The sequence below is a fragment of the Delphinus delphis genome, chromosome 1 (genome assembly GCF_949987515.2).
Source record: "Delphinus delphis chromosome 1, mDelDel1.2, whole genome shotgun sequence".
In the NCBI taxonomy this organism is placed as follows: Eukaryota; Metazoa; Chordata; class Mammalia; order Artiodactyla; family Delphinidae; genus Delphinus; species Delphinus delphis.
In genome coordinates this window covers 146,982,239-147,125,271 of record NC_082683.1, presented here as the reverse complement: position 1 = coordinate 147,125,271, position 143,033 = coordinate 146,982,239, and the positions used below count along the sequence as shown (strand labels likewise).

General features: G+C 47.4%; 3 protein-coding genes and 1 pseudogene across 4 annotated transcripts; 2 read left to right on the top strand and 2 right to left on the bottom strand.

Moving 5' to 3' along the window:
* Positions 1-24,471: 24,471 nt before the first annotated feature.
* CAMK1G (calcium/calmodulin dependent protein kinase IG) lies at positions 24,472-53,466 on the top strand. The gene is made up of 13 exons (XM_060010079.1): positions 24,472-24,580; positions 33,502-33,622; positions 39,457-39,585; positions 43,222-43,296; positions 45,372-45,510; positions 46,147-46,270; positions 47,618-47,693; positions 48,764-48,876; positions 49,632-49,710; positions 51,171-51,258; positions 51,495-51,919; positions 52,500-52,627; positions 52,762-53,466. Exons 2-12 carry the CDS (start codon positions 33,531-33,533, stop codon positions 52,588-52,590), a joined length of 1,431 nt encoding a protein of 476 aa, XP_059866062.1. The 5' UTR covers positions 24,472-24,580; positions 33,502-33,530; the 3' UTR covers positions 52,591-52,627; positions 52,762-53,466.
* LOC132424282 (small ribosomal subunit protein eS25 pseudogene) lies at positions 38,727-39,104 on the bottom strand (annotated as a pseudogene).
* A 1,160-nt stretch (positions 53,467-54,626) lies between the features above and the next one.
* On the bottom strand, positions 54,627-101,050 carry LAMB3 (laminin subunit beta 3). Of its 2 annotated transcripts, XM_060010061.1 has the most exons (25): positions 101,020-101,050; positions 99,513-99,570; positions 94,983-95,065; positions 92,938-93,002; positions 91,988-92,142; positions 81,163-81,277; positions 80,565-80,638; positions 74,058-74,249; positions 72,951-73,014; positions 72,408-72,601; positions 70,399-70,519; positions 69,438-69,626; positions 68,248-68,403; positions 67,688-67,884; positions 67,269-67,380; positions 66,160-66,538; positions 64,835-64,995; positions 64,514-64,734; positions 64,034-64,231; positions 63,570-63,714; positions 59,699-59,906; positions 59,150-59,291; positions 58,597-58,773; positions 57,733-57,886; positions 54,627-55,134 (listed from the first exon to the last, which is right to left on the bottom strand). In XM_060010061.1, exons 4-25 carry the CDS (start codon positions 92,963-92,965, stop codon positions 54,998-55,000), a joined length of 3,519 nt encoding a protein of 1,172 aa, XP_059866044.1. In that variant the 5' UTR covers positions 92,966-93,002; positions 94,983-95,065; positions 99,513-99,570; positions 101,020-101,050; the 3' UTR covers positions 54,627-54,997. The 2 variants fall into 2 exon arrangements, with proteins under 2 accessions (XP_059866044.1, XP_059866051.1); XM_060010068.1 differs by lacking the exons at positions 99,513-99,570; positions 101,020-101,050 and having other exon boundaries at positions 94,983-95,071.
* Positions 101,051-122,028: 20,978 nt separating this feature from the next.
* Positions 122,029-123,034, top strand: G0S2 (G0/G1 switch 2). The gene is made up of 2 exons (XM_060010050.1): positions 122,029-122,177; positions 122,337-123,034. Exon 2 carries the CDS (start codon positions 122,368-122,370, stop codon positions 122,677-122,679), a length of 312 nt encoding a protein of 103 aa, XP_059866033.1. The 5' UTR covers positions 122,029-122,177; positions 122,337-122,367; the 3' UTR covers positions 122,680-123,034.
* The last annotated feature ends 19,999 nt before the right edge of the window (positions 123,035-143,033 follow it).

Genomic DNA, 143,033 nt, shown 5'->3' with positions numbered 1-143,033 from the left:
GGAGGGGAAATGTGAGGCCAGGGGGAGAACGTGGGATTGTCCAGAGATGGATCTGGGGGGGAAATGTGCATGTTCTACAACTGTGTCTTAACAGCTGTGTGCACATCTGTCTCACCCAGTACATTGTGAGTCCTAGCAGGCAAGGACTAGTACCAAGCACAGTGCAAGGCACATAGTTTTGAAGGAGGAAAATAAGGAAGGAAGGCAGGAAGGAGGAAGGGAGGGAGGAAAGAAAAGCAGGTTGGGTAGGTGAGGAAGTGGGTGGCTGGATGGACGAACGGATGGATGGATAGACGGACGAAAGGAAGGATGAATGGGTAGATGAGTAGATGGGTGGATGGACGGATGATGTGATAAGGATTTGGATGAGGGACTCCACTCGTTATTACACAGTCCCCTTGGCTCCAGAAAACTGAGCCATGGTGTTTCTTCCTCAGACTGTTGTTCTACTGGAAGAATCTCTTTTCTAGAAAGGTCCCCAGAGAGCGTGGTCAGAGACAGCTTATGTGACGTCTGCATAGCACACCACCCAAACAATGCCAGCAGAAAGAAAAAATCTCCATCTATCTACCAATGATTTTGAAAACAAGATGCTAAACAACTCACTGCTTGGGTTATAGAGGTTATCTTTATTTACTCATCTATTTGTTTTTACTGAATTGTGTCCACAGGGCTCCAAGCGCCCGGAATAAGCAAAACTGTAAGAATTAAATATACCATCTGGACATTTCTAAACATCTGGAAATTTGGCATCTCGTTGACCCCAACTCATTGTCTTATGGCCATGGAGTTACAGCCCAGAGAAGCAGTAGAGCAAAGGAGAAAGTATAAATAAGGGTGGTTAGAGCGATCAAACATTCTAGAATGCTCGTACGTGTCCAGATTTCAAATACTCTGAACCATTGTCAGACTCTGTTTCGGCTTTCAATTTGAAAACTACGGTTGTGCTAGATACAGGGGTAAAAGACAGAGTTGGAGGGAGAAGGGAGAGAAAGAGCAAAGAAAGGACAGGGAAGGAAAGACAGCAAATAAGGAAAGGAGATTGTTGGGGGCACGTCTCTGAGCAGTGAGACAGGGCAGCTGGAGACAGCATACTGTACCACGTGGTGTTCCTGAACAGGTGCTTTTTATATTGAGACTAGCTTAGGCTGTTGTTCCCACCCCCATGGGAACAACAAGATCCAGATGGAGATAGCCAGAGCACCAGGTCCTCCTGGAGTTTATCTTACACCAGTTTTAGTCGCAACCCTGCTCCCTTCCTCTGTCCAGCAATGTAGCCCTCCCCATTCTACAGGGAAGAAAACGAAGGCTCAGGAGGAAACAGAATCTATCCAGTGATGAGCTTAAAGACAGAGATAAGGGGAAGCTCCTTGCCTCCGTGGTACCTTTAGCAGAGAGAGGAGTACAGAGAAGACTTCCCTGAAGTTATCTTTTTCCCCCCCGCTGCCCACATATGCATCAAAAAAGAGGCTGGACAACAGGGCAAGCTGGAGACTGCTTAGAAGTCTGGAAAAGATTGACACCACTTTAGATATGGCTCCCCAAACACACACACACACACACACACATATGCACACATGCATGCACACACATATGCCAAATGCCCTTAAGATTCATTTTATTTTAAACCCATCAAGAGAAAACTATCCTCTCCATAGGGACCCCTCCCTGCCTGCCAGCCTTGCATCTCCTCTTAGCCATTCCTGGCTTGCTAGGGTGTGTTTTTGATTTCTGTACAGGGTGATTGATTACAGAAGAGCAAATTAGCTCCCACTGCTTTTAGTTAACTTTTTTTTTAATTTATTTTTTTTATACAGCAGGTTCTTATTAGTCATCCATTTTATACACATCAGTACATACATGTCAATCCCAATCGCCCAATTCGTCCCACCACCACCACCACCCACTTTACCCCCCTCGGTGTCCATACATTTGTTCTCTACATCTGTGTCTCAGTTTCTGCCCTGCAAACCGGTTCACCTGTACCATTTTTCTAGGTGCCACATATATGCATTAATATACGATATTTGTTTTTCTCTTTCTGACTTACTCCACTCTGTATGACAGTCTCTGGATTCATCCATGTCTCAACAAATGACCCAATTTCATTCCTTTTTATGGCTGAGTAATATTCCATTGTATATATGTGCCACATCTTCTTTATCCATTCGTCTGTTGATGGACACTTAGGTTGCTTCCATGACCTGGCTATTGTAAATAGTGCTGCAATGAACATTGGGTTGCATGTATCTTTTTGAATTATGGTTTTCTCAGGGCATATGCCCAGTAGTGAGATTGCTGGGTCATATGATAATTCTATTTTTAGTTTTTTAAGGAAACTCCATAGTGTTCTCCATAGTGTCTGTATCAATTTACATTCCCACCAAGAGTGCAACAGGGTTCCCTCTTCTCCACACCCTCTCCAGCATTTGTTGTTTGTAGATTTTCTGATGATGCCCATTCTAACTGGTGTGAGGTGATACCTCATTGTAGTTTTGACTTGCATTTCTCTAATAATTAGTGATGTTGAGCAGCTTTCCATGCGCTTCTTGGCAATCTGTATGTCTTCTTTGGAGAAATGTCTATTTAGGTCTTCTGCCCATTTTCGGATTGGGTTGTTTGTTTTTTTAATATTGAGCCTAGCTATTTTATTCTTTTTGTTGCAATGGTAAATGGGAGTGTTTCCTTAATTTCTCTTTCAGATATTTCATCATTAGTGTATAGGAATGCAAGAGATTTCTGTGCATTAATTTTGTATCCTGCAACTTTACCAAATTCATTGATTAGCTCTAGTAGTTTTCTGGTGGCATCTTTAGGATTCTCTGCATATAGTATCATGTCATCTGCAAACAGTGACAGTTTTACTTCTTCTTTTCCAGTTTGTACTCCTTTTATTTCTTTTTCTTCTCTGATTGCTGTGGCTAGGACTTCCAAAACTATGTTGAATAATAGTGGTGAGAGTGGACATCATTGTCTTGTTCCTCATCTTAGAGGAAATGCTTTCAGTTTTTCACCATTGAGAACGATGTTTGCTGTGGGTTTGTCATATATGGCCTTTATTATGTTGAAGTAGGTTCCCTCTATGCCCACTTTCTGGAGAGTTTTTATCATAAATGGGTGTTGAATTTTGTCAAAAGCTTTTTCTGCATCTACTGAGATGATCATATGGTTTTTTTGTTCGTTTGTTTGTTTGTTTTCTTGCAGTACGCGGGCCTCTCACTGCTGTGGCCTCTTCCGTTGCAGAGCACAGGCTCTGGACGCACAGGCTCAGCGTCCATGCCTCACGGGCCCAGCCGCTCCCCAGCATGTGGGATCTTCCCAGACTGGGGCACGAATCCGTGTCCCCTGCATCGGCAGGCGGACTGTCAACCACTGCTCCACCAGGGAAGCCCGATCATATGGATTTTATGCTTCAATTTGTTAATATGGTGTATCACATTGATTGATTTGCATATATTGAAGAATCCTTGCATCACTAGGATAAATCCCACTTGATCATGGTGTATGATCCTTTTAATGTGTTGTTGGATTCTGTTTGCTAGTATTTTTGCATCAAAATTGTTGAGGATTTTTCCATCAATATTCATGAGTGATATTGGTCTGTAGTTTTCTTTTTTTGTAGTATCTTTTTCTGGTTTTGGTATCAGGGTGATGGTGGCCTCCTAGAATGAGTTTGGGAGTGTTCCTTCCTCTGCAATGTTTTGGAAGAGTTTGAGAAGGATGGGTGTTAGCTCTTCTCTAAATGTGTGATAGAATTCACCTGTGAAGCCATCTGGTCCTGGACTTTTGTTTGTTGGAAGATTTTTAATCACAGTTTCAATTTCATTACTTGTGATTTGTCTGTTCATATTTTCTATTTCTTCCTGGTTCAGTCTTGGAAGGTTATACCTTTCTAAGAATTTGTCCATTTCTTCCAGGTTGTCCATTTTATTGGCATAGAGTTGCTTGTAGTAGTCTCTTAGGATGCTTTGTATTTCTGTGGTGTCTGTTGTAACTTCTCCTTTTTCATTTCTATTTTTATTGATTTGAGTCCTCTCCCTCTTTTTCCTTATGAGCCTGGCTAATGATTTTGTTTATCTTCTTAAAGAACCAGCTTTTAGTTTTATTAACCTTTGCTATTGTTTTCTTTGTTTTATTTCATTTATATCTGCTCACATCTTTATGATTTCTTTCCTTCTGCTAATTTTGTGTTTTGTTTGTTCTTCTTTCTCTTGTTCCTTTAGTTGTAAGGTTAGATTGTTTATATGAGATTTTTCTTGTTTCTTGAGGTAGGCTCATATAGCCATAAACTTCCCTCTTAGAACTGCTTTTGCTGCATCCCATAGGTTTTGATTTGTGTGTTTTCATTGTCATTTGTCTCTAGGTATTTTTTGATTTCCTCTTTGATGTCTTCAGTGATCTCTTGGTTATTTAGTAATGCATTGTTTAGCCTCCATATATTTGTGTTTTTTATGTTTTTTTCCCTGTAATTGATTTTTAATCTCACAGTGTTGTGGTCAGAAAAGATGCTTGATATGATTTAAATTTTCTTAAATATACTGAGGCTTGATATGGACCTAAGAAGTGACCTATCCTGGAGAATGTTCCATGCACAGTTGAGAAGAAAGTGTAATCTGCTGTTTTTGGCTCAATGTCCTATAAATATCAATTAAATCTATCTGGTCTAGTGTGTCCTTTAAGCTTGTGCTTCCTTATTAATTTTCTGTTTGGATGCTCTGTCCATTGGTGTAAGTGAGGTGTTAAAGTCCCCCACTATTATTGAGTTACTGTCAATTTCCTCTTTTGTTTGCCTTATGTATTGAGGTGCTGCTATGTTGGGTGCATATATATTCATGATCGTATTTCTTCTTCTTGGATTGATCCCTTGATTATTATGTAGTGTTCTTCCTTGTCTCTTGTAACATTCTTTATTTTAAAGTCCATTTTATCTGATATGAGAATTGCTACTCCAGCTTTCTTTTGATTTCCATTTGCATGGAATATCTTTTTCCATCCCCTCACTTTCAGTCTGTATGTGTCCCTAGGTCTGAAGTGGGTCTCTTGTAGACGCATACATATGGGTCTTGTTTTTGTATCCATTCAGCAAGGCTGTCTTTTAGTTGGAGCATTTAATCCATTCATGTTTAAGGTAATTATTGATATGTATGTTCCTATGACCATTTTCTTAATTGTTTTGTGTTTGTTTTTGTAGGTCCTTTTCTTCTCTGTGTTTCCCACTTAGAAAGTTCCTTTAGCATTTGCTGTACAGCTGGTTTGGTGGTGCTGAATTCTCTTTGCTTTTGCTTGTCTGTAAAGCTTTGGATTTCTCGGTCAAATCTGAATGAGATCCTTGCCAGGTAGAGTAATCTTGGTTGTAGGTTCTTCCTTTCATCACTTTAAGTATATCATGCCACTCCCTTCTGGCTTGTAGAGTTTCTGCTGAGAAATCAACTGTTGACCTTAAGGGAGTTCCCTTGTATATTATTTGTCATTTTTCCCTTGCTGCTTTCAATAATTTTTCTTTGTCTTTAATTTTTGCCAACTTGATTACTATGTGTCCTGGTGTGTTTCTCCTTGGGTTTATCCTGTATAGGACTCTCTGCGCTTCCTGGACTTGGGTGGCTATTTCCTTTCCCATGTTAGGGAAGTTTTTGACTATAATCTCTTCAAATATTTTCTCGGTTCCTTTCTCTCTCTCTTCTCTTTCTGCAACCCCTATAATGCGAATGTTTTTGCGTTTAATGTTGGCCCAGAGGTCTCTTAGGTTGTCTTCATTTCTTTTCATTCTTTTTTCTTTATTCTGTTCCTCAGCCGTGAATTCCACCATTGTGTCTTCCAGGTCATTTATCCATTCTTCTGCCTCAGTTATTCTGCTATTGATTCCTTCTAGTGTATTTTTCATTTCAGTTATTGTATTATTCATCTCTGTTTGTTTTTTTCCTTAATTCTTCTAGGTCTTTGTTAAACATTTCTTGCATCTTCTTGATCTTTGCCTCCATTCTTTTTCCAAGGTCCTGGATCATCTTCACTATCATTATTCTGAATTCTTTTTCTGGAAGGTTGCCTATCTCCACTTCATTTAGTTGTTTTTCTGGGGTTTTATCTTGTTCCTTCATCTGGTACATAGCCCTCTGCTTTTTCATTTTGTCTATCTTTCTGTGAATGTGGTTTTTGTTCCACAGGCTGCAGGATTGTAGTTCTTCTTGCTTCTGCTGTCTGCTCTCTGGTGGATGAGGCTATCTAAGGGGCTTGTCCACGTTTCCTAATGGGAGGGACTGGTGGTGGGTAGTGCTGACTGTTGCTCTGGTGGGCAGAGCTCAGTAAAGCTTTAATCCACTTGACTGCTGATGGATGGGGCTGGTTTCCCTCCCTGTTGGTTGTTTGGCCTGAGGCAACCCAACACTGGAGCCTAGCTGGGCTCTCTGGAGGAGCTAATGACGGGCTTTGGGAGGGCTCACACCAAGGAGTACTCCCGGAACTTCTGCTGCCAGTATCTTTGTCCCCATGGTGAGCCACAGCCACCCCCTGCCTCTGCAGCAGGCCCTCCAACACTAGCAGGTAGGTCTGGTTCAGTCTCCCCTGGGGTCACTGCTCCTTCCCCAGCGTCCCAATGCGCACACTAATTTGTATGTGCCCTCCAAGAGTGAAGTCTCTTGTTTCTCCTAGTCCTGTCGAAGTCCTGCAATCAAATCCCACTAGCCTTCAAAGTCTGATTCTCTAGGAATTCCTTCTCCCGTTGCTGGACCCCCAGGTTGGGAAGCCTGACATGTGGCTCAGCACCTTCACTCCAGTGGGTGAACTTCTGTGGTATAAGTGTCCTCCAGTCTGTGAGTCACCCACCCAACAGTTATAGGATTTGATATTACTGTGATTGCGCCCCTCCTTCCATTTCATTGTGGCTTCTCCTTTGTCTTTGGATATGGGGTATCTTCTTTGGTGAGTTCCAGTGTCCTCCTGTCGATCATTGTCCAGCAGCTAGCTGTGATTCTGCTGCTCTCTCAAGAGGGAGTGAGAGCACGTCCTTCTACTCTGCCATCTTGGTTCAGGGCCCTCACTCCCACTGCTTTTAAGACGCATTTTTTCTCTTAAAGAGAAGATGACATAAGCATCACTTCTCTCTCCCCTCTGCCTGACTGGCTGTTGGCTGCAGTCTATGCAACTTTAGGAAGGCATTCTTGGAAGGAAGGAGGGCACAGGCTCTTGCAGAGTCAACAGCCACCCTGTTGTGAGTCAGCCTCCTCCTTTTAGCCCCAGGACATCGCTCTGGTTACTCCAGGGTACTTTTAACCCCTGCTGTGCCTATACGTGAATCCAGCTGCCTAGCACAGAGTGGACACTGTTGAGTCAACAAATAAATGATGAATGAAGTATAAACACTAAGATCTCAACTTAATGAAATAAGTGTTCTCTCTCTCCCCCTCCCTTGCTATAGGCCTTGCTACTCAAAGGGCCGTCCCTGGATCAGAAACATTGGCAATCACCTGGGAGCAAGTTTTCCGGGATCCCAGGTGATCTAGACCCAGATTCGACTCTGAAAAGTGCTGCTCTGTGGTCCTAAGTGGCGGCAGGATAGTAGACAAGATGACCTCTTAAAGACCCTCATGGCCTTACTTGTGTCTCAAATCAACATGGCCTATATTACATTGCTATGATCATGGAAGGCTTAGCTCAGGGTCATTACAGCTAGAGCACTAGCCTAGGAGGGGGAAGGTGAAATTTCAGCTCTTCCTTTCTGTCTAGCCCTTCCTGCTGTTCTGCTTCTTTGGGGGTCCCAGCTGACAGACCCAAAGCACAGAATGGCTTTGCTCTCACTAATTGCCAACAGTTGGCTCTAGCTACATTGGTTATTCAAAGAGGCTCATTAATCTCCTAATGCCAGTGCAGCCGCGGCTGCTAATGGTGCCTCTCACCTCTCAGCACCCAGTTCCTGGGGGGCATCCTGTCTCCTTCTGGCAGCAGAGCAGTAGGAAACAGCATCCTTCTCAGAAGCCTCAGCTAGTGCTTGGGGACGGGGAGCCAGGCTGATTTGGAACCTGGCTAAGTCCTGCCTCTGGCTAGAGTGGTCCTAGGAGGCCTGACCTAATTCTAGGTCATACATGGGTCACAGAGCCTTGGAATGACTCAGGTGGGCCTAAGAATGGATTATAGCAATACTAGGGGGAGGGGTATCTGCAAACTCTTGGATGAGTTCAGATGCCCTCTCACAGCCATATTAAGGAATCTGTCCCTTTTTCCTTTGGATATAGGGATGAGCTCTACCTTGGAAGACCTCGCAGGATGTTTGGGGGTATGGAGGAGGTGCATTCTCGAAAGCTCATGATGAAGAAGTCCTGAAGATGTTCAGAGCCTCTTTCCAAGGTCTGAGTCCAAGGCTCAAACTTGTGTTTTTCCTGTGGCTCAGGGAACATAATTTAAATGTTCTCCTGCCTTTCTCCTCGAAGTTCTGCTTCTGTGGGTTTGTCTTGCCAAGACTGTAAACTCTTAAGGGAAGGGATCTCTTGTGTCTTTCACATCTACCCCCTTGGTCCCAGTACCTGGCCTTGCTAACTCATCAGCCATCCACCTAGACTCACACCAGGGGTAAAGGAGAGAGTGTGAGGGAGAAAGGAGAGAAAGAGGAAGAAAAGACAGGGAAAGAAAGAGAGCAAGGGAGCTCTTGGGGGCAGGTCTCTGAGCAGCCAGAATATGATGAATATTAAGAATAAGATGCTTAATAAAGATTGATACCAACGCACACATCCAGTGGCTATGGGACTGGTCCAGATGGGTGAGCTACTCACTAGCCCTAGGACTGAGGTGGTACAGCTTAGAGCTTTATCCTCTTTCTTATTCTAACATTTTAATACGAAAATTTTCAGAGAGAAAATTTAAGGAAATGCTAATCGTCTAATAATATGGTGGGTATATCGGTGTCCTTTTTTTTTTTTTTTTTTTTTTTTTTGCTCTTTAAGTGGACCAGGCCCTCTGACCTCTGTCAATTCCATCAGTATTGCCAGCCAAAGGATCCTGCTCCCCACAAAGTGGTTGTTGAAACAATACTGCCCTCTGCTGACCACAGGCTCTCACTTCTCTGGGACAGCTCTTCTGCAAAGGGCTCAGAAAGGGCTGGATCAGATTGTCCCTCTTGTGCCTGCCCTTTGCCGAGATGCCTCCTTAGTGCTGTTGGGACCCACCCAGGCACCGGGATGAGTACCAGGACTGAGATGCAGCTGAGCTCAGACAATTAAGCAATGTATTAGGCCAGCTAATGTCCTTATATCTTCATTATTCTACAATCATTTGCTGAGTACCTGCTTGCGTGAGGCCAAGCGCCAGGGCTGTAGTGCAAAGCCATGGCTCTGTGCCATGGATAAATAACTTGACCACTCGGAGCCTCATTTTCCTCCTAGGTGAAATGGGGACCATCAGACTGTCTTCCCTGGGAAAAAGAGGGGCTATAGAGCAGAGAGTGAGAAAGAGAGCAATAAACCCCTGTGGTTTCAGACACACCTAAAAGAATTAGAAAGCATTCACCTTCTTAAGGCAACCATGAACCCATTTCCAAGTGATTTTTTGACTTCAAGTAAAAACCCTGGGGCTAGATCTGTTCGATGTTAACTATTCTAAGACAGCTGATTCTTAAATATCTCAACCAATGGGAAGGGGTAAAGCAGGATAGATCATCCCAAACTGTGGACACCTATGGGGTCAAAGTCCCTGGGTAACTGGGAGCTGAGAGAGAAGGATCTCTCCCTGGCCTTTGTCACCTGTTTTATTCAAGATAAGTTAGAGCAGTGGTTCTCAAACTTGACCTGTGTCATATTCACCTGAGGCAGTTGTTAAAACCCAGTCTGCTGGTCCCACCCTCAGTCTCTGATTCAGTATGTGTGGGGTGGAACCTGAGAATTTGCATTTCTAACATGGTCCCAGATAAGCAGACCAGACAGAACTCCTGGGCCAGTCTGTGCTGTGGTAATAACTCCTGAATCTCAGTGGCTTCACACCATGAAAGTTTACTTCTTGTTCATGCTGCATATGGAATAAGAATAGTGCATCTCTGTTACATGAGGTCACTGGAGCACCCAGGTCAACAGACGGCCCATCATCTTTCAGCTGCAATTTCTAGAACATCTGACCTTCTTAAGCTGCTGTGAAAAAGGAAAAGATAGTGAAGAATCACGTTTGGGCTTTTAACTGTCTCAGCCCAGAAGTGATGACACTAATCATATCCATTCACATTTCAACTACTCGCATGGCCCTGCCCACGTTCCAGGTAGAAGCCTTCCATGTCCCTAGGAGAGAGAGATGAACTAGATGTTGAAGCACTTGTACTGTAACCCTGCCACCCAAGCATATCTCTTCTCACTCACAGGAACAGGTGCAACCAAGTCAAAACGGAATGGTGGTTATGGGGGACACACCTTCAGCCTCTTACATGTTGGTCATAGAGCAGTGATGATGGTGGTGATGATGGTGATGATGATGATGATAGGCAATAACCACTGAGTGCTTACTATGTGCCAGGAACTGTTCTAAGTGTTTTCTGTATATTAACTCATTTATCTCTCATGACAACCCTAATGGTAAGTACCATTTACATTCCCATTTTACAAATGAGGGAATTGAAGCAATGTGTGATTATGCAGTTTTCCCAGGTCACACAGGTAGTGAGAGACACAGCTGGGACTATAATCCAGCCAGTCCAACACTAGAGTCCATGTTTTCAACCACTGCTCTGCTCCATCATTGTGCAATTAATTTTATTTTTGAAGAGAGAGTAGAGGAGACTGTAGCGGGAAGGCCTGGTTTCTGGATAAGCTGGTAGTTCAGACCTAGTTATCCTAAATATAAACAGTTCTACAGAGCGCAACCCCACACCAGTAACTCTACTGATTTATGAAGGAATTAGCTCAAGCCAGATATTTAAAATGGGATCCAACAAAGAGTCCTTAAGGCCCCTCACTGATGCCCCGCAATGGCCAGAAGGTCACACAGGTAGTGTCCATGCCTCTAAGAGAACACAATCTTCATAGTAGTTGATCAGCAATCGGGAGGATGGGACAAGACATTTCTCGACTTTTCTTATAGAATTGGTTCCCAGATCTTACGGATCCTCCTTAAATGGGGACCCAGGAATCTCCTTGAGCTCACTTCCTCCATCTCCCCCCCCAGCCCCTCCCCTTGACCCTACTCCATATGGAGGAACACGTCCAGCTGCAGTGCCTCCACCTGATATCTCGGCACCTCCTCTCACTACTGGTGAGCTACTGCCAGGTTCTTATCTGACAATGTCATAGGAATAGGTTTTAAGTCTTAGCGTTACTGAGGGCCCACCCCAGTGAGCAGTGACTAAAACACCTCTTGAGGTTAGGACACCTACATGAAAAATAAACCTTTCTCCCACTGATAGTAATAGGCTCTCAAAACGTCCGTGGGTGATGGTAATGAAAACTGTTCCTTTACTGTGTCTTCTCAAAGACCCGCACTCTACAAGAAATTAGGAAAGGAGGAGCTAGAAAAAAATACAATTGGGAGACGGAAATCCAACGAGTTTGTTTTTTCCGTCGTCAGCAGGTACGGGCAGGACTTAGCTACAGACAGGGCCTCTGGCTGATCCAAAATGGCCAGCAGAGGGCGCTAGTCTAGTGCCTTAGAGAGCTTCGAAACATGAGCTTTGGTGTGTATCTCTCTGGTCACTCCGTGATATTTCTGGAGGAATGTTACATCATCAAGAGGGATTTATTTAACCCGAAACACAGGATATTCAATGATCCTTGTTAGCGCATCAAAGGGAGTCAGTCTTTGGCCTAAAAATTTCAGATTTCTTCCCTGGGGTTTTCAATTCTCTCTTTTCCTGTTTTTCTTGATAACAGTTCAAAATCTCCCTGGCAATGATTTTGAAACACTACAGTTTTCAAGGCAATCTAAAAATGCTGGTTATTTTGTTTAGATAGCTATCAAAGATCCAAGGTCAGTTATTCCATCCATTTCTCTCTCTCTCTCTCTCTCTCTCCCTCTCTCTCTCTCTCTCTCTCTCTCACACACACACACACACACACACACACACACACACACACAGAGAGAGAGAGACAGAGACAGAGAGAAAGATATACACATCCACATATTCACTCAACAGTCACAATTTCTGCTGACAGTTCAAACTTTTGTCTGCAACCTGGGGTCTGATGGAGAAGACAAATGACTGGGAATTAACTAAGTGCTCAGATCTGTTATTCTGTATTGAAGGTCTGTATTGTGAAGGGTCTCAGCCTGCCCAGGGGTGTACTTGGCATTCACAAGGCACAGTGCTGTCGAGCAGTGACTAAAGCAATTCTTTCTGACCAAGTCTACAGGTGGACATAGACATGGAAACATGTCTTTCCTTTCTTGCAGGAGTCAGATGGACCAGTAGTGGGAATTGTGCTGTGAAAAACAAGCAATAACCACTCACTTGTCAGCTAATTTTGACCTGTAAAGCATGTTGCATACACAGCTCCTAAAGGACACCCCCTGGGCTCTGACTCCAAACTGAGAATGAAAAAGTTGGAGTTGAGGAGTTCACATTTTGACAGAGCAACAAAGGCAGACTTGGGATCTTCCATAGCTCACATTCCAGCCTGTGTGCCTGAGAGGCAAGCTGATCCCAGCACTTCCTTACTGCAGCACTGCCCAGCTGCACAAGGTTCCTATCCACAGTTCAGTCCTATCCATCTCTGTGAAGGTGTATTAATTTGCTAGGGCTGCTGTAACAAACTACCACAAACTGGGGGACTTAAACAACAGGAGTGTACTGTCTCACAGTTCTGGAGGCTATATGTTCAAAATCATGGTGTCAGTAGGGTTGATCCCTTCTGGAAGCCATGAGGGAGAGTCTGTTCCATGCCTTTCTCCTAGTTTCTGCTGGTTTGCCAGCAATCTTTAGTGTTCCTTGTCTTATAAAGGCATCCTCCCAATCTCTGTCTTCATCTTCACTTTCTGTGTGCATAGCTGTACCCAAATTTCCCCTTTTTATAAAGGCACCAGTCGTATTGGATTAGTGCCCATCCTAATGACTTCATCTTGACTAATTACATTGGCAATTACTCTATTTCTGAATAAGATCACATTCTGAGTTACTGGGGGGTTAGGACTTCAACATATGAATTTGAGGGAAATGCAATTCAACCTATAACAGGAGGGTATACCCTCTCACAACCACCAACCCTTCTGACAGGCCAGATGCAGATGCCAATGTCCAGGGTATAAAGAGAAAAAGAAATAATTCATTAATTAGATTCTAGAGTTAATTTCTTCAGCTTTCTAGCCTATCAGTGTAGATTGAAAATCTCAATGAGTAATAACCTTATCTCTTCCACCCCACCCCTTGAATTCACATCAAACCTAGAGCCTTCTGCAAAGTTGCCCCAAGTATTATTGTAAATCCTCAGGGGCTGGTTCATGTCTTCCCTTGAGCAAGTCTCTCTGCTGCTACTCTGACATCCCTCGGGATTCTCCACCTGCCACTCTGGTCTCGCCTGCTTTTCTCTGGAGCCGTGCAGTTCCTCCCCGATGACCGTCACTGATCCATCATGCGCTACCACCAATGTCCTGACCTTCTCACTACCTATACTGTTGCACATGGCCAGTTTGAGAATGAAGTAGAGTCAGGTGGAAATGTCTCTTTCCCCTTCGTGGAACACTGTTAAGAGGCTATTTGTGCCCTCATGCTTTACAGGGTTTCCTGAAGCAACACTTTCTTGTTTTAGTCAGAATCACTTTTTCTTCCGGAGAGGACATATTAGCACTGAGACAAAGGTGATTTCAAGTAACTGCCACCAGGCTATACCCCTCCCATCGGACAAGTAGTGTCTCCCCCAGGAACAGGCTCATCTTGCCTCAGAATGACTTCTCCCACAATGTTCCTTGGTTCTCCTGCACACTGGCTTCTATAGAACACTCCTGGTTTCCTAAGACTTGGCCTCTTGTATCTAAACCCCATCAGCAGACATATATTGAGGTTCTTTTCCAGAGTCTACTCAACATCCATGCAAATAGACTTCTGGCAGGTCCACCTCCTCAGTTTCCTAGATGAACCCAGAAGAATCATTCTCCCACTCAGCATTTCTTAAGAATCTACTAAGTCCTAATCATGAACTAAGTAAGAATTAAGGCTACAAAGATGGATATGACACGGTCGCTGTTCTCAAAGGGTTTGCAGTCCAGCTGGGGAGACCGTCATTAAGAAAATATTTTCAACACAAAATCATGTACTGAGTAATAAAGGCACATAAATAGAGTGATAGGGTGTCACAGGACTTTTTTTTTTTGCCCAATCCAAAGAAGGCTTCTCAAGCAGTTGAAGTCTGAGATGGCTTTTAAAGGTGAAGAAATACAAGATGGGTATCCTAAGCAAAAGGAGAACACCAGCACAAAAAAGTCCGTGAAGCATGAAACAACGAGGTGTATGCAGGGAGTTTAGCCAGATCTGTACTGTGCCATGTAGCTTGGATTTGATCCTGCAAGCAATGGGGAGCTCTGGGCAGATTTTAAATGAGTGATACGTTCAGATTTGCATTACAGATCAACCATTTTAGCCAGGCTAGTGAAGAATGGGGATGGGAGAGAGACAAAACTAGAGGAAATAAGACCAATTTAGAGCTCTTATTATAATCCAGGCAAGAGATGATGAAGTCAAACCATGAAGGAATGAAGAAGAAGGGGCAAATTCAAGAAATATTTAGGAAATTAAATCAGCAAGACTAGGAGATTTACTGGATGTGGAAGGGTGAGGGAGGTTGAGGGGTCATGAGGGACTCTGGCTTCCAGGTTGGATGACTGAGAGGATAACACAGGATACAGGTGGAGGATCCAGTATGGGGAGAACATGTCATGTTCAGTTTTCTGGCTCCACCTCCCCCGCGACCCTTCCTACTCCAGACTTCACATTAGACATGCTGAACTTGAGGGGACTGTAGGATCCCTGGAGGAGGTCTTCTTTCCTGTCCTCAAAGAATTCACATTCTAATAGAGAAAATAGACATGCATGATCTACATATGGCTAGACTCGACTACCTACAATTCCACAACCCTTTATCTACAATTCCAAAATCCAAAAAGCCCAGAAAATCCAAAAGAAAAAAATTTTTTAATAAACTTGAAGTAAGTTCATTTGACAACAAAACTAAACAGAGCTCACCTTTGACCCATCAACTGTGGCCAAGGGTAGGTTCTACATGGACATGATGGCTCCCATTGGAGCCATGTGACAAGAAAATGAGCATTTCCCGGCAGAAAAGGGGTGGAAGGATGTACCCAGAAAGGGGAAAGAGGGCTGTGTAGACCCCACAGGAGTTATCCACTATGCTTTTAAGAACCAAAGTCAAGATTACTTACTTACAAATACTTACTTACAAGATTACTTACAAAAATTGCAAGATTATTCCTCCATCCTAGAGTTAAAAAAAAAAAAAAACCTGAGCCTCAGATTTATCTGAAGCCACCCCACAAGGACTCAAATCTAGAACGAAAACCTCTTCTATGAGATGAGAATTTGCAAAGGGCTGCTAGGACCTGAACTGTCATTATTCTAAGACCTAAGATTACCTGACTTTTCCACTTCACTTTCTGGTTGTTTTCGTGATGATTAAACACCCCCTATAGACGTGTTTATCATACCTGAGCTGTAACCCACCCTTCTCCAATCCATGGGTTAGAAAAAGGATCTCTCCCAGGAGGCTTTTCTGGAGCGAGAAACCACGTGATGCTCCCCAAGGGAAGAGAAAAGCCACAGAACTGTTCTTGAATTTTAAAACTAGAAGTAGGCTCTGTGGAAAACATGGACAGGTAGTACGTGCATGGATGGTGCATCTGCATCTCTGCAAGTTTCATTTCCACATTTTGCACAGAGCATGTCTAATATCTAATGGTGGCATGGGGCTGATTCTCTGGAGATCCCATCAGGTGTGCTATGCTGCCTGCTCTGCCCTTTGTGGAGAAGAGAGGACAAAGCAATGGTCCAGGTCTCTGGCTTGTTGACTTGTTGATACATGGCATCATCAGTCCTCCAACTACAACAGACCCCTTCAACCCTGTGCCCCGAGCTGCAGACTCAGCCCCATTCCAGCATGGACATCAGGACTGCCTTCCATTAAGGAGCCTAGAAGACCCTTTTGTTCAATGCTCCTGAGACTTAGCCAGCATCCAGCCTTTCTCAGTGTGAATATACAACTCTGTGACTCAGTCCCCACCTTATTCCTGCAATGAATTCTCCTCCCTGAATCCCATTTCCAACCTGGATCCCTCTGCTGGGATCCCTGCATTGAAACTCCACCCAGTCCCCAATTCCTCTGGGACAAGGACACTTCCTAGCCTTTGTTTCTACGCTAACCTTGAGTTTGGGCTTTCACCCTGACATCCCCCCCACCAAATCTCATCCCTCATGCTACCCACCAGCCTGCCTCCCTGAATCCTAATTTATATTTGTTGAATTAATAAATGACTAGCTGCTATATGCGAGGCACTTAAAGACCAAGATCTACTCTAAGAGCTCAGTATTTTGCAAAATACATTAATTTAATAATTTAAAATTTTGAAAATGATGGCAAAATGAATAAGATATTGCCAGACACTGTGGAGAGAGTGAATCACCTTGTCATGGAGGATTTCATAGAGGGGTAAGATGTGAGCTATTTTTAAAGCACAGTGAGTAGTCTCATCAGAAAAGGAGAGGACACTCCGGGCAGGGGAGGCAGCCCACGCGAAGGTATATGGCAGGACAGTCTCAGAATACTGCCTTCTCCCGGACCGCCCACTGCGGTTTCCTGCACGGTTGTTGCGATGACCCCATTACTTCTTGCGGGATATGATGTACCAGCTATTACCCATCAGCCCCCTCTCCGGATACTGAGCTCCATCTGTCCCTTAATCCTTCCATTCTCAGCCAGTTACAGGCTCCCATAGAGTCAACCTTAGCTTACAGAGAAATGTCCAGAATGACTGACCTGATACTTCCAAAGCTTCCTAAGGTTGGAAAAGGAACAGGGTCTGCCTTTGGAGCTGCTCTTTCTTTCTGTCCCTGGTATCTGCTATGCCCTCGTCCAGGAGGAGAATAGAAGAAATACCTCCTCCCCCTCGCTCTCCCTTAAACACACCATCTTGCAGGTCTGAGCTCCAAACATGACCCTTTCAGTAGTCTCATCTAGGAGCTCTGCACCCCAAGGTCAGTCAATAATTTTCTAGTGCTACCGAGTACACTGGCCTTGCCACCACTGCAAGAAGATAATCTCTGGTTCTCTTGGTAATCTTTTAGCTTGGTTGCTTTCCCCAGGGTTCTGAAAAGCCTCGGCAGACCATTTTCTCTCTGCTCTCTCCCACCTGTTGGGGGAGGCAGCAATGCTGAAAGTTGAGATCAAAACAATGCATAACCTGAAGTGTCAATGCCAGCTTGTTTCCCACCCCAGTGCTGCAGACTCGCCTCCAATACAAGGTACAGGAACTAGTCTTGGACGTGGAGTGTATTGTGTCTGTTCCCAATGCAGGCCATTGTTCTCAGCCCACAGACCTGGCCCTGGAGGCCTCGTGCCTGCCTTCTCTCCCTCCACAAGGTTCTTTCAATGCATCTCCCAAGGTCAAATTTGGACCACAGCACTGTGAACTGTCAGACAGGAGATCTGGTAACTAAATCAAGCAGTTGTTTTCTTTCTCAGGAGTAAATGATTTCTGCTGATTTCTACTTATCATCAGTTCTATTATTTAAATGTTCTATCTCAGGGACAATTGGAGATGAGACCATTTTGGTGGTGATGCTGCCAGCAGCCTCAGGAGCCCTCCTCGCCCTGAAACTTTGGATGGGGGGGAGGGGTTCACCTACCTTCAGCAGGGGTGGAGGGAGGGCCACTGGAAGGAGGGGTGGTGGGAGAGTCACTGTGGCTACTTTCCCCAGGGGCACCAGGGGTGGATATGTCCCCAGAATACTGTCTAGCTCTTAGCTCCTAACATTTCAGTTGTTCAAGAGTCCTGGTTGTCACTCTCCCTAACCCATGATTAAGGAAAGGTTGGGTCTTTTCACTGCCCTCCCCCTACTTGTGACTAAGTCCATAACCAGGGCTTGCGCTGGACTTGCCTGGATACTAGAGTGCTCTGGAGCTCCTCACTGTTCCTCTTCCTGGAAAGGACAGTTATCCCAAGAGATGAGAGGACCTGTCACTGCTACACCTTAGGATCTTAAGCTGAGACCTCACTGTACATGGAAATCCTCTATCCCAGACATCACTTGCAGGCGTGCACACACGTACCCACACTCCCTATCCATGTGGACACTGCCCCTTCCCCGGCCCCATCTGCTGCCTCCACCCCTCCATCCAGCCCTCTGGAGCTGTCTTACTCTCTGTATCATTCCCTGCCGTGTCTCAAACTGAGTCACACCCCTAAAGGGTCCACTTCCTGAGTGCAGATCGTTTCCCAAGCACTTCACATACATTATCTCATTTAATTCTTAGGACCCTCTTGTTGAGGAAGGTGCTCCCTTAGGCCCATTTTACGTGTGAGGAACAGACTCAGAAATGTTAAGAATCTTGCCTAGGATCACACCGCTAGTAATAGAACACCCCAATTCAATCCTAAGTCTGCTCTCCTGTCTGATTCCTGACCTCTTCACTGTGACTCTCAAAGAGATGTATACATATTACAGAATTTCAGCATCTATCAGGAGAGGCACTTCCGAAGGTCAACTATGCATTCAGTAGACAAATTCTTCAATAGGTGGATCCTTCCAGAATGCCTTTCTGCGCTGGGCACCGTGGGGACAGAGATAATTAGCAGGCTGCCTCTGTGGTCCTGTTGGGTCCTTTCAGTGTTGGGGGGCGAGGGGACAGTATGGGAGGCTCAGTTATCATCCCTGGAAAGTTTCCAGAAGGTTGACATCCTGCGGATGACTGGTGTGAGATCTTCTCCTCCTGAGACAGATGAGACAGCGGGAGCGGGGAGGAGGGTCACCTCCATGCCTGGCACACTTCCCACCCACCATAGTAGACCCCTGACAAATATTTGTTAGTTCTTAGAATAGTATAAAAAAGAGTAGCACTCACCACCTATAGCACGAATATGGAGAATTTCGAGGAGAGGCTTTTTTGAGGAAGGGTTGGTTGGTCAGAAACGGTCCTGCCAGAAAGAAGGTCTGTTCTCCCCATCAACCAGAGGGGTGGACGCAGGCACCAGGTCTGGGCAGAAGGCTGTCACAAGAGGGCAGTGGCAGCTCCCTCTTGGGACTGAGGAAGCCCTGCTAGCCTATCTTCTCTCTGGAGAAGTGAAGAACAGCCTTGAGCCTTGTAACTCTGCCCAAGGTGGGGGCAGGACAGGGCGCCAGACACATGATTTCAACCGGGAATAAATGCAACAATTCCGTTCATGTTTCATACACAACCTTTCATGTCATTTGACCCCAATAGACTTGTGGGGTACACTGACATTGTTAGCCCAATTTGACAGAGCAGAACAGGAAGATCCTTGAGGTTTCGACTCATCCCAGTTTGTTTAGATAGAAAAAATGTTATGGGGACAAATGCTAGGGCACCTAAACCCCTGTCTGGGGAGAATATGTTTGTAAACATGGTGATGTGGGCTAAATTCTTTAGTGAAACTCTCACCATCATAATTTTTCCTTTATAGGCCAGTCTCTTTATTTGTTCATTCCCTGGAGGGTTAGGAAGAAACAGAAGAAGGAGATTAAAATCAAATTGGACAATCAGGTACTTTGTAAGTAGCCTTAACAAAAGTTTGGATGAGGCAAGTGATACTCGTGAGCGCCCACCCAACACCTTTGCCCCCCACCACTGTCTTTCAAGGTCACACTTGTGACCTTGGAGAGTCATGACTGATTCCGCCAGCTACGGATACAGAAATATATGCAGGTAATGATGGACACGGAGGAGGAAGGTACAGCAATCTCTGTCGAGGACCAGAAGCAGGTACCCACATAGAAACTGACTACGTCATCAGCCAAAAATCCAAAGCCCAGGGTGATAGTCTTATTCTGCCCCCCATTTCTTCCTGGAACATGGCATATACCAGGACTGGGCTCATTTGGGAATGTGACTCAAGGCAACAAAGGTGAAAGATTCTTCTAGCCATAGACACACAGCAAACACAAGGGGGGGCGGGGATCAGGTGAAAATCTACTCACTTCGTCGGGCATCCAACCTGCAGGATCCAGTGCCACCCCCGGTCCCACCCAGTGTAGAGCTAGATATAGCTGAATGCTTGCTGAACCTTAGCAGAGGCTGAGTAGGATAGGAAGATGTGCAGGAAGCACATAGGATGAATCATGGGAAAGAAGAGAAGAAAGAGAAAGTTCAGGTGTCATGGGCTGCGACCTTCCTCCCTAGGCGGAGGGGCCACGGGGAAGCAGCCAGAGACGCTGAATGAATGGCCCACCCAACACCCAACTCTGCAGACTCTGAAGAAGTTGGAAGATGCAGTGCAAACCAGAAGAAGTGAACTCTTTTATATATTCTTCTGGATTCTGTGGTGGGGAGGGGTAGCCCGTGGTAGCCTGTTACTAATGGACTGAATTCCTGCTCCTACTGTTAACGGTGTTAAACTCAGGACACACCAGAAAACTCTCCTTTTAGGTTTTATTCAGCATCTTGATTTTGCAAACCTTTGTGGAACATGCTCTCTGCCAGGCAATATGGTGGTTATAGAGGTAATTGAGACATGGTTTGTACCCTTAGAGAACTTGTCACTTCTGGGCAACCTTGACATGCATCAGACCAATTTCCATCTCAGTGGAGCAGGGTGGATGCCATTGTAGAGACGGGCTTTGGGAGAACAGAGAGGGTGGTCCATTTTGCCTGTGGGCCCAGGGAAGGGTGCTTAGGAGAGGAGACGTTTTACAGGTTCACTTCAAATAAAAAGATGAGCACATCACAGGCTGCAGGAACAATGCACATCATGCCTATTCCTGGAAGCACTAGAAATCTGCTGCCTGATTTTTAAAACAAATACTAAAGTAACAAGTATTACATTGTGCTAGCCTGTCTCTGCTATCCTGTCATTTCCATTCTCTGCCCCCATCCTCACTCCCTGTGCCCATTCCATTCTCTATTAACCAACTTCAGTGGGAAATGTGTTATGACATCAATGGGATTTGTTCCTTGGTGGCCCCTCCCCCTCTCATTATCTTTCCCATCATACTTTGAAGGCCTTGCGTGATTTTCTCCTTTTCCTGCTTCACCAGCAGCAATTGGGGATCCTCTCTCTCCAGCTTCCACTGCCCAGCCACAATGCACTTCTCTGTCTTTCCAATAGGTATGGCTCCTTTCCACCCCAGGACCTTTACACTTGCTGTTCTTTGGTGTCTCCAACTGTTCTTGTAGCTAATTCTCCTTTCTTCTGATTCCAGTTTGAAAGTCACTTCCTTGGGGCTAGTAAGATCCCCTTATCACATGCTTTCTTAAAGCCCTAAACCGTTCATAGTATTTATCACAACTGTAATGATCTGTATTTGTTTAAAATCTGACAATACTGCTAGAGCACAAGGCCCATCAGGACAGAGACTGTGCCTACTGTGTTTACTACTGTATGCTCAGAGCCCAGCTTACTGCCCAGGACAGAGTAGGTGCTCACAAATATTTGTTGCATGAATGAACGAATGGATATAGTTTTCCCTTCCCTTTTCCACCCTGGCACCTCATTATGTCTTGTCATTTCCTATCCAGAAAGCTCGATCTGAGATCTAATTAAATGTAAAAGACAGGGCTTCCCTGGTAGCGCAGTGGTTGAGAGTCCGCCTGCCGATGCAGGGGACACAGGTTCATGTCCCGGTCCGGGAAGATCCCACATGCCGCGGAGCGGCTGCGCCCGTGAGCCTGCGCGTCTGGAGCCTGTGCTCCGCAACGGGAGAGGCTGCAACAGTGAGAGACCCGAGTACCACCAAAAATAAAATAAAAGCACAGACCAAGGGGAGGCAAGAATGTGCTCTTCGACAGACAAAGGATTGCTCTGTCCTCATGAGTGCACCTCCCTTTTCTCTCCTTACCCCAACCACAGGAAGACCCCCTTATTTTGTTTATTTGGGGGATAAGTGCGACCACACGGGAGCAGCAGAGGTGAGGACCTGGTGAGTACACTTAGCCACTTCTCCTTTTGCCAGCATCACCTGTGAACTAAATAATAGCTTGATAAGCTCAGACCCACACCAATCATTTTGGGGTGAAAGGAGGAAGCTGATGGGCAATGGCACCCCCTTCAGGCTGCTCCTTTCTTCTCTCTACCCCTGCTCCCTCTTGGTTCCAGCCAGCCCTCACCCCCTCAGGTCTCAGTGACTGCAAGGCTCGTCTGCTGATTTTCCAGTCTCCGATTTTCCCAGCGTCAGGCACATCACCACTGGGTTCCCATCAACATCCTTGCTTAAAAACTTGCAATGACACTCTACTGCCTTTGAGGGTAAGTCCAAAGCCCTCGCTGCTTCAATACTAGACACTCTAATCTCTCACTGCATTGCAGGTCGTCATATCCAGCACACACCTTGTATGTTCCAAGCTCTGTGTTTTTCCTAATCCCATCCCACCCACCACACCTCCCATATCTGGTCCTACTCGTCCTTAAGGCTCAGGCTGACTCCCATGAAACTTTTCCATGAAACCTTTCCTGACATCTCCAGCCCACAGCCGGCTCCACATGGCCTCATCTCTGGTGACAACATGAGTTAATAGCATCCTATCTAGCTATTAGTTGATCTCCGATTGTTCTCTGTGTTTTAGTTTATGTGTAATAAATATTTGGTTGAATTGTTGATTGGAGAAAACATAACGAAACAGCCATTACAAGAATCTGAACGGAGCCAAAATGCAAGCACAGGGATGTATGTGTGCATGCATGTGTGTGCACGAGTGTGCATGTGTTATCGAGACAAAAGCTCTCTTCCACCTCCTTGGGAAACATTTTGTAGTCACCTGTATCAATACCGGAGCAGTGGATGTGCCCCACTCCGGCCTCTGATGTCTGGCGTATGACCCAGTCAGTACCTGCAAAAACGTCCACCTTCTGAATTCAGCATAAAGAGGCAACACTTTCTCCCATGCCACCCAACATCTGCTGAACCTACTTCTGTGTCCACAGCCGAGAATTCATTCCCGGCACTCTGGCTCGCCAAGACCAGCAGTGTGCCGGTGGATGGGAGGGAAGGGGGAGGAGGGAAGAGGATGCTGGTGGGTTGGCTCACTTAACTATCCCAGGGGACTACCTCACCCAGGAACCAATTAGAGTCTAGTCTAGTCTATTACAATAGTACCCAAGAGAAGAGAAGAGGGGCCTGAATTAAGATTGTAGAGGTGAAAATATAAAAGCGGCAGCATTTACTTACTGTCTTTTGTGTAAGAAAGGGGGCCAGGGAATATATATATTATTTTGTTTGTTTCTGCATGAAATACTGGAGAGATACACAAGAAAGTAATAAAAGTGGCCACCTGTAGAGGGCAGGGTAGGGGGAAGGGGTGGGTGGGGAGTGGATGGAGTGAGACACCTCTATGTATGACTTTCAATAGAGTTCTGATTTCTGACCCACATGAATGTGTTGTTTATTCAAAAAAACACAAACGATAAAAAATGGAAAGGCAGGGGCTTCCCTGGTGGCGCAGTTGTTGAGAATCTGCCTGCCAATGCAGGCGACATGGGTTCGAGCCCTGGTCTGGGAAGATCCCACATGCCGCGGAGCAACTAGGCCCGTGAGCCACAACTAGTGAGCCTGCGCTTCCAGAGCCTGTGCTCCGCAACAAGAGAGGCCGCGACAGTGAGAGGCCCGCGCACCGCGATGAAGAGTGGCCCCCGCTTGCCACAGCTAGAGAAAGCCCTCGCACAGAAAAGAAGACCCAACACAGCCAAAAATAAATAAATAAATAAAATTTTTTTTAAAAAAATGGAAAGGCACAATTTAAAAGCTAAGAGCTTCCAGAAGGAGGGGAATGGTCTCCTGGGGTCCAATGGGTTAGAACTGAGAAGAGGATGGTAGATTTGGGGATCAGAATGCTTTGCTTCTAGAAACAGGTGAGAGGGGTGAAACCATGCAGCATTGGGCCCCCCGAGGGATATCCAAGTGCTTCCCCCATTTTATAAGACACTGAGGGTTCTGTAGTCTCTGCTTTCAGCCAGTATAGATATCCTATTGCTCAGGAAGGTATTTTAAACAACATACACCAGCAACTGAGTGGTTAAGAGGGAAACGGAGGCAGGCAGTCTCTGATTTTCTATTATCACCCCATTCAGGCCAATGGAAACCTTCAATTTGATGTTTTGTTTTTGCCTTTTATGTTTTCCCTCTCTCCATCACACACTTCCATGCAAATACAATCACACACACACACACACATACACACACACACAGCATAAAAGGGCCCCCTTGCAAAAGGATTTTTCTGGATCTGCTCAGAGGGAAGGAAAGGCAGAGGAAAGGAAGGAGAGATGCAAGCCGCCCTAGCTACTTTTCCTCCCCTTTAAGGCTGCCTGGTTACAGTCCTAGGAAAGAAAACCCCTGCATTCCTCCCCTTTAATTCGGTTTATTGTTGAAGCGCTGGAGCAAGCTAATCCTCACAGACCTGTAGGAGCTGGAGTGGGAGGGCCACGGGCACCGTTCTCTCGGATTCCCTGGGTAAGATGAACCTGCTTCTTTATTTGGTTTGAGGAGGTTTCTTTGTTTAGCGGGAGGCTCGTGGCACCAAGAGAGTGGGTTTGAAGAGCCACTCTTGCAAGCAACTTGGGTGTTTATTTCAGCCCCAGTTCCTGTCTTGCCTGACTCTCAAGGTATCAAGGGGAAGTTGTAGCTGCCTTGGAAGATAAGTCTGAACGGGTGTCCGGGTAGGACCTCTGCGGAGATTATCTGGCCATCACTTCAGGGTTGGCTTGAGTGGGAACCTTTCGCACTCCTGGGCAAAGAAAAGGGAGCAAAATATCTGTATGTGACCCTCCTGCCATGCCTGCTTGCATTTAGGGACAGCCCTCTGGGCTCTGTTCCTGGGAGGGGCTGTCCATCTGCAGGGTGTCAGGACCTCCAGCGCCCTTGCACCCCTCCCTCCTGCTCAGCCTTCATTTCTTAACCTATCAGACCCCATCTGTCAAATGGGGCAATGCCCTGTTTTGGTTCTCCCCACCTGTCTAGGTTGTTGTGAAGATTAGGAGAGTCAGTGGGCAAAAAGGAGGTTTGTAAGCAGTCAGTGGCTCTGCAGACCCAAGGCAGGCAGACCAGCCTCAGTGCCTCCTGGCAGGGTCTGTGGCCCAGAGCCCGCTCCTGTCCCCCGCTGCGTTAGGATGCAGAACTCAGCAGGGACACCGCTGTCAGTCACCTTCCTCAGGGGCAAGTCTCTCTCCCTTCTGTCTTTAAACTTCCCTAGTTCAGTTCTCCGGTAAAAATGGTAAAAGGAGGTCTGGACTCACCACCACCCCCATCCGCACTGTGGCCCCTTCTTTCCACGTAACTTTGACGCACAAACATTAACCCTGAGGCTCCCGGGGACGGCTGCCGGGGCTCTCGCTGCTGTTCTAGCAGCAGTGCGTGGCTGGCCAGCTGCTTGCTCTGGAGCCAGATCAGTTGATGAGGAGGAAAATCTCTGAGAAGGGTCAAGAGAGTCAAGCAGGTTCCATCTTGGGTGGGGAGGTGATCTTTCCCAGATCAGAGGCTGGAGACAGCCCGGCCCCTGGCAGTCCTACTGACTTAAGCTTAACTAGGGCCAAAGACAAGACCCAATAGGCCATAATACAAAGTGCTTAGTAATTCCTGATATGGGAACCACACTCTACAGTTGAGTAATGTGCTTTTAATTAATCATCTTTAAGACAAGCCCATTGGGCTGGTGGGGCAAAGAGTGGTTGCACTGAGACTCTACAAGGCAAAGCTGGATACTGGTGAAATCCATTTGATGACAATAGCATTTGAACCCAGATCTTCTGACCTAGTCGGTGACCTTTCCGTGATATTACAGATAGCTACGGTGCAGGTGTGAGTGTGGGTGTTTTTCTGTGTATTAAGAGCACTCTTCAGAAAGATAGGGCAAAACTTTGGGAAAGAAGCTCAAGGTTAGAGTGAGAAAAGGTTTGAGCTGGAGCCAGAAGCCACTTAGGCAAGAGACAGATGGCCAGCCCCAGAGTCAGTGTTGAGAAATCTGAGTGTTCCCGGGATCCAACCTTCCCCAGATCATCCGAGCCAGCCATGCGTTCCAGGGGGAATCAGTTGGTTGGTGGGATTACAGGAGAGCATCCTAAGGATGAGGGCGGAGGTAAGTGAAATTCCAACAACCACCCGCAGGAAAGAGGTGACAGGTTATGTGGTGGGGGACAGGGAGACTGCTTTTGGGGTCTGATGGACTGGGGCTCATGCCCGGCTCTGTCACTTGCTATCTGTTTGATTTGGGGCATTTTTCTTAATATTTCTACCCATCAGTACCTCAACTATAAAATGGGGTTAACGATACCCGATACCTACCTTGAAAGACATTAAATGAGACAATGGCAGGTAAAGCGCCCAGCACGGGGATCACCCAGGTGATCAGTCTGGGGCAGCGAATACCTTAGGGCCTGGGAGCAATTCTGCAATTCTGGCTGCGACTACAAAGAATCTCCTTCCGAGAGACCAGCCCCTCCCTGACCCCCTGTGCCCCAGTCACGCACGTACACGCGGCCAGGACTAAACTGATATCCCTGAGTGACGGGGCCCAGCCGCAGCCTGCCAGAGGCAGCGGAGTGAATGGGCTGCAGCATGAATGGGGGTGGGGGGGGCAGCTCTCTCCAAGCGGGCTGCGTGCCAGCCCTACAAGTGCTGGTGCATGGCCACGGTCGAGGGCGAGGGGACTGGGGGTGAGCAGCTACCCCCGTGGAAAGCAAGCTGGTGATGGTGCCAGGGAGCTGCACGGGTTGTGGATGACCGTCACACCCGTGTCCTGGAGCGGGGGAGGGGGAGGGGGAGGCTGGGAACTCAGAGCTTCTTGTGGCTCTTGCCACAGCCATTCTGAGCTCAGCCCGTCCTTCCTCCTGTTCCGTCTCCCCGGGTGGAGGTCTCTCCTCTCACCTTCCAGGGGGCGCAGTACAGTGAGCCTCTTGCGTGCGAGTGGGTCTTAAAGGCAGCGTGTGGCAGACACACAGTTACACCTATGACTCTCGAACCCTGCTTAGAAAAGTACCCCAGTGGAGACCAGCCCATGGAGAAACCCAACCCAGGCAGTGTTAACTCTGTGCTCCAACAGATCTCTGCCTTCTTGGTTGATAAAGTAGTTGGTTTGCATTTCAGGGCTACATGTATGAAAAATGATACGTCTTCAAACACTTTAGAATCAGAGTGAGATGCGGGTCACACTTGAGAGGCATGTGGGAGCCGAGACCAGCTGAGGAAACAGCAGATTCACGTCTCCTGCTGTGTGCTCACCCCTATTTAAACTGTTTGTTTCCCCTCTCTCTGCTCAGTGTTTAATCCACGTGCCTATAAAGTGGGCTCACTGCACAGCACTTTAGAGGTTACAGAATGCTTTCATGCCTGTTGATGCACTGGAAGCCCCCAGGAATCCTGGGAAATAAACAGAGCAGGGATCATTAGTCCCATTCAGCAGATGAGGAAAATGAGCGCATTAAGAATAAGTAACACACCCAGCTCTCTCCAGTGACTCTTATGTGTCAACCCCTCAGCCACCAAACAAAGCAGCACAGAATTCTGGCTTGTCACTGCAGCAGGGTTTGATTAAACTTAAATGTGGGTTTGAGCCTGAAATAAACTGCAGGAGGCAATTGAAAAATGACCTTCCTCAGTGATTTTGGGAACAGAAACTGGCATGCACAGTTGGCCTTGGAGATGTCAGACTAGGGGGAGGGCCGGAGATGGAGCCGGTGTTCCTGGGAGGGTCTGTCCAGCCAGAAGTCTTCAGGAGCTTTTCAGGTCCAGAGCCCGAGCTCTGGCAAGCTGACCAGCCACTTCAGCTGCAGCCTATGAATTGGAAGTAGGTTCTGATGGCACACACAGACCCAGCCACGTGCCTGTGCACCAGGAGGAGAGCAGGGCTGGGAGTGATGACAGCAGGCTGCTGGAAATTTCATCTATTGCTCATTTATACAATCACAGAACATCAGAGCTGGCCCGGTCCCCACTTTCCCCAGTAGGCTCTGAGCAACCATAGATTCTCTGGATGCTAGTAAGTGTTGCAAAAGGAAAGAATTTACAGTTACAGTCTAGTAAAGTTGAGGGACACTCTAGGTTAAAGAGCATGAAGCAGGTGTCTTTAACAGCCCCCAGAGCCTTTAATAAGCTAACACGGAACATGAATCTCCAAGAAGGGGCAGTTAGCAAATCTGCTTTGCTTACAGAGAGTCTCCTAGGACTAATATTCTAAAAAACAAATGTCAAGGAACCCTAATCTAGTCCATTCTCCTCTTTTTACTAAGGAGAAAGGTGGAAGCCCAGAGATGTACAGTGATCTGCCTGGGGCTGCACACTTCCTGGTGCCGAGCCAAGACTGGAGGCAGAATTTGACCTCTTTCCAGGGTGCCTCTCAACCCAGAGGATGATGAGAAGTCCAATATAGGCCAGAGTCCAGGAAACTGTGTCAGGCCAGACCCAGGAAAGAGAATGTCCCAGCTTTAGTCTTCAGGCCCCTTTATAACCAAACAATTTATATATTGCCATGATTCTGTGTGTCCCAACCTGGAGACAGGGAGCACATTCTCATGTGCTTATAAGACAACTGATAACCTCCCTCCCAAGACACACAGTCCTTTCGGAGTCATGCTCTCAAGGAATGGAGAACCCCAGAAGTGGTCTTAGGGTGGGCAAATTCCTCTGGGGTCAGTAAAGGAGCCACACCTGGTCCCGCAGGAAGGCTCTGAGGCTTGCCCACCATGCCTCCAAGTCATTCATGCCTCCTTGCTCAGAAGCCTCAAGTGAGAGCACTGGAGAAGGCTCTTCCCATAGGCAGAGTTGAGAGCCATTATCCGGAGTTGTAGGCTGCAGGGATGCTACTCGAAGATTCTCCCCTTCCATGTGTCCATCTCCTCTAGTTTACTCGTATCCAGCTTAGGAATCTACTGTGGGTTTGGGAAACATACATTGGATCGGACTGAACTGAATGCCTCTGGATTCAAACATGGTGCCCCCGAGATTCTGGGACGTCTCATCAGGTGGGGTGACACTCTGAAGCAATTAGCCCTGTTGATTAATTTTTTAAAAGCACCTCAGAGCAGAGTCTTAAGTGGCTATGACTCAAGATAGTAACCTTTGGCTAAAGAGGCCATGTGGACCAGGGCAGGCAGGAGTGAGTGTCCAGAGAGAGGGTCCTGGGCAGGGTGGGGTCATAACATGACTTGGTACCTACGTAATATGGTGATGGCAACGAGGAGGGCCCTGAAGATAAATGTCACGTGCCTTCGGGTTCTGCCTGGGGCTAGTCGCTGCCCCTGTGACCAGCTGGAGCCTGGGAAGGAGAGAAGGACAGCAACGCTCCGTGAAAGAAGCATGTGAAGCGTGCCTGCCTCCTGGGCTCACAGCCTGAGCATCTCTCCGCAGCAACTCATAAGTAGGCAGGCTGGATGCCACCCGCCTATTCCCAGAAGCTCAGAAAGCGCCACACTCAGGGGTAGCGTCCACCTCAGGACTGTGCCGCCTGCCCTTTAGGAATAACTTTTCCCTCTGTAGTCTCCTCCCCAGCTATGGAACTTTTTCCCAAGAGATCAGGAAGGTCATCTGTCATATGGAAGACCATACAACAGAGCAGGAACTAGGAGCCTGGTGTTGCCCTGTGGGGGTTACTTTAGAACCAAGTGAGAGCAATATTGGAGTTTCAACCTTCTCGGAATTTTTCTTTTTCCCTGAAAGGGCCTCAATTACAGAAGTCGAGAGAGGAGATGGAGGATTTTCAGAGAAAGAAGCAGGATGCAGCAATAGAACACCCCTGCCCCCCATCTCAGAGCCCACAGTTAGACCCCCCAGCACACAGGGCACCGGGGCCCTGAGGTTTCTCCAAGGTCAAGGAGGGGTGGGAATGAAGTGGAGTTTCAGATCAGGGTCCCTGAGCTTTCCATGCGTCTCTGAAGATGGAACTAAATTTTTAGAGCTGAGTGTATGGGAGGAGGGGTGGGCGGGAAAGATGTTTTCTTATAGCCAAGCTTAGGCTAAGAATACTATGTTTTTAAGCTATTTAAGAGCAATGGGAAAGAAGGAACAGTGAGTACAGATCTGCTAATGTGGTGGCGATGCTTCCTGGAAAGTGGACCCATCAATCCACGGAGGCTTCAGAAGGGGGAGTGACGCACGCCCCACTGATGGGCCTGTGCTGGAAAGAAGGCCCTTGATTGGCTCTTTCCCTGGAAAAGGGGCATCTACAGCCCAGTTGTTCTGTGGAGGGGAGACACAGAGAGGGAGTCACACAAACTAATCCTGTTGATAGGCTCCTTTTAAGGTCCAGCCCCTGGCCCTCATCCCCTACATCCTTCAAGACTTCTCAGCTGCCCTGTGTCTATACAGTAAGACGCAATTGGTCCAAGCACAGCTCTGATAAGTGGAAGCTGCTAGATTTGGGTCTAAGAATCTGCAGAATCGTATCTGGCTAAAGATAGCCCTCTGTTCCAATATTTCATCTTCCCCAAAGCAATCTCTGCCAGTCAGGGTTCATTTGTCTCCACCCTGTAGACCGTGCCCTCGAAGTTTAAGATCAGCCCGCCATTGTATGCCCGGCGAGTCCTCCTCTGGCCCCTGCCTGTGCCCTGAACTGCTGTGGTCCCTGTGGGCTGCCATCCTGCCAAGAGGAACAAATCAGCAAATGGGCCTGGAGATACAAGGGTACACCAGGTCTACGTTCAGCTGTATCGAATGCTAAAGAATGCTTAACATTTCCCACGTGTGCTTTTCATAATAACAGCCACCAATTATTATATAGCCAGGTTGCACATTTACACCCTAGACTAAAATGTACAAAGAAGATGTAGCTTCTTTATTTCCTATAAAATCTTCCCCAGGAATGCCCACCCTACCAGGCAGCAAAAATGGTACAAAGGGCAACTTTACATTTGAACTTGTCCATTATAGCATCTCAGGTTTAATAAAGAGTCTCATTTGGTTGATTCAGTATCTTTCAGGAAAACACAGCCTTGAGATGGTCTTTTCTCCTCCTGTTCTATTTTCAAGGCAGCCTTTTGTGTTATAAGGTACTTACTTGACCTGTTTGTGGCAGGGGAGAAGAGGGCCCCCTACTTATCAGGGACCTCAGATCCCTGAGAACTCACAGAGGCTGACTAGCCACCTCTGAGGTGTGCCTGGTCCCATCTGGCCCCTGGGGCATCAGGCCGACATCCTCCACTAAAGGCCTGATTCCAGACATTTGCTTCCACGTGAGAAGCCCTGATTGTAGCCGTCTCTTCTTCTGGACCCTGGTTGACAGGAGCCCTAGCAACTCTATATCCCCTCACCAGGGCCGTGGACAGAGGTGAGCCAGTAAACGTTTAACGTCTGATTCTTGGGGGATGGGGCGGGGAGTGAAGGAGAAGCCCTGATGGTAGCGTTTGCCTGTTCCCATGGTGTAAATACTCCCACTGTGGTCAATTCCAAGCTAACAACATGAGGCCACTGAGCATGGAGTTTGGTCAGCCGTGGGTCCAGCCCCGACAGGCCCTGAGGAACTTCTGACCCTGCAGGTCATGTGGCACTGACTCACTCACCTCCCCCATCTGGGCCTGTCCCATGATGACTGTTAAATGTGTTGAAGTCAGAGTTCCTCCAAGGCTTAGGGTCTCCCACCAGCAGAGTCCTGGGGAGCCCCTCCACCCATGTCACCGATCTCCCCCATTCCTAGATGGATGTTTACTACAAGAGGGTGAAAACAAGATGTGTGTTTCTGACAACTACACCGTCTGTCTCCCCATCTCCTTCTCAGGATCCACTTGGGCCAAAATCGTCAGTCTTTCCACACCTCTTCCTCCTAGCAAGGACCATCCTTGTGTCACATTCTTCTTATTTCCAGGGTCTTAAGCCTCACAGTTGTCACTTAAAGGCAGAAAAGGTTTCCCCCTGTATCACAGAACCTATTTTATGACGTGAGTCCTCCCCTGACCTTCATCTAAATAAGACCCTTCCTGATTATCCCTCTAACAAGCTCGGGTTTTGTTCTTTTATGATCTACCCACACTTTGTCACTGTATACATGTTAGCTGACTTGTTCGCTTCCTGACCCCTCCAGCCTCCCGGCCCTAGGAAGGCAGAGCCCTCACCCGTGTTCTTCACCTGACCACCGGGTTATACACTAAGTACCATAAGTAATTTTACCTTGCAATGAAATGTAACAGGAACTCATTTGTCTAAAAACGTATTGAAAAACATTAATTAAGACATTAGAGCTAGGTGTCAGGGGGCTAGAATGCAGTGTGATACAGTGAGGGATGCATAGCTTCTGTTCCTAGTCTTGCCTAAGAAATCTAGACTGTAAACAATTAGCTCTCTAACCTTGGCTAGATTATCTGATCTTCAGATAATCATTCTGAATCATCCTTATAAAAGATTTGAGATCTGCTCTATCTACCTCACGAGAAGCTAAGACCACTTCTCTGGTTCTCCATTTCTCATTACATCAGTCAGGGTCCCAACAGGAAACAGATGACGTATATTGATCGACAGGGAGAGTTTACCGAAGGTATTATTTAGAGGGGTACAGTCAGGGTACATATATGTACAGCCCCTGGCACATCGTAGGTGTTGACTGTTGAATAAATATGGTATTGAGAGAACTCATGTACAATCAGGACACAATTCAACTCAGATTTTAATGAATAACTGTTTTTCCAGCACTGTGCTAAATGTGGTGGGAATTGCAGAGGAAACACCATGCTCATTCATCTAATATTCATTCATTTAACCCATAAGTTAAGAACAGTAATGACTGGAGGTGGCATCAGAGCTGTGATAATAGAAAGAAGGGCGGCTGACCCGGTAGTCTGAATAAATACTTGGGCGATTACTTGGTATCTTAAGAAACAGCCCAGATGCCTTCAAGGTGGATAGTCCCATGTTAATCATTCGTGTATGTCTTATCGCGCTTACGTATGTTTGTACCAAGTGGATTTTCCACTACTAGACTCTAAATTCCATGAGCATGGGGCAAGCACAATGGGCATGCAGTAGACGGTCAATAAAATTTGTCTTGGTAGTTTAAAAAGCAAATGGAGGGCTTCCCTGGTAGCGCAGTGGTTGAGAGTCCGCCTGCCGATGCAGGGGACACGGGTTCGTGCCCCGGTCCGGGAAGATCCCACATGCCACAGGAGCGGCTGGGCCCGTGAGCCATGGACGCTGAGCCTGCGCGTCCGGAGCCTGTGCTCCGCAACGGGAGAGGCCACAACAGTGAGAGGCCCGCGTACCGCAAAAAAAAAAAAAAATTAAAAAAAAAAGCAAGTGGAGAGAATAAGTCTTATTTTTGCCAATTACCCAGGTTTTGCTTCCAGTCCTTCCTTCCAGTTGTTACATGCAGGATGTATTTTAGATTCTTTTTACAACTTGTTCTCATCCGATTGGAGGAATTATCTGATCAGACCCTTTCTTCCCTTCCTCAAACCAAGCATCCGCAGAAGCTTCAACTCTGGAGGCAATGGGTCGGAAGGAAGAAGATGACTGCAGTTCCTGGAAGAAACAGACCACCAACATCCGGAAAACGTTCATCTTCATGGAAGTGCTGGGATCGTGAGTCCTGGGGCTGAGGATAGGGTGGCCGGGCTGCCTGCTGTGGGGAGTCGGAAAAGAGTCATCCTGGGCCAGCAGAGAATGATAAACTGGGCTGAGGCTGCTGTAACACTATCTCAATAGCTCTCAGGGAATAGAGTAGGGGCTTCAGGGGGTAGATGAGGGAAAGGCACCTTGGGGTAATACAGAGGACAATCCAGCCTTTCCCCAGGGTTCTGCCTCCTTCATCCCAGAGGCCCCTGCCCTGCTTCCGGATCTGTGACAACTTGTGAGTCCTGCCCTGGTTGCAGGAAAGAGGAGTTCTGGAGCATCTCTGGAGACTCAGTGACTCTAGAACCTTCCTGGGCCTCCTCACCCAGCTTTCTCATTTCCCCCCTGCAGTGAACAGGTCAAACCCACTGTCTGCTATAGACAGAAAAAGGAGCTTCTGAGGCTTGGAGAGTGGATGGGTTACACACACCTGAATCGGCTCCCACCACCACCATCCTTTCTGCTCCATATTTAAGTACCATGTTGGAAAAATAAAGTCACACTGTAGCCAAACTCCTACCAGCCTCTGGGGTGTCTGTTCCTTCCCCTTTGACAATGATTACATGGCTGGTGGAGCAGAGACAGCCTGTCTGGAATTGACTCTCCACTTAGTCCCACCCCTCCTCCGAGAGGTCACAGCCTCTGACACAGGCTGGCACCCACTCCAGGCCACCGGCTCCCAAGGCCTCAGAACCCAAGCTGGTCAGCCAATTAGTCTGGGCTAATTGGGCTGGGGACATGAGGGGCCCTTAGTGGGCTGTCCACTCAAGCCAGCTTTCCCTTTAGCCAAATTGGCTAAGTTTAGCTCCCTCCGCCTGGCTAGGAGGCAGTGACCTCAGGCAGCGACAGCTGCCTACACTCTCTCTGCAGCCGTAAAGGAGTCAGCTCGGCCCTGAGAGGAGGCCTCTGAGCCCTCCCATCCCAGGCAAGGGTGACACTCCGCACACAGGGGGATCTCAGCGGCCGCCATGGTCATCAGAGCCTCCACCCTCCATGGAGGGCCATTGTAAAGTTGCGGGTGGCTAGAGAGGGGATTTGGGGCAGGAGAGAGAGACAACGCCCATGAGTGAATCTGAAATGATTTGCTAAGCAACCCAAAAATCCAGAGAAGGAGAGAGAAATAAGCCCAGGTTGACAAGAGCGTACTCACCAAGTGCTCAGATTTGTGCTATAGGATTCTGAGAGGCAGCACATGCCACCCTTACAGAGTTCAGTGAGGGCTGCCAAGCAGCTTCTAAACCCAGGAGGACATTGGAGCCCCCTGGGGAGCTTATGCCTCTAACTTTTAACTGTGAAAATGTTTAAGTAAAGAAAAGGTGAGGGCTTCCCTGGGGGCGCAGTGGTTGAGAGTCCGCCTGCCAATGCAGGAGACATGGGTTCGTGCCCCGGTCCGGGAAGATCCCACATGCCGTGGAGCGGCTGGGCCCGTGAGCCATGGCCGCTGAGCCTGCGCGTCTGGAGCCTGTACTCCACAATGGGAGAGGCCACAACAGTGAGAGGCCCACGTACCGCAAAAAAAAAAAAAAGAAAAGGTGAAACAATAGTACAGTGAACTCCGATATACCCACCACCTAAATTCAATAGTGGTTAACATTTTACTAATTTGTTTTACATACACACAAACACACACTCACACACACTGCATTGAACTATTTGTAAACAACTTGAAACATCATGACACATCACCTCTGAGTCCTCTGTCGGCCCTGCCTAAGAATGAGGGCATTTTCTTCTATGTTCACAAATATCATTGTCACACTCAAGAAAATGAATAATTCCCTAAAATCATCTTAGTCTAGGGAATTTTTGAAAAATACAAGTTCCTGGTCCCAGACTACTAAGCTGAAATTTAAGGGGCTAGGACCCAGTGGCCAGGCATCTATAAATATATATATATATTTATTTATTTATTTATGGCTGTGTTGCATCTTCATTACTGCATGCAGGCTTTCTCTAGTTGCGGTGAGCAGGGGCTACTCTTCGTTGCAGTGCGCATGCTTCTTATTACAGTGGCTTCTCTTATTGCGGAGCACGGGCTCTAGGCGTGTGGGCTTCAGTAGTTGTGGCACGTGGGTTCAGTAGTTGTGGTTTGTGGGCTCTAGAGCACACGCTCAGTAGTTGTGGCGCACGGGTTTAGTTGCTCCGCAGCATGTGGGATCTTCCTGGACCAGGGATCGAATCTGTATCCCCTGCATTGGCAGGCGGATTCTTAACCACTGCGCCACCAGGGAAGTCCCAGGCATCTGTATTTTAAATGTTGCTGGTGGCTCTAATGTACCCAGCCCAGCACTAATTTGAGGGAAGCAGGTGGACAAGACAGGGCAAGTCACAGCTGTTGCAGCAGCTAAGGCTGAACAAAAGCTAAGAAGAAGTCACCTCTGTGGTGCTCAGGATGGGGACAGGCAGCCCCAGGCTGCAGACCCCACAAAGTTACCCAGGTGAGGTGCTCTCCACAGAGGGGGCAGCTAGACAGAGCTGATTCCCCTGTTCAGGAAGCACCAGAATCCCATGAAAAAGGCCCCTTTCCTCTAGTCCTCAGCTCCTCTGGAACAACCTACCAGGGAAAACAGGCTTTTGTGAAATTTGCCCAGATGCCACCCACAATTCCGGGGCCCTGGGTAGCTGTAGGGACACTGGGCAAAACTTGTCCATTACAGAAGGTACATCACCCAAGTCCCAGGCCTCCTCATTTCACTGCCAAGGAAGAGATTTTTCTTCTTGGTTCCTCCCTTCCTCTCCATCACCCAGGCTCCCAGCAAGAGCAGAGAGCTATTCAGAGCAGGAAACGCAAATCAAGATCTATTGCGGCAAGCGTTTGCTCCTGGCTCTGAAGCCTCTGCCCATCTCGCCTTCTGACCCAAGCAACCTTGGCCACTCAAAACTAGCTCTCTGCTCCCCAGTCTGACAAATGGCACAATTAAGTCTTCTAATCCCTCTCCCCTGCCCCCGCCACACACACACACACACACACACACACACACACACACACACACGCACACACACCACACCTCCCACCCCCGCACATACGCACAATGCAAGGCTGCCTGAGCCCAAAGAGCAGTAATTACCACAACATTGCACAACCCTAGGAGATACCACAAACTGCAGGGTCCCCCAGGAAGGTTTGATCTCATTTTACAAGTGGACCCAGAGTGGGTATCAGCTTTGAAATCAGGGGACCATCCATGTGTGGTTCTAAAGATACAGGTGAAAGGGGAGAAATCTGAAGGTGGACCCAAGAACATCACAGGTGGAAGGAATCTTTAAGGCCATGTGGTTCAACTCTCCTTTTACAATAAGGAAAGTGGGGTCTCAAGATGAGTAGAACACACAGATAATCCCAGTCCAAACTTCCTACCCATCCATCCACCCATCCACCCATCTACCCATCTATCCATCCATCCATCACACAAACACTGACTATCTTCCATATGCTGCCAGGCACAGGACCAGGTGCCTATCCACATTTGTCTCCCCTCATTCCCTGCCTCACACTCTAGCAAAAGAGGCTGGATTACCCGAGGCAGCCCTGCCTCTCCCTGCTGTTTTGCACCTCTAGGCTTTTTCTCTTGCTTCTTCCCCACCCCCACCTGAAACATCACTTCCAACTTGTTTTTTCCCTAGGCTAACTCTCACTGATCCCTTAAAACTGAGCTCAGTGTGTTCTTAAGTCAGAGGGTCACAAATGATGTGTTTCTCCGCCATCCCAAGCGGTCAGTTTGGACACATTAGGGAAAAACGCCCTTTTCTCTAGCTTGCTGTCCAGAGCGAAAATGTTCTTCTAATTATAGTATGAAAAGGTACAGTGGCTCCAAGGTGATGGCATCTGCTGGAATTGTACAGTGTGTAACCGCCCAACCATAGCAGAGGCCCTGTCTTAAGTGTGCATTTTCTGTGGTCCATAATACTTCCCGCTGATCTGTGTCTCTCACCCTAGATTCTAAGCTAGACCAATACGAATCCCAGTGCCTAACACGGAGAGGATCTGTCAGCTCAACAAGTATTCATGTAATGCCTAATAACATTTTTCAAAGTGAATGTTAATTGCTCATTTGTCTGTGCTCTTCACTAATTTACAGGCTCCTTGAGAGCAGAAACACTTCCCTTTTTATCTCTAGTGTCTAAGATTCAGTAGGTGCTCAATAAATCTTGATTAGAGGGATGAGTGAATGAATGAATGAATGAATGAATAGAGCAAGCTCTGAAGGCTCTAATTAACTCAGTTCCAAGTGCAGCTGGGGGAAACAGGAAACACCAAGTATTTTCTAATGCAGATTGTGAATGTCCTTACACAAGCCTGATTGCTATCGGGGCTTCATGCTAGAATCCCCAGATGGCAGGGGAGAGGATGGCTCAGCTATTTCCTCACCTAAACTCTATCGCCTCTTGTGACAATCAGGTGTTCTCCCTACTGGTATTCAAATAATAATCGTACTAATAAGAATAATAGTATCTAGCGCATGTAGTTTACTAGATCTCAGGAAAGCTTTTATGCACTTATGTCTATAACTCAGGTACTCTTCTAAACAACCTTATGAATCAGATACTATTGACATTCTCACTTTTCAGATGAAGAAACTGTGCATACGCAAGTTAAGTGACTTGTTACCCAAAAAGCTGAGGTTCTAACGTGGGCCATCAGGCTCCAGCATCCACTATTTGCTAACTGCTGTTATGGCCTTGTCTCCAGAGGACCCCCTTGAACCAAGAAGCCTGCAATTCGGAATCCTACCCTGTGTTCCCATTGGGTTCCATCATTTCTGTCTTCAGACAGCCTGCCCAGAGCTGCTGAGTTCCATTTTGTCCTCACAGATCCTACTGAGCGAGAGGATGCTCACCTCCCTTGCCGCTAATCATTGGTTCAGGGCAATCATCGGTATCTAAAACAGATACAAGAGTCTTTTTTCTCTCACTGTCAGAGCCCTGTCTCCCAGTGCTACTTCCAACTGCCACACAGTGACCACACAGCACACCACATTGGGAGAAGCCAAGTAAATTGACTCTGCAGTGGCTTCTCTTTTCTTTTGATTTAATAAAGTTTTATTTTTCAAAGTGTACAGTTGGTGGGACCTGTTCATGCATCTTCACCAGCAGCTGGGGCATCTCAACCCTTGGTGTTTCTGGTGTAAATTACTTGAGCTCTATGCTTTGAAAGCAGCTTAAAAATCCTTTACTAAGGAGCTCCTGAAGGGCTGCCCTGGCCAGGGAACCAGGAAGCTTCAGTCTCTCAGAGACTGCAGCTGGAGTTTATAAGCTTCCAGTTGGGAACTTCTTTACGGAGTTTCTCATATGTCGCTTTGTCAAACAAGACTAGGTTATCGAGCTTGTCCCGAACTTTGCCTTTGGACCACTTCTTCTTTTTGGCCTTGCTCCCAGATTTGTTCACTGGGCCTCCGTCTTTCTTGGCCGACTTTCCAGCATCTTTCTTCTTCTTGCCGTCCTTGGGCAGCATAGTGAAGCCGGGAGAGCAAGAGCTATCACTGCCGCCTCGCTAAGATCAGCAGTGGCCTCTCTTTAATGGGTTTGCCAAGTGGAGGGGAACCATTATCAAATTATGGAACTAGGCAAGGGCAGCCGCCTAGTCCCTGAGTCTGTAATAGAATCTTTTCTTTCCCACGTGACAGGTGAAAGAAAGAACACAAGGCCATGTCAGATGGGGTCTGCCATGGATACGGCTCCTCGGGGTGCCCAGATGAGAATGAAATGACTTACCAGTCCCACCTTCTTTCATCTACCCATTTTGCCTCCAGCAATGCTCTCTACCGGCCAGTAATAATTTTTATCTCTTGGTGTCTTCTACTCAGAGGAGCTTTTTCAGAAGTTTTCCTGGTGAAGCAAAGGGTAACTGGGAAGCTCTTTGCCCTGAAGTGCATCAAAAAGTCGCCTGCCTTCCGGGACAGCAGCCTGGAGAATGAGATCGCTGTGTTGAAAAAGTGAGTGGGTCCTAGGGTTGGTCGAGTGCAACCGTGGGATCACAACATTTCCTTCACAAATTACCTTCGAGAAGGACTGGGGCTGAATTTCCACACCCAAAGGTATTACTCCCTTCGATTGAGCTAATGGGTCAGTTTGATCCATCAGCTATATTAGCCAGACAGCTGATTTTCTTTTTTTTTTTTTTCAGCAAATTAACTAGTGATCAACTGATAGCAGAGTTGGTTTGTGTACATAAACCCCAGGGTAGTTAGCTCAAATGACCAAAAATCAGTTGAAGGCCAACACCAGGAAGAATCAATAATTAAGGAAGCAGCACAAGATTTGGAAATGAGCCTCAGTTTCTTCCAAAGCAAATGCAGGTTCAGCACCCCGACTATCATGAGGGAGCTGACACTAACATATCGTCAACTGTTTAGAGTGGGACTCATGAAATAAGCCCTTGTGGAACCCCTATGGTGAACCAAAAGTTTACTCGGCATCAAGACCCCAAGGATGAAACCAACAACATTCCTTACCCTCAGGAGCTCGCATTTTGTGAACAGAGTCAAAGGTGCCCATGAGTAGCACCAGTCCCGTTGGATGTGAGCCACACAGCAAAAGGCATAGTTCAGAGGAGACAGAGATGCAGGTTGCCTATATGTGTGTTTTCACGAGTATGTGTTTCAGGTACATTTTCAAAGAAGACAGACCTTGATGGATGAGTAGAATTTTGTGGAGGCAGGAGGGGCAGTACAGAAAGGGAAGTCTGGCCAAGAGTAGTGTCAACTTTAACACAGAATCATGGACGGGCAAGGGATGTTAGGGGAGAGTTAGAACTGGAAGCCCCTGTACTGAGAGTGAGTACCGTCAAGGGACAGGAGATGAAACTAAAATGGTCAAGTGGAATCTGATAATAAAGGGTCTTAGATGCCGTGATAAAGAATGTTGACTTTATTCTGTGGGCAAAGAAAAGTCATCAAAGGATTTTAAGTCAAAAGTCCCATGATCGGATTTATATTTTAGAGCCATCCCTCTTAAGCATGGTGGTGGAGGATGGATTGGAGGATGCCAGTCTAGAGGACAGGAGACCAATTGCCAGACTTTCTCAATAATCAAGGCAAGGGATGAGGACGCAAGCAAAGGTAGTGGCAAGATCACGTGGCGGCAAGAAGACTGGGTTCAAGAAATTTTTCAGAGAGAGAGGTGATTAGGTTTAGGGGTTGGCTGGTAGGAGTGTAAAAAAGAAAAGCATTAAAAAGGCCCTGAGAAAGTAGGATCTCAAAGAGATATTTGTACACCCACGTTCATAGCAGCATTATTCTTAATAACTAAACCATGGAAGCAACTCAAGTGTCCATCAGTGGATGGACGGATAAGCAAAATGTGGATATACATGCAATGGAATATTGTTCAGTCTTAAAAAGGAAGGAGATTCTGCAGTTTGTTTGCAACATGGATGAACTTTGGGGACATTATGTTAAATGAAATTAGCCAGTCAGAAAAAGATACATACTGTATGATCCCACTTATATGAGGTACTTAGAATAATCAAAATCATAAAGACAGAAAGTAGACAGGTGGTTACCAGGGGCTGGGGGCAAGGAATAACAGGGAGTTATTGTTTAATGGGCATAGAGCTTCAGTTTCACAAGACGATAACAGTTATGGGGATGGACAGAGGTAATTTTTGCACAACGATGTGAACGTATTTGATACCGCTGAACTGTACACTTAAAAAATGGTTAAGGCGGAAAAAAAATTGTTTATCATGAAACATATTAAAGTGTAAATAAAATATATATGTATAATTTAAGAAAAAAAAAGACCCTGAGATTGAGCTGTTATGTGGACAGTCATATCATTACTTGGGATAGCAAATGAAAAGGATGTGTAGGCTGAGAGGAAATAGAAATTGGTTGCAATATATTGAATATAAATAAATATCCACCTATCTCTACATAGAGGTAGGTGTCTGGTAGGATGTTAGAGATATAAGTCTGGGCTTCAGGGAGATTAGGGTAGAGACTGTAAACTCATTGAGAGCAAGGACTAAGGTGGTCTTTCTTATCATTGCATTGTATCACCAGTCCCTAACGACACAGGTGCTCAATAAATATTTGTTCAGTGAGTGAATCATCGATAAATTACTGTTAGCATCGTCAGATTATAAATGTAGTTGAATCCATCATGTAGCCACTGCATGGGGTCTGTATTTTTTTTAATATCTTAAAGATGCTAGCTACTATTGATTATGTGTTTTCTATTTCCCCAGGCACTGTACTAAGCATATTACACGTCTTATCTCTTTTCATCCTGATATAATTCTATGGGAAAGATGTACTTTACAGACAAGGAAAGTGAGGCTTAGAAGATCTGAGTAAACCAGCCAAGGTTACCCAGCTAGTAAGTGCCTGAGTCAGACCTGAACTCAGGTCCAGCTGACTCCGAGTCTAAGTTAACCCTTGTGCTGCACAGCCTTGAGTAAAACTTCTTAGAGACTTTCCTCCTGGATGGGCATGCACAGAGATGCTGCCTAGAAACCAGCCCCGCAGCTAATATGATAATTCTGCTTGCCTCAGCCTCTGAGTAATCCCAGACAAAGGTAATCTAGGGCAAGGTTTCTTGACCTCAGTGCTATTGACATTTTATTTTTTTTTAATATCTTTATTGGGGTATAACTGTTTTTCAATGTTGGTTAGTTTCCTCTGTACAACAAAGTGAATTAGCTATACGTATACATGTATCCCAATATCTCCTCCCTCTTGTGTCTCCCTCCCACCCTCCCTATCCCACCCCTCTAGGTGGTCACAAAGCACCGAGCTGATCTCCCTGTGCTATGCGGCTCCTTTCCACTAGCTATCTATTTTACATTCGGTAGTGTATATATGTCAGTGCTACTCTCTTACTTTGCTCTTGACATGTTAAACCAGCTAATTCTTTGTTGTGTTGAGGGCTCTCCTGAGCATTGTAGGATGTTTAGCAACATTCCCGTCTCTACCCACTAAATGCCAGGAGCACTTCCCCCCTCCCCAGTCGTGACAGTCAAAAATGTCACTAGATATTGTCAAAGATCCCCTCAGGGACAAAAGAGCCCCTGCTTAAGAATCACTGATCTAAGGCATCCCACCGAACTGACCCTCAAAATGAGCATCTGTCTTACTTCTCACAATATCCTGGAACAATAATTTTGCAGCACGTCCTCCGTGGTTACCCATGAGGAGGCTTAGCTAACCAAAATCCCACCTGTTGAGGGATCACACTTCATGCGATGTTTCTGAAGGAGACCTGGATACCCATTTTGTAGAATAACCTAGTGATCGATGCTCCCCTAGCCTCCCTCAGTTCTTTTAACTTTCTCTTTTGGTAAAGTTTAAAGAGATTCCTGGAGTAACAATGAAGTATTTGTTCCCTGAAGGCACGAGGATCAATTACCCATTCAAAAATATGAACTGAACACCATTCTGGGAATCTTTTCTCTGGAATTTCTTTGTGACTGCCTACTTATTAGGAAGGCTTCACAAGGACCCTATCTTCCTAAACATTGTCAACAATAGTCTCTGAAAGAAATAAAAGTCCAGCTGGGCTAGATCTGCGTTCTTTGTCTGGACAACCTGAACCATATGTCTTTCTCCATTACCCTTACTCTTCCTCAGGATCAAGCATGAAAACATCGTGACCTTGGAGGACATCTATGAGAGCACCACTCACTACTACCTGGTCATGCAGCTGTAAGTAGAAGGTGACCTGCTTCTCCACACATGTCTTGCGGGGCCTTAGAGGACTAGAAGAGGTTGGTCAGTGATGAGGGAAAGATGGTGATTAAAAGACAAATCAAGAATTAGTGCAAGAGACCCTGAAATGCCAAGAGTTCCTTCTGGTCATGGATTTGTCCTGAGTGGACAGAGGGGTAAAACTAGGGCTGATGATTGAGTTGGTATGTACCAGTGTAACCTTACCATTTGTTAAAATATTTCCTACCGGTCAGCAAATAGCTGTGGCCCTAACCTGTCCATCCTTCCCTGCTTCCTTATACCCCCAACTTTCTGGACCTCCCCACAACCCTACAATTGAAGGGGTAATGCCTGGCATAGCAGGAGGCCTCCAGAACCCTTCTCTGGCACCATAGCTTGAGTCCATTTTGACCAGTCAGTCCATGTCCTCTTAACCGGGCATTAAATATTTTAACATCCTCCAGGGTGAAATTACTGTGAGAGTAGAAGCCACAGGTAGAGAGATATCAATTCAATAGAAAGAATGACTTTCTCAAAAGAGAGACACCCAGTGTTAACAATAAGCTGGTATTGTGCGTGTGCCCATGGGTAGGACAGAAATGGTACCTCATCAGAAAGGTGTCCATGTCACTGTCATATCCAAATAAGAGCTATGCCTGAGAGTGACTGCTATAGGGTGGGTCAGTGCTCCTGAAGGCTCAGCCTTAGGCTCAGAGATGCTTCTGTGTATAAAGTACACACTCACACTCACACACACATCACCCGACAATCTCAGCACAGCTGGATGCAATGTTTTTGACTGGTAGGTTAATTCCTCAGAAATTTTAATGAGCTGACTCAGGCTGTTCACTCCTGGGGTCACCTGAGGCCCAGTGAATGGTGGTAGCAAGCAGTAAAGGGAGTGAGCTTGGAGGGGCCCAGAGCAGCACTCACAAGTAAGCAGGGACCATGTGGCACCTTCATGAGGCCAAGTCAACAGAATTAGCACACAGTCATCCAGGTAGGAAGGTGGGCAGGTTTAGATGTCACCAAAGTATGTCAAGCCTCCTAGAGCACAAGCTCCAGGACCCAGAGCAGTCTGAGTCAGGAATTCATACCTGTGTACAAAGAGTATCTTTCTCATGGGCCCCTAGCTCCCATAGCAGAGCCCAGAGCTTCAGGACAGAAACAAAAGGAGTAGGATGGTGTGCATTTTGATTAGAGAAATGCTACTTCCTTATTGCTGCATGGTGCTCTCACGTGTGTATATTCACAACCAGTGTCACTTGCAGCAACTACAGGGAATCAGGTTGCATCATAATATATAGAAATAGTAAGAAAGTGACAAAAAATAAAACAGTCTGTCTTAGGAGGGAGTGAGTTCTCTGCCACTGATGTGTTCCAGTACTGTCTAGAAAACTTGGCAAAAATAGTGGAGAGAACGTTCAAGACATGGGGGTTGGACTTGACCTTAAAGCTCCTCTGAATCCTCAGATACCATACCATGTGAGCCTAAAAACACTATTACTATTAGAGTCACTATATGACTCTACCTCATAATTTCAGCTTTAGGTAGCTCAACTTTCCAAAATGAAGAAAGAAATCCTGGCATAAGCCCAGTTAGCCTCATCTGCACTTCTTTCTCTTTTCTACTTTGTCTGATTTCAGCTTCACCTCTCCCTTGCATCATGGCTTCCTGTGTCCTAGGCCAGGAAAGAAGGCAGCTAAGAAACGTGTCCACAGGAAGCAATTATTTTTTTTTTTTTGACGTATAGTTGATTTACAATGTTGTGTTAGTTGATTATTGGCTTCTTGCAAAACCCTAACCAGAGGCATTTTGCATTTAAAAAAAAACTTTTCAGGGAGAGGTCAATGGTTGACCCAAATAAATGACTCACTAGTGATATCATTCCAGGTATCCAAAGAATGTGTTCTGAGGTTGGAGTAGTTCTCCCTGCACCCCTCAAATCATAGTCTGTGGGTACTTGCCTGTTCCACCACAGCTGTGTCCCCAGGGCTACAGAACAAATGAATTCATGTCCCTTTGACCTGAAATAAGTACTGGATTCCTGCACTTGCCCCTGTGCCCACAGTGTTTCTGGTGGGGAGCTCTTTGACCGGATTCTGGAACGGGGTGTCTACACAGAGAAGGATGCCAGCCTGGTGATCCAGCAGGTGTTGTCAGCAGTGAAATACCTCCACGAGAATGGCATCGTCCACAGAGACTTAAAGGTGCCAAGGCGGGGCCCTCAATGGGAAACAGGGAATGACCCTTTAGGAAGCTACATGAGTCAGGGGAAGTCTAAGCTCTGTAAAATGAGAGGGCTAGACTAGCTCATCCCTCAGATTCTAAAACAAATCTTGGGTGACAACAATCATTGTTCATTTGCACCTCAGCCTTTTCCTGAACTTTTCACTAGGCCTCACCCTACTAGGTTACCAAAATAATCCATACATTTCTTGAATTTAGCCACAGTCAAATTTAATAAATACTTATTGAAAGTCAACATTGCAACAGACACCTACCAGACTTTAGAGAGATCAGAGAAAATAAACTAAGGGCTGGTTTCCTCAACAAGCAAAACAGTCTTAGGGTAGTTAGAGATGAGAAGAGGGAAGGGTTAGTACATTAATAGTTATAAAGCTAAGCAAAGTCAGGGCCAAAACCAAAACTCAAGGTGCTGGGTTAGAGGGGTTGAAGGTCCGGTAGGAAGAAGGAAGGAAGAATGGAGGGAGATTAGTCTGGCTTTGAAGTCAGAAGCACAGGATGCAGCTCCCTAAGAAATTTCCTTCCCTCAGGGGAAGGAAAGTGATGCTTGTTTCATGTGATTATATCGTGCATTACATGATATTTCTCTTCTCCCATAGCCTGAAAACCTGCTGTACCTCACCCCTGAGGAGAATTCTAAGATCATGATCACAGACTTTGGCCTCTCCAAGATGGAGCAGAATGGTGTCATGTCCACTGCCTGTGGGACCCCAGGCTACGTGGGTGAGTCTAGGAACAGAAGGGAGGTTGACCAGTTGGCTACACTCCACCACATGGATGTTATTCATGAAGAAGGATTGTTGTAAGGAGACAGGGTTCAATTTCAGGGGTGATCCTGGTAGTACAGTCACTTATGAGGTTTAGGGCCAGCCAATCCATCTGGACCCTCCTGCTCACAAATCCTACATCTTCAAAGGCATCCTACCCCTGAGCCTTCCCACTCCTCCTATCTATACTTTTGCTCTCACTTTTGCAGACAGACTCCCTGCCTTTATCTAGACCAGGGACAGAGAAAAGATCACAAACCCAGAGATCAGTAAATTGCTGAGAGGTTGGCCACTAGACCTCCTTCTACTTTCTCCCAGTCTGGAGAAGACCTCAGCCCCCCAACTGGTGGTATCCTGGAGGCACAGTGTTGTGTTTGAATCTGAGGAACTCAAATATGGGTCCCCAAATATACACCCAAGAAAATACCCTAGGAAACTGGCAGAAGTGGGGCCTCCTGCCTAACAGCCCTATAGGCTTCCAGGGCCCCCCAAAAGGTGAGAGCAGGCAGGGTACCAGGAGAGAGCATTCATGGGATCTAGGAGGGAGAAAGCCAAAACTCAGAGCGTCCACTACTGCCCCTTCCCTCTTAACCACTCATCACCTGATTGGGGCTGGGAGTGGGAAGAAGAACCCTGACTCAACAGAGGGAAGCTTCTCTCTCCCTAAAAGAGAGGTTGGTCACTTACCAGCACATATTGAGTCCATTGGATACAAATCCCTGGTATCTGGGATAAATGCAGCAGCAGCTCACTATTGCCTTAGAGCTCCCAATCAGGGGAAGACATGGCCCATTCCCTCATGGAGCTCTTGATCTGATGGGGTAGACTAAGCCCTGCCCTCAGAAGGTAACGGAGACTGATGGGACAGTTACTACTCAATGGAAGTCCTCAATTAATGGAACTTCTGCTTTCAGGGAGATCCCAATCTAGTGGGAGAGACAGCCTTTACCTTGCAGATTTTCCTGTCTGCAAGGAGACACAAGGTCCCTGTACTGGGTGGTCCCCCATCTGAGTGGGGAGATATAAGCCCTGCCTCCAGAGAGTACTCAGCCCTGGAGATCCCCAGTCTGATGGGGGAGTCATAGGCCCTGTCATGGGAACTTTCAGTCTGACAGAGGAAGATTTAGTCTGCTGGGAAAGACACAATCCCTGCCCTAGGGGAATTTTCAGTCTTAAAAAACAACACTATCCCAGGCGCTACCCTAGTCCTCTTCGCTAAGCTGCGTCCTGACACTTGTCCCTCACCCCTCAGCCTTCTCTCTTGCCCCTGCTCAGCTTTGACTCTGCCTTTGGTTTGCTGCAGCTCCGGAAGTGTTGGCCCAGAAACCCTACAGCAAGGCTGTGGATTGCTGGTCCATTGGAGTCATCACTTACATATTGTGAGTAGAAGCTGGCATTGGCTCAGTTCCTGAGGAATCTCAGAGCCTGCTCACCCTTTCTTCTCTCCTCCCCATCTCAGCTCCTTGAGTAACATCCACCTCCAAAGCACGTGCATGTACACACGCACGCACACACGCGCGCACACACACACACTTACGCACACAGCTCCAAAGGCTCTTGTCCTGATCTCCACCAGGTTATAAAAACAGAGCTCAGTGTGAACCCACCGTTCAGCCACATGGCACTCCCTCTTTAAGCACCCCACCCCCATTTACTGTATATAAATGCATTGAGTCCCACTCTGTGGAATGAGCAATAAATAGGGAGAAGCCAAGCTAAGCTTAGAAGCCAAGTGGGCAAAATGTTCACATCTCAGATTTGTCTCCTGGCAACGTCAGCCCAAGGCAAAATGATGGCCTGGATGAACTCGAACCCGGTCACTGCTCCTCTCCACACGTTCTCAGGCTCTCCCTTCCAGACCTGCTCACCGCCTCTTCCCCAGCACCCCTTCTCACCTATAGCAAACTCTGCTCTTAGGAAAATAACCTGTGATTAGTCATTTACTCCTTAGTGTGGATGCATTTCTCTATTTCCTCAGCTTATGTTGAATAATGCTTCTCGTCATTCATCTACTCAACAAATATTCACTGACTGTCTGCTCTGTGCCAATCAGTGGTTTAATTACTGAAGAATGGCGAACAAAGGAGCCTAAAAAAATCCCTCATGAAACTTACATTCAAGTGGACATTTCTACCATCCTTCTTAAAAATAGTTTATATATCATCTGAGAGTCAGGGGAAGTATGTGGAGAGGTGGTGAGGGTTTGGGGGATACAATGTTCAAAGAGGCCTTTCAGGGTGGCCTGTTCCAAGCTTTGACTCCTGCATAAACACTTGACAGAACCTGCATCATTCCTGAATCAGAGGCAGACCCATGTCCTGGTCACACTGCTGGTGGGGACCTTTATGTTGTCTGCCTGTGTATATAGTGGGAGGCTGGACAGAGGGGAGACGTTGGCCCAGGGAGGATGGGGTCGTTCAGCAGCATGTACCTTCCTATTCCACTGCAGGCTGTGTGGGTATCCCCCCTTCTATGAAGACACTGAGTCTAAGCTTTTTGAGAAAATCAAGGAGGGCTACTATGAGTTTGAGTCTCCGTTCTGGGATGACATTTCTGAGTCAGGTAAGACCAGCCAGTGTGAAGGACAAAATAACAGGCTCAAGGCAGAGGCTGCCAAGAGACAAGAGCTTAACAGAGGATGCCAGTCCTGGCTCTTGACGGTCCCTGGGGAATCTAACAGAACAGGCTCCAAGGAAAGTGGAGAAATCTTCATCTGGGTCAAAGGCCAAGTAAGTGATTCGCATCTCAGGTTAATGCTTTTGTTTTCCTGGAGGCAGAACAGCAGTATGTCTGGTAACAGTGGAGGAGGTGGTTCAGATGAGGGGCCAGGAGGGCAGAGCCAGGCACAAGGGAGTGTTCCAGGCAGGAGTGGCAAAAGCAAGGCCAAGTTTCGCCTTTCACGTATCAAGATCAGGCGTCTGCAATGTCTGTGTGTGGGAAGGTTATCAGTGTTTGTTGTTGGGTCCATTAAGTGGGGATCAGAGCTGGGATAAGCTAGCATTCACACGTGTACCCATGTGCGGTGCTGGCCCCTGACTGGTGCAAACGTGCACCCGCATGGCATCAGGCACGTTGGTGCCTCATGCCCAGAGATGTGCCTCCAGTGTTGGGTGGGTGACACGGCTGCATAGAGCCTTTCTGGTGGTTTGTGGTGGGTTGTTGTTAGGTGGTTTGGTTTTTCTCTCTTTCAAGACTCTTAAAATTGCCTCTTCGGAAGATGAGCTAAAGCTTTCAGTGCCACCCACCAGCCTGGAAGTGAATTTCCATCAGTCATGAAATCTGGTCCTTATCTGTTGTATCTTTGATTGCTCCCCCAGCCAAGGATTTTATTTGCCACTTGCTGGAGAAGGACCCAAATGAGCGGTACACCTGTGAGAAGGCCTTGAGGCACCCCTGGTGAGTGAGGAACGGGGGATGGGCTCTAGACCCTCACCTGTTGTTCCGCAAACACCATGCTGACTCGTTCACAGCATGTTTCCCTGGAGTCCGCTTGCCCTAGCTGTTTACTGTGTGACATCCAAAGGGCACATACCAGATCTAGCTAGAGAAGAAAATAGCATTTAAGTAAGTGGATTCTGACCCAATGGTGGCAGCTGGGTCGTCTAGTCAAGTTCAGGAGGCAGATACAGCTAGACAGGTAACTTTGCCCTGTCCTTAAGAGCATCATTTTACTCTGGGATCAAAGTCTGTTCCATGCAAGGTGCGCTGAGAACAATCACAAAGCAACCAATTGGTAAAGCAGGTAAATAAAGTCTTGAAACACTTCTTTTTTCATGCTACACCCCTGCTGGAAAATTTACAAGCTCCCCAACTGCCACCACAGCAAGCCTAGGTTTTCCCTAATCTGGCCTGACCCGTTACCTCCAACTGCATTTCTCAGGATTCCCAGCGTACCTTCTGTATTCCAGAAAGGCCTAATAGCTATATTGCTCTCCCTGCCCTCCCCCGCCTTCCAAACCAAGTTTTTCCCAAGTTACACCTTGGATCATACCATTCTCACCACATCGAATGCCCTGTAATCGATGTAGCATTCTTCAGGCTCCAGAGCAGTTTTTGTCCTTCTCTAAAGCCCTGCCTCCTGCAATCTGGACAGACCTCCCGTCTTTCCTTATCCATTACACAGCTCACCATGAATTACTCTAGTTCATGGCATGAAACAAGGCTTCAAACCTACACTGTAAGCCCCTAGCGATCAGGGTCACGTCTGTTACTTCTCTGGGTCCCTAAGTACCTAGAAAGTACTATGTACGTGGCAAGTGTCTGAGGGACACTTAGAGATGGATAAATAACAGGCTGAGGGGACAAGAAAAGGGCAGCCTGTATTGATTGGGTGGCTTTACTGAGGAAGGAGAAGGTGGGTTCTGAGCAAAGTTTTGAGCCAAAGGATGGTGACAGCCCAAACGCCCTCTGACATGGGGTGGGGGGATGGGGTCAGTAAACTCTTTTTCTATAAAGTGCCAGATAGGAAATATTTTAGGCTTTGCTGGCCGTATCGTCTCCATGGCAACCACTCAATCTGCCCGTTGCAGCTCGGAAGCAGCATAGCCCACAGCTGAATGAACGGGCGCGTCTGTGTCCCAGCAAGATCTTATTTACAAAAGCAGGCAATGAGTAGATTTGGCCCACAGGCTATAGGTTGCCCACCCAGCTCTAAAGCAAGTTTCTAAAGCATAGACCCCCTATGGCCTGCCCGGCGGAAAGAGGAGCCCTGCCTCCAGCCGCTTCATAGCTCCAGCTGCCCTTGTCCTGAGGCAGTCCACTCAGTTTACCCTGGACCTGCATGCCCAGCCCCCTGCCCAACCCCTGGCTGAGTCCCTGTAACCACCACTAGCCAGGGGTCCCCTCCACGTCCACAGGATTAACGGAAACACAGCTCTCCACCGGGACATCTACCCGTCAGTCAGCCTCCAGATCCAGAAGAACTTTGCCAAGAGCAAGTGGAGGGTGAGTGGTCCTCTCCAGGAGGCGGGCAGGCTGTCTAGGCCCTGGAGGCTGGGCTGGGGCAGCTGGGGGAGGGGCTTTCCTTGGAGACTCCCAGCAGACCCTGGAGTTCCCTGAGCCCTCTCTGAAATGAGAAGTGCACACATCGGTTTCAAGAGGTCCCAGGGCAAAGGGAAAGCTTAAGCCTTACGGCCCTCTGAGGATGGAGACAGCCAGAGACTGGTCTCGTATCTCCTCAGCAAGCCTTCAACGCAGCAGCCGTGGTCCACCACATGAGGAAGCTTCACATGAACCTGCACAGCCCAGGTGTCCGCCCGGAGGTGGAGCACGGGCCACCCGTCACTCAAGCGTCTGAAGCCTCAAGACCCAGCTCCCCTGAGTTCACCATCACCGAGGCACCAGCCCTGGACCAGAGTGTGGCCCTCCCTGCCCTGACCCGGCTGCCCTGCCAACACGGCCCCCAGCCCACCGCCCCTGGGGGCAAGTCCCTCAACTGCCTGATCCACGGCTCCCTCCGCATCAGCAGCAGCCTTGTGCCCATGCAGCAGGGGCCCCTGGCCGTCGGGCCCTGCGGTTGCTGCTCCAGCTGCCTGAGCGTCGGGACCAAAGGGAAGTCCTCCTACTGCTCTGAGCCCACGCTCCTCAAAAAGGCCAACAGAAAACAGTATGTATTTTCAGCCAAAGCCCAAGGCCTAGCCCTGCTCAGCCTGGGTCTGAAAGAACTCAGGCAATGGAGCTGAAAGAAATTGACCAAAGAGCCTCTCCCATTTGGGGGCAGCTCTGTAGGGTGGAAGTGCTCTGGATGCGGGGGGAGGAGGGGGTCAAGGGAAATGCCTCCAGTCCTGTCCACACCCCTCACCAGCTGTGTGGCCACTGTCTTTTCAATCCATATCTCTGTTTCTAGTTTGCTCATCTGTAAAATGGGTTGATTGGATCATACCTGCTCAGCCTGCCCCACAGAGGTACTGTCAAAGTTTAGTGAGGCAACAGGGATTATAAATGCCTGCAGAAAGCTGGGTAGATTTGAGTGGTGGGCGTTAGATTCCTTGAGTTTCCAGGGCCTCTGTGTTTTGCGGGGGGACATTGGGGGCTTGGTTATCTCATTCATCTTTTCTATAAAGGCTCGTACTTTCTGAACCTCATAAAGGGAGGGCTGAGTGGCAGCCACAGGCACAGAGAGTTATCCCGGCTCTCCTTCCTCCTCAAATACTCCACCATAGCCGGCCGCTCCATTTCCTTTCCAGGAACTTCAAATCGGAGGTCATGGTGCCAGTTAAAGCCAGCGGCAGCTCCCACTGCAGGGTGGGGCAGACTGGAGTCTGTCTCATTATGTGATCCCAGGGGCCTGTGTCTGTGTCACTACAATTTTCAGGTGAGGGAACTAGAGGGAGGAGGGCCAGGGCCGTGGGCTCAGGGGGAAATCGCAGTCACAGAGTCTCAGTGATGGGGTCCGAGGGGTACCAGAGGCGACAGCACCCCCCCACCCTGAACCCCCTTCTTCTGCAGGAGAGATAGCTATTCACCTCTTCTCTGCCTTTCCAAACCTGGAGTCTACGCTGCAGTGGGAAGAAGGGAGAGCAAGCCGAGCAAGGCCTGATCAGAAGCAGCAGACAGCTGCCACCTGGGACAGACCCTCACAGAAGGCCCAGGAGTGAGTCCCAAGCGTGGAGGCCTCACCGAAGCTGTAGGCGGGCGGAGCGGCACCCGAGGCTTCCAGGTCCCCCTGGCCTGCCTGCTCCGTGCCCCCAACCCTACGTGCCGTGGCTCTGCAGAGTGTCCGTAGATAGCGCTCACCCAGGTCTGTGTCGTTTGTCCTGAAAAGCTTAATGGGCTGGCCAAGCTGTGTCACCATCTCCGAGCAAAGCCATATGGAGCATCTATCCAGACTCCCCGCTCAGCACACCCTGGACCTTGCCTCTCCAGCCTCCGTCCTCGTAGCCAGAATGGGCTCGTTAATGGAGTGGCCTGCGCATCTGCATGAATGACAGGCAGCTTCGTGGTCTGCTTGTGAGCTCTCCAAGTTCAAATCCTAACTCCAGGATTAGCTCCAAACCTGGCCAGCCTACACCCAGCACTCTTCTCATCCACCTCTCTCCCTGCCCCCATCCAAAAGCAGGACCACACCCTCCAAGATGAAAAAGAAAGAAACCCAAGGCAAGGTACTGTCAGGAATTATTATCCTGGCCAGATGCCCTCTACACACACACTCAATTAAGTGAAAATTGGAAGCTGACTGTTCTTTCAGCGAGTAATTCAAATCCTGGCTCTGCTCCCCTCTCTCTCCCTGAAAATCAGACACATTGTTCTTGTCCCTTCCCAGTTTTCTGGTCTCCCGCTCCCTCCAGCTTCAGGCTCTGTGTTGTGCTGAATAAAATGAACATATTTTTTTCTATGAGGCTTCTTTTGGTTCTTCTCTAAGTCAGAAGCAGCTCAGGGGCTTCTGGGCCTCCTGGAGTGGAAAATGCACAGAGAGCTTGAGGTCAGGTAGGACCTAGCGATGGTAGGAGTGGTCGGGGGACACACAGTGGGCCAGGCACCTAGTGACATGAGCTACACGCATCAACTCATTTCCTTCTCAGAACAACCCCTTGGCAGAGGTGCCACCGGAACCCAGACAGTCCAGCCTGAGCAGCCATCCTCCTAATGCCTGTAATAGATGAACTTGGGTTTGAGGCCTAGCTCTGCCCTGCCTGCCACATCTGTGACCTTGGGGGAGTCACTGAACCTTTTGTGCCTTGGTTTCCTCACTTGGGGACAACAGTGCCACCTACATCATGAGATAATGCAGATGATGTATCTAGCATAGAGCTCAATAAGTAATTACTCTGATCAATAAAGACCAAGAAGTTCATGTAGATAAAATGCTAGCACAGCATCCGGGCCACAGTTAGCACACAAACGTTCGTGCCATTTCCGTATTTTCAGCACACACACTCACACACACACACACACACACACACACACACATCCATTTACAGCTTCTTTCTGAGATCTCTAGAGACACAGGGTCTGGTCTTAGTTCTGCCTCAAGGAGCTGTGTGATTTTGAACAGCTTGCTTCCTGTCTCTGGATTTCTACATTTTCTTCTGTAAACGAGAAACTGTATAGTTGTTCAGAGGTGAAAACGCCTCCTCTGGTCGCTCAAGTATAGAATCCATCAGTTGCTGGAGCAAAGGGGCCCCGTCTCCCTAAGTCTGGGTGATGAGTCGCTAGACTGAGCAGAGTGGGGGCAGCCTATTCTTCACCCACCACCAGGCCTCGGGCTTGAGCAGAGGAGTACCCAGGAACCCCAGATGGGAGACAGAAACAAATGAGAAATGTTTACTTCACAGGGAGACAGACTATTTCCCCTCTTTGAAACTCCAGGCTCCTTTCTATAGATTTTTATTGGGTTTTTCACTTGTACATCATTTTTAGTTATGTTTCTGTGTTGGTCCAGGATTCAGCCAAAACAGAGAATGAAGGGCAAGGACACTGCCCAGCCAAGCGCCCTCCACTTGAGAGCTCCTGGTTACAATGATGTGGCCCGCCTCCACCATGTCTGTCCCTCAGCGGTAGTTGTCCCATCAGCCCAGGCTCAGCTGCAGCCCAGGGTGATCCTAACAACTGCACACCAGGGTGTTCCAGGCTGTGCTTTAGGTTGCATAAAACTTTTCCTGCAGCTGGACAGTATTCCAAGCCAGCCTGGCCCCCAGAAGCAAAGAGGGCAGATGAGCAGGGCCACAGGCTGGACGCTGGCGCATCACTTGCAGGTGGCGTAGTAGAGCACGCGCCCATTGATGTGGTTCCGGATCTGCTCCACGTGCTTCTCCAGCCCCGTCAGATCTGCCGAGCGAAGCGTGATGGCCTGGCTCCCCCGAAGCAGCTCCGACTCCATGTCTGAGGGCAGATGGAACACCAGGGGGAGGAAGACGGGCTGGTGAGACACCTGAAGACTCCCAACCCTTCCTTCTCCCACCCACCTGGACGCAGCATCTGCGGGAGAAATCACCTCCACCTTGAGGGAGTCTGGCCCCTAAGGCAGCTCTCTCCAGCCTCAGGCCTCTCCAGCCCCCATCCCACTCTTAGAGAAACATGGCAGGGGCCAGACCCAGGAAGCCCTTACCCCAAGGATCCTCTGCCCCTACTCTTCTCCTCTGCTCTAGGCAGAGTTGTCCCAGGCTGACGAGGGAGGCCACTGGCACCAAGATAAGAAACCCGCTATGTTGGACCCAGACAGCTGCCATCCCACCAATGATTCCTTAGGTGGGCACCAGGGCAAAAGAGCTGGGTGACCAGAATTCCTCCCCATTGTCTCTCCCCAAAAATGCCACTCCAGGTAAATCTAGTCCTCCCCCTTCAGTCCATTCCACACACCACCACCAGATTATGTGTGGAGGATATGAAGGACTCCAAAGTGATCAAGTCCAGCCTGTCCCCCCTGTCATCCTAGGCAGGAGCCCCCTGTACCACATTCATGAGAGCTGGTACCCAGCCTCAGCCTGAACTTTCCAGGAACAGGGCCAGGGGGCACTGTCTCACAAGGCTCCAACTTCAGGCAGTTCTGCTTGTTAAAAAGTCTTCTCGTTAAGCCAGAATCTGAGCACATCTCGCTGCCACCCAATTGTCCCAGGTCTGTCTCCTGGGGTGTCGGAATCTATTCTTTCTGTTTCCTACATGGCAGTCCTTCACATGTCTGAGGCCCCATCTTCCCCAGATGAAACCGCCCTAGCTCCTTCATCCACTCCCCATCTGATATAATCACCAGGCCTTCCCTACATCCCAACCCTGGCCACCCTCCCTCTCAAGTGTGTGGGTTCATCAATATCCCTTTTGAAGCTGTAGTAGCCTCCATTGAACTCGATCTCACCTGGGAGATCAGCAGAGTGTAACAGGGTTATCAACAGACTGACATTCAGCCAGTGGGTACCCACATGGACCTATGGGTTAATAAAACACTGAAATTTTTACAGCTGCTGTTCTATTCCCCGACCCCCATCCCCAAAGGCTCCTTAAGCAGGCTCCTCCCCAAAACCCTGCAATTAAAGGTAAATTCCTGCAAGCAGGTAAATGCTTGCTCCAATGCTACAACCTGAGCCTTTCTGGCTGGTAAGTGCAGGACACACCAGTTACTAAATATTTTTAATATCATCCTTGAGCCATTACTCCCTTTGTCTTGGCTGCTTTGAATTTTTTAGCTCTTTTGGCAGGAGCAAAGGCACTTCTGACTTATATCAAGCTTACAGTTACTCAAAACTCTTGGGTCTTTTTCGGGTGAGTAACAACTCATATGTGTTTATCACTAACCAGTTATAACGTGTTTAGCTACATTATCCACTGAGAAGCCAGACCTCACCTGAGCTATACTTGTGAGTTTAGGTCCAAACAAGGCCAGAGTGAGAGGGAATTTTTCTCCTTACTTAATTTTATCCTGTTAGTTTCAGCCCATCCTTTTAGACTTCTGAGACTGCCTTAGAATGCTGGTTCTGTTATCTAGTGCATTAACTACCTGTCATCCTCAGATCTGATGAGCAAATTCTTTATCTTCATACAAGACACGGATGGACAGGGCCAGGGCGTGCACTGACCCAGCCCTGGACTCCTCCATCTAGGTCAGCTCCTCTCGCCTCCCCCTTCAGTTGTGGCCGGCCACAGCCACTGTCAACTTGCCAGCCCGCCTTTCTCCATAGTGTCCATCTAGCTAGCCAAACAGATTTTTGTCCAAAGCTTTCTCTAAAATTCAAAGAGGCTCTGGTTTTGTCATTCACAGAGCAGTGACCCCATCATCACATCTCAGAGACTGAGCCTGAAAATCTCTGTTCTCCTTTCCGAGGAACCTCAGAACCCTTTCGAAAGCTTCTTTCATTATGGCTTGCCATATTCAAAACCCTTGGATGGTTTCCTACTGCCTCCAGGGCTGAGTCTACCCACCTCCTCCTGGCATCAGGGCCGGCCACGTGGACCAGCCACACTGGCTCCGTGCTACTTCTCTCCCACCTGTTCTCTCCTCATCAACCCTCCTCTCCAGTTGGGTGATCCCGCCTCCATCCTCAGAATATGTCTTGATGTCCCTTCTCCTCCTCACAGCCTCTTCCAGGCTTATACATCTTCCCAGGCCCACCTCAAATCTTATCTTTTTTGAACATTACCTTCCCTGAACATTTCTCTCTGATGTTATTTATCCTCTGAGCCCCTAGAGCTTCTATTATTCGGGCTTTTATCACAGTCCTCTTTGTGCTATTAAATAGTTTCATGAAGCTGGTGGCCAATAGGAAAAAATGGATTGCGAGCCTCTTGAGGGCAGGCCTAGTCTTTGTGAACATGTCCACATGCCTCAAAGCCACATTATATGCCTTGTACTTACTAGGTGCTCAGGAAATCCCTATTGATCTCACTGCCTTAGCACTGCTAGTTCCAAACATTAGGCCTCAGAAACGCTGGGTTGGGAGCAGCCTTCAGGGATGCCCTGAAGTCCAAGCCCCTGGACCACTCCCTCACCTTTCATCTTGTCCATCATCTCCATGGTTTCCCCAAACAGTTCCTCCGCCTCCATCTTGATGCTTAAGATCCGGCTGCCCTGTTTTCCCAGCGTGGGGCTCCGACCCAGCCGGTCCTTCAACTCAGCATACTTTTGCTTTATTCTCTCAAATCCCTGAAAAAGGAAGAACAGTCTCCACATCATCATCATCCCAAGTCCTAAAGACCTTTGGCTAAAGGACCTGATGTAACCCAAATCAGCACACAGAGATGAGGTGCCTCCTAATATCCCCAATGGGCTGATTCTGCCCATAAAAGCCCCTGGGCCACAAGCCATACCTTAACTTCTGTATTTCCCCTCCCTTCATCTACAGTGCCAGCACAGGGCCAGGTACACAGTCGTCACTTAGTAGTATGCTTGGCAGTTTGGCCATTGTACCGGGACCACCGGGACCCTGGAGACACTGAAACTGGCTCTTCGACCTTCTCTCTGACCTAATTCTGACAGTGATGGGGCTCAGGTTGGGCTAAATCAAGAGTTTCTGTCTGGGCTGGATAACCTTGACAGGGGACAAGCTCTGGATCAGGTGTCAAGAAACCTCCTTTGTAGATGAGCTTTAGGTCTGGACAGAGTCACCACTTCATCTGTGAGAGGAGAGGGATCGGACTGGCTGTTTCCAGCATCCCTGAACCAGCTCCACCAAAGGCATCCAGAGGGAGAATTCAGGTGCCTGGCCAGGTGCGCCTTAATCCTGAAGCCCCCACTGGATATTTCAGAATAACTGGTACTCGAAGTGCTTTGGAGCCCAATGGTCTTATGAAGTGTACAGAGTCCTGTCCTGCTCCCACCGGCCATGCTTGCTTCTAACTCTGCCCTCTAGGTACCTCCTGGGCATTCAGTGCCTGCTTGCTGGCCTCCTCTGCCAGCTGCTGGGCCTGGGCGGCCTGTGCCCGCTTCTGCCTGGCCCGGCGGCCGAGCTCCTCCATCCGTGCTTGGAAGCCACCCAGCTGCTCCATCAGGCTGGTCACCAGTCTTTCCGCTGGCCCCAGCACCTGCTGAACCTTTGTGGAAAAAGAGACCCGGAGTTTGGGGTGGGTCTCATAGGCAGTGACCTTCATTCTTCTCTCCTCCAACTCATCAGGCCACAAAAACTCTCTACAAGCAGGACATCACTATCGCCACCATCCCAATCCTCTATCTGCCCCCGGCATCCAGGCCTCCCAGTTCTCCAGCTCAGCTGACCAACCCCACCCACTCCTGCAGCAGCCACGAGAGCAGAAAACCAAAGGCTCGAAGCCAGGCTCAAGCCTCATAGGCTCCCTTCTTCAGGGCCCCAGCTCAGTTTCCACCCGGGTCACTTCCTGGCATCTTCTATGCCTTGCGCCTGAATCTGAATGTTCATTCCCACAAGTGGGGGAAGGAAGCCATAATGCCTACCTCAGCAACCCTGTCTTGGATAAGCTGAAGGGAGCGGCGGGTGCCTTGCATGGTGTCCTGGGCCTCCTGCAGTGCCAGCGTGCCCTGTCGCAGGTTCCCCAGCACATCCTCCACCTGGCCCTCCACTGTGTGGGCTCGGCTCCTGGGGCCGGGGGAATGGAAGAGGGGGGAGGGTGGAATGGGTGCACAGTGAATGAAGAGATGTGGGATCCAACTCACTCCCCAGTCCAGAGAATATCATTTCCAGCCAAGATAAGAAGGCAAGTATTAACTCAGTAGCTTTTCCACCCCAGGACCTCACCAAGCAGGTTGTCTGAGGCAGCCTCTGGGGACGGTTTCCAATAAGGAAGACGGGGCTGTGCCGAATAAAGTTTCGGCTGGATGCTGTATATCACGTCACCATCCCCCACCACAGTAAGCGCCTCCTCCTGTCTCCCAGCCCTCGGCACCCCTCTGACTCGCAGACGTTCCTCTCTTGCTTCCAGCAACAGAGTTGAGGGGCAAAACCCCAGCCCGATCCTGGGAGAAGTTCAGGGCCCAGGGCCACACCTGGCCTGCTCAGCCTCCGCCTGGAGCCTGCGAGCCCGAGCGATGTCCTGCTTGGTCTGAGAAAGCACCAGGTCCACGTTGGGGAGCCTGGCTGCGATGGCCTGGATCTCATTCATCTTCCGCAGGACAGTGGCAGAGTCTGTGGGCAGCCACAGGGCCAGCACGGCCTCACTGACCTCCTGGATGGTGGCTATGTCAGTGTCAGGGTCTGGAAGACAAACCAACCATTGGAATGGGGGAGCTCAGCCACCTCCCCAAAGATCAGAGGCCTCTCCAGGCTGACAACACCCGTGGGCAGCACCTCCATGCCATCTCTGCCCGGGCTGCCCAAAGAGCTGCGGCTCCCTCCCAGGCACACTCAGGCGCCCTGCTCTGAGGATTTCCGGGCTCGCTGCCGCGGGAGGATGGCTGTCGGCACAGCTGTGGCAACTAAGTGGCACCACAGGAAGCTGCAGGCTGGGGAGAAGGAGGTGGTACCAGGCAGCTGGTACTGAACAATGCCTGGAGCACAGATATAATCAGCCCTGAAGTGGGGAGACCAGCCAGGGACTGGAACTGCTTCCTTGGCAATAAGAACCCTTCCACGTGCCCCTCCTCTGGGGCAGAGTGCTCGCTTTTGCAAAGGCAGATCAAGATGACCTGGGCTTTGCTCACATGTCACCTTCTGAGAGGGGCCAGCCCAGGCCATCCAATCTAGGATCGCAACCTCTACCCTCTGCCAACACTCCTTACCCTCCTTCTCAGCTTTATCTTCTTCCCTAACATTTATCGCCACCCACGTGCTGGACGCTTAACTCATTTATTGGGTTTTCTGTCATTTCCCCACTAGAATGTAAACGACGTGAGGACGGGGACTGGCTTTCCACAGCTATAGCCCAGCCCCTAGCACAGTGCATGGCGCTTGGAGGCACTCTGTTTGTACATTCAGTGAATGATTGAAGGGGCTCCAGTCTCAGGCCTCCTCTTTACTATTCAAGCAAACTGGGACAAGTCAACTGGCTTCGTTGAGCTCAGTTTCCTGATCTGTGAAATGGGAATCACGATGCCCAACCTCAAGGGATGATATGAAAAAATCAATTTAGCAGGAATTTCACAATCCAACTCTGGGTCAGAGAGTAAGGTCAGAAGTACAGAGATGGCATCTCCTCCCCATGGTCACTTTTACAGATTCCACTGGTACTGACATGGTAGGGAAGGGGGCACCCGCCCACGCAGATAGTTTGCCCTAGAACTTAACTCCTCTGGGGCCCACCCAGCCTTACTCTGCAGTCAAAGGTTTCCTCACCAGCTGGCTACAGAGGTCCTAGACCCAGTCCCCTCCTCATGCCAGGTGGAAGGACATTCCTGGAAGGTGGAAACCATGCCTCTTTATTGCTATGTCCTTTTGGGGCCAGGGCAGCACACTGCAGGAGCTCAAGGCATAATTGTGGCTGAGTTTAATGAAGTGGGCTTTTCCCCAATTACGAGCTTTCACAGGGACCTCCCCATAGAGACCGCCAACCTCTCACCAGAGTCCTACTCTCAACGCAGCTTATATGTGCCTTCCCTAGAAAGACTCTTACGGCAAGCACACCCTCACCTAGCGCCTGCCCTTCCTTTGTTCTGCCTCACTTCAGCTGCACCCGTGGGCTTGGTCTGAGTTACATTCAGTTTCATGGGTTTCTGAGTCTCAGGGTGGGCTCAGCAAACACTCACTGCTCCGAGCTGCAGGATGTGGGGAGCTGAGACTGCAGGTCAGATTGGCCTTGGGCCTTGCCCTCATGGAGCTTGAAATCTAGTGGGGCAAGGAAGCACAACCCTGAGTGACGGGGGTAAGCTCAGGGTGCTAGGACGGCTGTTACAGGGGCTCCTGACCCAGTCTGACAGGTCCAGGAAAGCTTCCTGGAGAATGAGATACCCAGGGGATCCTTAGAGGGTGTGTAGGAATTAGCCAGGTCGGGAGGGGTGGGGCAGGGCAGGGGAGACAATGCAGGGAGAGGACAAACATTAGAGAAGGCAAAGAAGCAAGGTGGGTGGTGGGGCGCTGGGAGGTGGTCCATCTCATAACGCAATAATCTAGAGTGTGGACTCCGGAGTGAGGTGAACCCTACCCGTACTCCCTCCAAGCTGGATGCTTCTAGGCAGGTTTCTTAACCTCCCTGTATCTGGAGTCCTCACATGCAAAGTGGTAGGCAGTCGGGATTAAATAATGTGAAGCACTTAGAACAGTGCCCAGCACTTAGTGAGAACTCAGGAAACCTGACCTATTATCTTTGTCACTTCCTCTGATGACCTGAGAAAGATGGTGTCCCCTCCCTCCTCCACTGGCCTTCCAGTCTCCCGCCCTCGCTGTGACCCTGCGCGCCCACAGCAGCTGGTACCCATGCTTCCTGCAGCGGGACTCTGGACCTTAGAATACACAGCCATGGAGACTGTAAGAATTGTCCCAGGTCCCTCCCAGGGGCCAGGCCTCTCTCAGGCCCTGCTCCTTCTCTCTGCCCCTCATCCTGTCCAAGGACTCAACCTGAGATACAAGACACAAACTGAGGGGACAGCAGGGACCCCGCAGCCCGGCCACTCCCTGCCCATTCATGGGAGCCCAGACTGCACCCCAAGGACAGGCTTCCTATCCCACCACCCCCTAGCTGGGGTTGATGCAGGATGGGGGGCCACCTAGCCTGCCTTACGCAGCTTCACTCAGGGAAGGTCTTCCTTATTTGTGAGTCCCATCCCCAAACTCTGGCCTGTCCCTGCTTCTCTCCAACCCGCCACCTGCACCCCAGAGGGGGCTCTGGCCTCTTGAAGCAGAAGCACAGCAATAGTAGCAGGAAGAACGACTGTCATTACACCAGGCCGTCAGCTCCTGTTAACTGGGCTCCCAGCCAAGCACATTCCCTGGCAGGGACCAGAAATTTAATAATATCAGTTCATACTCCTAGGGCATCTTTAATTTGTCAAAACACATTTTATTTCGTTGCTTGACACCCGGAGTAAACTTGTAAAATACTATCACCCCCGTTGGCAGAAGCGAAAAGATGAGGCAAAGAGGAAAACAACTTGCCCAAAGTCCCACAGATTCCCTGAGTCCTGTCCAGGGACCTTCCCACTCCCCAGGTGGCAAGGGAGGAGATCGGGTTCACTTATTCAATCAATCAACATTGGGTGCTTTTCTGGGCCTGGACTTAGGCTAAGTGCCAGGGACACAGTGAATAAGACAGACGGCCATCCCTGCCCTCTCGGAGTTTAGAGTCCAGTTGGGAGACAAACATTACACTTGTAGACAGGTGAGCTCAACAGCCACAGGCTCGGAGTACAGCAGTGAAGGTCAGACTCCGGAGGGGAATATGGGGGAGGGGGATGACCAGAGTGGGTGGTCAGAAAAGGCCCCCCGAGGGAGATATTTAAACTCAGACCTGGAGGGCAAGAATCAGCAGCCTTAGAGAGAGCATCCCAGGCAGAGGAACAGCAAGAGCCTCCGAGGCTGGCAAGAGCCTGGCCTGTTCAAAGACGGTTTGTGAGCAAAGTAGAGAGGATACAGGCCATACCCAGGAGGTAACAGAGGCCATGGTAAGGAGCTGAGAGCTTATCCCAAGAGCAAGGGAAAGCCAGTGAAGGATTTTAGGCATGAGTGGGATGTGACCCCGCTTACACATTTTTCAAAGATGTTTCAGACTGTTCTGCTGAGAACGGGCTATGAGGGGGCAGGAAGGAGGTGGGGGGTCACCTAGAGGCCCTGCAGCCATCCAGGTGAGTGATGGGGGCTGGTCCAGGGGGCATGGAGACCAGGGAAGGAAGTAGCTGACTGACAAGTGAGATGAGGGACAGGGAATGGGGCACTGAGGACAGGCGGAAGTCGAAACATCAGCCCGGGGAAAGGTGAAGACCAGCTCACCTGAGAGGAAGTCCCGGACCTGCTGAATGAGGAGCCGCGTGCGTGTGACGTCTTCCTCCATCTGGGCGCGGCTGGTGCTCACCTGCACCTCCAGGCTCTGAGCATCTGACTGCACCTGCAAGGTGGCTTCCTCGGCTGCCCTGATCTGCTGACACACGCTATGCGTCAGCAGTGGTTAAAGCCCCAAGAGGGCCTCTCGGCAGTCCCCGAGGATTCTGGCGGCACCTGCTACCCAAGATCTCCCTAGGAAACTTCTGTAACTAGCTCAGTTTGGCCCCAGAAGAGATGATGTAGAAACACTGGCCTCAAACTCTCTCTCTCACTTGCTGTAGGGCCACGGGAAAGTCACCCGACATCTCTGGGCTTTCGACTCCTGGCTGCAGAATGGGAGCTCTGACTCGCTTAGGGGCTCTGTCCCCTCTGCCTCCTCCACCACGGGCCCACCCCACCTCAGCCACACCTACCATCTGCCTGGTCTGCTGGAGCTGGGCGTTGAAGCCCCGCAGCTGCTTGGCCACCTGCCCTGCCGTCCGGAAGGCCCCACCTGCCCTGGGGAGAGCACCCCTGCAGTGGGAGCCACAGGCCGTGCCGTTGTCTCGGGGACACAGCTCCCCAGGGCATGCTCCCGGGGTGCAAGCCATCTCCCTGGGGCCCCCACAGAGCTGTGGAGAGATGGGGGGGCATCAGAGGGGGTCCCCAAGCCTCCTCAGTGATCACTCCCCTCCCACACCTGGGAAACAAGCAGCCAGACATCTCCACGGCAACTTGGGCACCAGAAACGTGTTTCCTTGGTAACTGCTGAACACACTATGCGAGGTCAAGGGTCGGGATGGGGGGGGTGTGGGAGGTCCACGTGGCCCCAGGGGGGAATGCGGAGCAACAGTCGGTGAGTGACAAGCTGGGGCGGGGGGCCTCTGGAAGTGGGGCTCCATGACAGGAGTCACCTTGTTGGCGGCGGGTGTCAGATCAGGCAAGGAAGCCATCTGCAGCCTCAGGGCCGCGAGCTGGGGGCCGCCGGCCCCTCCTGCTCCTCCCAGCTGCTGCTCCAGCCTCTCCGCCTCTCTCCGGCTGTCCCTGAGCTGCAGCAGCCAGCGGGAGCTATCCGCGACCTGCTGAGCAGCCTGGGATGACCGCTGGTGGGCCGCGGTCAGCATCCGGAAGGCTCCTGTGGGAAGAAGAGAGGGGACCAAGCTGGCCCTGGACCCGGAGGCCTGGAGACGGGGATGAAGCCTGGCCCGGTGTGGCATCTGTGTGCCCCTCCTCACCTGAAGGATCGGCACTGCTTATTTTTTCAAACTGCTCCCTCTTGCTCTGATACATAACGAGGAGGCGATTGAAGCTTCTGTCCAGATTCTCCAGGTCTCCCGAGAGGGACAAGGTCTCCTCCTCTAGGGGCAGATCCACCTGCAGGCCGTGGAGAGTCTGCCTGAAGTGGGAGAGAAGCTTCCACTAAAATACAGGAAGGGGGCTTCCTCCCTAGAGCCAGCCATCCCCTCGGAGAAATCGCTACTGAGTCAGCAAAAAGAGACGCCGTCAGTAAAAGCCACAGAAGGGAGCCTCCGCAGGCTGGAGAGGATCCTGCTGGGCAAAAGCTAGCACAACCTCCCTCCACCCCTATGCGGGCAGATCCCTCCTTGGCGTGTGTGACCCTAACAGTCCCCGCTTTCCTCCGCCTCCCAACGTCGGCTTCCACGAGGAGCATCCCCCGAGCCCCTCCTCCTCCTCTGCTGCCTACAGGCCGACATCAGCCACCACCTGTACCCCAGGCTCCCGAGTCTCTCTTCTGCAGCCCACACCTCCCCACAGAGCTCCCGTAGCTGCAACCCACTGGTGGTCTCCACCTGAAGGGGGTCACCTGCCCTGACCCACTAGGGCTGAGCTTCCAGACGTTCCTCCCTCCCAGGGCCTTTGCAGCTCCACCCACCACCATTCCCTCCACCAGCCTCGCGTACTCCATGGCCGGGCTTTGCTCAGCACGGACCGTCCTTCTGGAAAGCCCCACCAGGCCTGCACACCCAACCCACCAACTGCCTGCGGACTCCCTACTCAGTGCTGAGACCAAGGTCGATGGCACACCTAGATGGCTCATGCCCTCACAGTCAGCAAGTGCTCAGGGAAAGCAAACTCATAAAAACTTCAGAAGGAAACCTCACTGAGAAGGCACCTCGGCTGGTGGGAGGAGACCGTGGGTGGGACTGCTCCCATTCCAAAAGCAAACGCAAGTTATTTTTAGAGCCCTGCCTCTCAGATGCCCTCCACAAGGCTGACTAATGCAGAGCTGACTCTCCCACGGGCGGCACCGGGCACTTGAAAGAACTCAGGACTTGGGCTCGTGCCTGTGCTCCCGGTGCCCCGCTCTGCCCCTCGGTGGCCACGTGACTCTATCATGTCACCTATCTGTGCCTGTTTCCTCATCTGCAAAATGCAAGGAATAACACCCACCACGCCAACCTCCCAGGACTGTCGTGACAGTGAAAAGAGAGGCGCCTGTGAGAAACCTCGGTAGACGGTAAAGGGCTGTAACCGATATAAGGAAGGACCAGTGTGCCCCTATGTGGACCCACGTGGCTCGGCAGGGAGAGGGAATGACCTGATGGAGACGATGGCATTGGCCACCTGGGCCACCTCCTGCTCCGTGACCGAGGCGCCGCCGAGGATGGCTTGGATCTGCTCCAGCTTGTTCTTCGTGTCCAGCATCCGGGACGCCAGGCCGCGGTCCTCCAGGCCCGGCCCAGGCCACAGGCTGGTGGTGGCATTACGGAGGCTGCTGAGGCGGAGGGCCCGCTCCCGGAGGCCGGCGTCATAGGTCTGGAAGCAGGGGTGGCAGGCCACACACACCGGGTAGCGGTCACAGTAGCCTCGCTGGCACTGGTCGCAGCGTGGCCCGGTCGAGCCAGGGCGGCAGAGACAGCGGCCCGAGGCCTTATCGCAGCCTGGTCCCTCCGTTCCCCGGAAGTCACAGTCACAGGCTAAGGGAGGAGAAATGATGGTCAGAGGCCTGGGGGTCAGGAAGATCAGGTGTTTGTGGGGAAAGCCCGAAGAGGAGGTCTGACCTCAGGGTCTTTCACACTTAGAATGAGACAGTCAAGGCCAGAATGAAATCATGGTAATGACAGCAAGCCCTTACGTAGCACCTCCGACATGGCAGGCCCTGTTCTGAGCCTCACCAGGCACACGCTAACGCTTCTGACCCTCACCACACACTCTGTGGCAGAGTTAACACGCTCGTTTTCCCATTCGCACAGATGAAGCATCTGAGGCAGTGTGCCCCTTGCCCAGATGAGGAAACTGAGGCCTGAAGAGGGGGAGCAACTCCTCCGAGGTCACAGAGCTGAGAACAGACTCGGGTCTGCCTGCCCTTGTCACTACTCGTCAAACTGACTCCCCCTCAGGACTCACTTTCTCCATCTATGAAGAGGGAGAGGAGGACGTTTCCTGCAGATGGCTTCTGGGAAATGGTTTCTCAGGGAAGCGGGAAGCAAAGCAGCCCTCCTGTCATGCGCACATAGGGACATGGGGACGGCCTGGTGTCAGCCCCGGGGCAGTGGTGGGGAGCGAGCGCCCCTATGGGTTGCCAGGGCCCACCCCGCGTGGACCAGTACGGGATGCCCTCCCCCACCACAGACCCACGTTTCCCCACCACGAGCCAACCCGAGCACACCCCCCCATGTCCTCCGCGTCCCCACTCAGTGAGCACACCTCGGCATCCCATAGCTGCATCTCCGTAGGTCTTGTCAGGACACTGGCGGATGGCTGCAGCGTTGCAGGTCAGGCCACCAAAACCTTCCTGACAGGGGCACTGCCCTGTGAACTGTGTGGGGAGAGACCGGTCAGGGGGCAGAACTCCCCAGTGCACCCCAAAGCAAGGGCTCCCACGAGGACACAAGCTCTGAAGTCAAAGCCCAGGACGGCCCTGCAGAAGGTGTGCGAATGTGGCATTGCCAAAGGCTGCGAGCCACGGACGGAGGGACATTTGGTGGCCTCCCCAGGGGAAGGTGGACAGAAGCAGCCCAGTCTGACTTTGGAAAGACCCAGAAGGGCAGTGCGGAGGGGAGACAGAGGCTGTTGGGTGGGAGCCCTCCCTTGCTGAGGGGCCCATGCTCTACCCCGCCATGTACCTGGTTGCACTGGGGGCTGAGGGAGTTGTGCGGGTCGCAGGCACATGGCTCGCAGCCCCGGCCGCTGGCCAGCTTCCAGTGGTAGCGAGCGCACTGGTCACATTTGGGGCCCACCACGTGGGGCAGACACAGGCAGCGTCCACTCTCCTCATCACACGGCATGTCCCGCCGGGCACCCAGGACGCTGCAGTCACAGCCTGCACGGGAGGGAGGGCTGCTGAGCTCGGGGGCCGGGCCACCAAAATCTTACCCCCAGAGGACGTGCACCAGGGAGGGGCACAGCCTGGGAAAAGAACAAGTAGGGCCGTTCCCTCCAGATAACCTGGCTGACTCATAAGGCCACCGCACTTTCCCACCAGTCCCCACACCTGGCTGCTTGGCCACCTGCCTGCCCTCCCTCAGGAGGACTCTGTCCCACCTTCCACGTCAGGCCTGTGCTGTCACCTGCTGGAAGCCAGTGGCAAAGCACCCGACACGCAGCTCAGTGAGTAGGACCAGTCACAGATCTGGTGGCCCCAGGCGCCTGCCCCACGCCACGGCAGGCTGGGCCCCCTACTCACGGTGGCAGCCCTGCGGGTTGGCATAGGTGAGTCCTGTAAATCCCGGCTTGCACAGGTCACAGCGTTCCCCCTGCACTTGCTCCTTGCACACACACTGCCCGGTCACTGGGTCACAGGGCGCTCCTGGCACTGCCCCATCCGGATCACACTCGCAGGCTGAGAGACAAAGGCAGCCACGGCAGGAGGGACAAAGAAGAAAAGCAGAGAGCACATTCTAGAAGCCAGGCTTCCTGGTTCAAATCCTTGTTCCACCACTTCCTGACTTACAACCTTACCACCTTAGTTGAGTTATTTAATCCCTCTGTGCCTCAGCTTTCTCACCTATAAAATGGGGGTAATTATACAACACTCACAGGCTTCTTATGAGGCATCAATGAGTAAGTGTAAAGCAGACGGAACAGTGCTTGGCACATGTTAAGCACTATAAAAGTTGTGGTTGGCATTACTTACTGAATGGTTACTCTGTGGCCAGCACGGAGCTGGGCAATCTTGCCTGTCACCTTATGTCAGCCTCACGATAATCCTGAGAGGTGAGGATGCTCATCCCCATTGCACAGATGAGGAGACTGAGGCTCAGAGATGTTCAAAGAACATACGCAAGGTCACACAGCAAGCAAGTGCTGGAAACAAGTCAAACTCAAGACTTTCTCACTCTTTCCATAAATAGATACATATCAACAGGAAGTGAACCAACTTTCTCCCACCCCAAAACCCAAGCCCCTTTCATGGCTTTCAAAACGAAGACTCTTCCTTCACCTAGGAAGTCTTACCTGATGAACCCCACCCGGATCGGAGTGCTTCTATCTCTTTGCTCTCTCCCATATGAACTCACTGGCCCTTGTGATGTGTTAAGTCACTCCTGGGTGACTTACATGTTCATTGAATAAACATTCCTGGAGCATCAATTATTTGTCTGTCCTTGTGCTAGGGCCCAAGGATATAAGAATAACCCCTGCCATGGAGGGGTCCTTAATGTTGGAGGAAGCAGAAAAATAAAGAGCAAACCACACTGACTTGCTTAGAAGGGCACAGCTAAGTTAAAAACAATTGCCCACAAGTCCTGACACACAACCAAGTCTTCACGCTTCCTGAGGGCCTGTATGTCCTTAGGGACATGTGCTCTGTTGAGCCCAGAACAGATGGGGATTAACAGACCTACGATGCCTTGGGTCCCTGGAGCCCCTACTCACGGATGCAGGTCTCCTGAATGGGAGCACCAGGACGCCGGTTCCGGAAATAGTGCAGCTGACACCGCTCACAGTTCTTGCCCTCAGTGTGGTGTTGGCAGTTGTCACACACACCTCCATGTGTCCCCTGGCTGGCGGCAAACACGGCTGGGTCGAAGTGACATGTCTCTGAGTGTCCGTTGCAGTCACACCCTGCAAAAGGGATTACTAGGGCTGACATTTGAGCAGCACCGTTGCCGTGTACAAAGCACGTTCCACACTAACTCACTGGCATCCCCAGCAACTCTGCAAGATGCTCAGGTCTGGGAAACAGGGCAACTGAGGCCCAGGGAGGCTTTTGTAATTTATTTCAGGTTATATAGCCAGTAAGAAAGGAAAACAGGGAACTCAGGCCTCTTGACTCCCAGTGTGGGGACTGACCCAAGAATAATACCCATGTTGAGCCAAAGAGAGAGCCCTTTGAATGGTCCCATGTCAACCCTCCCCCACTGCCACCTGCTGGGTCTCCTGCTGGGTCACTGCCCTTCTCTGGGCTGGGATCTTTGTTGCCCTCATTTATGCAGGGAAGGGCCCGGCCTCCAGGAATCTAATTCCATGGATTTCAACTCTGGAGGCACATCTGAAGTAGAAAGAATGACAACAGGGAACCACGTATGTCCTACACTGGATAGGCCAGAAGTAGGAGGACCTGTGGTTAGCACGAAAGGCACGTGGCATCAGAAGCATGGACCAAATCATGGTCCCTCCAGGCCTGGCTGAGGAGAAGGGCCAGGAGCGGTGGGAAGATGCAACTCAAACACTTTCTCAAATACCCTCTCTTTCCCCAAAGAGCAAGGAGAGCGTAAATTTCAGAATGCAATTAGGTTTAGATTTAAATAATAAAGACTAGATTCTCCTTGTGTCCCCGATGGGCCAGCACCCCAACCAGCTGCTGCAGGGGAGGTGGGTGATCCCAGGCTCATACTTTGGCATTCATGGGGGTCCTGGTCATCTGCGGGTTTCCAGGGCTTGTCGTTGTAGAAGGGTGCACAGTGTTCACAGTTGGGGCCGGCGGTGTTGTGCTGGCAGACGCAGACCCCATGGACCTAGGAGAGGGGCCATAGGTTACCATGAATAATTATCACAGGAGCGTCCCAGCGATGGACTTGCCCTCTCCGCTCTGTCCCCAGGGTCCAGCTCAGACCCCAGCTCCTCCAGCCTTCACTCAGCTCCTATGACACTCCCAGATGCCGGCTTGTGTGGTCTGTGTGTGTGTGTGTGTGTGTGTGTGTGTGTGTGTGTGTGCGCGCATGCATGCACACCTGCACTCCTCCTCCATTTAGGTTTTTAAAAGCTCAGCCCTTGCATTTGGCCATCCCCATGCTGCCCAGTCCAAAACAGCACCTGTAAAGTGCTTAGACAGCCTTGTTGGTAAACTGTGATTCTAGAAGCTTGTGGGCCCCCTGGAGATGTACATTCCAACAATCTATGACTGCAGTTGTTTGGCTAATAAGACTGCAATGCTGAATTGTTCCTAGACTCATTAAGGTATAAAAATAGAATAGCAATTGCGTGCTAATTGTCTTCCATATTAAGCTCACCACCGGCAGGCTGGCATCTAGGACTTATATTGTGTTTGCTCCATCCTCATCCCCTACTCACTCCTAACAGCACAGCTGAGCTGAACTAGCCGCTCCCAGGACAAGCCCTACTTCTCTCCACCTTTTGGCCTGTACGGACGTTTTTCTTCCTGACTAGAAGTCCCCTCACTATCTATTCACCAGCAAAATCCTGCCAGCTAGAACGGCATGTCCTTCACCTGGCTTGCCTTGTCTCTCTAATTCCATGAATTTCAACTCTGAACGCACTTCAGAATTATCTGGGGAGCTTTTTAAAACACACCAGTGCCCAGGCCCAATTCAATCCAATCTCAGGGACGAGGCCCAGCCATCGGTACTTTATAAAGTGGTGATTCCATTGTGCAGCCAGATTTGAGAACCACTGGGGCTGGGCAGGCCGTTGCCCTCCTCTACATCCTCATAGGCCAGAATCCTGCTCAGCCTGTGTTCTGGTCTTTTGTTTATGGACCCTAATGGATGACACATCTCTGGCACTGGTCTCCCTCTGCCTTCCTCTGTAGCCTAGGGCAAGCGCTGGCCCAGAAGTGGAAAGGATAAAGCTGCCTGATGCTCATGTCACCTGTATTTCCCTCAAGGGTCGCTTTACATGATTTCATCATGTGCCTCTATCACTGGGGCAAATATCATAGTCCCATCTGTTAACAGAAGAACCGAAACCCCAGAAAAGTGAAATGACAGCTCCCTCTGCTTCTTGGTCCTAGACTCTCTCTCCTCTACTGATGGTTCTCAAGTTTGGTTTCACAGCAAAATCCCCTGGGTTGCTTCTTAAGCTGGAGTTTCTCTCTTCCGTGCCTGATGCATCTGACTCAACAGCTCTGGGGTGGACTTAGCATCTGTTCTCTCACCCTGCCCCATATCTCACCCCTACATGGGACTTTACTGTCCCCAAACCAGTGGCTCTATGGCAGGATGTCAGAACCACCCTGGCAGGATGTTAGAATCACCCGGGGCTTTAAATAACAATAATAAAATCAGAGTGTATGAAGGTGTGGGTCTGGGTGATGTTTTTTAGCTCCCCGGGAAATTACAATGTGCAGCCAGTGCTGAAAATCAATGCCTTAAGCTCCCCCACGAACACCCATGCTTATACTTCTACTTATATGTATGCTTATACTTACATATACTTCTATGTTACTGAATAAAAATAATTTCAAGCCATAAAGCAGGTCCAAAGAAGTGCTGCAAAATCTGACCTTTGAAATGATAATCATTTAGAATCATTTTCACCATTGCTAAAATATTAAGTACTCGAGTCTTAAATTTAGTGCCCTCCCTCCTTTATAGAAGCCAAAGACGCGTCAGTCTGCCTGGGTCTTGCCCCTCCCCTCTCCTTTCCCCCTCCCTGGGCTGTCACCTGCACAGTGGTGGAGGGGCTGGCAGGGGCTCTGGAATTGGGGGCACAGCGGTCAGCATGGCCGTGACAGAAACAGCTCCCCTGCAGACGCAGCTGGGAAACGGCATAGTAGGCGCTGGGAGGGTGATAGCCCCTCTGGGGCACAGGGGCCAGCCTGGTGAAGTTGACTCTCAAGTTTGTGATCGCCCCCAGCTCTGAGGGGCACAAACAACAAGGAGGGAGGGGGTAGAGATGGGAAAATAAAGAACGGGAAGTTAGAGGCAAATAGAGACTCCTAGGGCAGGATGAGAAGGAAAGGAATTCTGGTCGCACCATTCCATCTTCCTCAACCTTCCCACGACAGAAAAGACCCACTCCACCCTGGCTCAGGCCTTTTGAGCCTCTGGGGCCACCACAATACCCCTATGGGCTGAGCAGGGCAAGTGTTCAATCCAACCATGTTGACAGAGGTAGGAAAGACAAGGAAATGTCCATGATCTGGGTTGCAACCATGTTTTGTTCCCCATCCACAGTCCCACAGGCTAGAGGAGTAGCCACACTGACCTTGAATTTTTTGACTTTGAGTTGCTGGGATCCCAGAGGCTAAATCCATAAGGTTAAGTTGGACCTGCAAAGAGAGGGGAAATGGAAGACCTGAGGAAGAGGTGAACTGTGGCCCAAGCCCAGAGGTTCTCCTTTCCATTCAATGCCCTGACCTTCTCATACTAAGGTCTTTCTTACCTGGAGCCTGAGATGACCATGGATGTGAGGTCTGCCAATCACTCTGGGGGAGGGAGATGATCACTGGGCCTTAGATGAGTGTGTGTGTGTGTGTGTGTGTGTGTGTGTGTGTGTGTGTGTACAACCTCTCCTCTCCAGTTGAAAATAGAGCTATCCCAAGAATTTCCTGATTTCCTTGGGTCAGAAGTTACAGTAAGATATATAATAGACATTATGAGGGTTTAGGGGATACTAATTTTCCAAAGACCCAGGATGAGTGAGAGGGTCCAGAGCCAAGGATGCATGGACGTGCTGACCGCCACACTCTAGACAACCCCAATTTCAACTACGCCGTTCTTACTTGATTAAAAAAAAACACTCATTGGATGTGACTTCAGCTGCATATCCCAGGAAGAGTTTTCACATCAACCTCCCACAAATCAGGGAAAAGTCCCGTGTTCTGACGTGTGGTCTGGGGCATGTGGTTACGTGGATCTAGATACGGCAATAACCAAGGAGGAGTCGTTGCAGGGAAGGAAAGAGACGCACTGCCTACAGGAAAGGCAGCGCTCCGAGCAGCTCTGAGGGCTCCCCTGGGCCTCAGCCAGAGAAAGGAGACAAAATACAGCCCCTGAGGGTGGGAGCGAGGGAGGAGTGATGAAAGAAATGAAAGGATTTGACCCCAGGTGGGAGGATTCAAGGAGAGAGCTGGGTTGGGTTATGCAATATACTCAGTGTGTTTCTGAAATATCCTTCCTGGGCAGCAAAGCAGATGTGCAGCAAAGACGTGCCCAGAGGGATCATTATTGGGGAGCTCAGGAAAGACAGCAAGACTCACTGCCTGGGGAAGGGGGTGGTTCTCATAGATTCTCCAAAGCCTGGTGACCATGTAGCGATGGGATGGGAGAGACCTCTCCCCGTGCCTACATTTTCAGGGTCCCCTCTGCCTACCTTGGCCCCATCCAGGCGCCTGTTAGGCCTCTGGGGCAGAGGCTGGCACCGAGCATCCTGCCAGCTCTGAGGCTGGCCCTGGCGGACCCGGGGGAAGGCAGACGTGCAGTCGGCAGCTAGGTATTGGTACACCTGCCAGGTCTTGCCCGAGTCCGAGGAGCGCTCGATCAGCATGCCAGCAGGCATGGGCCCCTGCAGAGACACACACAGGGTTGGGGCCTGAGTGACACCGCAGTGGGGACGCGATCACAGAAAGAGGCTCTTAAAGAGGTGCTGGTGGTCCCTGAGAACCACAGTGAGGAGGGAGAAAGGGGGCTGCATGGGACGAGTGGGCTCAGGGGTACCCGGGTCCAATTCTCCTAACAAACCACCGGCCCCAGAGGGTTTTCCCCAGGGGAGCCGTGGAAAGTGATAGAAGGCAGACCTGCATTCCAGGAGGCATGATCCCTAGCTCAGCCCACCACCCAGGCGGCCAGGCCAGAAAATTCTCCCACTGCACTTCCCACAGCCAACCGTTTTTTATCACCTCTAGCTCCCAATTCTGTCCCTCCTTTTTTTCCTCGCGTGGCCGTGGCCATAGTTCAGGTCCCAGTTGCACTGAGCCTGGGTTCCTACAACAGCCTGGAACTCAAGCCCAGCTTTTGTCCAGGCTCTCCAAGCCACGCTCCCCACTTCACCTACAGGGTTATCTGATCACATCACTCCCTGCACGAGACCCTTCCACGGGTCTGCGCTGGCCTAAAGATAAAATGCAAGCCCCTTAGCATGACATACTGTCATGTCCCTACTTCCTCTCTCAGTGATTTCATCCATTTCTCATGGCTTTAAATGTTGTTTTCATGCTGACGGGTCCCAGCCTGGAACACTTCCTTGGGTTCATAAGCCAACCTCCACACAGAGAGAACTTTCTTTCTAAAATGTAAAGTGAGCCATGACTCCCCTCCCTCCACTAAAAACCTTCCAGTGGCTTTCCACTATTTTTTTTCCCCAGCTTTACTGAGATATTATGAACATATCACATATGTAAGTTTAAGGGGTATCAAATGTGATGACTTACAAAATGATTACTGCAATAAGGTTAGCTAACACTTCTATCCACTTACATAATGACCTTTCCGTGTGTCATTTAACAGCTTCAGGTGTCTAGTACAGTATTATTAATTATAGTCACCACGCCATACATTAGATCTGTAGAACTTATTCATCTTATAAACCTGGAAGTTTATATCCTTTGATCAACATCCGCCCATTTCCCCCTCCCTCCAGCCCCTGGCAACCACCATCCTTTCCTCTATGTTGATGAGTTCAGCTTTTTAAGATTGTGTATATAAGTGAAGACATGCAGTATTTGTCTTTCTGTCTGTCTCATTTCACTTAGCAGAATGCCCTCAAAGTCCATTCATGTTGTCCCAAGAGGCAGGATTTCCTTCTTTTTTCATGACTGAATATTCCTCTGTGTGTGTGTGTGTGTGTGTGTGTGACATCTTCTTTATCCATTCATCCACTGACTGACACTTACATTGTTTTCATATCTTGGCTATTGTGAATAACATTGCAATGAACACGGGAGTTACAGATATCTCTTTGAAAAAGTGATTCCATTTCCTTCCAATATATACCCAGAAGTAGGATTGCTGGATCATATGGTAGATTTATTTTTTTAACTTTCTGAGGAAACTTCATACTGTTTTCCGTAGTGGCTGCACCAATTTACATTCCCTCTAATGGTGCACAAGTATTCTCTTTTCTCCACACCTTCACCAACACTTATCTCATCTTTTTTTCTTTGGCCGCACCATGGGACTTGCAGGATGTTTCCCAACCAGGGACTGAAACCAGGCCACAGCAGTGAAAGCCCAGAAGCCTAACCACTAGGCTACCAGGGAATTCCTTACCTTTTTGATGATGGCTATTCTGACAGGTGTGAAATGACATCTCATTGTGGTTTTGACTTGCATTTCCCTGATGGCTAATGATGTTGAGCATCTGTTCATGTACCTGTTGGCCCTTTGTATGTCTTCTTTAGAGAATTACCTATTCAAGTCCTCTGCCCACTATTTTTTTTTTAATAGATCTTTACTGGAGTATAATTGCTTCACAATACTATGTTAGTTTCTATTGTACACCAAGGTGAATCAGCCATATATATACATATGTCCCCATATCCCCTCCCTCTTGAACCTCCCTCCCATCCTCCCTAACCTACCCCTCTAGGTCACCGCAAAGCACCAAGCGGATCTCCCTGTGCTATGCTGCTGCTTCCCACGAGCTGTTTTACATTCGGTAGTGTATATATGTCGATGCTACTCTCACTTCACCCCAGCTTCCTTCCCCCTCCCACCCTGTGTCCTCAAGTCCATTCTCTATGTCTACATCATTATTTCTGCCCTGCAACTAGGTTCATCAGTACTGTTTTATTAGATTCCATATATATGCGTTAGCATACAGTATTTTTTTTTCTCTTTCTGACTTACTTCACTCTGTATGACACTCTCCAGGTCCATCCACCTCACTACAAATAACTCAGTTTCATTTCTTTTTATGGCCGAGTAATATTCCATTGTATATATGGGCCACATCTTCTTTATCCATTCATCTGTCGATGGACACTTAGGTTGCTTCCATGTCCTGGCAATTGTAAATAGTGCTGCTATGAACATTGTGGTACATGTCTCTTTTGGAATTATGGTTTTCTCAGGGTATATGCCCAGTAGTGGGATTGCTGGGTCATATGGTAGTTCTATTTTTAGTTTTCTAAGGAACCTCCATACTGTTTTTCCATAGTGGTTGTATCAATTTACATTCCCACCAACAGTGCAGGAGGGTTCCCTTTTCACTACACCCTTTGCAGCATTTATTGTTTCTAGATTTTTTGATAATGGCCTTTCTGACCAGCGTGAGGTGATACCTCATTGTAGTTTTGATTTGCATTTCTGTAATGATTAGTGATGTTGAGCATCCTTTCATGTGTTTGTTGGCAATCTGTGTATCTTCTTTGGAAAAATGTCTTTTTAGGCCTTCCACCAATTTTTTAATTAGATTGTTTATTTTTTGATATTGAGCACCATGAGCTGTTTATATATTTTGGAGATTAATCCTTTGCCTGTTATTTCATTTGCAAATATTTTCTCCCATTCTGAGGGTTGTCTTTTTGTCCTGTTTATGGTCTCCTTTGCTGTGCAAAAGCTTTTAAGTTTAATTAAGTCCTATTTATTTATTTTTGTTTTTATTTCCATTACTCTAGGAGGTGGGTCAAAAAGGATCTTGCTGTAGTTTATGTCAGAGTGTTTTTCCTATGTTTTCCTCTAAGAGTTATATAGTGTCTGGTCTTACATTTAGGTCTTTAATCCATTTGGAGTTTGTTTTTGTGTATGGTGTTAGGTAGTGTTCTAATTTCATTCTTTTACATGTAGCTGTCCAGTTTTCCCAGCACCACTTATTGAAGAGGCTGTCTTTTCTCTATTGTATGTTCTTGCCTCCTTTGTTGTAAATTAGGTGACTATATGTACGTGGGTTTATCTCTGGGCATTCCATCCTGTACCATTGATCTATATTTCTGTTTTTGTACCATACTGTCTTGATTACTGTAGCTTTTTCTGTTTTTGTACCATACTGTCTTGATTACTGTAGCTTTGTGGTATAGTTTGAAGTTGGGGAGCCTGATTCCTCCAACTCCATTTTTCTTTCTCAAGATTGTTTTGGCTATTAAGGGTCTTTTGTGTTTCCATACGAACTGTAAGACTTTTTGTTCTAATTCTGTGAAAAATGCCATTGGTAGTTTGATAGGGATTGCACTGAATCTGTAGATTGCTTTGGGTAGTACAGTCATTTTCACAATACTGATTCTTCCAATCCAAGAACATGGTTTATTTCTCCATCTGTTTGTGTCATCTTTGATTTCTTTCATCAGTGTTTTATAGGTTTCTGAGCACAAGTCTTTCACCTCCTTAGGCAGGTTTATTCCTAGGTATTTTATTCCTTTTGTTGCAATGGTAAATGGGAGTATTTCCTCAATAGATGTAGAAAAAGCTTTTGACAAAATTCAACACCCATTTATGATAAACACTCTACAGAAAATAGGCACAGAGGGAACCTACCTCAACATAATAAAGGCCATATATGACAAACCCACTGCAAGCATCATACTCAATGGTGACAAGCTGAAAGCATTTCCTCTAAGATCAGGAACAAGACCAGGATGTCAACTCACATAACTCTTATTCAACATAGTTTTGGAAGTCTTAGCCACAACAATCAGAGAAGGAAAAGAAATAAAGGAATGCAAATTGGAAAAGAAGAAGTAAAGCTGTCATTGTTTGCAGATGACATGATACTATACGTAGATAATCTTAAAGATGCCACCAGAAAACTACTAGAACTAATCAATGAATTTGGTAAGGTTGAAGGATACAAAATTTCTGCCCACTGTTCTTGAATAAATCTGAACTCCTGACCATGGCTGAAGAGGGCCCTGCTCCCTCACCCCGTCTCATGCCACTGTGCACCTCCATCTCCTCAAGCCCTCAGTCACATTCCCTCTTCAGAGCCTTTGTTCATGTTGTTTCTTCTGCTTGGAATACTCCTCCCCCTCGTGGGTTCCTCCACATCTTTTCTTCTCAGCTTAAATGTCACTTCCTCACAGAGATGATTATATACCTATCTAACATGCATTCTTCTGCCCACACTCTGCCCACCCCACCCCATCATTTCCTATTCCAAGATCTCATTTGTTTCCTTCGTAAATGTCACACAATTTCCAATTATTTATTTGTTGGTTTCCTGCTTTTTATTTTCCTCCTACCAGACCAGGGTTTCCCAAACTTGACACTGTTAATATTTGGAGGTGAATAATTCCTTGCCATGGGGTCAGTGCTTGTCATTTTAGGATGCTACGCGGCATCCCTGACCTCTTCTCACTAAATGTCAATAGCATACTGACAGCTGTGACAACCAAAATTTTTTCTATAAACTGCAAAATATTCCCTGCTGGAGAACCACTACAGTAAACCATAGACCCCCTTGTCTGTTTTTTTTTTTTCTTGGCCACACTGCATGGCTTGCGGGATCTTAGTTCCCCAACCAGAGATTGAACAGGTGCCCTCTGCAGTGGTGCAGCAGAAGCACAGAGTCCTAACCACTGGACCACCAGGGAATTCCTCCACCTTGTCTATCTTGTTCACAGTGTACCCCCAGCATCTAGCACATAGTAGGCAGTTAGTACATCTGTTGAATGAATAGATGAATCTTTCACCTACTTTCCTCCCTCCCCATTTACATCTGTAAACTCATCTCTCATCAGTTTGTAGCCTTCCACATCCCTACCTCTCACTACCGTATACATATTTGCCCCACCAGACCCTACGTGCATTCCTTTGTCCCCTTCCCCCAATTATATACCTTCTTGCCTCTTGCCTCCTGGCCTTTGCACTTTGCTGTTCTCTTTGCCTGGAATGAACTTACCCTTCACCTGGATATTACTGGCCTAGGAAGTTTCATCTTCCCCTGGGTGTATTCTCTGATCCACTCCCCCAAAGACAGATCAAGCTGGAGGTCCCCCTCCTGGGCTCTCTAGCACCTCTTCTTACCAACATCAGAGCACACATCCCACTGTCTTGCTACTGGTTCTTTATCTTCCCTACATATACCAAAGCAACTAGAGGATCGTGATCTAGTTTTAGTCATCTTTTATAACAGCATATAATCAGTGTTCAATATGTGTGTAGCAAGAATGGACAAATAAATGAATGGGTGAATGATGACAAAGCAATGAGACTACCAGTATCCATCCAAATGAATATTTCCCTTAGAAGTTGTCACTGTTAGGGACTAAGCATTTGTTCAAATGGCACTAGAATGCCTCAAAATACTTTTGACCTATTCTTGAGGCAATGTTCTTAGAGCAACTTCCTCAGTCACATAGGATATTAGGAAAAGGAAAAGGAAAAAAAAAAAAAAGTCCTGTCAGTAATGAACGAAAATGTTCCCTCCAAAAGGCACATCTCCAAAGGCTAGTCTAAAAGCAGAGTCTGAAAAGTAATAGCACTGAATGAGTAGATTGCTCCAAAAGCATATCTTATATGAGGATGGGCCAGTTCTTGGTTGTCTGTTAAACTCAATCTCATCAGTAAAGTTATTAAAACAGAGTATACCAAGAAAACGCAACTGTATAGTAAGTGGCCAGGCTTTATACAATTGGTCTTGGCAGAGCTGAATACATTAGATGGGCTAAGAGTGGAGGATGCAAAGAGGGAGAGGATATATAAGCACCACACAGCCAAGACAAGGAAGGTGGAGGCGTCACTGTTCTCCCAGAAGGGGTACCTCTGCTGTCACCATGATACAGGCTCAGGGTAAGTGTCACCTCAGCCTGGGGAAGGGAGGCCCACTCAGCATGTGGTACCATCACCTCCAGCCTGAGGAGACAAGGACCCTGTGCTCCCCATGAGTCCACGCCCACACAGCCCAGAGTCCCCCTCTCCTAACCACTGCCATGCCCAGGAAGCACACCTTAAAATCCATCATGATGTCTTGAAGCTGGAATTTCCTGTCTAGGTCCAGCTGCAGAGAGACAGGGCTCACATCTGGAAAGACAAAACGTAGAAACTTTAGAGCAGAGGATTTCTACCTTGCCAGGCTCTAGGAAATCAGAAACTCTCTAACCTTGATTTTCCAATTTCCCTCTCAGAGAAGAGGGGTACCAGTATGTTTCTACTTACTATCACCTATTCAAGATCCTATCTCTTCTTGGCCAAATTTCCTTCCCACCATCACTTGATGCCCTTAAAACCTTAAAGAGTTTCAACTCCTCTGTTCGACACAAATCTGTTCGCAAAGCTCAGTTCCATCAGCAAGCCCACTGTGACTAAGTAGAATGAAATTAAGGCATTTCTCTCTCTTCTGACCCTTTCATTAACCTCCAATAAATTCTTCTACCTACAGCATCTGAAAGACCTCAAATACAAAGAGAGAAGGTTCTGCTTGTCAACCACCCACATCCCACTACAATAAGAAAGCCCTGGGAACCCCAAAGGGCTCCCGGGCACCCTCCCCATCCTGTGGGAGCCTCCACATTTTTGGGCCCCTGGAGGCTGTGGCAGGTCCTTACCATTCTGTGACTGCCACCAGCGCATGGGGCCCGAGGACGAGACCACATTCTCCACTCGGTGACTGTTGTAATTGTGAGGCAACCTGGAGTCACACTTGCAGCATTTCATCTGCCACTGTGGGACAAAGAGATGCCAGAGACTAAGAGGTAGGGCCAGTGAGAATTCCCCCCTTGTATCCTGAGAGCCCAGAACATTCTCTCCATGGAAATGCTACCCTTGGGGATCCATTGATTTCATTAATACACTTGGAAGGATCAACCTCTCAAAACAAGGCTACTGTTCATCTTTTCATTTACGTCCTTTGGGTCCCCCCCAACACATAGCTAAGTAAATAGTAAATAGAGGTTGTAATTGGGAAAGTGGTATGAGGTGGTAGAGAAAAAATAATTTTCGTATGTGACATTGCCCCAAAGAGAAATTTGAAAAGGGTGCTAAGAGCAAAAAGAAGAAAGAAAGAGAAGCTCACATTAATTTAACATCTGCTATGTGCTATGTGTAGGCTAGAGAGTTTTATAGCTCATCTCACTTAATTCTGGAAGCCTGGGGAAAGTCAAGTTTCTAAGGATTAGGAAGAGGGGACAGGAAAAAAGAACAAGGGAAAAAACTGAACCCCATGGGCTCCAGAGCAGGGCAGAGATGACCAAGAAGAAGAATACAGCCAGAGAACATGGCCCTTGTTCTTTCAGTTTGTACATATGTGCGCAAATGTGTGTGCATGTGCACACCTCACAGAGACACCATGACCTTACCCCAGGTCCCTCATGCAACACACATCAAACCTATTTTCCCTGAGTAACCATGGTCTCAAACCTTGTGCCCAGGAGAAAGAATACTGTTCAGAGGGCTCCCAATTGACCCACATGTAAAAGCAAGGCTTGGACGAAAACCTCCCTGACCTGTGAGTTCCTTTGGGTAAGGACCAGTGTACCTCCCCACACCTCCTGCCTCTGCGTTCCCCTAAGCCTCCACCCACCAGAACCAGGGGAAAGCTCAGGCAGCCTTCTCTGAGGCCTTCTAGCCCCTGAACCTCTGCGCTGTCCAGGGAAGGCACTAAGCTAAGGAAGCCGATGTTCAGAACGAGTGATGTCTGCCGAACTGGTGAAGCTGACAGCTCAGTCCCAGAGGGATTGAGTTAACAGGCTGAGTCTGTGCCTTGAGTTATAGAAACTCCTCACCCGACACCACTCTTCCCCCTGCGCTGTTGACAAACCCTGGAACAGTGGAGGATGCAGGAGGGGAGGCAGTCCTGGCTCTGTGAGCCTCTGCTTCCCACCCCACTTTCCAGCTCCCACCTCCAATCTGCAAAACAAGTACCCTTCCTGGTACTTGGAGGTGTCCTCGTCATGTCCCAAAGTGCTTTATTAAACAGTAATTTTTGGTATGATACAAATGAACTTACTTACGAAACAGAAACAGACTCAGACATAGAAAACAGATTTATGGTTACCAGAGGGGAAGGAGGGGAAGGGATAAATTAGGAGTTTGGGATTAGCAGATACAAACTACTCTATATAAACTAGATAAACAAGGTCCTGCTGTACAGCACAGGGAACTATAGTCAATCTCTTGTAATAAACTATAATGGAAAATAATGTGAAATAGAATTAAAAATGATTACGAAATATAAAAAAACAATATTGGGGGAATGTTCAATGTTCTTATAATGGCTGGCACATATGCCTTATATAAAACAGCACCCACTGTCCATCCCTTGCCCTGCTACATTTTTCTCCATAGTACTATCCCCACTTGACGTATTGTTCTTTTACTGTCAATTTATTTGCCCACAGTGTTTGTTTACTGTCTGCCTCCCCCTGTTAGAATGTAGACTCCATGAGGGCAGAACTTACTTTCCTTTATGCTGTATCCCAGTGCTTAGCAAAGTGCCCAGCACTTAGTAGGCCCTCTACAAATACTTTTTGAATGAATAGTAAATGCTCAGTAAAAGCTGGCATTTTCATTTACATTACTGCTAGACTCTCGCTTCCTGGGAGTTTAAAAGGAGGGGCGAGGGAGTGAGGAGGTGACAAATATCAGTATTAAGTGATTGGCGCACTTACCATGTGCCAGGTACTGTATCAGGGGTTTCAGTGCAATAACCTATTTAAGCCTCACAACCACCCTACGTGGTAATATTATTCCCATTTCACATGTGAGAAAGCTGAGGTTCCAAGAGGCTATGTGACTTTCCTGTTGATTGATAGCCAGTGCCAGCACCAGACAGGGTCCCTCCTTACATCTTTCTCTTCTTCTCCTCCTCCCCTCCCATCCCCACCCCTTCCTTGCTCTTCTCTTTCTCTCTCCCTCCCTCCTTCTCTGTCATCCTCTCATTTCCACTAGGAAACCACCTGGATGCACAGACATTGTGGGAAACACGGTAAAGGGTGACAATCTCTGTCTCACCCAAAGGGCTTGGTCTGACCCTGAGGCTGACCATGGCAGAGCCTCAGACAGAGAAAGCACTCTGGGAAGAAAGCTGGCCTGTCAGGCTAACCTAGTTCAGTTAACTCGGAGACTGCAGATGTGTCAGTGGCTAAAATAAATACCTGAGCACTTAAAATAATCCTGTCTGGGCAAAAGACACCTCTTGCTGGAATCTGAGTCTCCTCTAGCATCCTATTTTGGTCCCTGGCAGCAAGCATGCCCTTCTCCCCATTCTGGCCAGCCTCTCAGAGGCAAACTTTTCCACTGCCCATCCTCCATCTGCACTCAGCACGTCCTGCAGAGAGACGAGGGCCAGCTGCCTTCCGGCGACCTGTCACCAGAGACCCCCCTGCTCTGTTGGGAACTGATCCCAGCCTGTTCCCTGGCCAAAAGAATGCCAGAAACGAGGCCCAGTTTCTTCCCTTGGGCCATGGGACACAGGAGCTAGAACAGCTCAACATGGGACTGAGGAAATGCCGTTGATATTCCCAAATGGTGCAATATTACGTACCATTAAAAAGACTGTTGAGAGAAAGATTTTCATTGCATGGGGGAAATGTTTACATTATAATGTTTTACGAAAAAAGATATCATGTTCTCTGAAAAAAAGTTGGGCATAAGCTTGTATACATGTCATGATCACAAATATATATTCTTGAAGGAATAGAAAATATGTGGAAGGAAATACACCGATACATTAGGTTGAACCAAATGAAATGGCCGATATTCAGCCATCTTGACCAACAAAAGTGGCAACTGCATACAGTTTTAACCTAATATCTCTGGGAAATGGCATTACGGGTAACTTTTTTTCTTTGTTCTTTTTTTAATAATTTTAAACTTTGATGCCTTGGATATATATTAACTTTTATATTCAGGCATTATTGTAAAGCAAAACAAACTAAAAAGGCCCAGGGTACTCAGCGTGGGCTTGTTACCCTGCCTGCACCTTGTCTTCACAGCCAGTCTGGGGTATCCCACACCTTCTCCACCTGCCTTCCACGTGCTCAGACAATGATGGAGGGATCAGATGGCCTCATGAGCTTAACATCTACGTGCCGCTTATCACAGTAACATAGCTAAAGGAGGGATTATCTCAACCCTCAGAAACAGGCTAAGCCATAAGGCTTGGGACAGGTATTTTAAGGAGCTCTGCATGTCAACCAGCTAGAGGGATGGAGGCCTGAAATAGGGTGGCTTATGGGAGAAGCCCACATGAAGGCAAGCTGCCAATTTCTTCCCTCTCTTCTCTGGGCCTCAGTTTCCCTTCCTTTTTATTCTTGTATGTCTATAGGTAGTATGTGTATAAGAGTGTGTGTGTGTGTGTGTGTGTGTGTGTGTGTGTGTGTGTGTGGTTCTCAACATGAGGCTCCTCCTTTCATATGTGTTACATTCCTCTGTCTCTCCCAGCTGCAGCTGCTTCTCTCTCTGGGGTCACTTGGCCAGCAACCCCCTGGCTGTGCTACTTCAGAGACACAGCATTGTTATCAATTCAGCCTGTCAGGCTTCCAGCCAGTTTGGCTCCTGTTCCCCTCAGTCTGGAAAGACTGGGCCTTTTCCCTTATCCTGGAGCTTTCTAGAAGCTCAGCCGTCTGGCCGGAAGACAAACCCTCCCAGAGAGCTATGGCGGGGGCAAAGGAGAGAGCAAGAGCCAGTGGGAGCCCGAATCACAATGGAGAGGGTGGAAAAGGGAAAGCAAGGCAAATCAAAGCTCTGTGCTTTTGCAGAACATGGAGCTAATTCTGGGGGAAAATAGGAAAACAGGCTCTGGTTATACGTGGTCCAACTCCCTCCCACAAGCAAGTCAGAGACTGCCTGTGTCTATCTAAGGAGCTGTAGTCAGGGTCATGGCTGCCAGCCAGGGCCAAAAGAAAGCCAGCGCCAAAAAAAAAAAAAAATGCAGCTGCCTACAAGAAGGGCATTCCCTCCGCTTCACCTTCCTCATTGGTAAAATGCAGGGGGGGGATGAGATAACGAAGCTCCTTCTTGCTTTAACATGCTATTACAATTCTCCCCCACTCCAGCTTATCTGCTCAGAGGTTAAACACACTCCAAACAAGAATGCAAAAGAAGCAAGAGAAAAATAAGACATTGGCCCAACACTGTACTAGAGAAACACTCTTCCCAGCAAAGTGGGCAGGGGAAGAGGGGACCCTCAGACCTTGGTCAGCAAGGCCTCCATTAGACCCCACTATGATCCACAAGCCTTACCATTTCTATGTCAGTGGATATTGCCAGGGAATTTTAAAAATCGAGACCTGTTATGGTGCCAGGTGGGAGGAGGCACTGTCCTGAAGTAACATCTTGACCAAAGCCTTAGCTCAACAGAGCCCTCATCTCCATCTGAACTAAATTTAGATAGCTCAATTCTAAAGGTGATGACAGAGATGATGAACGCCACACACCCCAAAATTACGCTGCACCAGGCTCTGTCCTGAGCACTATACATACATTATCTCATTTTATGCTTCTAAAATCTCTGAGGTAGGTATATTATATTAAATGGTGGGTATCCTCATCTGACAGATTAGGAAAGCAAGTCTTAGAGAAGCTGAGAAATGTGTCCAAATCCACAGGGCTAGGAAGAGAAGAAGGAGGGATTCCTCTCCCAGGCTCTCTGCCTCCAAACCTTCTCATCGTATTCCGCTTCAAGAGACACAGAGGTCCCGTGGCAACCATGGGAAATTGCAGGGACTAGAGTTGGTTTTCAGGATGTTCCCTCTCTTCTCCCCTAGTAAGGGCAGCCTCAACCTCAGCCCAGACTTCTACAGAAACAGAATTATCCCCCTAGACCTGATTGCAGAGAGATGGTTTGCATTCCTGGACCTCTGAAAGCTCTACCAGTGACAATGATTCCTATAGCCCCTGAGAGCAAAGAAGCAAGGTAGGTCTGCAAGACACTACCCAGAGAGCTTCTAGGAAATTGACCCAAGGAGCAAGGGGGTGAGAAGCCAGGCCAGCAAAGTCATGAGGCCACTCACATTTGTGTCCAGGTTTCCATCTCACTTTTCCACTCTCTTCCCTCTTTTAACCCCACAAGCCACAATCCCCAACCCATAACAGCCAGGACCCAAAAATCTCACATTTCACAGCCCAAGTTTTGCTTCCCTCTGATCCAACTCTTTCTCTAAGTGTCCCTTTTCTTCTATCCCCTCAAAACTTACTCATTCTGGGTCTTATTCTCTTAGGGCCCTTTGCAAAAGCCACAGCTAATTTTCTGATAAGCAAACCCTTCCTGAAATATAAATGATGATAGATTAACAAGATGCCTTCCCCAAGGGTGTCTGCATTTTAAACAAAGAGCTCAACGATGCTTCATCCAAAAGAATAAATCCCCAATGGTAGGAGCTTTGAAAGTTTCATACATGCTAAGAACTTCTGGGAAATAGGAGGGCAGATATTCTGGTCAGAGACAGGCTCAAAGTCCTCTGTGAGCGGAGGACAAGGACCTCAGGATGGATATAAACACATCCTCACATCGTCACATCCTCTGCCTACACATTAGCCATGCTAAACGTCAAGAAAACAGATGACTTTCAAACACAGAAAGGCAGTGGTTGTCGGGGTGTGTGCCTGTGGGTGTGAGTGTGCTTCTGTGCATGTCTGTGTGTGTGTGTGTGTGTGTGTGTGCGTGTGTGTGTGTGGAGGAGGGGACGTCAACTGGCTACTGCTCCTTAGCTTGTTTCCAAGAGATAAAAATGACAGCTGTTTGGTTTACACAGCTAATTAACCTGAGGAATGCACTGTGTAAGACTGTTATGAAGGCAGCTGGGTAATTAAGTTTTTCCCCAGAAAGGGAGGGAGTGGGAGATAAATAAAGCATTTGAGGGAACAGACACAACATTGGAGAAGACATTGTCAGGAGCAGAAATCAGGGCTGGAAAACTTCCTGGCAAAACCCACTGGTTCCCAGGGAGCGTGCACCAGCCCAGAGATGACTGAAGGTCATGGCTCAGCCTCTGCCAGCACCCACCTGACAGAGACAATGGCCAACCCTCAGGGTCACATACAGCCCAGCCAGAAGTTGGCAGAGATGTTAGAGCTGAACAAACAAAGGCTGACTAACCCAACTCCTTCATTTCATGAATGGGGAAATGGTGGTCTAGACAGAAACCATGACCTTCTTGAGGTCACGTTCCTATTTTAAGTGTCAGAGCCAGGACAAGACCTAGAGAGTCTTTACCCCCAGTCGGGTGACTTCATTAACCATGACCACTTCCAGATTTCCCAGCAGCCCACTGCAAATCAGATGGGCAGCGGTCACCTTGGAAGCAGAAAGTGGGCTGGCCCAAGGGCAGTTTGATTTCAATAAGTATGCGAGGGCTTCCCTGGTGGCGCAGTGGTTGAGAGTCCACCTGGCGATGCGGGGGACACAGGTTCGTGCCCCGGTCCGGGAAGATCCCACATGCCGCGGAGTGGCTGGGCCCGTGAGCCATGGCCGCTGAGCCTGCGCGTCGGAGCCTGTGCTCCGCAACAGGAGAGGCCACAGCAGTGAGAGGCCCGCGTACCACAAAAAAACAAAAACAAAAAAATCAATAAGTATGCGAGTGTGTGTCCTGATCCAGGAAGAAGAGCTCAGGAGCATGATTCACAGATGCGGAGGCCCCTGCATGCGGACACAGGTCCCCGGGAGGTGGGGAGAGGGGGATGGGACATTTAGCATCTTCCAGACACCAGCCCAGTGGTCACTTGGCTTCTTCCTTTATACAATCCTCACAACAACTGTTTGAAGTGGGTGCTGTCATTATTCCTATTTTTTAAATGAAGAACTAAGGCTCAGAGGAAGCACAGACGAGAATAAGGGTAGGGAGACATCACAGACATTTTCATTCATGCCTTGGGTTTTAGGGAAAAACGGTGCAGTGAGTTTACTCAGAGGTTACCTAGGAGCTGGAAGAGAGAGAGCCAGGGGACAGGGTGGGACTGCAGCCTCGGGCCATTTTGATAAAGTCTAGCCTGGGTTCAAGCCTGGACAGTTAACGAGTAGTCAAGGCAGGTAGGCCCAGAAGGGCAAAGCTGGGTTGGGGTGGGCGCACAAGGCAAAGCTGGCCAAGTCGTATGTCCATTGTCAAGGCTGCAATATGGACCCAAAACCCATAGAAGCCGGCCCTCAAGGCCAATAGGATTGAGCCAGTGAGACAAAATTAGGCAGAAGAGGTGACATACTAACAGGCTAAGATTGACCCACGAGAAAGGAGCCACACTCTGAGATCAGGAGCTGGGAGAGACAATTTTGGAAGAGGAAGGAGTCCCCACTGCTCCTGAGTTTCCTCAGGGTTGGCAGGGGGCAGCAAGCAATGCTAAAATGTCCAAGAGTCATAAATCCCTAATGCACTTACATTCATGCCATACCAGTAGGCAGGCAGGCAACAGGTGCTGGGTGATTTTTACTGGGCTCAGGGCTCACCATGTCACCCCTGCATGAAAATAGAACAGAGGCAGTAACCAGAGGCTATGACTTAAGGAAGGTATGTATGTGGAGGTGGGAGCTGGTAGACAGGGATGCAGGGGGACTGAAGGGGCAGGCCCTAGGAATGCAGCTCTGCACCATGCCACCTTCCCTTCCAACTGAGGCTGGCCACTGCACCCCCATCTCTAACTACTGAGAAAACTCAATACCTATGTGTTTCCATCAGAAGTTTGGGGGTCCCAGCACACACCCAAACTTTCCCAATAGCTCACAGGGATAATAAGAGCCACCTGATGGAGTATTGTGAAAATTAATTGAGATAATTTATATAAAACTCTTAGTATAGTGCCTGAGACATATAATATGTGCTTAATAAGTTATAGTTACTATAATATCATTTAATAATAAAATAAACTTAAAAACTGAAATTGGAACTCATCAGAGTTAAATCTGGATTCCTAGTTTTCATCACACAGCTGCCCCTGCACCAAGTGAGGGTTCAGGCTACACCTGTACAGAGGGGTATCTGTGCCTTTAGCGTGTGTCTTTACTGCTGGCAAACCAGTGGCCTCTAGGTGGTTAGGTGGGGAAGGGAGAAGGAAAGAGAAATCAGAAAAGGCAGAGAGGAGACAAGTGGGGGAGAGAAGTTGGGTCTCAGCAGGCAGCTCATTCCCAAAGAAAATTGGAGCAAAGAGCGACCCTAAAGACCATTTCTCTAACACTCATTCATGGAAGAGGAAAGCAAGACTTAGAGAGGGGTAATATTTTGCCCAAGATCGCACCACAAGTTAGTGGCAGACCTGGGGCTACACACTGCACTCAAGATGCCCTATCCTCCACTCTTCCAAGAGGTTACATGGATTTATTCCCCCTCATAGAAAAAGGAAGAAAAGAACCAATGCTTCTCAACTTTCACAGCACCAAAATAGCTGAGATTTATCCATCCCCATGGTTTCAAAAGTCTAGACTTCTCTTTTGCAAGCACCCAGTTTTTCTCTCAAGGGGCTGCTTAAGAGCAAGGGAAGCAGTTGGCTCCCTGGGGCATTTGAGAGAGGCAGAGGGCAGGTCAGGATGAAGCCAAAAGCCCAGCCTAGAGGGAAAGAGGCTGTCCAGACAGGGCTGTGGCCGAGGAACATCCCAACACAGGGGATGTGTATGATCTCTCCTTGCTTTCCATCCCAGAAGACGGATCAGCCCAAGGAAGGGAATCAGCAGAGGACTCCCTGAAAATTTTAGACATGGCTCAGTGGCACAAGATTGGAGTATGTGTGGGAAGGCAGCAACTAAAACCATTCTGTTGCCTAGAAATTCAATACTGCCAGGTCTCCTGATGCTTGTGGAGTAATCTGGGCTCACAGGGAGGACTCGCCTGATGCTGGCCATCTTACCCAACACTGTCAAATGGGCTTTCCCACATCCAAGTGGGTGAGATGCAGAAACCACAGCCATCTCTGCTCAGCACCTCCAAAGCCACTATGCAGTACCACCTATGATTAAAAAGTGACCAAAAGGACACTGGGGACTGGAAGGACAGTGAGGCCAGAGATGGGATCAGATACCATCTCCATGGTCCTGAGGACAAGGACCCAGAAGGAGGAAACCACAGACAACCCAAGCCTCCTTCATGGCCATTAATCTCTCTCACTCCCTTTCTCTCTCTGTCTTATTACCCCAAGAGAAGCAGAGGCTCAAGGGAAAACCACTCCCTCACTCTTCCCTTTGTCCAAACCTGTGTTTTGAGGGCAGAAAAATGGCCAGATGAGACAGGCAGCTGGGAAACAAGAAAACACTGAGTGATTTCCACCTTGGTAAACACAAGGAGCAAGGAAAGACCCCAACCTTGTTGAAGGGAAAAGAAAAGAAAACCAAAGTTCCTACCAGAAAGGTCCAGAGGCAAAGTAGAAGAAGAATCACAATGGATCTTTGAAAAAAATCAGTTGCCTAAACGGGTGATGATAATTGACGTAGGTCAAAGAGTTCCAGTGCCTGGATTTGCTCAGCTCGTTTCCTATCAGCTGAGCCACTGAACCTCCTTGCTAACCTCAAGTCACTTCCTTGTTTGTCTCACTGATCTGTGCCCTTTAATTTGAATATTTCCCCAGCACAGGGGGGGGAGGGATAAATTAGGAGGTTGGGATTAACAGATACACACTGCTATATATAAAACAGATAACCAACAAGGACCTACTGTATAACACAGGGAACTATGTTCAATGTCTTATAATAACCTACAATGGAAAAGAATCTTAAAAAGAATATAACTCAATCACCTTGCTATACACCTGAAACTAATACAACATTGTAAGTCAACTATACTTCAAAAAAATTTTTTTAATTAAAAAAAATTCTACAAAAAAAACGTCTCCCACTTCTCCCGGAGTGGTGAAACACGTGGACCAAACATGCAGAGGCTGAGAGGTAAGTCATACGTGATGACTGCAAAACATAGAAGGATAAACTCCAGCCTATAATCATTCGGTAGCTCCAGCCACACCCTTTCCCCAACACTAGCCAAAGAGATGGCAGCAAGGGAGGGGCCGTGGCACAGCTCGGTTCCCCCTTCAGCAAGAACACAAGCCTTGCACACATCCCAGCTTCTGTGCTCCACCAGCCTTGACGCTGTCCACCAAAGATGGCGTCTTACACTCCACGCACCTAAAGGGTCCCCATCTATCTGATTGCTTATTCCCGAGACTTGGAAAACTGTCCTGCCCAGGCCCAAGGGCTGAGAAAAACTCCAGCTCTATCAAGCAAAAGAGAGAAAGGAGCTATTCCGCTAGTTCTGAGTACATTTTCTCTTGCCCAACAAGGTGAAAATTCCTTAGAGGCAGAGATCCGGTCTTAACGCTTTTCTTGCACTCCCCACAGCGCGTGGATCTAAGCTGATACCAAGTCCACTCTAAGTATTCAGTGAACAGATGGCAGGCTTCCCCACCCCGCCCCCAGCTCGCCTTCTTCCAGCCCCCGGAAGCCATGGAGGAAGAGCCTACCTCTCCATACTGGGTGCAGTAGGTCTCAGGCTTGGCCAGGCCACAGGTAGATGAAGCTTGGAGAAACCGGGTCCTCCCAATGAGCAGGTCCCCAACGGGTGGATAGCAGGCCCCACGGGAGCAGGCTTGCTGGGCACACAGGACGCTGGGCAAGACTGAAATCACAGGGGGTACAGGGGTGCAGCCTAGAGAGAAGAGGGTCTAGCCGGCCACCCCAGTGTGCCTCCGGGAAGCCGACATCGATCGGCAAGAATAGACCCTCTTCTCCACCTTCTTCATGCTCCCACCTGCTGGTGGTGGGAATAATCGCAATCCTGATGCTGTTTGCTAAAAAAGCTAATTTTATAGTCTGTAGCCCCCAATCTAAATAGAAAGGAGAAACACTGACAACTAAAAAGCCCGGATGATCCTGAAATGTAGCATCCACATGTGGCTTTCTAGAACAGAGCTGCAGTCACACTCAGCCACCAGGATATGGCCCACAACTCTCCTCACTTGCCTCTGTCAACAGCCCAGAGTAGCGCTGGCTGCTGGCTGTTTGTGGAGCACTGGGAGATACCTGCATTCTGTCTGCTGCTTTATCTGTAAAGGTGACCCTGCCATGCTTTGGGAGTACCCAGCTGCAATTCACTGAGCATCAAGAACTCAAGCCATGATGGCTCTGGGACCAGCTTGAGAGTGACCGGATGGGAAATAAACCATGCAGGGCACTGGGGGAGCCACAAACCACCCTCAGGTAGCAAGAAGACATTTGGGAGCCTCTCAAATCATCTTCTTCAAAGGCCCCCAGGACAGAGAAACCTCATGGACCTCCCGGTAGACAAGTGTCCCAAACCCAAAGGCCCCAGGGTGACCGGTGATGCTCACACTTTGGTAGACCGTCCTCCTACCCACGGCTGTCCCCCCCCTGGTATATGAAAGCGCCTGGAAGGATGGGAAGGGATACTTACCAAAATACAGGAGAAGGAGCGGCCTCATCTTCAGCCAATGGGATGATCCCCACCCAGGACCTCACCTGGAACAGAGCAAAGCAGCCTGGGTGAAACCATGCACATCCCTAGGGTGCACCAGCCCTTTTCTGTTTCTGGACTCATGTTTTCTCAGAAGCCTTTACCTAGGGTCTTGACCTAGGACACTTCTGAGCAGCAGGTGCATCTGTAGCCAAAAACTTGGAAAATGCCAGAGACCTGGCCCCCGTCCCAGCTGGCATGTGACTCCCAGGGTGCCCTGGGATAACGCCACCCCCTCCCTGACTCCAGCTTCCCCCTCTGAAATAGAGGGGAGGAGGATCGACACTGCCCTACCCCACATGGTCAGAAGGACAACGTGGGGAGCAGGAAAGAGCTGGACCCTTTGCAGGAGAAGTCCGGGGCCTTGATGCCTCCCCAGGAAAGAGAAGTGTCCTTTCTCAGGGCCTGGCCCACCTACAGGAGCAACGATGAGTGGGTCAAAGAGGCTGAGGACCTGGAGCTGAGCCCTCTCCTGCTACTGGCATGGTCTTCGGTACTACACAGAGCCACCCCAAGAGTGAGGCTGTGTTGGCCACATCTCTGGGCTGAGCATGATGGAAATGATGGAAAGGCAGGCCTAGCAGTCTTTAAAATTGAGGCAGGCCTAGCAGTCTTTAAAATTGAGGCAGGCCTAGCAGTCTTTAAAATTGAGTAAGCAGAGGAATGGATAAAGATGTGGCACATATACACAATGGAATATTACTCAGCCATAAAAAGGAACAAAATTGGGTCATTTGTAGAGACGTGGTTGGACCTAGAGACTGTCATACAGAGTGAAGTAAGTCAGAAAGAGAAAAACAAATATCACGTATTAACGCATATATGTGCAATCTGAAAACACTGGTATAGACGATTTATTTACAAAGCAGAAATAGAGACACAGACGTAGAGAACAAACGTATGGATACCAAGGGGAAAGGGGTGCGGTGGGATGAACTGGGAGATTGGGATTGACATATATACACATATATACACTATTGAGACTATGTATAAAATAGATAACTAATAGCACAGGGAACTCTACTCAGTGCTCTGTGGTGACCTAAATGGGAAGGAAATCCAAAAATGAGGTGATATATGTATACGGATGGCTGATTCACTTTGCTCTACAGTAGAAACTAACACAACATTATAAAGCAACTATACTCTAATAAAAACTTTAAAAAAGAAAATTAAAAAAAAAAAAAGTGAGTGAGGATTTCATCTGAACTGGAAGCAACCCAAAATGTCTCCAGTGATGGGCTGGGGCTGTACAGGAGACATGGGGGTTGGGAGGCCACAGAACAAGGATTCTGAAGGAGGCTAGGGGTGGATACTCAAAGGGTCCTAGAGGCAAATGCCCCACCCTGTTCATGCAGCGCCCACCTCTACCTTGGATCAGATGCTCACTCTGCTCCAATGACGCCCCAAAACTCCTCTGGCTGGGATGGAAGGATGGGGGGTTGGAAAGGCAGGGGCAAGGGGGGACCAGGGACACTCCTACATCTTTAAATCCTATATCCTAACACTTCAAAATCTTTCCTTCCAATCCCCTACCAGAGGAGTCAGGGGCCCAGGGAAGAGACAGGTGGCCTGAGGTCACACAGCCAGTTGCGGCCTAAGAGGGAGACCCATCTTCTGGCTTCCTCCAGCGCTATCTCTGCTCTCCCATCCAGGGGCTGGAACCACACCCACACCCAGAACTAGGCATTCTGGGCAGACCTTAGAAGAGCTCTAGTGGGGCCAGCCCACCCTCTCCTTGTCTCTTTGTGTTCAGCCCCAGCTCTGAACCTGCTTTCTTCTAAGTCACTGAGATGCTTATCAGTTGTGAAAAAGAAATCCAAACAGTGGCAGACATTAAACCTAGCCTTTGGGTCTTAGCTGGCTCAGCTGAGTTCCCAGGAAGAGGAATGAATCAGGCCCTGCAACCAGGCCCCAGACACCCAGATACACAACCCTTGTCCCGCATCCGGCCCCCACCAGGCAGGTGAAGGCAGGTAACGTACCTCACTCCGTGCTGCCGCGGTTCTTTCTCCAGATCGCCTCTCTGAGAGCGCGCCTTGAATGTGGGAGTCCCCTCTCCTGGCTCCTAGGTTTTAAACAACCGGCCTCACCTCTGGAGACGTCCTGGCTGGGCGTCACCAACTGCAGGGCGGGACTCAGGAATCCGGCAGCTGGCACGCCCATCTGTAGTCATGCACCCTCACCCTCACCCCCAGACAGGACTGGGCAGGTGGGTCGGTCCCAGAGGCCTAACAGCAAGCTCGGCAGCACCCGCCTGCCTGTGGGTGCCTTGTGGGGGGAATGTTAGTGATCTTTGGAGACCAGGATTCCTGGCAGAGGGGTGGGGGGGTGGGGGAAGGACACTGGCATTTGTGACAGGCACTGCACTTGGTACTTTCCCAAGGCCCGTAGAGGTCAGCCTCCTCTGGTGTCCTGGACCACCCTGGACAGAAGACCAAGCAGAGAACACAACGATCAGGGCTTCTATATAAGGTGTTATAGCCCCAGACCGGTCACTGAGCTGGAAGGGAAGAAGATGCAAACATCCAGGACCCTGGAAAGCACCAGACCCCTCCCAAGGGAAAACAAAAAAATGGAAAATCCCTGCTTCTTGGGGGATTAAAACGCTATGGTTCATCAGGAAGGGGTCAAAGCCCAACTCACCCAAGAAAAGCTTAAGAGGAATAAACAGGAATGAACTCTAAATATCTCCCTTTAGGCTCCCTCGCAGCCTTGGCAGGGAGCCCAAGGACAGGTAACTACCTGTGAGTCATGGCTCTCAGCTCAGGAAGGGCTGCTCTCCTAGCCCCTCCCACCCTGGGCAAGAATGCCTGCCTGGAGGGCCAGAAAACAGACCTGACCCTCCTAAGGGATGGAAAGGAAGGCTGAGGTATAATTGGACCAACTTCCCCTGACCTCCTGCCAGGCCTGAGAACACAGCTTCCTTTGTAGGACCCTGGGCGTGCTCCTGGCTTACGGCTTTGGGCTGAGAGCTTCTGTAAATGGCCCATATCAAGGGGTTGGTCTTGGAGGACAGTCTTCCCCCCAGGTTACGGTCAGAGGGCTTTTAGAGACATCTGGAAGGTCACCCAGTTCAGATCTTGGCCCCAGAGAGCCTACACTGGCCTTGTTTGGACATTATTGCCTCAAAGTTTCCATTTAAAGGAGACTCTTAACGAGCCAGTCCAGCCTGTCAGTGTCTCCTCAGCAGGAAATTCTCTACAATTGAAGGGTTAAGTCCAAGAAACTGGTTTGAGAACGCTTAAGGGGGAAACGTAGGATTTTGTGGATTAAACAGTAACCTGGGCATTTCTAACCCTCAGATTCTAATGTAGCCCAAGAAGTTTAGATGGGCAGGAAAAATACTATAATTAGCAAATGGGCAATAAGTTGTTTGGATGCAAACGGACATTCCATTAAATGTTCGTGTCTTGACCCTTGTAAACATTCCAGTGAAATGTGGCTTAATGAGCCAGGATCAGTAGCTGGCCCTCCTGGGCCCTGCTTCTGCAGTAAGAACACAGACACACACCCCTCCAGTCCCCCACAGGGAAAGGTTACTGCTCACACCCTCGAGCTTTGAGCCCACCCATCTATTCTCTTTCTCTCCAACTCTCCAACTCCCTGAACGCAAGGCTTCCAGGAAGCTTGCCCCTCATGGGGCTGTCCATCCTCTGCCCACCACCAGGAAGAGGATGTGACAAAGAACTCATGAATAGTTAACTCAGTAGAAGCAGCAGCCGTTGGGATGCCATATCCTCAGACAGGTGGGGCAGGAGTGCGATGGGAGGCTGGGCCCTTTAAACCCCCCTCCTCCTCTCCCATTATGAGGCCAGGAGCCCAGGTAAATAGCTATCTCAGACTTCACAGGCTGGGGCAGGTCCCAGAGCAGTTTGGCTTCGCAGAGGGAAAGGCAATTGCTCTGTGTGGGCTCGTCACCCCACCCCCGCGTTCCCGGCCAAGTCCAGGACTTTGTTTCTGCAGACCTCAGGGAGGGCCCAGCCAGCCCACTCCTCAGGACACTTAGCACTCCCCAGTGGGAATCTAGTCCCCCCAGGACTGCAGGGCCCCAGGCACAGGGTTTGAACTTCAGAGACAAGAAGCCTAATCTAGAGACAGAGCTAGAGTAGGACCTGGCCAGGGCTAAAGGCAAGATGGGAGCATTGCTCCAACACCATCCCCTGCGTGCCCCCTTCCTCTCCCACTGCCCGCCATCCTGCTCCAGAGCTCTGCACTCTCATTTCTCTCCGAGCCTTGGCTTGTTAGAACAAGGAAAGTGGTGCTCAGGAATGTGGCCCTCCTTGACCCTCGTTCCTCTCGTACCTACATCAATCCATCTGGCAATTCTGTTAGCTCCCCTTTCCAAAGGCAACCTGAATCCACTTCCATCCTCCTGGCCTGAGCCCGTCTACCCCAGGCTTCTGCAACAGCCCCCTAACTCCTAACTGTCTAGTCACACAACCAGGTCTTGTCACTCCCCTGCTCAGAACCCTGCACCAGCTCCCATTTCAGTCAGAGTCTTGAGGCCCCATGTGATCTGACACTGCCCGTTTCTTCACCTCTACCACTACTCTCCCCCCCAAATCCTCTCCCTCCAGCCACATGGCCTCCTTGTTCTGCCTCCAAATTACCAGGTTGCTTCTGAGTTAAGCCTTTTGCCCCAGCTGCTCTCTCTGCCTGGAATGCTCTTCCCCCACATTGGCAAGCCTACTTCTCTTACCTCTTTGAACTCTTTTTTCAAATGCTACCCTCTCAAGGAGGCCCACTCTGACCACCCTATTTAAAATGACAACAAACTTCCCTGCCCCTCCCTGTCCCCCACCCCTAACATTCCCAACCCCACCTACCCTACATTATGGATGAGTTGTTTTGTTTTGCAATACTTACCAATTTCTAACCAACTATACAATCTATCTATTTATCATGTTTATTTTCTCTCCCCCCACTGGAATGTAATGCCCAAGAAGGCAGAGATTTTTGTCCATTTTGTTCACTACTATTTTCCGAGTACCTAGAAATAGTGTACGGCTCATAGGAGGTGCTCAATACTTGTGGAATGAATGGATTCACACACTGTGGAAATCATTGATATAATTTAAAGAGTTCCTCATGCCCTGTAGGTACAGTTGCATTCTCAAAGGGGACAGTCTGGGCTTTTGCTCACCAGAACGGATGACTAATAGTGGAAATTCCTGCATCAGTCAGCTGCAGAGGGCGGGGTGGGGAAGGTCTCTTTGGAGACACCTACCCCCAGATTACAGAAATGCACCATGTCAGTGCAGGCAGTCTCCCTCTCTGCCTGCTTGTCCGTTGTCCCTCACAATATCTCTGACGGGGGCGGGGGGGGGGGGTGGCCTGAGAAGCTACCATCTCCATTTCCCATCTCTCAGGCTCAAACCATCCAGGTTGCCAGGGAAATCAGCCAAGATCTGATCAATGAGAGATCAAGAGATAGGGAGAAAAGAAAGGAGGGAAGGAGGGTGGAAAGGAGGAGAGAGGTTGAGAAGTTAGGATAAGAGAACCTGGTCCAGGCTGTGGATGCCAAATCCCAGGTGTTGGAGGAAGGGGCGCTGGGTGACTAAGGCTTGGGCATCACCCAGCTCCAGTGAGTCATGGCTGAGTCCTTGTCTGTGGGACTGGGTGGGCTCCAGGAAGGGTTCTGGGGATTTGTCACGTGACTAAAGCTGGCGTGTCTCCCCTTCTGCACAACCGCTCGGCTGCCCAGACAAGCGGTCACTCTTTGTGCACCTCTCCGAGCACCAGAGAGAGAAGGTGGGGCTTTATGAGCTCAGGCGGGAGCCCAGCCTCGGGTGGGGGCCAGGAGAAAGACAACGGGAGCCTGGGCTGCCATCATGGGATGACTCTATTCCATAGAGTCTGTCTCCCCCGACCCTCCCCTTCCCATCCTGAATGTCCATCCAACTGACAGCAGTGCACATCAGCCTGGGTCTGAGGTCTGAGAGAAATCAGGCAGTCAGCCTAAACTAAGCACAGCTAACATTCTCTGGAGAGCTCGCAGTGTGCCAGGCACTGTTCTAAGACCTTTATACATATTACCTCATTTAATACTCACTACATCTCTGTGCAGTAGATGCTTAATTATCCTTCCTTTGCAGATTAGGAAAATGAGGCACACTTTGAAGAACTTGGTCCCAGCTAATACGTGGTCATTTGAACCCAGACCAGTTTGCTTGGCACTTAAGTTCTTAACCATTACTTTGGGCCTAAGATGGCCTAAACTCCCTGCCTCCACCCTTGGTAATCCTTGACCAGAGTCCACCAGACTCTGAATTTTATGTTTCCCAAACCTAATCAAGACCCAGTAACTGAAAAAGGGTGTTTTTGGAGCACAAATGTCGACTGGAGACTCCTGGGGAGACACTGATGCTATAGAAACATCCAGAACAGACACCATTCGGTGCCTTCCTGTTTGTTGTCCATGTAGACAACCTCTTTTGTGTTGGAGATGGAGATGGATGGAGACGGTGCTGGCCTCCAGATGCCCCTTCTCAGAGACTCCAGCACATACGTACCAGTAGGGTTTCCCCCTCATACCAACAGGAAGCTGCTCTGAGTGAGGACGTGAGCAACCTACAAGGGGTGGGAAGACAGGGGAGGTGACCAGAAAAACATCACGGAGTGCTGACAAGTTTAAACAAAAAAGATTGAACATGATGACAGGATGACACAACTTCCCCTTCACTGAAGGAAGGGGATCCCCTCCCCAGAGGTCAGGCTTCTGGGTCAGGGGCCCCAGTTTCTTCTATCTCTTAGGTCCTAGGGTGCACCTCCAAATGTCACCTCCCTCCTGAGGGGAACTAACGCTGGCTCGTGGCTCCCCAGAAAAGAGGGAGGAATATCTTGACAATTCTGCCACTTTCACTGCCCTCCCAAATCCCCGACCTTCCGGGGGGACAGGCTGGCTCAGACCACACCCCCTCTCTACCATTGCCTCTGGGAACTAGCTTCTTGGGACCCAAGTCCAACCTCTGTAACCTTTGGCCACAGATTTGCCATGTGGAGCTGGCCATGTGGCCTGAGAGGAGAGAGACACACACCTGAAGGGGGCAACTTGTGGCCACAGGTGAGGTCAGGAGCATCTGGGAATGCCTGAGAGGGACCTGGCAGCAGAGGTCGGGGGGTGGGTGGTCTGCTCCCCGTGCTAGCAGAGGGCTGCCTCACAGGACTTTAAACTTCCAAATATCATCCCTAAAAGGGCCACTCAATTTCCTAATGTTCAAATTGGCATTTGAGGGCTGAGTATGGAGAAATGAGCCTCCTGTGGTTTGAGGGAGAAGCATGGGTGAGTCTGGCTTCTTGCCTGGAATCAACCCCACCTAACAGCTTTGAAGCAGCACCTCCCTGCAATGTGTGTGGCCACATCGGGTCTCTATGGACTTGAACAGCTCTGAAATCCAAGACCTAGCTCCAGCTCTGTTTCTCAATAGAAGCATAAACTTGGGAGAACCCCCCACTGAGCCGCAGTTACATCATTTGTAAATAAAGGTGCTGGATTTTACTGGTTCTCAACCCAAGCTGCCCTCAGAATTACTTGCAGAACTTACAATATCTTAGGCCAGGCCCCAGCCAGAGATTTAATTGGATGGCAGAGGGACAGGGATGTTGAAAATGCTTTTAAACCTCCCCTGAAGCCCCCTCCAGCTTTAAGATGCTCTGCTCTCAGGGGTGGTAGTTTAGGACAGCAGTTAAAAGCCTAGACTTTAGAGTGAGGGAGATGAAGGTGCAAGTCTTGGCTCTGTACTCACCAGCCACATGACTTAGCACAGCCAAAGCTGCTTGCGTTGCTACTACTCCAATGGGAGTAATAACAGTCTACCTCATGGATCCGTGTAAATATCAAAGGGGACAATGCATAGGTAACTCTCAGCCAGGTACCTGGATAGAAACGTGCTCTATAAAATGTCCGTCACCACGTGTGCATCACACACACAGGCGTTGGGGGCGTGAGCAGCAGTCTTTGCAGCTGTGCTTAACAGAAAGCAAATACCGTTCCATCCAGATGTCTCACAACTCACTTACCAGGCAGTGGGCCAACCTGGGCTGCCCCCCTCCATCTCCCCCAGGGAGGCCCCAGGTCCCACATTCCAATCAGCTCCTTAGGGCTGCAAATTCCTGAAGAGCAGTGATCTGGACGAGAAGGGAAGAGGGGGCACTCGGCGGGCCAGACGAGCTAAGCTCCTTGAGAGCAGCGTGGTGCTTCCGGCCTACCTAGACAGGGAAAGACAGGATGTGGGGTGTTTACGGAGGACAGAGGGCAGAGGAGCAAGCTGAAGCATGACAGACGTATTGTTTTATGGCCTCCAAGAGTTAACAAAACCAAGAGTCCAACCCCTGATAAAGAGAGGAGTCAAAGCTGGTCTGGACAGCAGTTTGTTACTTACCTCGGGGCAATTGCCCGGCAAGTCTGAGGGCTATAGAGAAAAGGCGCTTTCTTTCCCAGGGGCTTCTGCTTACACGGATTAAATTCTGGTCTATATTCTATCAGACAAGGGTGATGAGATCTTATCTAATCTAATTCCTTCCCTTTAAAACGTCATTCAAAATGGACCCTCTTCGGATCTAAAATACTGATAAAGAGGTTTAATAGCCTGGGCAAATGTTTACGAGATATGGTTTTCTGGGGCAAAAAAATAAGAAAACAAATGTGCATAAAATCTACTTAACTCTAAAGACAAAATAATACTCGTGTCCATCAACAAATGAATGCATAAAGAAGATGTCATATGTATATACAATGGAATATTACTCAGCCATAAAAAAGAATGAAATATTGCCATTTGCAGCAACGTGGATGGACTCGGAGATTATCATATAAGTGAAGTGAGTCAGACAGAGAAAGACAAATATTATATGATGTCACTCATATGTGGAATCTAAAAAATAGTACAAATGAATTTATTTACCAAACAGAAACAGACTCACAGACATAGAAAATAAACTTATGGTTACCAAAGGGGAAAGAAGGGGGAGTGATAATTTGAGAGTATGGGATTAACAGATGCACACTACTATATATAAAATAGAAAAACAACAAGAATTTACTTAATAGCACAGGGAACTATATTCGATATCTTGTAATAAACTATAGTGGAAAAGAGTCAAAAACAGAATATAAATATATATGTATATATATAGGTATGTATATATATGTATATACACTTTGCTGTACGCCAGAAACTTAACACAATATTGTAAATCAATTATACTTCAATTTAAAGAAAAAGAAAAAATAATAGAGAGAGGACAGGGAGAGACTATCCAAAATGCTACATTTCCCATCTCTTTATATTCCTCTGTGTGCTCTCATCTTCCACAATGAGGATATTTTGCTAGAATAATCAGTACAAATAAAGCAGAAAGTTTCAGGAGGAGGAGAGTGATTTTTGTCCACCTACAAGTGATTAATCTTTCTTCTCTTTGCTCCCTCCTTTGTCCTGAACCTGTCCACTAAACCCACAGACTGCCCCCAGAGTTCTACAAGTTTTCTACATCATTGTAGATTTTGTAAGGTGTGGTTTCCCCTTCTTAAGAAGTATTGCTTATTGGGGCTGTTAGGTTTATGTCAAGAAAGCACTTAACACAGTTCCTCAGTAAATGTGTAAGAAAGTAAGGCATCACTCTAAACACCACATCTACAATATCTCATTTAAGCATCACAGCAGCCCTTTAAGGTGGCTCTTTGAAAGGACTTATTATTATAACTTTTTTGCAGCCTCAGCATTATTTGATAACTTGTTCAAGGTTTCCGAGTGTTACTGACTGAATATGGACCCTCAGAAATTCATATGCCGAAGCTCTGACACCTAATGTGATGGTCTTAGGAGGTGGGGGCCTTGGGAGATAATCAGGTTTAGATGAGGTCATGTAGGTAGAACCCTCATAATGGAATTAGTGCCCTTATAAGAAGAGGAAGAGACACCAGGACTCTGTCTCCACCATGTTGAGAACGCAGTCAGAAGGCAGTGATCTGCAAGTCAAGAAGCCAGTTCTCACCAGGAACCCGAACTACTGGAACCTTGATCTTGGAATTCTAGCCTTCAGAGCTGTGAAAATGAATGTCTTGTTGCTTAAGCCACCCAACCATGGTATTTTGTTAGAGCAGCCTGAAGTGATGAAGACACAGAACTAGCGTTTTAGTCAAGTTAGGCTAGGCTATGCTGCAGTAATAAACTAACCGCAAAATCTCAGCAGCTTAACACAACTGAAAAATGATTATTTGTTGCTTGCACAGAGTATGATGCAGAACAATGGTGAGGGAAGAGGTCCTCTGTTCCACACAGTCACTCAGGGACTTCCGCCATCCTGCATCTGCACCAGCCAGGACACATGGTCTTAGTGGCCTCGGCAGCAAGGTTATAGGGGCACGGAGGAACTCTCCCCAGTTACTCCAGGGTTCACAGTCATGCTGCTTACAACCTACTGGGCAGATCTACTCAGAGGGCTCCTAAGTGACCTTCCTACATGCCCAAAAGAGGAAAATGAAGTAGGACTTTGTGAACACATAGCATTGTCCACCACAACTAGTATATGGTGAAACCAGAATTCAACAGCAGATCTTTAAGCTTCCAAAATCCATGCTCTTTCCACTACAACATTTGGCCTCCCAAAATTGAGAGAATTTGTTTTTCATTTAAAAAAAATTTCATGATAGCATAATGTGTAGAATATGACTGCTCAAGGATACTGGTAGGAAAAATGCCCATAGTGAATGTTTTAGATTTGCAAAGCCTAAAGCATCACAGATTGCCTCATGGAAAACCTTAAACACAGTGAGATCTCTGTAGGTTGTACCCAGACGGTAAATATCTATGAGACATATACACCACTCCAGTCTTTAAGAGAAAAACCGCTGGTGGTGAGAGCAAATCTTCAATGAGAAGATTCTGGTATGTTGTAAGGTGACAAACCAGCCTAGTTCACTGGGGCTCTTCTCGCTTTAGCTCTGAAAGTTCCACTTCCCAGGACACTCTTCAGTCCCAGACAAACACTTGGTCACCTGGTTGTACATCGATACTTTTTCACCCTGACAACTTTTGAAGGTGTCATCTCAAGTGGCTCAGTAAACTTTGAGTGCAGATGCACAGTGATCTGAGAAAGTGAAGTTGGCCCTGAGCCCAAGAAAAACCTCGGTGGAAATAGCACATGAGAATAAAACTCTCTCACAGGAAAGAGCTCAGGAAGCTCCTGTGTGGCTATTGGCTCACCTCAGCACAGTAGTCCTCTTCGAGGACTTGGGGGAAGAAAAGAGTATGACTCTGCTCCTACTGCTGCAGCCTGATGTGCAGGAGGCTTTTGCCAGCCAGATCACATCAAGGACTCATACTGAGTTTATAGATACATTAATACCTCTATCTTTTTCAAGTCAAATGCCATTAAAATAGGTCGGTGGCGTCCTGAATTTGTGCTATTCTTGACATGCGTGTACTCACAAATGCACACACACAGGACACACAAGCCTTTGCACTTTTTCCTATTGCGTTTCGTCTTGTAAATTTTGGCTAAGCACTCCATTTACAAAGTTGGATTTGGCAAGTACTTTGACCTATACACTCTCCGTCATCTCTGGGTTAAAGTCCAGAGTCCACAGCCAGGCTCTTGGAGTTCTGCTGAAAAAAAAGCTGTCTTTTTGGCCCTAATTCACACAGCCCTGTTTCGCACAAGTGCTCTGATCCTGCCGTTTCATTCCCTTGACCACACTTAGGCTTCATTCATCTGGCTCTGACTGTCTACACCGCCCTTTCCACCCTTGTGTACTTGGCCAAATGCTAAATCCAAGACTCAGATCAGATTACTGGATAGGTGATGGCTTCTCTGTTATTTTCTGTAAGTTCTTCCCAAACTCCATCAGCAGACCTTACCGATACAATTCAAGTAGCAACCAGTTCTGTTCTGTCTTGTAGATCCCTTCTACCTCAAATTTACATTTAGTTATTTTGTGATTTGCTCCCAAACCTGGATTGCAAACTCCTTGAGGACAGGGGCAACACTTGGCCACTCTTTTTATCTGCTAATGAGTGCATCACCCACTGTCTGCACACAATTAAGTGCTCAATGAACACATATTGATTTATTAGTATGAATCCTTGGGGCAAGGAGAAATCTACCAAAAAGTGTTCAAAGTATATGATGCCATGAGTTGATACTGCACAACCATGAGTTGATACCTATAACTCCCTCTCAAGACAACATAGACAGAAAATCATCCAGAAAAAGAAATACCTTTTTTTCCCTTAAGAATTAGAACCTGAGAAAATTCATGAGGAGTTGATCCACTGATGAGCAGACTTCCAAGGCTGTGCTCCCAGTCGCATCCACAATGGCTGGTACTTGGGGACAGAAAGGCCAGGAATCAAACTGGCTGTACTTCTGGTGTTTGGAACTGAAATACTTCTGGGATCAGTCATGGATCCAGGTCCTCAAGATGTTCAAGCCCCAGCTTTTAGAAGCCTGAGAGGTGAGGAAAGGTGTAAATGTGGGTCCAGGGGAGAGGAGGGCACAAATGGAGAGAGAGTCTTGGGAAGCAAGCATTCCTAAACATGACTCAAGGATTCTTGGTCACTCCCAGATAATCGGGAGATGTGTAGCAAAAGGTCTGTCGGTCCTTGCCTGTCCTTGTGCTGCCAATGAAAATGTGTCCTGCTAGGAGTTTCAGGCCCATCCCAACCCTTGGCCAATGAGGGCCAAGTCTGGTACACTAAGAACTCTGTCCCACAGCCAAATGGGTCTAGGTGTATCTGCTTGTCTAAGTCCATTTATTGGGCATCAGCAGTGTCCCAGGAGCTGGCATGAGCACTGAGAGGGGCTTCTCTCATTTACACCCCTCTGTGTATCTGGTCTGCTGCTTTTCTGGCCTTTCTGCCTGGGTCTCTGACAGGACCTGTTCTCCCTCCAGTTGTCCTTGAGGCCCGAGCTTAGGTCTGAATCCTCCCAGCGAATCAGCCTGCACATTGACACCCCTCCACCCACAGCTTCTGCCCGGTCATCATCCACAGAGCCTGGGCTTTTCTTCCAGTTTCTCCTCACATCTCAGCAAACCCTTCTGACTTCTGACCAAGAAACTCAAAAACATCCCGAACCATTCATTCACAAAATAAATGTTTACTGAGCACCCACTCAATGCCAGGCATCCACTGACCTAGTAGTAAACAAGTCAGACACATACATCCCTGTCCAGAGGGAGACTACTGTCTCATGGAACACAGACATTAAACACATAATTGCCAGATAATTCATTAATTATGCAACCAGAGTGACCTCATGTTCTTTAGCCATCCAAGTCACTCTTTCCTCTATTATGTGAATAACCCTAATTCTGAGGATTCTAAGGAGATGCTAACAGATAATGCAAATTCATCCAGTAATTGCTTGTCTTCAAACAATCCTAGCTCCCTTTTTACCATTTCTCCATGCTGCCCCGATCTCTCCAGCCTATTTTGGCCCCAAACACAAATGTATGATCCTTTCTCCATTCTCCTAAGAACAAAAGACATAACTGCTGAGCTTGAGAAATTTTACTGAAAGTTTGAAGGTGACACAGGGAAATTACAACCTAACAATAAATACTAGCTTCCGCTGTCTCCAGAATCCATCCAGCATCATAGCCTGTTCCTGCTGCCATCTCCCTCCTTAGCTCTAAGCCTTCCCCAGGTTGCTGGAACCAGGGCCTCCCTCCTGGGGAGCAACCAGTCAGGAGAACTCCCTTTCTGTGAACTCACTTCTCCCATCTCACCCCATGAAGATAGCCGTATACAGGGTAACAATCCAAGTTGGCCCATCTACCTTACACTTAATCTACTCACTGCTACTTGCCATACATCAGCCTGCATTCATTCACTCTTTCATTTCAGAAATAATTACTGAACATATATTTTATACCAGGCATTGTGCTAGGTTAGGACAAAAATATACAGCGGCAAACAAAACAGCCTTTATGGAGGAGACAAACAATAAAGAAGTAAACTAGAAACTAACTCTGACAATTACAGCTTTCAATGATTTTTATGAAATATTTTTAAAAACCAGGATGACATGATAGATGGGGGTCTCAGGATGTTGGGAGTACCACTTCAGAAAGGATGGGTAAGAGAATTCTCTCTGAGGAGGTGACCCTTGGGATAAGCCTGAGAGATTTAGGGCTGAACATTACAAGGCAGCCTAAACATGTATTTAAGGCACCAGCAAAGGAGAGGCAACAAAATTTCTTCTGAAAAATTTTATATCTAATATATTTTTAAAGACATTGCAATAGACACCTTGGGCAGAATTAGAATACTGTATGTCTCCCTTACACATATTTTATTTTATTTTATTTTATTTTATTTATTTATTTTTTGCAGTACGCGGGCCTCTCACTGTTGTGGCCTCTCCCGTTGCGTAGCACAGACTCCGGACATGCAGGCTCAGCAGCCATGGCTCACAGGCCCAGCCACTCCGCGGCATGTGGGATCTTCCCGGACCGGGATACGAACTCGTCTCCCCTGCATTCGCAGGCGGACTCTCAACCACTGCGCCACCAGGGAAACCCTCCCTTACACATATTTTAAAGTTTAATACCGTTTTTATTTTGATTTACTAAGGCAGATTAGAGCATTCAATCTTTTTTTTTTAATTAACTTTTATTGAGTATGGTTGCTTTACAATGTTGTGTTAGCCTCCATTGCACAATAAAATGAATCAGCCATATACATAAAGATATCCCCTCCCTTTTGGACTTCCCTCCCATTTAGGTTACCACAGGGCACTAGGTGAGTTCCCTGTGCTATACAGCATGATCCCATCAGTGGCCCATTTTATACATAGTATCAATAATATATATGTGTCAATCCCAGTCTCCCAAATTCTCCCACCCCACCCCTTTCCCCTTTGGTATCCATACATTTGTTCTCTACATCTGTGTCTCTATTTCTGCTTTGCAACTAAGATCATCTATACCATTTTTCTAGATTCCACATATATGCGTTATTATATGATATTTGCTTTTTTCTTTCTGACTTACTTGACTCTGTATGACACTCTCTAGGTCCATCCACATCTCAAAAAATGATCCAATTTCATTCCTTTTTATGGCTGAGTAATATTCCATTGTATATATATATATATACCACATCTTCTTTATCCATTCCTCTGTCAATGGACATTTAGGTTGCTTCCATGTCCTGGCTATTGTAAATAATGCTGCTATGAACATTGGGGTGCACGTGTTTTTTTGAATTATGGTTTTCTCTGGGCATATGCCCAGTAATGGGGTTGCTGGGTCATATGGTAGTTCTATTTTTAGTTTTTTAAGGAACCTCCATACTGTTCTCCACAGTGGCTGCTCAATTTACATTCTTACCTAGAGTGCAAGAGGGTTCCCTTTTCTCCACACCCTCTCCAGCATTTATTGTTTGTAGATTTTTTGATGATGGCCATTCTGACCGGTGTGAGGTGGTACCTCATTATAGTTTTGATTTGCATTTCTCTAATAGTTAGTGATATTGAGCATCTTTTTATGTGTTTGTTGGCCATCTGTACATCTTCTTTGGAGAAATGTCTATTTAGGTTTTCTGCCCATTTTTGGATTGGGTTGTTTGTTTTTTCTGATATTGAGCTGTATGAGCTGCTTGTATATTTTGGAGTTTAATCCTTTGTCAGTTGCTTCATTTGCAAATATTTTCTCACATTCTGAGGGTTGTCTTTTTGTCTTATGGTCTCCTTTGCTGTGCAAAAGCTTTTAAGTTTAATTAGGTCCCATTTGTTTATTTTTGGTTTTGTTTCCATTACTCTAGGAGGTGGGTCAAAAAAGATGTTGCTGTGGTTTATGTCAAAGAGTGTTCTGCCTATGTTTTCCTCTGAGAGTTTTATAGTGTCTCGTCTTACATTTAGGTCTTTAATCCATTTTGAGTTTATTTTTGTGTATGGTATTAGGGAGTGCTCTAATTTCATTCTTTTACATGTAGCTGTCCAGTTTTCCCAGCATCACTTATTGAAGAGGATGTCTTTTCTCCATCGTATATTTTTGCCTCCTTTGTCATAGATTAGGTGACCATAGGTACGTGGGTTTATCTCTGGACTTTCTATCCTGTTCCATTTATCTATATTTCTGTTTTTTGTGCCAGTACCATACTGTCTTGATTACTGTCACTTTGTAGTATAGTCTGAAGTCAAGGAGCCTGATTCCTCCAGCTCCTTTTTTCTTTCTCAAGATTGCTTTGGCTATTTGGGGTCTTTTGTGTCTCCACACAAATTGTAAAAATTTTGTTCTAATTCTGTGCAAAATGCCATTGGTAGTTTGATAGGGATTGCACTGAATCTGTAGATTGCTTTGGGTAGTACAGTCATTTTCACAATATTGATTCTTCCAATCCAAGAACATGGTATATCTCTCCATCTGTTTATGTCATCTTTGATTTCTTTCATCAGTGTTTTATAGTTTTCTGAGTACAGGTCTTTTGCCTCCTTAGATAGGTTTATTCCTAGGTATTTTATTCTTTTTGTTGCAATGGTAAGTGGGATTTTTCCCTTAATTTCTCTTTCTGCCCTTTCTTTATTAATATACAGGAATGCAAGAGATTTCTGTGTATTAATTTTGTATCCTGTAACTTTACCAAATTCATTTATTAGCTCTAGTAGTTTTCTGGTGGCGTCTTTAGGATTCTCTATGTATAGTGTCATGTCATCTGCAAACAGTGACAGTTTTACTTCTTCTTTTCCAATTTGGATTCCTTTTATTTTTCTTCTCTAATTGCCATGGCTAGGACTTCTAAAACTATGTTGAATAACAGTGCGAGAGTGGACACCCTTGTCTTGTTCCTGATCTTAGAGGAAATGCTTTCAGTTTTTCACCACTGAGAATAATGCGTGCTGTGGATTTGTCATATATGGCCTTTATTATGCTGAGGTAAGTTCCCTCTATGCCCACTTTCTGGAGAGTTTTTATCATAAATTGGTGTTGAATTTTGTCAAAAGCTTTTTCTGCATCTACTGAGATGATCAGATGGTTTTTATTCTTTATTAGTATGGTGTATCACATTGATTGGTTTGCGTATATTGAAGAATCCTTGCATCCCTGGAATAAATCCCACTTGATCATGGTGTATGATCCTTTTAATGTGTTGTTAGATTCTGTTTGCTAGTATTTTGTTGAGGATTTTTGCATCTATGTTCATCAGTGATATTGGCCTGTAATTTTCTTTTTTTGTGATATCTTTGTCTGGTTTTGGTATCATGGTGATGGTAACCTCGTAGAATGAGTCTGGGAGTGTTCCACCCTCTGCAATTTTTTGGAAGAGTTTGAGAAGGTGTTTGCTCTTCTCTAAATGTTTGGTAGAATTCACCTATGAAACCATCTGGTCATGGACTTTTGTTTGTTGGAAGATTTTTAATCACAGTTTCAATTTCATTACTTGTGATTGGTCTGTTCATATTTTCTATTTCTTTGTTCAGTCTTGGAAGGTTGTACTTTTCTAAGAATTTGTCCATTTCATCCAGGTTGTCCATTTTATTGGCATATAGTTGCTTGTAGTAGTCTCTTATGATCTTTTGTATTTCTATGATGTCAGTTGTAACTTCTCTGTTCTAATTTCTAATTTTACTGATTTGAGTCCTCTCCCTTTTTTTCTTGTTGAGCCTGGCTAAAGGTTTATCAATTTTGTTTATCTTCTCTAGGAATCAGCTTTTAATTTTATTGATCTTTGCTATTGTTTTCTTCATTTCTACTTCATTTATTTCTGCTCTGATCTTTATGATTTACAGCATTCAATATTTTCAGGGATTAGAACCTCTGAAGGCTTACTCAAGTCCTAGGAGATACCTGAAAAGGGGGTTCCAGGCAAAGAATGAGCAAGTGCAAAGGTCCTGTGGCAGGAAAGAGCTTAGCTTCTTCTACAGGTAGGAAGAAGGGAGCAGTATGATTGAGGTGGGAGCTGAAATGGGTGGGACATGTGGGCAGGGGCCTGTCTCAGACAGGGAGTGGTTTTAAACACTGGTTATGTAGGAGTCCCTGATTTTTTTTTTTAATTTCTGATGCCCAGGCCTGACTCTAAGAGAATTAGCTGGTCTGAGGTGGGGTTGTGAAACTGGTATTTTTTAAAGTTCCTTGGATGATTCCAACTTGCAGCCAGGATGAAAAACCACTGACATGGGGCCTTATAGACAGTCAGAGAGACAGAAAAGTGAATGGTGAAGAATATGGACCCTAGAATCAGACAATCTAGTTTTGAATCCCATTTCTGCCACTGACTAGCTGTGTGATCCAAAGCACATTACTTAAGCAAAATGGGGACAGTAGTTTTCCTACTCTCCTGAGTTATTTGTAGGATTAACAAGCTAATACATACAACGGTCTTAGAAAGCATGTATTAAGGATGCAATGACTTCTAGCTTTGGCTGCTCTATGTGAGCGATAATGGCAGCTTGGCCCAGGTTGGAGGAGCTGGAGGTGAAAAGACAGAGTCAAATTGTATATTTGGAAGTAGAACAAATGGGACTTGCTGAAAATTGGCTGACAAAGATGAGGAAAAGAAGGGAATAAAGGATGGTTTCCATGTTTGGGACTTTAGCAATTGAAGTGGTAACATTTTACCAAGATTGGGAAGACTAGGAGAGGAACAAATTTTGAAGAAGAAAATCAGGAATTTCATTTTTATGTATTAACTTAAAGACACTCTATTAGATATCCAAGAAGAGATACCTATTAGACAGCTTAATATGTAATCCTGGAGCTCAGGAGAGAGGAATAAATTTCAGAGTCATTAACATATAGTGCTGTGCTGTCCAATATGCTAGACATTAGCCACACTTATAAGGTTATTTAATTTAAATTTAGATTAATTAAATAAAAGTACACATTCAGTTTATTAGACACTCTAGTCACATTTCAAGTGCTCAACAGCCACAAGAAGCTAGTGGCTACCATCTTGGACAGCGCAGATACAGAACATTTCCATCATTGCAGAAAGTTCTATAGGAAAGTACTGAGTCTCAATCCACGGAACTATAGGAAATCATCTATGAAGTGGTTCACAATTCTGGCTACACATTAGAATCAACCCAGGGATTCAGAATCAATTTATCTTGGGGAACTCCCAGGCAACGGTAGTTTTTTAAAGTTCCCAGGATGATTCTAAAGTGGAGCCAGAGCTGAGAACCACTGATCTAAGAAAATAATGTTGGTAGGGCTCTAGGGTACCCCAATATTAAGGGCAATGATTCTCAATCTTGGCTGAACATTGGAATCACCTTTAGAGCTTTAAATATTACTAATGCCTGGGTCCTGCTTGGAGAGATTTCTGATTTAATTGGTCTAGAGTGCAGCCTGGTCTTCAGAAACTTTAAAAGCTCCCCAGTTATTCTAATGGACATTCAAGGCTGAGAACCACTGATTGATAGAGGAGAAAGGTGTAATGAAGAAGAGCTTAGAAGAATAAAATAATGCAGTACAATGAAAAACAAGAGAGTGCAGTGTCCCTGAAGCAAAAAGAAAAAAAGTGTTTCTAGAAGGAAGAAATGGTTCTATCTGTTGAATACTAAAATTCAGTTCATTTAATAAGCATCCCATTGGATTTTGTTGGGGTGGTGCTAATGGGAGCCAGATGGGAGTGGGTAAAAGAATGAATGGTTGATGAAGAAATAAATACAGTGATTGTAGACAACTGTTAATACACAGTTTCAGTTATGAAGAGGAGCAAAGAATGCTGGCAGCAGCAGGATAGTGATTTGGGGTCATGGACTAGGTTTTTTAAGACACAGATATTAGAGTATGCTTGTATGCTGAGGGATACTATAATAAAGGAGAAAATGATTATTCAGGAAAGAGGAAGGATCTGGCAGGAAGTTGACTTCCTATCCAAAATCCCTACCCTCCTTCCTCCTTGCTTAAAGATCCCCAGTGTTTCTCAAGTCTTCAGGGCTGTTGTCCTTTCCCCAGTTCAAAGATTAGCCTTAGCCAGTGGTTCTCAAACTTTAGCATGTGTCAGAATGACCTACAGCACTTTTAAAAACACAACTAGTCCTGCATCCAGAATTTCTGATTCAGTAGGCTTGGAGTAGGGCTCAAGAATTTGCTTTTCTCACAAGTTCTCAGGTAATGTTACTGCTCTGGTCCCAGGAAGAATCTTTGAGAACCACTGGTCCAAGTTCATGAAAGTTATCCTTTCCTTCATAAGTAGTCTTAGGGATGGGAATTTAATGCACTTCTGGCCAATGAAAGGAAGTCTCTAGGAAGATTCTAAGAAAGGTTTCTTTGCTGATAAAAGAAAAAAAGAAAAACAGTCTCTCCCCTTTCACCAAATGTTATCATATTGAATGCAATGCCTAGAACAGTGGCAGCTATCTTAGAAACATCATGTGAGCCAGACTGTGGCAATCTCCACAAGATGCTAAAGATATCAGACTAGAAAGATGGAAAGAACCAGGTTTGTTTGCTTTTTAATAATGTTACACTACTGAATTAATCCTGGAAACCCTGTCTTGTGAAATAATATACTTGTCTTATTGTTAAATCATTTTGAATTAGATTCTTACTTGCAACCCAAAGCAACCTAAGTTTTGTGTACATTCCCAAGACCTTAAATAGAGGAGTCAGGATGAGATTTAGGGGCACCTCTATATAGAAAGAACGGAGGATGCTTCCTCCCTGGTAACGTGACAGAAGGTAGAGAGTCTGGGTACTGATGCAGATAGATTTGGTGGTTGAAAAATGAAGTAGCTCCCGGCTGATTCCTTCTATCTTACCAGGGCAGGAGGTATCAGGGAAGAAGAGGATACAGCCTGTTTAAGAGGTGGGGAGAAAGTGTGGAAAAGTCTTTTTAGAGAATAATAAAAATAACTGACTGGGAAAACATAAGTTATAGCTAACTGTTCATTTGAGATTTGTGATCTTAAATTTATAGAAAATAAGCAGGCAGCCTAGTTTGACAAATTTCTCCAATTTCTTGGGTGTTGATTGACATAGAGCAGACAGCTGACTCTACCACAGTTAAGTCTTTCTGGGTAAACATGAAAGAAACAGAGAAGGACAAGGAAGGACAAGGTGTCTTCAAAGAAGTGCTTATGAGGATGGACCACAGAATCAAAGCCAGATTCTCCTCATCCCGGGGAGTCTTCCCCAATCCTCATCAAGTTTTGATTGGGTTTTCTCCTGGCATCCCAGCAGGAGCTCCAAGCATACTGCTTGTATTAGTTGTCTATTATTGCATAGCAAATTACCACAAACTTAGTAGCTTAAAACAATATTCAATTATAGGCTTTCACTTCTGTAAGTCAGAAGTCTGGGCACAGCAGCTCAGGGTCTCCCAAGGCTAATATCCAGGGGGCTACAATCTCATCTGGAGCTCAGGGTCTTCTTTCAAGTTGACGTAGTTGCAGGATAATTTAGTTCCTCATGGTTGTAGGACAGACAACCCATTTTCTCACTGGTTGTTAGCTGGGAGCCACTCTGGGAGGCCACCCACATTTCTTGCCACATTGCCTCCTCCATCTTCAAAGTTAACAAGGGAGATTCTCCCTCACTTTGAATCCCTCTCACACTTTGAATTTCTTCTTCAAGAACAGCCCAATTCCTTTTAAGGGCTCACATGATAGATCAGGTCCACCTGGATAATCTCCCTTTCTTAAAATTAGCTGTGCCATGTAACATAACCGAATCATGGGAGTGCCTATCCAATCATATTCACAGGTCCTGGGGATTTTACAGGGCTTGTTCACCAGGGGCAGGAATCTTTGGGCCATCTTAGAATTCTGCCTACCACACTAGAAAAGAGTCCTTTTAAATGGGGGAGAATAGACAAACCTGACAGAAGAATCCCAAATAATGTAGATACTCTCCCCTCCAGGAGATGGAACATAACTCTCTGCCCCCGAAATGTGAGCCATTCACAGTGACTTCCTTTTAAGGAGTACACTGGAGAAACCTGACAATCACTACCTGAGCCTGAAGGTCAATGTCAGCAGTGATAAGTCACATTGATGTCATGTACCCTTGATATGCTGTGATGGGAATGTCATCTTACCTTTGTGATCTTCCTCCCCCAAACCCATAACCCCAGTCTAGCCATGAGAAAAACATCAGACAAACCCAAATTGAAGGACATTCTACAAAATACCTGCCCAGTACTCTCAACACTGTCAAGGTCAGTGGAAACAAGGAAAGTTTGAGGAACTGTCGCGGTCTAGAGGAGCCTGAAGACATATAATGACTAAATGTATTGTGATATTCTCATGGGACCCTGGAACAGAAAAATGAAATTAGGCAAAAACTAAGGAAATGTGAATAAAGTATTGGCTTTACTAAAAAAAAAAAGAAAAAATGAAGGGAGGAAGAAGGAAGGAAGGAAGGAAGGAAGGAAGGAAGAAAGAGAGAAAGAAAGAAAGAAAGAAAGGAAAGAAAAGAAAAGAGTACTTTATCACAAGAGGGCTTCTGATCTAGATTCTGGATATGAAGGGAGAAAATCAGATTTTGTGGTACATACCCCTAGAACTGAACTACTCTGGAAGCTGATTTAGGAAATAAGACCTATTGCTCTGCTTCACTACCAGCCTTATGCAAGCATCAAAGTTTCCTCAGTCTCCAGACTTTCAACCTTTCCCTCTTCTCTCTGTCCCTTCATGGGGTGATCTCTCCCATTCCCAAGATCTCATCCATCCCCAACTCACTGAAACCTCTCAAATCTTCAACTCCAGACCTACCCTCTCTCCAGAGCTCCAGATTCATGGTTTACATACAACTCTCTGCTGATCATCATTGCCTGTATGTCCCATAAACAGCCCAAACTTAATACATTCAAAATGGAACTCATTCTCTTCCTCACCAAATGTGTTTTTCCTCTTCTCTTCTCCAAGCCTAGGAGTTACCTCCAACTCCTCTCTCTTCCACAGTCTGCCAGTTTCACCTATAATTTATCACTCAGATCTTTCCCTCTGTCCCCACTGCCTCTGTCTTGGTCCACTCCCTCACCGCTTCCTGCCTGAATTATTCTAACAATACCCCACTCGCTGCCTCTAGCTTGCTCCATTCTCATGTATTCTTCACTCTACCATAGTTATCTACTTAAAATGGTAACCTTGTTGAACTCTTTTGCTGCCTAAAATTCATCAGAGTTTCCCATTGCCTACAGGATAACCAATTCAATATAAGACAAATTGATAGTTAGGATCAAACACCTGCCTCCTGCATACTATTTCCTGCCATTTCCCCAAACCCATCCTTTATGCTCTAACACCAATCTTGCCTAACTTCTCTTGGACCATGCAATGTACTCTCATGCATCCTCCCCTTTTCATGTGAAGTCCTCTCTCATTCCTGAATCCCCAACCCTGAACCCCTCCTTTCCCTCCCAGAATCAGTGAACACTATTCATCCTTTAATATGCTAAGCTGCTCAGACATCCACTCTTAGGCCTTCTTTGACCACCTCCTCCCAAAACTGAATCAATACACTTCTCATTCTATTTGTTTACCTGGTATATAGTTCTATGATTGTGCTTATCCTAGTATTCAATATATTGTCATAACTTATTTAATGTTTGTGTCCTCTATTTGACTGTGAGCTACTTGAGGGCAAGGAGAACTTTGTATTCTGCTTTTTTTATAGCTATACATGACATAGTATCAGACACACAGCTGGCTTCAACAAAGGCTCTGGACCTTATTGCTGCCTATACCACCTAGGGAATGCAAATGTCTTGGGCTAGGATAAAGGACCACGGGAATTGCTGACATGGAGCAGAAAGCAAAGACAACTGAAGCATAACCAAATAATAACTGAACCAACTGCTTCATTGGTGCCAGACCACTGAGCCCTTCATAGTGCCCTAGCTCAGTATTCACCACACCCCTTAGTTGGTGTTAGCATCATCCTCACTTTACAGATGAGGAAATGGAGGCTAGAGAAGTTAAGTCACTCGTCCAAGGTCAGACCCCAGCAAGAGGAACCAGGACTTGAAGGAACCCAAGTGTGTTTGACTCCAGAGCCCCATACTCTTAAGTCCAGCTAGCACTTGAGCTTGAAGGAAGTTCCTTGCACTGATTCAAACCTGTGAAGGACGGTACTGGGCTTGTGCTATGTGGGCAGCAGGGTGCCACTGCTCCCAGCCCATGCTGCCTGCTCCAGCAGCTAGTGTCTCTGCTTGGCCAGAAGCTGTGAGGGACAAAAGCAAAATGTCTGTGAAGGGTCTATCCCTTGATATTGATTTGTCAAGGCCCTGGGGTCCCGGGGGCAGGTAGGAGGGATTCCAAAGGGTAAGCCAGTCACTGCAATGTCAGACACGAAGTTGGGAATGGAAGTAAAAGGTGAGGGAGCCAGAGTGGAGAGGATCGAGCCAAGTTGCCAGGTCTTGGGCAATTTCAAGCCCAAGGCTCTGAGCCAAGGACAAGCCACTGTGCCTAAAATAACCTCCCAAGAGAGTCTTAACTGACCATTTTGTAATCATTATCCCAGTTCTGACTTTTAGGTCAATGTCATTCGCATTGACTGGACCCCTATTTTACGTTAGCACCGTGAAAGGCACAAAGACCTGGTCTTCTGCAGAGACAGGGCAAGCGCACAGGACACAATGAGAGCGCTGTATAAAACAATACAGTGTCAACCTGTGCGGTCCCAGCCACAAAGCCAGCTGGAATTCGCAGAAAGGGAAGAGCAGAGTGTGCTGGCACAGGCAGTGGGGGCTTCTTGGAGCACAGGACCTGAAAGGAGGAAGACAGAGTAGAAGAGAAGAGCTTTTCCGGTAGGAGGAAGAGGGGGAGCAAAGGTGAGGCGGCAGCAATGAGAAGGAATTGTTTCTTGGGCTGTATGAAACCCATCTGTGGAACAAAGGATTCTTGTTGGAGAAGAATAGTATCTGAAGTTAGATGAGTAGGGAAGATCATATGATAGAGGTCTCGGATCCAAGAATATTGATCAAGTAAATTTAACGTGCAGAATCCAAAAGTTTGTCACGTGGGCAATGAGAAATCATCCGGGCTTTGAAAAAGGCAATTAAGAATAAAAATTTAGGGCTTCCCTGGTGGCGCAGTGGTTGAGAGTCCGCCTGCCGATGCAGGGGACACGGGTTCGTACCCCGGTCCGGGAAGATTCCACATGCCACGGAGCGGCCGGGGCCGTGAGCCATGGCCGCTGAGCCTGCGCGTCCAGAGCCTGTGCTCTGCAACGGGAGAGGCCACAACAGTGAGAGGCCCGCATACCACAAAAAAAAAAAGAATAAAAATTTAATTTTAGGGAGATTTATTTGGTGGTAGTGTTTGAGATGGATTAGAGACGAAAGGACTAAAGGCAAAAACAAAAAATACTGTCAAAAAAAAACAAAAACAAATAAACCCTGAATGCTTCTTGAGTATCCACTGAAAGTCTGACTGCATGCAAACTTAATAAACATAGTCTATCCCCTGCCAGTCCAATGGGGAAGACATTCATTAATCCCATAGTTACCTATTAAGGACCTGCTATGTGCCAAGGATTATACTGGGTCCTGGGGACACAGTGAAGAATAGAACAAAACTCTGGCCCTCATAAAGGTTAGCTTCACGTGGGTGTGGAAGACAACACAAAAGCAAACCAATAATTACATCAATGTAAAGCCAGGTACGAAGTGCTAGGAAGGAAAATAAAGCAGGGCATTGGGCAGGGAATGGTGTGATAAACAGGTCAGGGAAGACCTCTAAAGGAAAATGTCACAATATTTCAAACCCAGAGAACAGGCAAAATGGAGATGCCACCGCTAGAAATAAGAATATTGAGAAGGTGACTCAGTTTGGAAGAGTACAGAGAAAGTAGGGAGTCTTGTTTCAAGCGCGGCAGGCTTGTGTTAAAAACAGGATATCCACACAGAAATGTCAGGACACTAGAACTCTAATGCACAAGATCAGAGGAAGATAAATTAGGTTAGCTGTGTAGATTTTAAAATCATCCATTGATATTTCAGAGATAAGAACCTTCTCTCCAAAACTAATTTACATGAAATGAAAGTAACTCAAGGACTGAAAAAACTGGAGTATAAGATACACAAATAGTTTTATCATATCTCCTGTGATGATCCCCATGCTCTAGCCTCCTGGAACCTCAGGAATTGGGCAGTGACTTTGATAGGCAGCAAGCTAGTAACAAAATAATAATACTATAATTGAGGCTCATACACAACCAACCATCCAAAAGACGTCTGTCCCCTGTTCCTTCAAACCCCTAAGCACGGTTGTTGGGATAGCTCTACCCCTCTTCTGAACTGACTCCTTGGACCATACGTTGCCCCTTTGTGATTGCTTCTTCTGCTGATACTTCTGAATGTTTTAATGTTTGGGAGAAAGGGATTTGGCAAGCAAAATAAACAAATTTTAAACTGACCAATCCTGCTTTCCTAGAAATGGCAGGAATTAACGTTGGGATAGACTCAGGCTCCAGTTTGCCCGGAACAGTTCCAGTTTCGGCACTGTAAGTCCCGTATCTTGGAGAAACCCCTCAGCCCTAGGCAAACTGGGACGGTTGGTCACCCTACAACTGGTATGACCTTGACCGCTATACCCTATGTCTGACACGCATGATGCAACACAAGGCTTTACATCTCTAAAGAGACAACAGTGCAGTCAAATCACGTGCTTAGTTTCCCAAGCCCTCGCCAAACTGCTACCCTAGGAACTGGGTACTCTTTCCTACCCAGACAGAGGAGCTGTGTCAGAAATTTCTAGGCATGTGGTGACCCTGGATTCCTCAGCCTTCTATTCCCACCATCTCACACTCAGCTCCAGCTACCACCTAAACAAGGAACACCAAATCCACCAGTGACCCCAGTCCATGGCACTGGCCACCCTCTCCGCCCGGCCCTGGCCAGCAAGCTGGTAGGGCCTGGGGTGGTGGACAGAGTCGGATTATCAGAGAGGGACAGAGGAGAACCCATCTGAGATGGTGACGTGCTGTACCGCAGCAAATCACAAGAAAGGGGAACCCCATATACGTTACAGTCTGCTGACGTCGGGAGGCGTGCAGTTTGCGTCTTTGAGTTACAGAAATACTAGAAATGCTCACTGAACAGTCCATTTCGGAGTTTTGGGTCCAAAGCTCCAAAGGGCTGACTCACCGTCAGAGCAGAAATCACGTGAAAGCCCTGGTATTAAGGTGTACAGCATACGCTCATTCAGAAGCCGTAGTATTTGAAACTCATACAGATCTTGGGTAAGCTCACAGATCATTTCCGCCGGTTATTAGAGGCTTCTCCAAAATTATAAGGAAGGTTCAAAGAAAATGCCAAGACTGATATTCATCCCCCCTTGTTACAGAATTTTCCTGCCTCACGAGGTGAAAAGAATAAATAAGCAGGGGACACAAGCCTCCAGGAATCATCCCTCTTTGGCCCTTTGTCACCTTGACTGCTTGTGTACATATTAAAATGTAGAATTTCAAATAAGTTGTTTAGGTATTCTTGCCCAATCTGCACACACAAATCCTACTAACTGAACTACTAATAGCCAAGGTGAAGGGTAGACGTAACTGTTGCCTTTTTAAAATGAATTGTCTAGGAAATTGCCTCAGACCCCAAAGAAAGATTACTGTTAAAATTTCCAAGGACCCAATACGTGAGCCCTGCAACAGCCGTTCCTGGTCCCTCCCCGCAAGGCTCAGCCTGACCGACTTTGCTGTTGCAAGATTGCATCACTGACTTTTGCAATTTTCTGGCCAGTCCAATTTCCCCCTCCTCTCTTTGCCCTCTCCCTTTCTCTGCTTGAAGCGCTTTTAGCCCAAGGTCTCTCCTTTCCCCTACTTGCTAACTAACTCTTGTGTATGGATAACCAAAGCTAAACCAGAACACCCGCCGCAAAGGTGATGAAGTTTAATCCTAGTTGAAATCAACCCTACCCTCCTCATGCTTCCTAGAGTACTCTCTACTCTTCAGCTTCTTACCCAAGCTGCCTACTCTCACTCTTCTGTCCCTAAACTGTTTCTATGCTAAGTGGGGCTGGTACGGTGGCGTTGCCCCCCCAGATCCAGGGAAGTGGCATATAATTATTGAGGAAAGTAATGAAATATTTGCAGTTCAGACCAGCAGACAAACTTTTACCAACGGCCCCCCCTTCCATGTTCACCTCTCCCTAGCCCCCAACTTCACTTCTCAAGTGGGAGTGGGGACAATTTGGATTTAACGGCAGTTGCCTGATACACAAAAGTACAGATACAAACACCTACAGGCACAGAGACTGACATCACACACACACACACACACACACACACACACACACACGCCCCATCTGTGCATAAAGGGCGCCCTCAATGAATAGTTATCTATCAAGTGACCTTAGCGATGCAAGCACCTATGAATAAAACCAGTCAGACCAGAAATAAACAGTATAAGCACAAAGTGCATTATGCAGAGCCTGGAGACCCGTTCTGATCATTACCCGGATCCCTCCCCCTTGCCTTCTACCTCGGATCCCTATACGTGTGGGAAGACGACAAACCTCCTGAATAAAAACTAATTTTTCAGTTTGGTAGAACCCCAGGTGTCCTTATAAGGGGTCCTTCCAGGCTGCCCCGGACGAGGGAAGCACCCACCCACACGATTAGGAAAGAGGTCAGGGGCTTCCCTGGTGGCGCAGTGGTTGAGAGTCCGCCTGCCGATGCAGGGGACACGGATTCGTGCCCCGGTCTGGTAAGATCCCACATGCCACAGAGCGGCTGGGCGCGTGAGCCATGGCCGCTGAGCCTGCGCGTCCGGAGCCTGTGCTCCGCAACGGGAGAGGCCACAACAGTGAGAGGCCAGCGTACCAAAAAAAAAAGAAAAAGAAAGAAAGAGGTCAGAAATGGACGTGGATACCTCCCTGGGCTCTGGGTCCTCACCCTTGTACATCCAGGCCCGCCCTCCCCCGCACCCCGGGCTCACACAGCCGGCGCGACGTGCACAACTCGTGGCTGACTCCCCCAGGGTCCTTGCCCCGCTCCTCCTCCACCCTCCTCTTCCCGCCCCCTCCACTCTCTGGCCGGTGCAGCACTGGCACCAGCCCAAAGAGCCCAGGAGGCGGGGCTCGGAGAAAAACATATAAGTGGCCCCGGGGCGCTGACCAGGTGTCAGTTGCGGAATCTCCATCCGGAAGACTCGCGGCTACCGAGGAAGGGGAGAAGGAGGCGGAGGAGGAGGAGGAGAACGCAGAGCCGCGGGACCCACGCACACCGTGACCGCCCACCCGGCTTGCGCTGCCTGCTGCTCGCTCGACGCCCCTAGGTGAGTCCGGCGGGGAAGAGCGCGGCGGGGCGCGGAGTCCCGGGTTGGCTCCCCTCTCTGCAGGCCTACCCCGAGAGAGCCGAGTGAGGGCTGCTCGGGAGGATGCATCCGTCTTTCGGTGGCTTAAAAGCCCCCTTTTCTGCTCCGCTTCTCCCGCAGATCACTCCCACCCCGAGAGCCCGGAGCCGAGATGGAAACTGTCCAGGAGCTGATTCCTCTGGCCAAGGAGCTGATGGCGCAGAAGCCCAGACGGAGTCTAGTGAGGCTGTACGTGCTGGGCGGCGTGCTGGCTCTCTTCGGCGCCGTGCTCGGCCTGATGGAGACCTTGTGCAGCCCCTTCACGGCCGCCGAGCGGGAGCGGGAGCGGGAGGCAGCGGTGGCCGAGCTGCAGGCCGCCCGGGAGCGAAAGGCCCTCCGGGCGCGGGCCCTGCTGGAGAAAAGCAAGCAGCTGGAGGCCGTCCAGGGCTGCCGGGCCACGACCAACCGGCTGCACGCCTCGTAGGAACCTTGGGGGCCGGCGGAGGGAGGGGGAGAGAGACACACAGGGAGAGGAGAGTGAGGCAGAGCGCGAGGGTCGGGCTCGAGTGGGCGTCTCGTGCTGTTTGGACTGACGAGAAGCTACTGATTTTAGAACTGAACTACCACGTGGATCCACCAAAAGGCGTTTGGGATTGAGTTTTGCTGCTGTGCAGCACTGCAGAAAGATGACATGTCCAAAACCTTCCAGCTATCTGACTGCATCCAGCATTTTGCACTAGGGTGAACGGAGGAGAAATGCTTTTTATATTATTATTGTTGTTATTGTTATTATTATTACAGTGACCACCATTTTGCATTTTGAAATAAAAAACGTTTTGTAATTATATCTCAGCATCTGATTCCTGAGGGGCACGGTTTTCTGGGGTGGGCAGCAGGGAGGGCGGGCATTTTGGCGGAGGTGGTCTTCTTAACGTGAGCCCAGTGGAGAGAGCAGTTTCCTGAAGGTCAGGCAACACTTGCTTCAGGGCTCTGGACTCATATTGATGTTACATGCTTATAAGTCTGTTAAGGCTTTGTTTTTGCTTTTTGTGAGGAGTGGCAAGAGAGAAACTTTTCTAAGTCCCACCAGACTCAGCATTTTAAGATCAGACGATAAATCAACTTCTGGGCTAGAGTAAGTGAATGAGCGATACTGATTAATTCCAGGGCGCAAAGCCTATTTGCCATCTCAGACCTGTGCACCAGAGGGTCTCGTGGTTGATACCTCTTTCTTCCTAACTGTATTTTAGTGGACGGGGGTGGGGACAGTGAGGGGGAAGGAGGGGTGGAGGGAGGGAGGAAACTAGCTAGCTGGTAGGAAAAGAGGGAAGGCAATCTCCCAAGAACATTTAATTGGATGTCTAGCTCTACCAAGCCCTTCTCCTCACAAACTGAATCACAGTAAGAAGTTCTAGGTTAGGAGGGGAAAAGACCGGTTGTCACAGTCCTGAGTCATCTTCCTCCAGGGACAGAACTTGCTCTGTGGTAATAGCTAGTCCAGTGGCTCTATGGGGCTCAGCATAGGGAATTTTAAACAATGGCTCTTAAAGAAGTAGTTAGGGGCATAGGCCTGATGCCACTCCCCTAGTGATTTTAATACGTCTCCTGCCCTAACCGGGTACAGACATTTCCCTCTCTCCATCCATGGCTATGCATTTTTGCCAAACATAGCAAAGCTTGTGCCATCGCCTCTGACCAGACTCGCTCTCCACCACCACCCTCTTCCCTCACACACGCCCTTCCATTTTATTTCTGCCAACTCAAATCCTACCCAGTGTTCCTGGCCCTGATCTAGTGCCATCTCTGTCTGATATCTATCCTTATCACTCCAGACAAGAGAGCCGTCGGAATGGGGTGAGATTAATCAAGGGAAAAGAAACGTATTTAAAGGAAAAGAAGAATATCAGTGGAACCACTGATCTCGCAGTTTCCAAAATGGGAAACTCGACCCTATATTAAGGTGACATAACCTCACCTTAAATGACCAAAAAACTTCTCAGGAATCCACCCCATCTTATTCTTCAGTTGTCCTTCCCAAGTGCCTCTCCTATTATGTCTATTATTCTTCCACCTATGCAGCCACCCTCTGATCCAGCTGTCAGCATCTCAAACCGCCTCCTGCACTCTCTAGCACATTCACCCCAAAACATCCCTGCCAGACTGGGGACTGTGACCTTCTTTCATTCTGCTGCTCCTCCCTCAAAAATGTCAGCACCTAAGACCCCTGTCCAGATTTTCTAGTGTCTCCATGATCTGCTTGCATCTCAGCCCTCCCACCTGATGTTCCGCACGAACCCAGGACCTTCCTAGTCCCTTCTGGTCTTTCACACCTTTTTTCACATTACTCTTCCCACCTGAATGCCCGTTCATCCACAATCGCCACACCTTCTGAAGCCATAGACTTCAGATTCTCCAAGAGAGAGATAATTTCAAATATTCTGCCTCTTGTCAAACTGTATATCAAATCTTGTACTCCAATTTTTGGTTTAGAAGGTAATGCCTATATTTTTTGGTTTGCCTATATGTAAAACTACATATATTTTACATATTTGCCTAAATATATAGGAAATGCCTGTGTATTTTTAGTTTCGAAGGGTATGCCTCTTACCTATACGTGTACAAACTACCCAACCCAATCAAATCCAAGCTATAGAAATCTTTTCTGTCCTCACTGATCTTTTCACTTCTCTGAATTCCTACAGGACATTCAGTCTGGGTCTCATACTGGATCACGCAGTAATGGACATTTTTGTCCCAGTTGTTTTATGGAGGTGATCAGATGTGAACTTGTACTACTTTCTAGTGAAAACAGATACTAGGTATCAACTGTGAGAACATTTAAAAGTTTCACACTTTCTTAGGAAAATTTGATTGTTGTGTAATCGTGGTAACCAGAACCAGTTTAAAACCCATTGGCTCAATCAATCACAACTCTCCTCAGGTAACACACTTTTACAAGCCAACCAATCAGTAACATTCCCTCACTTCTAAGGGTCATTTAACCATGAAGTGACTCAACCCCATAAATATATTTCAGAGTGCCAACCAATCAACAAATAAATATGCTTCTACAGATATCAGCCCACCTATGACCAGGAAAGTACACCAAACTCTGAACTTCCTGCTTTCCCAAAACCAAAAGATATACTTACCGGGTTCCTTGTGTTCAGACTCTATTTGTCCTTCAGATCTGCTGCCAGATAAGTCAGTCTCAACTATAGTCTGAATCTGATGAGTTTCACTGAGTTCTCACGGCTTCTAAAATTTCTAACCAAGTACGTCTTTGTATAAAATCATTAGATCTCAGTCTTTGTGTAAAGTAAATAGAAATTTTAGTTTACAGATGTACATTCTGGTAAATAATTATAGCTAGGCCTTTGTATATGGCCATTAGACATTTTGTCTGGGAGGTATACTATTGAGTAATTAGACATAGGTCTTGTATAAGTTCATTAGACTCTTTTATTGGAGGCATACCATTTGATAACTGCATTAGCCATTAAACTGCTAATCCCCTGCTGCTCACTTTGCTTTTGCTTTTGTTTATATATATTGTAAAGTTTTATTTTATGTGTTTCTGTTTTGTACTGAAAAGCCTTATTTCTGATACACAGATAAAGAAGTGTTCCATATGGAATGGCCCAATAAGTCAACAATCCAATCCAAGCTGGTCCTAGGGGACAACAGTTGGAGCTCCATTAGATTGTGACCAATTCAGGAAAAGGTAAATGATCAAACTTGGCTTTGGGTCTCCTTAAAACTTTGTTGAGAGCCGCTCTCTATCTATCTCACCAAGGTGTAAAAGAAGGTCACTTTTAGTCTGTATTCTGAGGCCAAAGATTGTCAGGTCATTGATTACATGGCCCCTTCCTAACTTTTGCATAGAAAGGGAACCCAAGATACCATTCACAGGCACACATTCTTACTAAGTAGCCTTTCTTGTCTATCTTGGGTTCTTCTAATCTGCAAACTCCTCTTGGAAGAACTCCTGCTTCCTGTTGCACTATAATCCCAGTTCTTGCACTTACTTCGATAAAGTGCAAAAACTGAGTTTAGAATAACGATCGTCAACATGGGGGAACTTTTGACATATCAAAATCAATAAATTAATTCATTTGAGGAACCCCCAAATAAATTAATACATTTAAGAGGAACCCCAGAAATCTAAAGAGTCAGTAGTTAGCTTCTTTGATTGGTATGCTGAGGTCTAAAAAACAAAATTCTAATTCCAACATGGTCTCCCGCAAAGACTCTAGTACCTTCTGAGGTCCACCCTAATTTCATTTCTCTCTCTTCCACTTACCTTTCTCCGACCTTCTATATGAAACACCCTTTTTTTCAGAGTTTTCTTTAGAAAAGATGCAATTACATTGTAAATCTGCTAAACCAGAAGGCATCCCTAAAGAAGTGAAATTTAAACCCTGATCTGGAGCCATATTAAGAGTTAAAATTAAGCATCTTCCTAAATCTCAGGAAGCCAGGTAAAAAATTTTGACATAATTTAGGATTCTATTTGGTACTTATTCTTCTGGACTAGATCTTTACCAACTAGTTCAGTGAATTGTTAATCCTTCAGCTGGAGAAAAATATTTAAAAGCAACAGGGTTAGCAAGGAAAATTTTAAATAACTCAGCCTTGTAAAATGAAAAAAAAAGTGTTTTAAGGGGGGCAAGAAAAAAAAACAGAAAACACAGTACAAAAGACAATTCTAGGGCTTCCCTGGTGGTGCAGTGGTTGAGAGTCCGCCTGCCGATGCAGGGGACACGGGTTCGTGCCCCGGTCCGGGAAGATCCCACATGCCGCGGAGCGGCTGGGCCCGTGAGCCATGGCCGCTGAGCCTGCGCGTCCGGAGCCTGTGCTCCGCAACGGGAGAGGCCACAACAGTGAGAGGCCCACGTACCTCAAAAAAAAAAAAAAAAAAAGACAATTCTAGAAGGCTTTCTTTTAAAGATACAGTGGACAAAAATTCAAAATTATAAGTTAAAAATGAAAACAGACTTTGGGAAACTTTCAAAGAGCATTCTGGAGTAAACCCAGCAGTTGAAGTATTAACCCAGGACCTGGCAAGGAACAGGTGTTCATTAAATATTTGTTGAATATAGAATAAGTAAATGGATGAAGAAAGTAAACTTTTTGATGACCTATTGTTATCCGTGCCTTTAGTCCAAAAGAATGGAAACCTCTGAATTGGGATGTGACCCTCCATCATTAGTTGGTGTGAATCAGGCTGGCATTACTGTCCCTACCTGTGGAGACCCTACCCCATGTGGATCCGTCTCCCCACTGCCGTCCACTCCACACTGCCGCTGATGTGATCACCGTAATGGTCTATAAGTCATCTCGATGATTCCTAAGCAGTTTATAACTAAGAAACGCGTAGACACGCAGCCTCACAGAGTACATTAGGATGCTGGTCTCTCTGGGTGGGAAAGGAAAATCTGCCCAAACCCAGTTCTTGTTTTAATTATTTCCTTTGAGGCAAAGCCAGGAATCTGAGAGTGAGCGCTTGCTAAGGGTGGAACAGGGGTTCTGCCTGGTGTGCCTCTGGCATGTTCAGAGCTAGCAATAGTAATGGACAAGTCTCCAGGGCAACCAGGACCACTTCCAAGCATTCCCACCGTGGGCCGCGGCAGGGGCCCTCTATTCTTTGGGGAGCCCTGAACTGGGCTCATCTCCCAGTGCCTCCTGGCTGCAAGCTCAGTCCTAGCATGAGGGCTTTCTTCCTTGGCCCTTCCTTCACCTTCTTGTATCAGGTGGCAAACCAGCTGGTTCCAGTCCCGAATCAGATCTTCTGACTCCTCCCAGAAACCAACCACCTTCTGAGCAGGAAACCCTGCCCCTCCCCAAAGAGTGGGAAACCGCAGAGGAAGAGAGAGATGAAACAGAAGGGAAGGCAGAGGAGGAGGGAGAAAAGAAGCAAGAGAAAAAAGGAGATCAATAAAAAGAAGTCAAATCTGGTTGAAACCCCAAGGTAAGACTTTTTTAAATCACAATAATATGTAATAGCATCACCATTTGTGTCAGGGCCTAGTCCATCGTAGGTCCTCAAAAAACCGCTATTGAAATAATGCATCTATTTGGAATAAACCGGAGGGCTGGGCTGAAAGAGATTTCAATGTCAAATGCTGGTCAAAACAAGAAACAAAAAGAAATGCCCGATGAGCTTTGCATTCTTTTTTTTTTTTTTTTTGGAGCTTTGCATTCTGTAGGAGGGAAGATGTGATAAAACACAGATGGAACCAGATGTCTGTTACTGGCACTGAGTACATTCTGATCATTTTGGGACAGAAAGTTAAGTTGAAACCAAAAATTGCAAAAATAGTTTCAAAAATGTCTGCATGTTCTTTTGAAATCATACAAAGATTGCAGGTCTTAAGCATTTTTATAAAGCGGCTTTAAAGTAATGACAGAGCACAAACACTATGCTGTATCTTGGGAACTGCTAAGAGTGCAGATATCTGCCTTTTGCATCCAATCATCAGCTAGTTTCATATTTTTAATATTGAGATCTAGAGCTTTGAAGAAGGCATGTTTTATCTCAAGGAGTCTTATTCAAAGGACCAAGGGAGGCCTGTAGTTGTCATTCAAAATTCTTCCCGTGCTGTTCATCTATTCCTTAATCCCAGCCCAGACTGCTGCTTAGGATACTGACATTCTGAGCCTTAGAAGGGTCTAATCAGATTTCAAAGCCCCTGGTTTCAGGTCCATTAGAGGAAACCTAACAGGAGCAAGAAATAGCATTCGCCACGCTCTACACCCCCATTTGCCCAAACGTTCCCTTGCCATCGATAGCTAGTACCATCCAGAAGGTTGCAGTTTACTGATCCAGGCACTTGGGGGAATTAGAATAGTTAAACTCACACTTTGGAAAATGCCTGTAGACCATGATGGTGTGCTTTCACAACACTTGGCTTTGAAGAGTCCTGCTCCCGCAACTTTTCCAACAGAGCTTACCAATTCAAAGGGACACACTTGAAGTGTTTATTTTTCTTTTAGTGCCAGTATTTTCCTTCGGGTTTTCTGTGAGTGCATCACAGACGGAAGCTGAAAGGAAGGCGGGAGAGGTAAGGAGAGATGGAAGAATCTCACTTCTGCTTGCTTGCCAAAATTTGGAAGGAATTGCCTTTCCCTCTTATGTATGATATGAAAATAAAATCCAAAAATCCTAGCTCTTTCTTGATGCTGATTTCAGTACAGCTAAAAAGCTCCATGCATCCAATTTCTGAGCTGGAACAAATCTTAAAGGTAATCTAATTCCCCTTGTTTGCCAGGTGAGGGAATTGAAGCCAAGACAGGGGCAGGGTCTTGCCCAAGGCCACATATATGTCAGTGGAGGAAGGGAGACTGGAACTCAATTATCTGGGTCCCACCCAGGCGCCTTGCAAGAAACTTTATACAAAAGAGCCCCAGATACCCAAGGACACATAAACACGGCAACTCCTGATTAAATAAAATAAAATATTCAGTTAAAGATGCTCAACTAATCCTTACTTGGCAGAAATGGAAAATGGGAAAAGATTTTCCTAATAGTTAAGCTTTTCTAGATCTGTTTTGTACTGTTAGGAAACTGGAGAGTAGAAGGATTCAAGACAGATTTGTCATGAAAGAGCCAGAATATTTTACATTCCTACCATTGATCCAGCATTTTACATATCTTACCTCTTTATATAATCGCATAGTATCCTCCTTTTACAAGTAATATTTTTTTTAATTTGCTCAAATTCACAGAGAGAATAAGATATTATTATTTCTGCGTCTTTCGTTAGTAGGCCGAGCATCATGCCGTGGACTAACGTGAATATTTACAGTTCAGTGGCTGTTGCATTCTTACTCAGGCCATTCCCCGACATGGACCCCTGCTCCAGCCACTTCAAACTACTTGAGGTCGCTCTGAGGTATCAAGCTATTTCTAGACTCCTTACCTAAACACAAATAGCTCCCTCTGCTTGGTATGGCCTTCCCCCAATTTCTTCATCTCCATAACTTGTACTTATTTCTTCAAAACTTAGCCCCAGGGTCACCTCCTCCCTGAAGGCTTTCCCACTGCCCTGGGATGACTTGGCTGCCCTACTCTGTACTCCGTTAGCACCCTATGCACGTTAGTATTACACTACTGTGAGCTTTGACTTACTTCCCTACCCTCCTTATAGTTAACTAGAATCTCCTTGAAGGAAAGCATCAGATATCGATCAGCTTTTACAATACATTCCTGGCACCAGGCACAGTTTTGGACATTTATTAGTGCTCCATAAACATTTGGGGGAAATGGATGAATGAGCAAATGAAAGATTTCCCCTCCTTTTCTTCCACGTAAATGATTTAATAAAAAGTCTCACTCCCACACTCTTGAATTTTGGGTATCTTGGGAGGAATAGAAAACGGCACTACTATAGGCTTCTTCTCCCTTCAAACCTGACAGCCTGCTCAAAAGCACTCTCTAGGGTTATACGTGCCAGTTGAACAAACATTCATTTCTGCTCCCTTACAAAATGCACTGATCACAGGACAGCAGAAGAATGTGCATGCTACAAATCACAAGGACAGAGGACCAGGATGGAGACAACAACAGATGAGAAATGTCAATACCCTTTCAGAAGATGGAAAGTGGATGGACGAGGGATAAGGGACTTAGCAAACTGGAGACTGCTGAAGCCCAACAGCCCATGGAGGCCAACAAGAAGCCACAGAGCCCAGGAGAGTCCCAGGGATCAGGCCACCAGAAACCTCAATTCAGAGGGAGAGATGGGAGCAAAAATAGGAAGAGATGCTCCAAATCCCCTTTCTTTCCCTCCAAGAAGAAGGAAAGTTTATTTTCTGGAGAAATCGGCCAAAGAGATGCCAGGCTCAGGGACATCAGGCACAGCAAAGGGTGGGCTTAGGCAGGGAGCTAGAAACAGAGGATTAGAGGAAGACGCCATCCTGAAAGATGAGACTCCTCAGCCCCTATCCTGACTCAGATCCCAGAACACGCACAGCCCTCTGCATTCTCCTTATTCCAGCCCACCCCAGGCAGAAGAATGAAGCATTCCTCCTTGTAGAAAGTATACGACTAAAGAAAAAATGATTACAGACACTGATATTTGGGGGTCCCTCAATGATACTGCCGACTTCCCTCTGGGTTATCCTGCAGTGCATTCCCATGGTTGACAAGCCCTGCCCTTACACACAAAGCTTCCAACAGCCAAGGAATTGACTCCAAAGATCACCAAGCATAAAATGAAAGCCCCTGACATTGCCGATGGAGACCCCAACGTAGGTAATCCAGGGAGCAGAAGAAATCATTAACAACAGCCCTGGCAACGTCAATATCCCCCCCAGAGATAAAGGAAGGCAGTGTATACATCAATGAAGATCAGGAAGTCAGTGTTTCTAAAAATAGTGGAGAACAGAAAGGAGCTTTTTAAAATAAAAATACAGCTAGAAATTTAAAAATTAAAAAGAAATACTGGAAGATAAAATTGACAAAATCTCCCAGAAAGTAGGACAGATAGGTTAAGAGATGAAAAATAGGACAAAAACAATAAGAAACTTACAGGATCCATTCAGGAGCTCTGACATCTTCTAATAAGAATTCCAGGGCTTCCCTGGTGGCGCAGTGGTTGAGAGTCCGCCTGCCGATGCAGGGGACACGGGTTCGTGCCCGGGTCTGGGAGGATCCCGCATGCTGCGGAGCGGCTGGGCCCGTGAGCCATGGACGCTGAGCCTGCGCGTCCGGAGCCTGTGCTCCGCAATGGGAGAGGCCACAGCAGCGAGAGGCCCGCGTACCGCAAAAAAAAAAAACAAAAAAACAAGGATCAGGAGTCCAGACAGAAATTGAACTTCTCAGTATCAATACTGGAAGCTAGAAACCGAAAGGCAATGCAGCAATGTCTTCCAATTCCAGGAGAAGATAATCTGCAATCTTGAAATCCTTACCCAGCCAAACAATGAATCAGGGAGAGGGTAAAGTAAGGAGAAGCAGGCAGGGCTGACACACTGGGCTGTATGTGGCCAGGGTCTGATGGACTAAAGCCCATGTAAAGATGTTCAATGTAAAATAGCACTCCTGCATCCAAGGTCTCAAAAAAAGTTCCCTACCATCATGAAGAAATAAACCAAGAAAAAGCCGGGGTTGCCAGGTGGATGGCAAAGGGAGGTCCCATCTACCAGCCTATCAGGCTCCTAGTCCAGATTGGAACAGGAAGAATGGGGCTCCCAGATGGATGTCTCCAAGGGAAAAAATAGAGAGCTTATCCGATTAATTTGACCACTTTATTTGAGTTGTATTGCCCTTACTGGAGGATTTGGAGAACATGACAACTGAGTAAGCAAACAAACAAAAATGAGGTGATTATTGACTCCCGGGTCGGGGGTGGGGAATAGAAGAAAAGAAATGCAATCATAGTACATTATATTGCTGAGCTGCAAAAAATCCGTCATAATAATATGAACACTGACTATTGATTTAATTAAAATTGTAATTTAATAGTGTTAGGAATCTAGAAGGAAGGGAATGAGTATCTGTGTGTGCTGTTAAAAAAAAAAAGGAAAAGTCCTAATATTCCGTAGTGGAAAATCAGTACACAATCCCTAAAACTGCAAAATCAAGAAATAGCAGTAAATGTTTTTAAATATGCAGTTAATTCCCAGAGGAAAGAAAGAAGATTTTAAAACGTGGTTGCCTCTGAATGGGACTAGGGCATGGGGAAGGGAGAAACAAGGATTGCTGTTATCATCATAAGCTTTTTGATATCATGTGACTTTGTAACGCCTCTCATGTATTATATTAATAAATACAAAAAAGAAAGAAAGAAAGAAAGGAAGGAAGGAAGGAAGGAAGGAAGAAAGAAAAAGGAAGGAAGGAAGGAAGGAAGAAAGAAAAAGGAAGGAAGGAAGGAAGGAGAGAAAGAAAGAAAGGAAAGAAAGAAAAAGAAAGGAGGGAGGGAAGAAGAAAGAAAGAAAAGAAGAAAGAGAGGAAATGGCTCAGTTATAACAACATTCATGGATTACATTCTACTTACCACTCAACATGTTGATGGCTGGAGCCATTAAATTCAGTCTCAAACAAGCTATATTTAAAGTATTTACCTAATTACCCAGAAGAGTTTCCCAGTCTGTCTACCTAAAGGTTACTTCAGAATCACCTGGGGAGCTGTGCAAAAAGACAGATTGCTGGGTCCCACCCTGGATGGTTCTGATTCAACAGGCCTTGGTGGGGCTTAAGGATCTGCCCTTAGTTCCCCCAGATTATTCAATTGCACAGCAAATTTTAGGAATCACTGGACTAAAGCAGAAATTGTGAGTGCGTGTAGGGAGGAGTGAGGGAGGGGGGATTATGTGATTTGTGTGTGTGTAACTGTTTCTGTGTATATGTCGGTGTATTGCGAGTCTGTCTTCCTCCCTCCTTCCCTCTTTCATCTTCTTTTATCTTAACCCATAAACCCCTGTGGACTGCTGAAAACAATACCAGAAACAAAGACCCCATCCCCAAGATTTTAAACCCCAGCAGTCTGTGCTTTCTCTCTCAGCCCTGGGGCTCCCTCTTCTGGCAGAAACCTGTTAAAACTCGTAGCATCCTAAACCTAGAAATTCTCCCTCCGTTCCTGTAAGGCCATTTTCCTGGGTGATTTCCAAGCCCTCAAACTTCGTGAACCTCCCATCAGACAGAAAAGGAAAAATTCAACCACCCTGGGAAAGACTTTCCTGCCTTACAGGTGTGAATGCACGAAGATCAGGAACGGCGCGGGATGAGGCAGGTATGAGAATAGAAGTTACCTACTGTGGCCAAATCCGAGGAAAAGGAGACCTTAAGGAGTTCAACTCCCCGCCTGCTTCCTCGCCCTCCTCCAAGAGAGATGGACACATGGGGAAGCCTTAGCCATCTGCCTCTCAAAAATCGAAGGAAGGACACACGCTAGGCTAAAAAGCTCACGGAATTTAGAAGCAGACCGCAGGAGTTCAACAGCCACCCTCACCTTCCTTCCTTGAGTCTCCTTTTCTGGAGCCACGTGCCAGATCGTCGGACCCTGTAAATCCAGCGATTCCGTCTGTGGACGCTGTTGGATCTTTCCCATACGCTGAAAATCTGCTCAGCCCAGCACAGTGTCTGGCACAGAGAAAATGCTCCGAAACATTTGAATGAAACCTTAACTCACCGCTATCCTAAAAATCAGAACCCTCCTTCAGATCTGCGTGCCTCCCAAGCTCCTCGAATGTCCCCCTTCTCCACACTCACACGAAACATGTCCTTTCCTTCTATACATCACTCCTCAACCCTTAGCATCCTGGCTTTAGTGCCTTCACGACTCTGACAGGTCTCCAGCGATTCCCATTCCCAGACCCGATGTATTTTGGTCGCTTCTCATCCTCCTTGACCTCTCAGAAGCTGTGACCTCTCCCTCCGCCCACCCCCACCCCTCCCCCAGGTTACCTGTTGCCTCAGGTCCTCCCGCTGCCTGTTCCTCCTTTGCTCCGCTCCACCAGTTCTCGTCTTCTGTGATATCCCACTGTGCCCTTCACCCTCTCCCTGGGGGTGTCATCTGTCTGCTTTTAACTTTAGCTTATATGATTTCATTCTCCCAGATCAATATCTCTAGCCTAGAGATTTCTCCTGACCTTCAAATACCTAGCAGACGTATTTATTTGTATGCATAAGAGTCTGTTTCCATTAAGCACTCAGAAAATGCTTTCTAGCACTTGCACCATGTGCAAGCACCGTGCTAAGCACGGGAGATACACTGGTGAGACAGATCAAGCCTCTGCCCTCTCAGACCTGTGTGTAATGGGAGAAACAGACAAATGAGCAACTGTGAGGACAAAGGGATGGGAGCTATGATAAGAGAAATACCCAGTGTTTGGTGATACGTTACATGTCCAAGGGAGGGCAGGGAGGGTGACTTCAATGGGTAGAACCTGAAGGATAAGAAGGAATGGGGGTAGAGTGGTGAGAGGTTCCTGGGAAAGTATTTCAAAGCTTACAAAGAGCTTGTTAAAGCTAAAATAACGTGTTTGGACTGTATTCTAAGAACAATAAGGAGTCATTGAAGAAGAACTGGGTGCACTGAAGCCCACAGGGCACTTCCACAGTGTTGGCAACAGTCAGGTCTTAAGGTGGTTGGTAGGCCAGCAAGGCTTTTGCCTTATTATCATGCCCCCTAAATTGTTCATGTCTTCACCTCTTGTTTTGTGCATATCAAATGTTTCACAAACTTTTTAAAAAATAAATCAATGGATTGGCGAAGGTGGGATAGGCAGAGAGAAGAGTGAGGATAGTCACAGCGAGGGTGAGGATGGAATGACATGGGTCTAGAGATATCCAGGAGGTAGAATTGCCTGGGCTTGGTAAGTAATGGGATGTGGGGAGATGGGGAAGCAGGAGTAAGGAAGGACTTCCAAGGTTCTGGAGCATTAACTGGATGGATGCTAAAGCCCTTGATTGAAATAAATCACAAAGTCATTGGAGAACAGTTTAGCAGTTTCTTTAAAAGTTAAATATAGATTTACCTCACAACCCAGCAAGACCACATAAAGACTTTCACACCAATGTTCATACAAGCACTATTTGTAATAGCCAAAGAGTGGGAAATTCTAAATGTCTGTGAATTAGTGAATGGATAAACAAAACGTAGTATATCCGTACAGCGGACTAGGATTTGGCCATAAAAAGGAACAAAGTACTGATACATGCTACAATGTGGATGAACCTCAAAAACAGGATAGTCAAAGAAATCAGGCTCAGAAGATCACATGTTATGTGATTCCACTAAAATGAGAGACAGAAACTTAGATTATTGGTTGCCCAAGCCTGGGGATGGGAACTTGTCAATGGGTAAAGATGAACCTCTGGGGGGTGACGGAAATGTAAAATTGGATGGTGGTGATGGTTTCCCAACGTCGCAAATTTATTAAAAACCATTGAACTGTACACTTACCACGAGATACTTTTCTGGTATAAAAACAGTACTGGGCTTCCCTGGTGGCGCAGTGGTTGAGAGTCTGCCTGCCGATGCGGGGGACACGGGTTCGTGCCCTGGTCCGGGAAGATCCCACGTGCCGCGGAGCGGCTGGGCCCGTGAGCCGTGGCCGCTGGGCCTGCGCGTCCGGAGCCTGTGCTCCGCGAAGGGAGAGGCCACAGCAGTGAGAGGCCCGCGTACCGCAAAAAAAATAAAAAAATAAAAAAACCAACAACAAGAAAAACGGTACTTCACAAAAGCTGTTAAAAAAGTAATCAGGGCAGTTACAGCATGTTGAGTTTGAGGTGTTTAGAAGGCATTAAGAGGGAGAGGTGGAGTAAACAGGTGGTTATGCTGCCTGAAATTTAGGATATAATGCGGCACAGGAAATAGAGATTTAATACTCATCAACTGAAAGATAGCAATTGGAACCATGAGAATGAGAGAAATCGCCCAAAGATAGAAAGGAGGAAAGAGTGAGGACAGAATCTAAAGAACACCAAGGGGAAGTAGTCTGAGGAGTAAGAAGAAAGCCCAGAGGCTATATATGGACAGAATCCAAGGGAAGAAGATGCTTGGGAGCAGGGGAGAGAGGCAAGAGCAGAAAGGGCTCCTGAGACATCAGATAAGTAAACAGAACCAAAAAGCGGAAGACGTGGTAGGAAAATCTACCTGCGTGTGGGTTGGGGAGCCCAGGAACATCGCTCAGCAGAGCTCCAGAGCTGTAAGCCAGAGGACGAGGCCAGGCCCAGCGTGGCCCTGGGAGAGCGAAGTGTTGATGGAGGGAGGGGGGCTGGATTGATGAGCCCGAGGTGGGCAGGGGATCCTGAATTTTCAGCATAAGGCTGTGAGGGCTGCAAAAGGCCAGTGAACAGGCAGAGTGCTGGGAAGGGAGTAGGGTGCCGAGGCTTCACGTCTGGCCGTAAACGCCAGAACAACAGATTCCAGCAGTAAATGTGTATGGCCCTCAAGGATGCGGTTCTGCTTACTTCTCCCGGCTGATTTTGCCCCACGTAACCCCACCCCTTGAAATTCAGTGATCCTGCCACGTGGAATTGTTTGCAGTTTCCCAAACACTCCATTCTCTTCCTCACCTCCTTCTATTTTCTCACACAGCTTCCTCTGCATGGAATGTGCTACGGACCAACCCTCCTCTCTCTCCCACACACTCTGGAACCCTAGCAATGCTCCCTCCTACCCTTCCTCACTTGCCTGGAGTATTCCTGCTCCTGCTTCAATACGGATCAGGGTTGACCTCTCCTCTGAAGCCTGCCCTACTTGCCCATCCCCCACTTTGAGAGAGCCATTTCCTTCTTTACTCCCCACCGTAGACTTCCATCACAGCACTGACAATACTTTACACGTTTCATTTATTGCCATGTCTAGTGCCTTCTAGGACTTGGAAGGCTTTTGTTCTTTCATAGGTCATAGGATCTGATCGGTCGTACAACCTAAATAAGTGAAGTCACTCAGCCAACATGTGGCATGTACCCTTTTCCTCCTTTGCTACTTATAGCCCTTTGGGAGCTGCCTGTGGCCGGGCAGCTGGATTCCACTGTGGGGAAGGTACACAAGGTGTTCTCACCTCTGCTATCACTAGCCATGGTCAAGGATGCTTTGTCCACACCTAAGGTACAGTTTCTCCCAGCGTTCCCAAAGTTCTGTGCCAATTCCAGGGTTGCCAGAGAAAACTCAGGGCACCCAGTTAAATCTGAATTGCAGGTAAACAATGAATAATGTTTTAGTATTCGTATAATCCCGTGCAATAGTTGAGATTATATAAATCCTCAAAAAGCATTTGTGGTTCATCTGCAATTCAAATTTAACTGGGTGTCCTGTCTTTCTATTTGCTGAATGTGGCAACCCTACTTCGCCCCTAAGGGAAGTGGCCTCCCTCTAATGCTGTAGTCACTGGCACCCTAAGAATCCCACCTGGCGGAGGCTGCTATGCCAACCTGATGTGCTTCCTGAAAGCTGGGCTGAACAACCAAGAAAAAGCACCGGGTGGCCGAAGCCATGCGGTAGCTTTGCCGGAGTCAGTCCTCTCCTCCCCGCTGTGTGGGCCTCTCCCATGGAGCCCTGGTGCTGCCCCTGTTTCACCAAACTTTCTGGGGAGTAACTTTACGGTTACTGTGCATGGCTACTCGGAGCTCCAGGGCAAGTTCACGTGCCATAGACCAGAGGAAAATCTTGAAAAACTGCATGCAAGTACATATTTAGAATTGTCTCTGCCCTACCCACACTGAGGGGGCAGGGATCGGGCCAAACTCTGGGCCTCATTAGGGTACTTGCTCTTTCCCAGGAGGCTCTCGGCTCTCCCAGGCAAACACATTCCAGGTAGTCTGCCTCATCAGTCCCCCTGCCATGGACTACATGTGACTGGTAGGGACAGGATGGCAGACACAGGGCAGGTTATCCCATCATTTTCCTGCATCTGAGCTTCCATGAGTTGGAAAAAATGAGTAAATCTGTGCATTAGGAGTAGGGTCCTACAAAAGGGTTGACAAATAGAACTTCCCCTCTTGTTAGGTATACAGGGGAGGGAGAAGAAGGGGACGGGGTAGGGGAGGAAGGGAATCAATGTTATTAGACAAAATGACGTAAATGATAGTTGTGTCGACAAAAAATGAATCAGTGGATCTAAGAAAGAAAAGGAAATTTTTATTTGAGTCAAATTTGAGGGTTACAACCCAGGAAAATCATCTCAGAAAGTTCTGAGAATCTTTCTGCCCGTTAGAAGTCAAGCCACAGTTATATAAGTTTTCTGAGACAGAGGGCTGTACTATTGACGTATAATGACGGATTATTGACAATTTACATAATCCACTTCTAAGCACCATGAAGGACTGTTATCTTTAAGGAACTGTCTTATTCGTGCTAGGAGAACATCGCTCTTACGGTTGAGCAGGTATTTCTGTCGATGGGGAAGGTTTGGGCCATGCATAATACAGACATACAATGCACAGTGGGAGGAGAAAGGAGGCCAAAGGGCAGCGAAGATTTTTTGTTTAAATTTTTCTTGTCTTGCCATAAAATGAATTTAATGAATTTCATTTTACAGCTGTTTCCATGGCTAGAAACAGATTTTGGCAGCCATGGCACAGACTGAGGAGTCCTTAAAACCATCGGACCAGAGGAACTGGATTGGGGTGGGGAACAGGGTGGGAGGATGGAGGAAAGGGGAGAATTTTATGCGTTCTAACATTATGCTAAGATCCTCTCCTGTCTCAACCTGTTGGTGCTACTTTCCCAGAGAAGGCAGAACCTCGGAACAGAGAGGGTTCACCCACCTTTTACTCCAAGGTCTGCCCACTGTTCCACTGGCAGGATTAGTTTTCATAAGGAAGAGACCACTTTCTTAACAAAGCTACCAAACAGCCCCCAGAAAGCCCTCCAGATGCTGCTGCTTCAGAAATGACAGGTGCTCCTTGCATGATCTACATTTTATGCCAAATGCACAGGAATTCCCCTGTGGCCTCCCCCCCTCACGTGTTTGCCACTTCCTGTGAGTCCTCCCAGATCTGGCCCATCCCTCCGAGGCCCTTTCCCATTCAACAACACCGCACATCTTCTCACCATCTCGCTTTTCTTGACCCCATTTATTTAGGTGGGGCTGATCAAGTCGGAGAGAATTCCTGGCTGGGCTCAGCCATGTACCTCCAGCTGAGAGTGACCCATGCTACGTGGGTTTTTGAAATGACCGGGTCATGTTGAGGGCATTTCACTGAAACCCTGCTCTAAAATGTAGGTGGTCAATGCCTTACAAAGGAGGAGCAGCGTGAAGGAATGAACAGCTCAGTTCGTTGCTATGGCAGTGAAAGAAACTTTACTTGATTGGTGAAAATTTGTCCAAACAAACGCTAGGTGAAGTGTTCATATTTCCTTTGTCTTTTTTTCTTTCTTTTTTTTTTTTTTTTTCAATTTGTTGAGCACCGCCAGAAGAGGATTAGGGGGGCGGGGGTTGATCAGCTCTGGCCAGAATGCTAAATCTCAGTGACTTCCCTGGATTAAATCAGGCTCCGGAAAGACAGCCATTTTCTCATCGCTGCAGTGCCTCGGAAACACTAAAACAGCAAAAGTTCACTGAATGCCTATTTTGGAGCAAAGCTAGAAGGAGATGGAGAGAGGTAAAGATGAAAAAGACATAGTCCGTGTCCGAGTTGACAAGCTAATGAGAGAACCAGGCATGTAACTCTAGACATACAGTGGATCCATGTGTATTACATAATGTGGTCCAAGTGTGGTTCCCCGGGTCCCTGAGACCCTCTTGGGAGTTTGAAAAGTCAAAACTGCTTTCATAATCATACTAAAACATTATTTGTCCTTTTTCCTTCTCCTTCTCTCATGAGTTTCCCCAGCCTACAGGATGTGTAATAACACAAAGCTTAATACGTGGATGCTCATGTATTCTTGAGCTAAAAGAAATTCTCAGTCAATTTCTAATACATCCATGTCAATAGGTAAAACCACATACGCAAAAATTCCTTGAGATCCTCAATGATTTTTAACATTGAGACCAAAAACACTGAGACCAAAAACACTGAGACCAAAACTTCTGAGAGCCTCTAAGATTGAATGTCATCAACCATTACGCGGTGTCCTCATTCTCACTGATGCATTTTATTGATTAAAAATTATGTCATCAGGGACTTCCCTGGTGGTCCAGGGTTTAAGACTCCGCACTTCCACTGCAGGGGGCACCGATTCGGGTTCGATCCCTAGTCGGGGAACTAAGATCCCGCATGCCACACAACCACAAAAAAAAAAAGATATAAAAATAATTATTTCATCAAAGTCCATGAAAATTATTTTCTTGGATGCTCTCTCTGTATCCCTATTTTCCAACATGATAGCTCTTTGGCCATCTAATTATTAATCTGTTTGCAGCGTTTTTTATGTGTCTGCATTTAAATGTGTCTTTGGGGGCAGCACAACATTGGACTTCATTTTTTTTTTTTTTTTTTTGCGGTACGCGGCCTCTCACTGCTGCGGCCTCTCCCGTTGCGGAGCACAGGCTCCGGACGCGCAGGCTCAGTGGCCATGGCTCACGGGCCCAGCCGCTCCACGGCATGTGGGATCTTCCTGGACAGGGGCACGAATCCGCGTCCCCTGCATCGGCAGGCGGGCTCTCAACCACTGCGCCACCAAGGAAGCCCTGGACTTCATTTTTTAATTCAGCCAACAATAAGCAATAGTTGACTTGTTTGTTTTATGTTGTCACCTACAGTTCCTCCTGCTCGTTGCTATTTTTGCTTTCTTTAAATTTATATTTTCTGTAGTGCACTTTAAAATTCTTTTTTTGTGTGTGTCAGGCAATAAACTTCCCTAATCTGTTCATCTTTCTATCATTTTAGCATCATCAGATTTGAAAGTCATTTTTCATTGTTTCCTTTATTTTTGCTATTAATAGTATAGTATTAAGAAAATAAAACTTAAATTCTTTTCCTGTAGAGATGAAAATGGAGTCTAGTGTGTAACATATCTTGGTGGCATAAAGTCCTTTATAAAACTATGCCTATAGGTCTTGTAGTTCTGACACTATGTAATGTAATTTTCCACTTGATTTTTAAACAACATGTTTCCTGGGCTTCCCTGGTGGCGCAGTGGTTGAGAGACCGCCTGCCGATTCAGGGGACGAAGGTTCGTGCCCCAGTCTGGGAGAATCCCACGTGCCGCAGAGCGGCTGGGTCCGTGGGCCACGGCCGCTGAGCCTGCGCGTCCGGAGCCTGTGCTCCGCAGCGGGAGGGGCCACAGCAGTGAGAGGCCCACGTACCGCAAAAAAAAAAAAAAAAAAAAAAAGTATTTAAAAAACATGTTTTCTATTTTGTCCTCCATGAACCTTGAGCTCTATGTAGCCCTCAACTGTTCTCAAATCTGCATTGTTTTCTGGACGTGAGCTTCACAGCTGTGGGCCTTTGTTGACAAATTATTTCATCTCCTCTGGGTCTTAACTTATTTTCCCTTGCTCTGAAGTGAAAATTCAGTGAGTGTTTCCAGATACTGTGCTTGGTGTCATAATTCAATTTCTCTTAATCTTGTGTGAATCCTCCAACCCCCGCCCTCAACCCACATTCCTCCTCCAAAGCACAGGTACCTATTCTTATTGCCATATTTAAATGATTTTCTTGGCTACGCTGGTAACTTGCAGAATTCTGGATTTGCTCTGTGATAGGGTAATGTGTATGGTTTGGTTAGTTGTTTTTAAGTTGAAAAACTTAACAATACTATATCTTAAATTCTTTCTTTGAAGATTGAGCCTTAATGAATTCTTGCTACAGACATACCAAGGTGGTTATTTCTATATTTCTGTGATAAATTCTAAATTAGTAGGGGTTTCTCCCCCCTGGTCCTTTTACTGTTACTAGATCAATTTTTAGCTGGATGTGGGCTTTTCAGGCTAGCTTTGCTTCAACGATGCTCATTCTTTTTTCTTCTACGTCAGGTCCCCTCTTCCTACCATCCTGTTCACGTTCTTGATCCTCTGTCGCATTTATAAGACCTACTTTAACAGCTTAATGCCTTTTTTCCTTGGCACTCATTATTTCTTCTGTATTTGCTGCTAAATTAATAAGTGTACATTCCATTGCACTTGCCTGAGAGTCTTGACCCGGTCATGGGTTTCCCGCCATCTGGGTTCTGGCTGGCTTGCATTCCCCTTTGATGTTGTAATATTGTTCATTGAACTTAAGTGTGGGATTTATAGGGATTCTTTGCTTTTTTTTTTTTCCTCCAAAATGTGCACTTTTTTTTTTTTAACTAAGCTTATTTTTCTGTTTTGTGCTGTTATTTTTAATTGCTTCCGACTAGGAGGTGGGGCTGAGAATGAGACTTGCTTGACTTTGGCTCTCTTTGCTATTACTCACACTTCCCCAGAAGCCCTGTGCACACTTTCTCTCTGCCTTTGATA

Coding starts and splice junctions, on each gene's coding strand:
- CAMK1G (XM_060010079.1), top strand. CDS start 33,531: ATGGGTCGGAAGGAAGAAGATGACTGCAGTTCCTGGAAGAAACAGACC. Junction 45,511..46,146: donor TCGTCCACAGAGACTTAAAG/GTGCCAAGGCGG, acceptor CTTCTCCCATAG/CCTGAAAACCTGCTGTACCT. Junction 49,711..51,170: donor AAGGCCTTGAGGCACCCCTG/GTGAGTGAGGAA, acceptor CCACGTCCACAG/GATTAACGGAAACACAGCTC.
- LAMB3 (XM_060010061.1), bottom strand. CDS start 92,965: ATGAGGCCGCTCCTTCTCCTGTATTTTG. Junction 70,520..72,407: donor GCCCCTCCACCACTGTGCAG/GTGACAGCCCAG, acceptor CCCCTCTCCTAG/GTCCATGGGGTCTGCGTCTG. Junction 59,292..59,698: donor GCGGAGGCTGAGCAGGCCAG/GTGTGGCCCTGG, acceptor CCCCGGCCCCAG/GAGCCGAGCCCACACAGTGG.
- G0S2 (XM_060010050.1), top strand. CDS start 122,368: ATGGAAACTGTCCAGGAGCTGATTCCTCTGGCCAAGGAGCTGATGGCG.